A 143,759-nucleotide genomic window follows, 5' to 3' on the forward strand; every position below is an offset into this window, starting at 1 on the left:
TGATCTGCCCCTCTTCAGAAGGTCCCAGGTGCCACAAAATTGGCCTGTGGCAGCAGGTCCCACAGGTGGCTGTGCTTGGGCTGCAGTTTGGGCACAGAGGGACCTGGCAGGGGCTGTGTGGGAGGGTTTGGGAACTTAAACTGGGACTCCTCAAAGAGGAGGGTCCCTGGCACAAGCCCAACCTCCTCCCATGGGAAGGAGCAGCTGGAAGGCATGAGTGAGGATTTTGTGACAGGGAGAGTTAGGGGGGAAAGGAAGCAGTTCTGTTCTGCTGACAGGAGACAGGCAGAGCACTGAACAGCCCATTCACAGCCATGTTGCCTATCTGTGCTCCAAAGCCCACTCTGCAGGTGACTGCCCTGCTCACATCCCTTCCCTCACTGCAGCTAAATATAGGAAAGACCTGGCTGGTGAAATCAAAGTGTAAGAAGACCGTGGCTATGATTCATGGGGGGAAAAAAGGACAGAAGTTCCCGTTGTACACAGTTGTCACCCCAGAGATTTCCACTTCCACCAAATTCACAGAATTCCCTGAGCCTCTGAGACAGAACGGGTCAGTTCAGCTTTGTGCCATCAGACAACTGAGATGACAACATTATTGGTGTCCTCAGGTCAAGCCTGTCATGTTGAATTAACAGCTCATAGGGCACAAGAAGTGCTATCTCCCCCCTGTGAATCAGAACTGAGACATCACCTGCACCAGTAATTGTATTAGTTTTGAATCAACAATGAAAACAAAGGATAAACAATTATCTACTTAAGTTCTTCATCCTTTTTGGTAACATCATTGCACAGAGTAATTGAATTACCGTTGTCTTCCCATTTGTCATGGGGTTTATGAGACACCCTTTCTTCCTCTCCCCTGCCACTCTGTGCATGAACAGAGCAAACAGCCCAGAGGGCCTCTGGCTCTGCATCTGAGGGTGGGAGCCTTGGCCAAAGGTGTCCTGGTCTCCAGCTGCTCCCTGGGGATGTCAACTGCAAGCTCCTGGTGTGGCTTAAAGGAAAGTGATCCCCAGCCAAGGGATGGGAGCAGAGAGGAGAAAATGTGGGAGGAAGGAAACATTCATCCACCTGATGACCTCCTGAGGTGTTACAGGGCTGGTACCCAGAGCTAGAACTGGACTTTTCAAGTGATGCTTAAAAAGGAGATGGTCTCTTCTCACTGCAGAGCTTTCCTTCAGGTGAGATCCAGATGTGGCTGCACAATCCCCATGATGGGGCTACACTGTCTCATATCCCATATCTGGGTGTGCAATCCCAGTTTTGCCTGTCTTGGATTTGATTTCTCTGCACCTATGGGAATGTGGTGCATCAGAGCACAGCATTGCTCCCACCACAGCTTGTGATTTATTTGAAATGAAATCCACTTTTCTGCATCATGGTTTTTCTGGGTACATCTGGTTATGATGAGGTCTCAGTGTTTGACTTTTGAAACATCAGACTTTCCAGTAGCACAGAACAGTTTAAAGGAAAATAAGGACTCTTAGCTATAAATATTTATGGCTAGAGTTGAATTGTATTTTTGACTGCAAGTCGTTATTGCTGGGAGAACAGGAGACAGAAGGCAATATTCAATTTATTAAAATATTTTCTCTTTTGTGCCTTGATCAGTGAGCAAATTTATTTGATATTTGTGTGGTTTAAGTCTCAATATTAAAATCTTACTAAAGTTACAGTCTTACTAAATAAAACAGAGCAAGGAACAAAGCTTTCCACAACAGCAATAAGACAGAAATATTTCTACTCATAAACAGTAAAAAATGTAGAGTTGACCCTAGCTATTTTATAGAGCAGATACTTTGATATGAACAGAAACACAAATTATCCTCAATTTAAACATTCATGAGGTGGAACCACAACTGCTCAAGTGAAAATTCTACTTGTTAATCCTAAGTAAAAGGAAAGATATGAATATTTGCACTGGAGATGAAATCAATCAAACCAAACACACCCTCATTTTGAAGGTCTGTGACTGAACATTTTTTTCCAAATTTAATATGTGGAGAGCAGGGATGACTCTGAAAACCCCTGTGATTGAAAATATGAAGGTGAGAAGGTGGATACTGGTAAAGATGCAGATTAACATGCTCTGGAGCTGTATTTGGCAGCAGGAAATCCTGAAAACCTCCCCAGATTTGGGTGTTTATCTCTCTCCTGGCCATGCCACTTCTCTCTTTCTCCTGCAAGCCAGGTGAGTGTCCCGGTCCTCAGCCTCTGCAGCTCTGATCCTCTTTTTCCCATTCCATTCTCTTCTCCCAAGTGTTTTAGCAGCTTTCCCATTGTTGGGTAGCTACAGGGAAGACTCTAAAGGCAGGGGATTTTCTTAGGTGCTCTGAGGAGCTACTACCAAACTGAATTGAAGTAAATTTCATCTGAGCAGAAGGGAAAATGTCCTCAGTTGCACTTAGGAATAATTGCTCTACAAGAGAGTTGAGAACAGCTAAAAAAATACAGAACTCTGGCCAAAAAGAGACAGTGATTGTGGGAACAGGCATTTGCTGGGAGATGTGAGCAAAGTTAACTCTTTGCTTCTTTGCTTTACTCTGATGCTTGGTGAGGGGATGATTTACTGAGCAGGTTGACAGGGTTTTACCTGTGCTCTTTCTTCATCCCACTGCAGTGGGTGATCATCTGACCAGCCCTGTTTCCCCTCATTTTTATCACAATCCTATTCTGTATTTCTCTGTGCACAGCTAAAAACCTTCCTGGGAAACTTGATTTGTGCAGCACAAGAAATAGGTTCAATTTCAAACAAATATGCCTTACCCTCAGTTTTAAAAATTTTCACTCCAATGAAACACCTTTCCCATCACATCCTCTGATTTATTATTTCATTTTGGTCCTACAGTTCCTAGTTCTCCAGCACTCTGGTGCCAGCTCTAAGCAAGTCTATTGGTTTCATAAACTCATGCTGTGACTCATGGCCCCTTCTCACAGAAAACAGGCTTTTCCTCCTGATGAAGACGACCAATCTCCAAACCCTGTGGTGCCTTCTGGAGAGATGGATATGAGACACAGGCAGATCCCGAGCCCTGGAGCTGATCTCCCAGGAAAATGAATAGCACAGGGGGATGAACTGTTGTAAACAAGTAGAAGTGACATTTTGGTTGAAGAGAAGGGCTTTTGATTGATCTGTGAAGATGCAAAAATCAGACAGGAGCAGAATGTATTCTCTTTTTTTTTTTTTTTTTTTTTTTTTTCCTTTTCCATTTTCCAGTGGATTTTTTTTGTTGCATGCTGATGTTACTGACACAACTGTACTCTCCTCCCTGGGAAAATCTGTGAATCCTTTGGATGACGTGATATATAGAGAAACACAGACAGCAAACAGAATTGTCATTGTGCACTGATGGTGCCCACACTTTCTGATGACATTTGAAATCCTTTGTACTTTTTATCCTACACCCTGAGCTGATATGGCACAATCTCCCTCAAAGCTGAGCTTTGAAAAGTCAGAGTTTTAGGTTGGGGGGGAAAACAAAGTGAGGTCTGCTCTCTGCAGAAACTTTTTCTACCTCTATCTCCCTGTACAGAGATTCATTAATTTTGCATTTTCTGAGGAGTGGAGCAGAAATAGCCCTCCCCAATTTTTATTTTAATGTTCATCTAAGTGTAGCTTTGGCTTTCCTGTTCACCACAAGAATAAAGCTGCCACTCACACACTGACTCTTCGTTAAGGTTAATGATGAAATGTTCTCCCAGAGGAATCTTCCCCAGGGATCAAATGATAACAACTTGGCTGATCTCCCAGAGATCACATCACCCTAGGGCAAGAGGAGAGGAATTTTTACCAGTCAGCCATTCTAAGACAAAGACCTTGCTCTTCAAGGCCCTTCATGAAGATTTTCTTCACAGCCAGGTTGGACAGGGCTTGGAGCAACCTGATTTAGTGGAAGGTGTCCCTGTCCATGGCAGGGGATTGGAATTGGATGATTTTTAAGGTCTCTTCCAGCCCAAACCATTCTGTGATTTAGTCATGAGGAGCTGATTTTAGTGATGTATCCATGGAGTGAGACTGGCAGCATGGCAGAATGCCTTTTTCCCCGTCTCCAAAATTCCATGGAAACTTTTTAAGATACAAAGTGAAATCTGCAAGCAAATGCCAGTGAGCTCCAAATGATGAACCTATTAAAAGCATTGAGCCATGCTGTGATAAAAGCTCTCCCCCTTGTCATTGTAATATATACAAAAAGCAAGAGATGTTGTCCTGTATTCAATAAAAATCAGCACCAGAGTCTTTATTCCTTCCAGACACAATCTATGAACTCTGATTTCTGTTTTAATCTGATCAGCACCTCTGGCATTTAAGACTGGAGCTGTGAACAGAACGAACAGCATCATTTTCCCCTGCTAAATGATATATACATAAAAAAAAAAAAAAGCCTCAGAAAAGAGAAACAGAGCTAGATAGGGTCACTTAGAAACACAAACTGGGTTTCTTTGCAGATGCAAACAGGTTTATACCAGTTGTACAGGTGGGCATTCATCAAGGCTCAGAAATGCTCCACAAATTTGTATATTCTTTTATCTCAAAAGCCTGTAGATTTGTGTTTACATGTCCTCCTAGCTCAGCCCCCTGAAGGGTACTCACTTCTTTGGGCAAGAGGATTGACCAGTCTGGCTGCCTTGCTGTGGTATCACTGGTGAGCACCTTTAAAATCCCTGTGCCATTTGCTTGCTCTGATATGGCTCAAGCCCAGAGGAAGGAGAGGAATTAAGTCTCAATTTCTGGGTCAGAAAACACCAACCACGACATAAAGTGTTTTCCTGGACTGGGCACGAAAAATGGTAATTCATGCTTGTGTTGATGGTAAAGAGAAATTAATCTTATTCCAATTGCCAGTCTGAAGGAAGACAAAAAAAAATTATTTATTGCGGTAATGCAAAACTTTGTAAGAATTCATGCTTTGTGTGGGAGCTGCACTAATAATGCTGTTGGCAGTCATCGCTGCTTTTCAGTCGGACAGAATAACTAAAACATGGAAAATGTCAGGTGTCACAGATCTCCTTCCAGCTCCCCGTGGCACTGCTGAGGTCACTCCCACTTAATGGAGTTTGTTGCTGTTTGGGTATTTTTTAAATTCAGCACACAATGCTTCACCTTCTCCTGCAATCTGCACGGAGCAGACACCAAGGATAACAGCGCCGTAGGAGCACTCTGAGAGCTGCCAAGTGCTGTGACAAGGTTGTTGCTGCTGCTGACAACCAGCGAGGAGCTGCTTCTCAATGGTGGAATGTTGGCATGTTTTGCTAATGTGTGTCATGGAATGGAGGCTTAATATAGCTCACGAGCTACCTGCTGATGCTGAGTGAAGGGGAAGATGAAGCAGGGTTGACTGATGGAAACACTGCGGTTTGAGGACTACAACATTTCATTGTGGTCCTTGGGGGGATCCCAGAAGTTCCTGTGCCTGAAATCCACTCCTGAAACAAGAGCTCCATTGCAGTGACAAAAGGATGGGCTGTGCTGAGTTGTTGGAAGTGTGGTAATGCTGTTAAATCTTGGTAACAATGGCTACTACGTCTCCCTTGTGTTTGTGAAATTTTGGGGTGCTGGCGAGATCTAAATCTCCCTTCCTTCCACCAATTCCCCTTGTCCTGTCACTCCAGGTTCTTGGAAAAACTCCCTCTCCAGCTCTCTTGAAGCTTCTTTAGGTGCTGAAAAGGGTTCTAAGTTCTCCCTGGAACTTCCTTTTCTCCAGTCTGAACAACAGTGAGCAAAACATCATCCCAGGTGTGGCTGCAGCACCCACACATGCACTTATACATTCACTACAAATTTTTGGCCTTTCTCTTCCTCTTTTGAGAAAGTCCTGCCTGGCTTGGCTGGTTTGTAGCACCAGTGATAGTGGTGTTTAATTAACTTTCCTGCTTTTCTATTTAGATTAGATGTTAGCAAGAAACTCCTTGAGGGTGGTGAGGCCCTGGCACAGGTTTCCCAGAGCAGCTGTGGCTGCCCCTGGATCCCTGGAAGTGTCCAAGGCCAGGTTGGATGGGGCTTGGAGCAACATGAGATAGTGGGAGGTGTCCTTGTCCCTTCCAGGGAGTTGGAATAAGATGAGTTTTTAGGTTCCTTGCTGCCCAAAGCATCCTGTGATTCCATGATTCTGATCCTTTCCCACTGGCATTTGGCTGAGCCATCCCAGGAAGGGGCTGGCAGCCCATGGATGCTGGGCTGGCTGCTGTGAGCTCCCCTGGCATGTTTTTGTTCCCGGAAAAGAACCCCAGCAGACTGGTTTGGCCACCCTGCAGCACTCAGGCCGTGCCTGTGCTTCTGGAGGGGTTTTGCACTTGAGTGCCCAGAATCACTTCAGGTTCTGCTTTGTGCTTCCCAGCCCACAGGAGGCCTGGAATAATAACTGTGATATGCTGCCTTATTGCTTAAATGCCCTCATGAATATACTCCAGCCTGATCTACAGTTCAAGCAAATTCAATAAGGCAGAGCAGGATTTAAAGAAATTTTAAATAAATTAACTTCTGCATGGATGTTTATTAAGTTTTATGAAGCCATTTACTAAAACGTAACATTTTTTTCCGAAAGGTGCCTGAAATTTTCCCCTCGTGAGCTATGGAAATTGCTTTTATAATTGAAATGAGAAATAAGGGCCACGCTGAAAGCATCCCTCATGGCTCGAGGCACAGTCCTTGTGCCTTTCTAAAGGAAAAAAAAAAGAATTATTTGACTCTCCACGTCCTCTGTTTTCCTTCACATTGGTGGGGCATGATGTGGTGCATGGTTGCGTGACACTGGGAGAGAGGGTGGCTTGGGAGGAATGGGAAGCTCTGCTTCCCAGGATTTGGCTTTTTCAAGGAGTCAGCCCTGAGCTAGACAAGTCATGAGCAGACAGCAACATTTTTCACTCCAGCTTGAACATGGTCTGGATTCCTGCATGAGCCATGGAGGCTCCACTGGGAGCACCGTGCCCAGCACAGAAATCTCCTGCAGCCAGAAAACAAAGATGCTGCCACGTGCTGTGGATTTCCACTGCTGAAGACATGAGCTGCAGACTGAAAATCCACCTCAGAGCAGAGCAGGGCTGAATACCAAATAAAAGGATCCATAAAATAAATGTTTTTGATCCTTTAATGCTTCATGGTGTAGGGACAATAGAGGCTCCTGCTCTTCCCATCTGGAAGCAGCACCAAAATGCCTTTGGAGAGGCAGTGCATTGGAGCTAGGTTTTAGAAAATGGATTTTCCAGGCATGAATGATTTCAAATATTTAAATTTTATTCTCTTGTTGCTTTCCAAGCAACCTTTCCCTCTACCAGAAATCAAAACAAGAGGGTTGAATGGTTAAAAACTATGAAGATTTTATGGCTCAGCTCAGCTATTGCACAAGAGAACATTAACCAGGAGCTGCAGGGAGGATGGAGGTGACTGATTTTTGCTCATCTAGTGTAAAGACACTTTAATATCATGAGTAATACCCAAATGTTCTGTCCCCACAAAACTACATTTGTGTTAGAAAAATAGATGCCAGGGAGGAAGAGGATCACTCTAAAGATGGGAAGATAGGGGAAATCTCACTGCCAGAACACAATAAACCTGCTTCTTTTTCATCATTCTTTGGGGTTAGGGCTGACTCCTTCACTGTGTCCCTACAGCTCCCAGTGCAGTAAAGCCCCAGCCTGCTCAGTTTTCTGGGCAAAGCTGCTGCAGGATAATGGCCAAAATGCAACATCTGGAACATTTGCCCTGAAACAGGGAAAAGCAGTCAAAAAAAGACAACCAGTGCAGGAGCTCAGAGCCCTGCAGTGCCCCTGGGATCCCAGCACTGGGAGCAGCTCAGAGCTCCATTCCCACACCTCAGGCTCCTGTACCCCACATGCCCCAAGCCCTGGGTGGGCTGGATGCTCTCGACTGCTCTGCCCAACAGCAGGGCAGGACAGCACAGCTCTGATCCTTTTAACACGCCTCCAGAAGGATTTTCAGGGGAAATGTCGAAACCTCGCTGGTCTTTCCCTCCTGTTTGTTTGTTTGCTGACCTGAAGAGAGAAGCTGCAGCTGATGTTTGGATGCTGTTTGTGCTGCAGAGTGCAAGGGCAGGAGCACTCAGGCCCCTTCTGCAGAGGAGCTGCAAATCCCAGTTCCAGGGCAGTGGGATTTCACCAGTTCAGACCCCAGCCAGGGTGTCTGTGCTGATAAACCAGGCTGTGTGATACAGGTGTCTGTGCTGATAAACCAGGCTCTGTGATACAGGAACACCTGCCACTTCAAGCAAAAGTAGCCCAAGCCTTAAATTTGGATATTTATTTCTTAGGATCAATAAATGACAAAATAAAATACCATACAGTACAAAGGCTATATCAGGAATTAACTGTTTCATTACACTTTGATCCGTAAATACAGTATCAATAATAGAGTTTAACATTGAGTGTTTCCCATTGCCACACAGAAGGATTCCACACCCTCTTCTTTCCCTTTGTCACAGAAAATATTACAGAGTAGACACTGACACACTTTTAACATTCATTTTTTTTTCCCCATTGAGCAACAGGCCACAGAAAATAAAGCACATCAACATATTGTATCTCAGAATAAAATAATTAAAAAAAAAAAAAGGTGCACTTTAAAAATATTTGCCATAAATACAATATGTGCAGGACTATCAGGTGGCACAGCTGGGGAAGGACTCCGGATCACAAAGCCAGGACACAGCATCATGAAATTTTGGGTCGGCAATTTCTGCTTTTGCACTAAGCAAATCCAGACTGAGAACAGGGAGAGTGGAGCCAGACAGAGCTCTAGCAGACACAGCTTTGGTTAAAGAGCCACCAAAGAATACAGCCAGGAGGACACAGGACTGACACAGGGAAGTGCTCCATGCCCTGTGGGTGTTTGCTGTCCCTGCTCAAGGGCAGGAGCAATGCAGCTGCAGAAATGTGGGTTCAAATCTGCAGCACCAGCTGCCTGCACACTCAGGGCTTGTTTCACTGAACACTGGATGCTACAAATGCAAAGGTCCTGCTATTATGGTGCCCTGCTAACCCTCCTCGCTGATTATCCACTGAGTTTTCTCCTGAAAAGCTCACTGAAGTGGCATCTCAAGCACATTACAGAAAAAGACAAGCTCAGCAGAGCATTCCAACACTGATGGACTGTGGTGAGATCGTCCTGTCTGGGGGAAATTTCTGGATAGAAAAGTGGCTTTATAAACCTGATTTCACACTCTGCCAAACGGATGGCTCTGGCAAGGGCAGTGTGAAGAGGAACAAAACCTCATAATAACGTTTGAAGAGGTCATTTGATAGACTCTCTTCTCAGAATGGAATTTCTCAGAATCCATCTGGCAGCACTTCATGTCTGCGAGTTCTACAGGTTTTAGTCTTTTTTTAGTCAAAACAAACAGTTCCAAACACAGGGAATTTGCATAGATGAGCAGAGGCCCCGACACTCACCTCTGCTTCGGTGGAGAGTGCAGCCAAGACAGGCACACAAGGGATGGGGGTTTTTGTTCCGTCTAATGGCAAAAGCCATCCACACCAGATTAAATGTAAAAACCATGTTGTGTTAGCAGTTCAGTCACTGTTAAAAGGCATGTAAAGAGCCATTTCTCTGGTAAATATGGGGCAGTTTGTACCTTTTGGTTCTCTCCTGTATCAGCTCTCCTTTACAAGGCCTTTACAGGTTGGATGGACCTTGGAGCAACCTGCTCTAGGGAAAGGTGTTCCTTCCCATGGCAGGGCTTTGGAACTGCATGAGCTTTAAGGTCCCTTCCAACCCAAACTGTCCAGTGATCCTCTGGAAACCACGGGGGACTGCAGTCAGTTATCTTCACTTCTTTGAGCTCAAGGAAACCACATCTCTAAGCTGACTATAACAAAATTAGGTGAGGAGGGAAGAGAGGATGAAAGCAGTTGTCATTTACACTGCTCAGCTCAAGGTTGTCAGATTTGGCCAGTGGAAGAGGTAGCTTTGAGCTGCAATCTCAGATTAAGGCCATGGACCCAGGTCTGCTTTCCCGTTAAACTGCAAGGACAGAGCTGTAGAAGTCAGCAAACCACTCGGATAAATCCCCCAAATTCCCCCAGCTCTTCAGCACTCGAGTGGCCCAACAAACACTGTGGAAAGATTTTATGACAAATTCACTTTTACTCCAGCTTTTCCCCACTGTCATATCAAACCAAAAATAAACCTGCCAGTTTCTCTGAGCTGTGATCAAATATTCTGTGAGCTGCCTGTGTATCTCGGTAGTGAAAATCTAAACCAAGCATCTTATGTGAACAACAATTTTTGTACAGTGTTTTCTAAGATAATCAAGCACATTTCAGCAGGTTGTTGTTGAACAAGTGTAGTAATAATGTTTAATATTTCAAAGGCAAATGAGACATGCAGGGTGTTAAATCGTAATGAAAGTCAAAGCAATGCAGTTCCCTCCAGACAGCTTCCCTGGGAAGCTTCACAAAGCTCCTCCCGGTTGTTGGCTGTATTTAGAGGCGAAGTGAAAAAAATTGGGTCCTCCAGAAAGATTTGAAGTCTCTTGCCTGGAAGGCCAATGTTAAATGTGTGACATCAAGACTCCTCTTCCTCTCAGGGCAGGTCTCTCCCCTCTCCTGTTCATGGTACCTGGATTTTCCCACTGGGCAGGATGAGCAGGTCTTTTTCCAACCTGCCCAAGCCATTTCACACACACCACACACAGAAAATACTTGCTGGTTTCTCACAGATTTTCTTCTGAAGAGAAGAAAAGGGAGACTCTTTACTTCTGAAGAGTCTCGCTTTTACCTCTTTGTTTCTATTTATTTATTTATTTGTGTACCACTACCAGTTTTCTTTGCCAAAGAGGAGTCAACAGTCCGTGAGCAACAAAAGTGCTTGGTCAAATATAATCTCTGCCCTCTGCTTGGTACAACCAGGGCAAGAAATCACAAGAAGGCATGACAGAACAGAGCTTGCAGTTTGGCTGAATCAGAAGAAACTAAAGCCCCACTGACTCTTATTTTGAGCCCTTTCTTTTGCAGGGGTTCTGTACTAGGCATTAAAATCACCTCCCATCCCTGGCAGATGTGGCTGATGGGCTGCCATGGTGGCCACCTAGGTACAGGTTATAAATGCCCCAAAAGTAGTCACTCATCACCAACAACTCCCAGAAAATGCCCCCAAATGGGTGAGTTCATCTTGTGCTGAGCTCAACAGGACCTAAACCACAAGTTCAGGGAGGTGGACTCGATGATCATTTTGAGTCCCTTCCAGCTTGACCTGTTCTGTGATTCTACGATGCAACACCTGTATCAGGAGATGTCACCAGTGGTTCAGTAACTGTTCTCCATCACTGTGTGACCCTCACTTGGGCCAACCCACACCTCCTGAAGCACTGTGGCTTCAGTAAGGGGCCACTGATGCTCATTAGCTCAAGGGTGACATGGGATGGGCAAAGCCCAGAAAGCCAAACTGAGCTGACTCTTCTACTTTGTCACCTTCCAGAGGCAAGACCTGCCCTCCTGATGACGTGTGGTGTGAAAGGGGACACCAGGTCACCACCAGCAAAGGCTGCACAGGGTGACTGCTGAGTTCCAGGTTCACTATCTGGGGAAAAAGCCCTTTAGCTTGTCCCAGAGCCCTGCTATTTTGGTACTAAAGACTCTGGAGCCATTTGTTGTATCATGTAAGGGGCCATTAGAGGTGGAACCATATGGGAGAAAAGTTCATGCTACCTCTTCTTACCAGCTGGGAAATTCCAAAGAGAATTTTCAGGTCTTGTTTCTGCTCCTCTGGCTTGTTAAAAAAAGTGGCTTTAGAGCAAAGACTCCCCAGTTTAGATTTTCTTATGCTCTGCATTTTGAACTATCTGAATACTGGGGGTACAGATAAGTGTGCCAACAGTTCTGGTAGCAAAAAGTAATAAAAGGAAAGGTAGAACAAGAGAACCTGCTGCCTACAGCTGCTATCTACTGAGATGTCAGCCTTGTGGAAATGGCGAGGAAACAAGTAAAACTGGAATAAGAATGGGAAAAAACGGAAGGTCCCACAGAACTGGGGCAGATTGCTCTTATCTCAGCAGCCTGGAGCCCTCATGAGCTCCTAGTTTTCTCATCTCTTAATGCAGGCCAGCAAACTGTTCTCCCTGGTAAAAAATAGGATTTGGCTGTATGGCAAAAGGAAGAATTTCCATTTCTGTTCATTTTCAGTGCTCCATCTGGGCACAGCCTCTGCATCCTTGACTTTGCCAGAGACTCTGCTGCTATCAGTGCAGTGGTACCAAAGCCAGGCACTGTGGATGCCCTAAAGCCAAAGGTGACCCCATTCCCCAGGCCACAACCACCCCAGCCTAGGTAAGGCATCATCTGTTCTTATTTAATTTCAAGGAGCCAGAGCGGCTCTCTTGAGCACCTCAGACATTTTACTCACAATGGAGATATATTTCTAAAACAACCACCTGGCTCCCTGAGTTTTCACTCCTCATTCACTGAACATCCCACAGATGAGTATATCCACTCTCCAAGAACATCCCTTTTCTGTTCAAAGCTTCTTTCTCCTCATCAAGCTCTCTGCACGGTGCCACCAGGAGGTGTGATCTCAAACCCTTGGATGTGAACACGGCATCTCTGCACTGAGAAAAGGATGGAATGCAGAACAGTTTTGCCTACGTTGAACACATTTTGGCTTCCCAGTTAACACCACATCTGGATTTATGCCAGACTGAAGTTACAATACATGTAGACATTACTCACAAGAGGCAAGGCCAATGCTCGAAAATAACCTCAAAGTTACTGGCAGAACAAAGCCTATTTTTTCCAACAAAAATGACTTTGCTAAACACACTTGTGTTACGTGAATTTGGAGACCATGCATGAAAGTCACAGAGGCCTCTCTCAAGTTTTGACTCCACGATGAATTGCGTTCCTCCTCCTCCTCCTTTGGCTTCAGTACGTAGTTTCCCTTGTGACCTGGCTGGAAAATGTGTGGTTGCTGGAGATGCTGTTGGATTTCCTGGTGAAGGCCAGTCGTTTCTTCTTCTTCCTCCACGGCAGGCACAGGATGGTGAGCGTGGAGAGGAAGATCTGGCGGAAGTTTGCCGACACCAGGTTGTAGAGGATGGGGTTGATTGCTGAGCTGACGTAGAAGAGGACATTTGTCAGCATGTAGAAGTAGTGGTAGAAGTTGTAAAGGAAACTGTAAGAAGAGATGAAAGACAAAAGGTGTGAATGTGAAGAACTCAAAGTCTCCCTCAAAGGGTGAGAAAAAACATGAGCTGCTCTCCAGCTAACCTTTCTAGGCTGCAAACATGAACTTACCAGTGGTGCCTGAGCCACCACAACCCATCTACATCTTCAACTGGAAGTGGTCAAACACGGATCAGATGCCTCTATGAAGATACTGCCCCACTCACCAGCACTTAGAGACTTATTTAAGCCCTGGGGTCAGACACCAGATGTTTACCTCGTGCATTCATTTTATCTTTGGAAGTAGTCATTCTGGAAACTGTGAAGCCAGATGGAAATTTGACTCTGTGTCATACAGACACATTAGCTTGACTTTTTTTGGCTGCAGTTCTGATCTACAGAGGTTGCAGAAGAGCCAAACTCCAGTAACAGATGCAGCTCTCTCCTCCCTCTGGCAGTGAGAGCAGCATCAGCTCATTCAATGAGTCCCTGGGTTGGGATTTGTCCATAATGTGGGACAGCATTTCCTGCTCTGGGGGCAAGCTGATGACAGCATGCTTCTGAAACACATCCTGACCACTACAATTTAATGTTTTCAACTAGAACTGGTTGAAAATGCTTTATTATCTCTTATTCTTTTGGATATATCTTTCCTTGGTCCAACTGAGAACAACAGCCCTGAGCTGGTAAAACATTAATAAACACCATGGGTCCCATTTTCAGGAAGATGTTCCTCAGAATCATTTATTTTGGTGAAAATTGCAGGCTCTTTTTTGAGTTTGAGCAGTGTCTAATAAGAGAAAAATTAGAGGAGTGCTGGACTACATTGCCCATCCCTCCACACCCCCTCAGCACTACCAAGGACTGCATGGCCCATCCAGTTCTTACAAGCAGAGTTTCTCTGTTTAGTTGTGAAGAATTAATATTGGAAAAACTTCTCTTCTTCAGGGGCAAGGCACATGTGTTTAAAAATGAACATACCAAGCTGCTGCGAACTCCTGGTTAGCCACCAGACTGATAGTTCACTATCATTCTGTAAATTCAGTGTTTTCCTAAAATCACTCGTGGTTTTAAAAGGAATAAAAAAATATTATGCGAATGCAGCCATGATGCATAAATTCCCACTAACTGCAGACATTTCTCTACTCCTCTTGCTCACAGCAAATGCAGTCATTACATAATTGAACAGTGCCTTAAGTGCTTTTCATATAGGAAAGCAAAGGAGAAACAAGAATTTGTCCCAGAGTGTGCCTAGAGCTCTGTTTTCATGACTGAAGATAGATTTTGGGTTTTACTATGGCAGGATCCATAGTCCCATTCAGTAGACTGCTATATCCTAATTTATTATATTTTGTGTTTAGAGTTGATAGAATTTTAGGTTTTTATTGCTGTTTTGATTTTTGGTACTGTAGATTTTTTTTTTCCTTTCCCTTGAAAGAAACAGCTCTGGTTTCAGGGAGAACAGGGATGTAACACCATGGGAGGAGACACAAATGTGCATCCCTTGGCAGCTCAGGCTTCCTCAGTGTGTGTCCCCAGACAGCACTAGCTCTTAATGACAGATTTAAAAACAGTAATTAGTTTGGTGGCTGCTTTGCTGAAGAACCTGGCCTGGTGCCTCAGAAAGGAGCAGGGAGCTCCTGGGGTGCCTTTGCACAACTCTGAGCAGTGCACATGTGTTCATGCAATTATCCCGGAATTCTCTGACAATCTGGACACTTCCTAATCAGCAGCAAGTGCTGGCATTTCATTTTGATCCACTCCCTGCAAAACCCAGTCAATAACCTGGCCCAGGCTCAAACAGCACAGTTATTCCCCCACCTGTGTCACCTCCCCTGTCACAGAGGGAATGTGGCCTCGTGGAGCTAAACTGTGTGCTGACAGGAGCTGCTGCACCTTAGGGCTGGGGATCAATATCTCTGGCATGGAGACTGAAATCCACTCTGGATGTCCCAACTCCCCTGTCCAAATGTCATTTCATTAAGGGCTGCCAGAGTGAAGCCCCATCGCTGCTGCCAGGAGACAGCAGCTGTGAGGAGGAGGAAGGGCTGATGATGCATTTTGGTTCAAAATAATGTTTCCTGCACCCTGTCTGGGGGATTTGGGTTGAACCAAGAGTCTTAATTTGCCTGGCAAACACTGAGACATCCAGAAAAACCCCCCCAAACCAAACCAACCAACCAAACAAACATAAAAATCCCCAATCAAATAAAAACAAAGGAACAAACAAAAAACTCCAAACCAAGAAAACCAGAAACCCAAAAACACAACCCCAAAAACAAACGAACAAAAAAAAACCCCAAACCAAAAAAAACCACAACACACCTAAAACCACAACACCCAAACAAACAAAACCCAACAAAAGCCCAGCAATTAGGAGTTTGAGACTTTAACCCCTCGGTTGGAGAACACCTTTGTTCCCAGCTCAGATCTCCACACCTGTGGGTGCCCTGGTGTCCCCAGCCCCAGCCTGAGCCCCCAGGCTGTCCTGGCATGGGGACACCGTGTCCCCCTCCCTGTGACTCACTCTGTCCAGTGGCTGGAGGGGACATAGCAGAACATGAGGCGCCGTATGTGGTAAGGGAGCCAGCAGACCACGAAGGCGAGCACCACGGCACCTGCAAGGCAGGAAAAAAAGCTTTAACTTGGTGAGCAATTCTCCATCAGGGTGAAAAAGGGACTTGTCTGCTCGGGTTTCATTGCTGTCACTGTTTTCCTGCAGCCCCACTTGTTCTTGTATTGCTGTAGTGAGAAGAATTAATAACCCTGAGGGACAAGCAGCCTGCAAATGTCTGTAAAAACAAGTAAAAGAGAAGTAATAGAGAACAGCACTAAGCACTGGGGTAGGGACATTAGGAACAACAGAAGGTACAGATGAAGGACTGGTGATACTTAGTTCAGACACTGGCTTAAAGGAAACTCTGCATCTGTGTTTCACATCCTTGTGGCACTGGGTGTCTCATCCAAAATATTCACAGAGACAGCTGATGTATGTTTTCCATCCAGGTAGACAGGGAGCCAGGGCCACTCTAATCCCATTAGTTTGTTACATGGAGCCACTGGCCACAGTCCCCACAGTGCTGAGCGTCATTAAACTGCTCTTTCTAGTGGCAGGGCTCATCTTTTTGTTCTACATTTATGCCATACCTGAGATTACAATGTGTTTGGGTCTGGAGTTTGCCATAATAAAAATGATCAATTAAAGGGTAAGCAGAGAAAGAAACTATGGGTTTTTTTCCTTTCCAGATTCTAAGGGATGTCAAACAATGGAAAAGAAAATTAAACAACTCTGAGGCATAAAGGTACTCTTGATAGAGTGCATTTGTCAGTCTGGATTAAAAAGTAGATCTATCAGGCAATCAAGAGAAAGAATTGTTTCCTTTTGTTGTATACATTTCAACCTCTTTACAGAACAGCAGGATTAAAGCAGAATCCTAGCAGGAAATAAATAAATCTCAGTTAAAACATAACGCAGTAAAAGGCAAGAAGAAAATAAAAACTAAATAAAATAATTAAGTTAATTTTTGGTCCCAAATTTGCTCTACAGACAACAAGGGACGCATCACTCTTGCCCTTTACGTGACCTGTAAGGGGTTGGGAAGCAGCAAAGCTCTGCTCCAGAGTGAGGTACCACAAGTGCAATGTGGATTTGGCACGTGGGGCCAAAGGCTGGGATGTTTTCTGCCTCGGGATTGAAAATATTTATGTAAAAATGTCCCAAACCCAGATGCTGTCATCCCACAGGGACTGTGTCGTAGCTCAAGGAGATAATGTGCAGAAAATGTGTTTCCCTTGGATAATGCAGTCCAGGAGGAACAAGTCTGGCTGTGGCTGCATCTCCCCATCACTGATGCTTAGCCAGGAGGCACAGGAGAGCAGAAATTGAACAATCTCTGGTGTCCAGCTCCATACTCATGCCCCACTGCAACCACAACTCCCTCTCTCATTAAACACACAGATAACAATGGAGAAGGTTCTATTCCACGATGCATGACAGCATCTTCCAGGAATGCTGCAAAAGCCATTTATCCAATAAAGATTTAAGCAACTGAAGGGACATGTTTTGGAAAGAAAGCTGGAGGGTCTGTTTTTATTCTCTTATCCAAGTGAATTCATTTTTTCAAACTGTGTTTTGGCTGCTCTCTGGCCACAGTGATCACAGATGTAATTCATCACCAGACAGCCTGCAGCCCTTCAGATGCCATCTAGTGAATCAATTTGACCTGTGTCTGATCCTTCCCTGAGGAGCTTTGATGGGACTTCGATGGGAGAGCCCCTGCACCTCGTGTGGCACAGGAGAGGTGGGGACATCCCCTGGGAAGCTCGGTGAGAGCATGTTAGACACTGTTCTCAGATTTCAAGATTTCATTCCCTTTCCTGAAAGGAAAGTCCTCCTTTTTTTTGACCTTTCATTTCTTGCAATTCTTCTTCTCTCTCTTTATTTACATTTCCTCCCTGATTTCAGGATTTGTGTTGGAGTAATATTGTCAAGTTTTGGTCTTTTCCACTGCCCCTGATTTCTTCCGTCCATTTGGTTGTAATCACACCATTTCCAAATTTTCTGTGTTTCTTCAATTAAAATTTCTTTTGATCCTATCTCCTTTCCAGAGCATTTGTTAGACTTTGTTGTCTGATTTAAAGATTTCATTCCCTTTCAGGAAAGGAAGAGTTTTCTTTCAGGAGAGGGAATGAAACTTTGTGATTTCAATGAGGATTAAATGGGCAAGTTTTGGTCCCTTTCCCTGCACTTCTTGTCATCCCTTGCTCCTTCACATTTCTGAGCACCTGCTTTTGGCCACCTCCAGAAATTAATTTCTCTGTCAGATGGGCCTTTGGTTTGCCCTGGATGGGGCAGTCCCCCTGTGATTCTCCAGGAGACCCCTCCCAGGAGCTGCAGGAGAAAGAAAACTCTCCAGCCTCTCCTCCTCCATCCGTCAGCCTGGGGCCAGCAGGAACGAGCCAACATCCCAGCTCCAGCCCATCTGCTCTCCCAGCGCCTGCACAGGATTAGCTGGATTTTCAGGCTGCAAAAGCAGCTTCCCAAATGGCTCCAAACACAGGTTGGTTCAGGCACATCACAATTTTTGCGGGGACCTCCCCACACTGGCACTTCTCAGCTGCTCAGCCCTGTGTGCAGCTCTTCAGGAACGGCAGGATCCAGATCCTTTCAACAGCCAATTATAAGAATCTCACACATCTGCTTGTTAAATTTACCAACACGTTAAATGAAAGTGGTTTTCTCCTGGTAAATGATCTCTGCTTCTGCTGCTCGGGCAATGCTGTGCCAAATAATATGGATCTATAGTAACGAACACACATACTGAGAGAAGTATCTGCTTAACATCAGCAATTAAGTAATCTGTGATAATTCTGTAATATCACATGCAATCACTCTGCAATTAAAACTCCATTAAACATGTGAAGTGCACTGGAGACACTTATGGCCTGATTTGGAAGTCCCAGCTGGGTGACACACTGTGCAGTTCCGTGCTGTGCAGATTAGGAGATCCCGACCTGAATTTGCCCCCGTAATCCGTATGTTTTCATTTTATCATACATGGGATCAAGCAGATTTAGGGTGGCAATCCTGCCCTCTTGGGTCCTCTCCCCTGGGAGGAATATGAAACACAAGACTGTGTTAACTTTCATCTAATACAGAATGAAAATATCCTTTTCTCCCGGATACCTGGTTCCTTTTCCTGCTGTTTTGTTTCTTCCCTGAGCATCTGCCTGTCAAAACAGTTGAGCTGTAAAACAAATCCTGGGCTAACTGCCTGCCAAAATGATTTTTTATTGTTGTTATGAGCTCCTAGGATGTGTTCTTCATCATCAAAACCTTGACACATGGGCTCCTTTGGTGGAGTAAGAAGGAGCAGGTCAGCCGGCTGGAGCTGAGCACTGCAGGGAAAGGGTTTGACTCAGTGTTTGATGGGGTGACTGTCCAGGATGGTGTTTGTGAGGTTGGAGATTTCCTGCCTTTATTTTTTGAACTAAAAATAATCCAGACACATCCCTCATTTCTAATTAATTCAGTAAGGTCCTAATAGGAGCAGAGCTGCTCCGTGAGCTTCTGATATTTCCCATATTTGAGCAAATGAGGTGCCAAACCTCAAGGCTGGGAAGTGGATGTGGGACCCCAGCAAGATGACCCCAGTGTGCCAGGGAATGATCCTTCCACCAGTGTATGGCCTCATTTCCCTTCTAAATCAAACTCCTAAATCTAGATGTGTATTAAACCCTGAATTATTACATCCTGTGTCTTTCTATTTTGTCTTATAATGCCTCTTTTCTCTGCCTGTTTGAACTGCATCCCAGGGAAGAAGGGGAGAGGAAGGAGGAGAGGCAGAGCATGAGCCCTGGTTTGTTTTTTCCTTCAGGAAGTCCTGCAGAGAGAAACATCAGTTCTGACTGACATCTTTTTCATTGCACAGGAGATTTAAACTGTGCCAGTCTGGATTCTCAGACTGAGCTGGATGTGGGAGCAATCCTGGAAGTCAAATTCTATTAGATCACGCTGAGTATTTTATTTTTGCCTCGTGGGTATCCTGGGCTGAGGCTGGGAACTGCCCTGCTCCAGAAGCACCTCTGGGTTAGAATGTGCAAGGGGAAAGGCACCATGAGGAAGAAGCCCGTGGTTTGTCTGGTTTGGCTGAGCTCAGGAGTGATGCTCAGGGGGTTTCCAGCCCCCATGGCTCGGTGGGGCTGTGTGGGGTCAGAGTGACTCAGAGCCCCAGGACAGCCCGGGGTGACTCACACAGACACAAAGTGATCGGCTGGGCTGGAGTTCTCCTCCTCACTCCATCTCCTGCAGCCCCTCTGGGAGAGCTGAGTCACAGCCCTGCAGCCGGGGTGGCCCTGGTGAGGGTGTCCCTCTGTCCTGTCCCCCTTTCTCTCCAGGAGAGGCAGAAAAGGGATGCTGCCCCTTCTTACAACCACCTCTGCTGTTGCTGCTGCGGCCTCCAGGGAGGCTCAGATCCATCTTCCCTTTGATAGTTCTGTCCAATTTATTTATTTGTCCTATTTCAGCCAATTTATTTCTTTTTCTCTGCCTTTGAAGGGGAGCTGAGCCACATACCAATGTGGAACAGCACGGTGGAAATTGTGAGCAAAGGCAGGAGCTGTTTGGGGAGGCACTGACCTCCCTGAAGAACAGCTCTCAGCCTTTTCTGCATTTCAGACTCACCCCCAGTGCTACCCAAGGGGTGCACACCAACTGGTACTAATGAGGTGTACAAGAGGTTATCAGCCTCCTGTCGGGGTAAGGATGATTTTTGGAGAAACAGTCCTGGTATACCCCAAGCCCCTGCAGTTTATACACTTCTTTAGTTGTTGCCCTTACAGAAGAACCTCTCACAAAATGCTGTTTGATATGAGAGGTGGTGAAAGCTGGGCCAAGTGCAGGCACAGCCGGTACTGCCTCGTTAAACCTCGAGGTGCTGTTTATATTAACGTGATGTTCTACCTGACAGGCTGCTGGCAATATTTATATCAGCAGGCCCCAAAGTAGGGGATTGCAGGAGCTGCCAGGGTAGGTATGAGCCCAGTAAAATTAGAACTACTTATGCTGGTATTTGGGTCATAAGGCTGTGGAATAAAGGATTTCCATAAAAGTCAATAACAGTCAGCAGGGAGTGGGGACCACCAGCATAAACCAGGAGTACTTAGGAGAGCAAAGAAGAAACTGGGAGTAACAATGAGCTTGGGAAGTCCTCAGGTCCTTTAGATACCACTGAAAATGCACAGCATTTGGTGGATACAATCCCCTAATGCTCTTGAAAACATTATTGAAAAAATCCTAAGTTCTTCTTTATTAGTGAAAGGGAGACAGCACAGTGAATGGAAAAACCTTTTGGCATTCAAAATCAACATATTTCACTCAGACTATATTCTCCAGTCCTGATTGTTAATGGCTTCAGATGACAGATTTGAAAATAGATGTGAATTTCTGCCCCAGCTCACGCCAGTGGTTAAATCATCCCCTGGCACCAGTTTCATCCATAAGGAGCAAGGCAGAAAGTACAGATTAAAGCTGGCCCAAGAACAGACACTAGCAAGCAGCACATCACTGCTGTCCCAGTGCAAACTGGGGTCTCTTCCCGAGTTTCCTTCTAAGGTAATTATTCTTTTGGAAATTAGAGAAGAGGTTGTTCGATTCCATTTAAACTTCATCCATGCCATTTTCCCTGGGGATGTCTGGATGTTTGGAGGAGAAGGAAGAAGAAAGGAAGAGAATTTCCCCTTTGAAAGGGAGAGAAGGGATCCCATCTTATCCTCACCACGTTCAAGTCTCTTTCTATTTGGTGAGGTCAGGTGTAACCTGAACTGGCTTCCTCTGCAGCCCTTTCTTCTTTCACCTCCAGTTTTGAGTTTCACATATCCTTTGTTCCTCCCAGAAAGGTTTCTGCTCATCAAAGGGACCCTGGAGCTGTGTTCACCGCATGCTTCCACAGTGACTAAAGCCCTGGCCAGACTTCATGTTTACAATCACATGAGTTAACTTTTTAAACACTCACACGGTCACAGCTTAACACCTGGAAAATCTGCTTTCAGGACATGGCAAATCCTGAATTTTTCTGCAGAGATAAAGCCACAAGAGCTGGAAATTCCTGCAGGAATGCTGTGCCAGGCTGTGCTGTGGTGCCAGCAAAGAGACACATACTGGGAGAGGGGAAAAAGCAATTCCCTGTCCCAAGAAGTGCAGCCACCCTGGGGTTTGCCACTTGGAGGGTGTTTATAGAGTGCTCTGATGCTCGTTTTATCTCATTTGGCAGGCTGCTAAATAAACCTACAACTACAAACATCTCTGGGAAATATATACAACTGTTAAATAGGTAATTTATCCTCCCAAATTTCAGTGTGACACCTCAGCTGTTAAAATCAGCTTCCACTCAAGCTGAATGCCACAGGGGTTTAGCTGAACTCCACTTGGAGTTGCTCAGACTTTTTATTAGAGATACAAACTGCCATGCATTTTGTTCCTTTCTTGAAAAGAAATGATTCATGAACAAATAAATCTGCTTTCCTTAGAATATAGGAATTATGAAATACAACTGTTTAAGGAGTTTTAGACTGATGCTCTTCTGTGTATTGTGGTTGCAAGTATGAGCTATTTACTGTTTCTGTCTGTTTGCTGGTTATACTAAATCTCCTGGCAATATTCTCCTCCTGAAATGAATAACTCAGACTTGGAGCATTGGTGAGGAGAAATGAATGGAGGCCTCAAAGTATTTCTTCAGAAAGGGAATTATTAATGCACAAATTAATGAAATACATGGATACATCATTAATTCTTGGCCTTTGTCTTGTATTACTTGACAAAATGCAGAGGCCCCAGAATCATAATTTAAAAATTCACAGACATTCAGTAAAAAATGTGGCTTGACTTCATCAGCTAAAAAGCATTTACTGAGGCATCACCCAGCCAGCTGTGGGAGACTCAAGGGTATTCTTTTAATTGGTTAAACCTCTAAGTGCTTTATAATTGCTTTCACTAAGCAGCTTCAGTGACAGAGCAAACGCTACCTGGAGCTGATCACATTTTAATAGGCTTAGCCAACGTCCCCCTCAAAGCCTCCCCTTGATGCCCATCAATTTGTCTCAATGTCCTTATCAGAGCTCAGCTGGGCCACTCAGTAACTCCTGCCTTCCTCCCAGCCCCGTGGGCACTGATCTGACAGGCAGCCAGGAGCTGCTGAGGGCAGCCAGGAGGAGAAGATGCTGCAGACCCAGCACTGATGGAGGTGTCAGTCCATCCACAAACTGTTCCCTTTCCAGAAGACATTTTGGCTGAACAGAGCTTTCATCCTGAGCCAAGCTCAAATACACCCAGATTTTTGAGCAGCAGAGAGAAGTGGGGCTGTTCAGCCTGGAGAAGGCTCCAGGAAGAACTTTGGGCTTTCAGTGCCTAAAGGAGCTCCAAAAAGGCTGGAGAGGGACTTGGGACAAGGGCCTGAAGATGCAGAACAAGGAGAATTGCTTTAAAGTGTAAGAAGGAAGGGTTAGACTGGATATTGAGAAGAAATTTTTCCCTGTGAGGGTGGACACGCCCTGGCACAGGGTGCCCAGAGAAGTTGTGGCTGCCCCTGGATCCCTGGAAGTGTCCAAGGCCAGGCTGGACAGAGCTTGGAGCACCCTGAGATAGTAGAAGGTATCTCTGCCCAGGGCAGGGGTGGAATGAGATGAGTTTTAAGGTCCCTTCCAGCCCAAACCATTCCATGATTCTATGATTGTTCTGGGGTGTGTGTGTGTGAGTATTTAAAGATTATTCAGAATGTTATCAAGTGATTGGCCTGTCAGGCTGCGCAATCAGAGAATGTTCACAGTTCTGTGAAGCATCACACAGCTTTGGGAGACTCAGCATCCCGGGGCTCTGACAGAGCCAAGGAACAACAACAGAAATTGGAATTAATGGAAGGAATTGGAAGGGTGAAGGAGGATATGAAAACTCTCGGTGGAAGGTATTTTTAACACCAGAACTGTTGCCCTGTGTTATCCTGAGAAAAAATGCTGGGAAGCTGCAAGTGCCTGGAGCTCTCTGCATTTGAATCCTCACACCTGGTGAACTCTGACAGCAGACAAGGAATCACAATCAGGAATCTCTTGCTTACTGACTTAATGAGGTGGCTCCCAGGCAACAGACCTGACACATTCCTTGATTCTGATCACCCTCATTATTTTGTACATGACCAAAGTCAGACAGGGCCAAGAAAATACACAAATGCTACCAAAAGAATTAAAACACTGTTGTGGATGTTTTGAATGAGGCTGTTAGCCTGGCCACTTTTAGCTCTTATTTCAATGTAAACAAATACTTAATCTCAGCACATTTGGAGCAAGGAAGTTTTTTTTTTCTGCTCTGATCTTATCCAGCAGCTCTGCACACCATGAACCACAAAAAAATTGTTTTGTAAGCACTACTTTTACAAGTTCTGAAACATTTCACCCTTAAACCCAAATCAGCCTCCTCTGTACCTCAGGCCAAAGTTCCCTTTTGGAAATGGAAAATACTTCTACCCCTGTGAATGCCTGATACTCTGCCAACAGTTTTATAAGAGGGGACTTCTATAAGTGTCATTTCTCTTTTCCCACCCTCTTCCATAATGAGCCCAGACCCTGTCCATGATTTTGGCTGTCATGGATGCCAGGATAAATCATGTGTATCTTTTGCTACTTTTCAGACAGCTCAGAGACCTGGGTTGTTAAAATATAACTCATGAGGAACAGGTGACAAATGTGAGTGTGAATCAAGCACCTCTAGTAATCAACTGCATCTGAAAAACTGAAATGCAGCAGAATTTCACTCTTCTCTGCCAGATAAAGAGAGCATTTCCGCATGGTGGAGTGAATCACAGATAAAAGCGAGGGAGAATTTTTTAATTTGCTGGATCTTCCTCAGCACAGAAATGCAACAAGCAGCTGCCCTCTCATTGCCTTCCCAGCAGGGAGAGGAGCTCAGTCCTGCTGCTGGGGTGGCCCTGAGGAGATCCCTGGAATACCTGGGCATTGCTGCATGGGGGGACCCGTGGTGCCACATCTGACCCACTTTTGAACCATCTCAGGCTGCAGACTGAAACCCTCACTTTTGCCAAATATTCTCAGCTTTTGCAGCATGTAGCAAACCCAAAAATTTGCCTGGAGGAAAAAAAAAAAGGAAGCAGAGAAGATGAAAAAGAAAATTATGCTTATTGTTCAGAAAATGAAGGGCTGTTTTTGAGTGCCTCAGAGGTGATGTGGACCTGTGGGTGAGGGGTGCACTCCCTCCAGTGCTGAGGGATGCCAGGTGTAGATTTAAGTTTCTCTGCTATTATTCATGAAGAGCTCTCTCTTCCTGATGATCAAAGAGGACGGCAATACTAAAAGGGGAGAGAGAGGTGTGAGGTGGTGCAGCACGAGTGAGAAAAGGCAGCGTCTCACTTCATGGCAGAGGACAGAAGTGTTAAAAAACAGCAAAGGATAGCGAGGAGCAGAGTCCTTGTAGGCTCCATGGGGAAGCAAGGTTCCCTCCTCACCCACCCACTCCGTGGATAACAGTTCATTGGGGTGCAGAGACAATAAACAAGCACAGTCCAAGAAGATAATTGTGGGGAATTTAATGTCTCCTGTGTTTTTCTTTCCTATTTCTCAAAAGGTGTTTCCCAGTTGGAAGCTGGGATGCACATGGTGGCTCACCTATGGCATGGGCAGGGAGTGCTGCATGTGGAAAACAGCTGGAGAAATGTCATGGAGGCTCCTGGTGCCTTCTCTAGAGATTTCTTCATTGGAAACATGGTCTGGGCCAAAGCACTTTAAATACCAAGAAGCCTCATCCGTGGCATTGTCCAAGGCCAGGTTGGACAGGGCTTGGAGCAACCTGGGATAGTGGAAGGTGTCCCTGCCCAAGGCAGGAGTTTGGGACTAGGTGAACTTTAAGGTCCCTGCCAACCCAAACCCTTCTAAAAACACCAGAACATCAGAAAGCTTTTTGCTAACAAATTCTGCCCATCTGATGTTTAAAACCACTATGGGCACACTTCGTTGGCTATTTTGGGTACTATTTTTGAACAGCTTTTGCTTTATCCTCTGTAAAGTTAAGCTACCAGATTCTTTGGTCTTTTCCTCAGCTTATTTAATCAAGACATGCACTGTTCTGCAGTACAGCTCAATTCCTGAGTGCAGGATCTTTTATTTAAGCTCTGTCTGAATGGAAGCTCAGCAGAAAAAGGGAAGCAATGAAACAATACAAGCAAGGCTTAAATTGCTGTCAACTAAATCATTAAAATGCTGGGTTGGCTTTGCTTTTCCTCAGTGAGCAGGTCTGCTCATTAGCTTTGCAAACCAACGAGCAAAGACGAAAAAGAAGAGGGTGTTTTCCAACTCCCACCTGTTACTCTCCGAGTTATATTTATTTAGACCCCTCCAGCCAGTTCCACACCAAGGGAAGGCGATACTCACGCAGGACCCTGACGCCGTGCTTCAGGGCTTGCACTCTGCTGGGCTCCATGGACATGCTGAGCATGGTCTGCTGGCCACCAATGGTGCACACCTGGTTCTCCTGGGCCGCCTGCTTGAACATCACCAGCAGCTGGTTGGCGATGATGGTGTTGAGCACGGAGATGACGACCATGGGGAACACGAAGGAGATGAAGGTGTTGACCTGCAGGGGAGAGATGGGGCACAGTCAGGGATGGGATCAGCAGGAGGTTGGGTTGTGTTTCTCAAGGCAGCAGAGGAACAGCCTGCAGTGGAAATCTTTCCCTGCTCTTACTCAGCTGGTTTTGAAGGGTTATTGTACAGAGGGAGGACTCAAAACACTGCTGACGCAGGTTCATTCATGTCGGCCAGCACCCAAAAAAGGAAAATTCATTCATATCTAATTACATTCTTTTCCCCTTTTCAGTGCAGTTCATTGCCAGAAGTGTCTCGACTGAAACATGCCATTGATCTTTTCATCTCACAACCAGCAGGATGCTGCTTAGCTTTCATCATGCGTGGCGTGACTTCTAAATAACAGTGTGTTATTGTCTTTCCCTTGCATTATAAGCACTCCTTGGGATCTTTTTAACTACCTTTTTTAGTCTTGTGTCCTTTCCTTGTAGATTTAATGACAGCGTTTTGTTACCTCATAACTAAGTTAAATAAACCTTGTGCCTTCAAGGATTAAAACTGATCAGAATAAACAAGTGGAAATCATAATGCTTTTTTAATACAAATTATTTGATTACTGCGGTTTTGATAAAATTAAATGGAGGATCAAATTAGGCAGTGATTGAATCAAGTAGAAGTCACAGTTCACGTCAAATGCAGGAAAGCTTTTGGGCTGTTTAGAAACCTCAGTGGAACTGAGCTTTGCAAAGGGCAGCCCAGGGAAACAGAGGCATGTGTAGGGTTTGCCTGCACATCTTGCCACGGTGGGATGGGGAGCTGCTCTGCTAAGCCCAAGGGGTAGCAATGTATCTGAATAACTTAAGCCACTCCCTGTACCAGCCAAACTGTTTGTAGATAAGAAAACACCTGCAGTCTTGTTTTTCAGAATCCTCAAGGATTGGTCAAGGCCATGGGAACAACAAGAAGTCTAAAAATAATGAGCAAGAGCTTGAGAAAGTATCTACAAAAAATGCAAAACTCAGATAGAAGAGGCACAGTGTGGTGATGGACGCTTGACCAGTTAGGTGCCCTGAAGGATGTTTGCCTGTGTGATGGACAAATGACGTAGCAATCGAGAGACTCCTGCAGGTGTGAACAGTAGTGCCAGAAACTCTAACTGTGGCTTAATGTAAACAATAAATAGCTTCTGTTGGAATCATATTGATTCATTTATTTCAGCACCCAAGGGCTTATCCTCTCTGCAGGATGGCACAGGAGGAGACTCAGCATGTCACTCAGGTGGAGCAAACCAATAACCTTTCAAGTTTTTGGAATTTCAAAATATTGACAAGAATGAAACCGTGCTGCAAATTGCTGTGAAAGCAATTGTATTAGAAGTGATAAAATGACAAAAAGGTGAAACCACGAAACTCAAGAGGGAATTTGCTCAGTGGGAGGGTTCCAAGGCAGGCTGACTTCTTCCCCAGACAGTGACTTATCTTTCACCTCAGGGATGTACGACACAGAACAACCTTGCACTCCGAGGCAACACCAGGTTCCTCTGCAGATTGCAAAACCTCATCTAGAGACAGGTGCTCCATCTGCTGGGATGGAGATATCCCCTCTGCACCCACCCATCCCTGCTGGACCATCACCACGGTGGACAAGGTTCTCTGTACACGTGGTGTCTGGTGCAGATTTGTGGGGTCTGTGCTCTGGAGGGGTTCAGAAATGCTGGAGGTGGGTGGGAATCACCCAACCACACCCCCAAGATGCTGCAGGGCATCTGTGAATGAAATGAGCAGCACATAAGGACATGGGAGCAGAGGCACATCAGAAGCACTTCACTTTCTCTGTCCATAAATCTAAACCAGAAAGTCCTTTTTGGGTGAAGACGGGTGCTGTTGTTGTTGCCCAGGTTTTCTTTGGATGGATCAAGCCTCTGTACAACTTTGTGCTGGGGAGCTCAACGCGTTAAGCAAAAAATACCAGCTGGGTTTTGCCTCTCACCCACACGGTGAGAACATCCTCTCCCGTCTATGCTGGTAATAATAACAGCTCCTCTTCGTGCTGAGTGAATTCCTAGATACACTCCACCACTACAAGCTGCTAATGGCCTCTTTTGTTAAGTATAAAGCAGTTTTCTACCCTTCTGAAAGATCTCACAGCCTCCTGGATGTAAGGAAGAGTTATCTCGTGGAGTTGCCTCCACAGATCATTACACAGTGAAGACCAACTCTTTAACCTTTGCAATGCAGCCGGGCTGAGCTGGTGCACACAGGGGTGAAATGATTGCTCGGATTTACCAGGTCAGACTAAGAAATGAGCCCTGTAGCTCCTCACTCCAATTTCTGTGGCTTTAGCTGCAGAATGCCCTTCTTCTTCCCCACTGCTGAACAATGTCTGCACATCAGCAAAATGCAGCACTTAACTCTAGAAATGTTTCACTCTGCCACCTGAGAATCAGGATTTATTGGTTTTCATTCTAAAATTTAGCCCTAGCTGGAAATTAGACTTGCTTGATATAATTTTGCAGAACTCTAGAAGTCTTTTCCAAGCTTTCTTAAAAGTGTCGATTCATTCTGTAATTGCATTGTGAAATCTTTTAAAGAGCTTAAGAAATTGGCTAGAATAGCATTGACTTTCCCTTTTAGGAATTGTTATGGTAAAAGTGGGAATATTGCATACTTTCTCTCAAAGGCTATGTTTAAAGATTTTTTTCTCTGCTTTGATTTGTAGCAAAACTCTCATATAGTAAAAAAAATAAAATTAAAAGTCAATATTTTCCCCCGTAGCAGAATGTTTTAATTTGTTGAAAGAATTATGAATTTCTTGCAAACACAAAGTCCCAAAGTACATAAGGGCTAGAAAAGCCAATTTTCCTGAGCAAACCCTTTATATTCCCTGTTTTTCTGCTGAGCTGCTCACTGGGAGCCCAGCACACTGTGCACATCAGTGCAGCAACACTTCATTTTCAGGTGACTTTGCACACTGCTAGAGCTGGTGACTCCAACAACTCTTCAATGTCAGTGGAAAATTTCCCACTTGCTCAAGAGGAGCTGGTCTGGGATCCCAGGACTACATATTCCAAAGCTCAGGAGCAGGAAGATTTGTAGAGGTGTTTAATGGGTTTTTTTTACAGCGTCTCCTAACATCAGTGGGCTAAAGAGAACACCCATGGGGGCCTTTGGAGCTTTTTAGATCTTTACAGATGACTCTGGCCCCAGGAATGAGGGTTTAGAGAGTGTGCAGGCTCATGTTTGACCTGAGAGTCTCAGCTTTATGTTGGCTCACCACGGTAAGCACAATCTGTGTGATGCTGGATCTACACTAATCCTGTGCTCAGGTTTGTTTGGGTGCACAGGCACAAGGGGTCTGGCCTCATCTCTGCTCTCACCAAGCAGGGTTCAGTCTGATTCTCCTCTACTTCAAAACTGACGTGCTTACACCAAAGTGAACCCACCAGAGCTCAGAATGAGCTCAGTGCAGGAGCCCAAAGCTCTGCACAGAAAGGCTCAGCCCTGGCTGCTCTCTAGGCTACAAAACCCCACAAACACAACACCACAAACCCCGTGACTGTGTGCTAAATCCTCATTAGAAAAATAAAAAAGAAAAGAAATCCAATATTGCAATGTTAGCCGATGGCAGGACAGAATGAAACACTAACCCGGTTCCATGCTGCTGTCACTGCTGGAATCAGTGCAATCCTGAATGCTGCTCAAGCACCAGGCTGGCAGCATCTGTGGGATGGGATTAATCCTCAGGATCAGATTGTGCTTTGTACAGAACAACCACTTTCCCATTGCTGTGAGCAGTGACAGCCAGAGACCCAAATCACTTTTCTCTGGCTGTGCTGAGCAGGACAATGATAACACAGATATCACCTGAGGGTGGTGACAATGACCTTGGGGTCCTGCCCTGCCTCAGCAGTGAGCTTTCCTGGCTCTCTAATGATAATGTTCATCCCACCTTTCTCTTGGCTATCTACTGCCAAAGGTGGTTTCCCCATGAAATAGGAATCATTACAATTATGTGGGGTTTTGCGGGACACAGGAGATGGAGCAAAGCTGAACTCAGGGCCTCATAAGTTCATGAGGAGATAAACGGAAATTTGGGGGAAACAAACGTCTAGAAGGGAAAATTATGCAGCTGTCAGCCTCACAGTTAGCTCAACAAAAATCAGACTTTGTGTGAGACAGAGAATTCATCCTTGTGAGTTTGCTTCTTCCTTCCAAACAAGAGTGTGGGAGAGACACGGAGGAAGGGACAGCAAAACCGAGGGACACAAAAGCAGAACCCAGTTCTCAGGTTTGTGACTCTTCCTAAATCTTTTGCATGGAAAACTGCTCCCCTGGCTCTGCTGAGCTTCCTGCTGACGTGATTCGCTTTTGCCAAACTGTCCCTCAAATTATTTGACTGCTTGGTTTCCCTGGGTTACCACTAAAAGCAGCCATCAGCTCCCTCACAGCTGTGATGGAGAAGATGAGCACAGAACTCCACACAGGAACTCCCCAGAGGGCTTCAACAAAGTCCTGTAAATCAGAGGGCTTGCAATGATTTATTCTTTTGTGTTCCAAGGCAACTGTTGGAGGAAAACAGATTCAAAGGTCACTTTGTAAAAACGTGGGGTTTGGATTCCTGCTACAAGCCAACCCTTTTTTTATTAGATATATCTGAAGGCAGGGAGGGTAAAAATTATGAGTATTACACTTGTTTATGGGTCTCTTTTGCTCCCAGGAAAACTCCATCACCTGAGCCACCTGCAGTTCCCATAGTCCATCAGCACACGATTTTGGAGAGGCACAGAAAAAATGAGTGAGGTCTTGGAGGACTTAAGTGGCTAAAAGTAAAAACGTTAGGCTAAAGGCTCTTCTGGAGATACAGTGGCAAATTCAACACTGTAAGTATTTATGATCAAAAACAGCCAAGTATCAGAACTACTGAAAACATTTTAATTGGAAGAGTTTTGATGAGAAAATAGAAAACGTTCCAATACTGAGAACATAAAAGATTTTTGAACACGGGTTTTGTGTTTTCCCTCATGCCTTTTTTCCAGAAGAGTAAAAAAAATCCCCAAAATTCCCAAGAAGGAGCATGAAATACTGGTGAGAGCAGCAGCACAGTGAGGTGCATCCCACGGAGCAGCAGCTGGGATGCTCTGCCAGCAGGAGCAAGGCCCCTGGAGTGGACATAGGGGCCAGCTGAGATTAAAGGGTAATTTAAACCCTGGGTTATGACAGGGATTTTGTGTCAGAGGTCAGAGATGTTCCCTTGTAGCCTGATAAATGAGGTGACCGCAGAGCCAATCCTTGGTCTCTGTCAGCACAGCTCCCCAGGGACACAGCCCCTTCCAGCAGTGAGCTGGGATGCCCAGAGTGATTTTCCCCCCTTTCTTTTCAGGGCTGTGGGGAGGACAATTAAAATGGAGAGAAGTGTGGATGATGAGGAGCTGCTCAAACCTCACCTGTACCCACTAAGCTTCTGTGGTAGCTCATTTCCCTGTGCACACCTGGGGAACGCTGTGAGATGGTTGCAGCCTTCTTCTTTGCTGCTGGGGAGGATTCTCAGTGCAGAGAATCCTGGGGAAACAGGTAAGGAACACCAAAGGAGCTGAAAACTCACCCAGGAGGAGATTTGTCCTTCCTGGAAGTGATGAGGGAGAGGAGCGAGGATACAGCGCATCGTTTGATTTGTTGTTTTGAGCAAATCTATTAAACCACAGAGCTACATTTTAACAATATACCACATTCTGGTTCACCTCATTTCCAATGGAAATGGAAAGTAAATTATCCTCCCCCTGACTGTGGAGGCAGTATTGTTAGCATATGTCAATCAGGGAAGCACATTCTGCTACAACAACATTTGGCTGCCAAAAAATCTTATTTGACTAAATGTACTTCACAAAATTACTGGTTATCTCGCTCAGTAGCCAGAATTAGCATTTTTTTAACCAGCCAGTGGGTAATTTCAGCCGTTAATAAGCGCAGTACTGCATTCCAGGATACAGCAATCTGTGCAAGACAAAGCAGGGAAGGGAAAGGTACATCGTGTTGGGATGCCAAAGGGAGCATTTGGCAATGGCACTCGTGTTTGATGTTCACAGGATGTGTCTGATGAAAAAAAATCCACAGGTTTTTTTCCTCCACAGTAAATAAATTCCCATCTAATTAACCCCACCTTTACATAGCTCTCCAGATTTCCACGCCAAGTATCTCATGATTATCAGGTAGATTCCATTCCTTAGCTACAACAGGGCAGGAGAGGTTAGAGTCTGTGAGTGATAGAACAAAATAAATCCTGCTTTTGGAGCCAGTAACTGGCACAGTGAAAAATGTGGAAGCTGGACAACTGCAGGCTAGTAAGGGAATTTATCTCTTCTGGAATTTTTTTGAGGGGACCAGTACTGCAAGGTCTGGTCCTTACCTTGGATAAAGGGAGCACAAATCTTGGATAAATAGAAATATTTGGCCAAGTGCCAAAGTCTGTGTGTGTATCTGGAGCTCTACCAGAGCATTTGAGCAGGAGCTCGACCTTTACACGCTGCCAGTTTTAGCTGGGGCAGGTTTGCCTGTCATGCCTCATTTCGGGTGGATGCTGTCTCCAGCAGCCTTCACAGCATGGCAGGGGTGACACAGCTGTCACCTCGGCCAGAGCCCGGCTGCTGACGTGGCTGGGTGGCCCTCTGTGCCCTGTGCTGACACTTCTGGTGGGTGCACAAGGGTAGGATGGATTCCTGCATCCCTGCAGGGTCCATTCACAGCACCAGAGTGACCACAGAGGGTTCAGCTGCGTGAAATAACCCTCCTCGTTCCTCCTGAAGAGGGACAGGATGTAAATACCTGTGTAGATCCAGGATGTAATATCCCATCATTAGCTTAATGAACGATCAAAGACAAGAGAGCAAAACCGAGCTGGTATTTTTCTCTTTGAAACACCCTGAGAATTGGCCACAAAAGCCTCTGGTTGTTATCTCCCCATACACTCTGTACCTCTCCTACCCAGCCAGAGGTGAGTACACATTCCGCACACATTATCCGAGGTAACAGAGTGTGGCCGTGTGAATTGCTCTGATCTCATCCCAAAGAGCTCCCCTGGTCACCCCCAGCAGCTGCCGGAGCTCAGAGAGACTGAGGAGCATTTTCCCTCTGCCTCAGGGAGACCTTTTCAAAAGCGCTGAATATCAAGCCCAGACATTTCAAAGAAAGGTTACAGTGATGTAAAATGTTGCTCCCAGTCACAGGTATTGATGTCAAAGTGTATGATCAGCTCTGAATTAAAGAAGCAAAGCCTGAAGCCAGGACACAGCTGTGTGGGGACACGGGGCTGGATGGCAGTCACAGGCAGCTAAACCACAGGAGCTGGGGCAGTGCTGAGAGTGGGAGCCTGATCTACACACAGACATGAGCAGGACATCCACAGGGTTTCATCCAGGGGGAAAAAATCCCGAAGAAAAGCCTGGAACACAGGCTCATCCTGTCCAATCCATTGCTGATTAAATAACTCAGCAGGTTTTGTTGACCTGAGGTGGCATCATCCACAGGGGCTGGAATTGGCCAAAACTCTGTATTTCAGACCTCTGCAGGAGCCCCAGCTTTATCTCTGCTTTGGATGTGCTCTGGGAACAGGGGACTGCAGGTACTGTTGCTGAGGTGAAGAAAGAGAACAGATAAGTCTGAAGATAAATTATCAGATGGAACTGAGGGATGCTCTTGAGTCACTGGACTGGTTCCTGTCCCCGTGCTGCTGCTGCCCTGCAGCCATTAGTGCCAGTGAGGCTGGAGCTCAATTAATTGCACAGCAAGGACATGTGAGCATCTGTTCCTGACACATCCACTTACTTGCCTTACTCATTGAGGGAAAACCCCTCTGAAGACAACTCAGAGGATAATGCAAAAGACTTGTTCTTGAGCTCCGGCTGCTCGGTGCTGTGGAGGAGTTCCAGGTTTTGTATTGGTGGATATTTATATCAGAAGAAAATCCCTGTTACTACAAGACTTGGGGTGGCAGCCTGCACTGACTGCAGCCTGTGCTTTACCTGGAGATCTACAAGATGCCAGTCCCTACAACCTGGTGCACAGCAGGAGGACGTGACCATGCAGAGGACAGTGGTCCTCTCCTCTCTCTGTGCTGGCTGGATGCCTCCAGAGCTGTCTCCAGCTGGATAACACCAGCCATGAACTCTTCCAAAGGGCTTAATTTAGCTCTAGCATTGAGATCAGAAAGAGGATCTGCTTAAACTCTGTTTTCATTAGCATTTTGTGTCTGCTCCACAGTAGTGATGTTTTCCTGGCTTCTCTCTGTAGATCTGTGGCCATCACAGAGAATAACCAGGCAGGGTGGATTAAGGTTTTAAGAATAACCAACGTGTACCATTTTCAAGCCTGTGTGTGGTCCCACACTGATGAACTATAATGGGAATGCAGAGCAGCTAATGATGTTGAGAAGTTGAGTTAATCACATACTCTGCAGGAGTTAATCAGATACAGAACAGATGGAAATAAATTGCGTACTGACAAAAAGCATCCATCATATTTATGGCAAAAACATTCCCATTCATAAACTTCCCTCCTTGGAGAAAACATTTGTACATAAAAAATAACATCTGATGCAGAACAACTTAAATGGGTCCCTTGCTCATGATGGGTTGGGAAAGATGTCAGAACATTGAATAATTGTGGCATTTCTGAACATGACTGGGTACCTGAAGGATCATTTAGCCTCATTTCTATGCATGATTACAATGCTGTGTCCTGAGCTATTTTCAGATTTATTTATCTATTGTAAGTAACAGCAAAAGGTGTGATTCATCGATAAGCATTTCATATAAATCTTATTATTCCTAATTGTACACAAGGGTAATACCTAAATATTGAACTCCCTGGGGACCTCCTTAAATGCCAGAGAACCTACTCCATTATAAATGCTCCTAAGAGAAAATTTCCTCCTTTCTTGGTCTTTGCTCACCAAACTCAAACTTGAATGGCTCTGCTGATTCCACCTTCCAAAGAGAAAGACAAAATGTGAAATTCAGGAAATCCTGGAAATAATGGACTGGAGAATAGACAGGTTGGAAGGTTCTAAGGTTTATCACTGTGCACTGGAAATGCCTTGTATGTCATAGATACTCAGCTTTTTTTCTCCTAATTAAACTGAAGGGAAAACGTCTATTTAGAAAAATGGAAGAGTAATCAAAAAAGCTCAACGCCAAAGAAAAATATCAAAAAACAAATAACCCAAGTTCTCTCTAGGATTGAGATTGATGAAGATGATAATTTGGGACATTGTACATCTCACTTCAGTTAATTTAGGGCCTCCTGCCACTGATTTAAGAGGGATGTGTGGAATTTAAAAAGGAAGGGTTTTGGCATGGGACAGCTGCTGCCTTCCTGTACCTGGTAAGGGAGGACAAAAGAAGTGACAGAGCAGCAGTGATGATCCTCCATCACATCATCATTAACCCAAAAGCATCAAATCCTCCCCATTTCCTCCTTCAGGAAATCACAGAGTCACAGAATATTCTGAACTGGAAGGGACCCACAAGGATCATCGAGTCCAGCTCCTTCCTTCTTCATTTCCTGTGACTGGTACAGCAAGCTACAAGGTAAATTAATTCAATTTACTCAATTTTGCTTGCAAACAAGAATAAAGTCAACTCATATGCTGTCAGTTTGCTGGCCTCAGCCTTGCTCCTCAGATCCATTGCACTATTTAGGGCAATATTTTTGGTTGAACAAAACCTCAGTGAATAATGTTCATGCTTTTCCCTTTGAACACACAGGCCTTTGTAACTATTTCCCCCTCACCCTCCCCAGCAGCTATGTTCTACTGAAGGGGAAATAATACTTCAACATCAAATGACGGATTGGAAATACGCTTTAAATAATTTACCAGTGCAGTTGGATTTCAGTTCTTACTATCAGCTGGTATTTTGGCTCCTGCTTGTTTTTGCCAAAGGGATATTGCCCATTGCCTTTCACAAGACATTTGGGCTTCTCCTGCTCTGCTTCTTGTCAGCCCTCTAAATAATGTAATAAATGTTCATAGGGTGCCTAATGCTCCTGACAGTTGAGTAATCCTAATCCAGATTTTGCAGTCATTTTCTGTCTGTCTTCTTTTGGTTGTTCTTTCCTGCTGGGTTGCACAAGTTGTGGGGGGCTCATGTGGTGGACATTCCTCCAAAGAAAGTGTCTCCATGGTGCTTCCTATGGAGCAGACTGATGCTCTCTGTTGAGTGTGGCTGATGATATCCTTGTCAAAGCCCAGGAAATCAGCCTCTTTCCTTTCTTCTTGGCCACAAGTGCTCAGTGCACATCTGACACTCCTGTGTGGCTTTTGCAGCCCGGAATGCTGCAGGAGGGGCAGCCACCACAGCCTTAAGGTTGCACATGTGTCTGAGGGGACTATCACCACATAAACAACTCACAGCAGCTGATTTTGGGAGCCAACATTCAAATCCTTGCTTGTCTAACTTGTGGCTGTTATTCCATTCTTCTTTGGTTCATGCTTGGGATGACTGTTATCATGAATGAGGCTGTTATGCTTGGATATTTACATCAAGAAAAAGTATTCAAACCCTGGTGACAGTCAATTATCCCCCAACTTTTCTTGTTCTGGCAATACTGACTCATTTCATCCCTCATCATCAAAATGGATGGTTTTTGCCCACATGGGTATGAAGTCACTTGCAGTGACTGTTTCAGGATTCTAACTAAGCAGTCTGCTTTAGCAGGGAAACCAAGCCAAAGACACAAGCACAGGAGCATAACAAGCAAAGATTTCTGCCTGTGAAGAGCAGCAAACAGTTGAATCAAGTGGTGCTTTGTTTTCTTCCCACACTCTCTCGGTAGGTGGATGATGACAGAGAGAAGTGTGGGTCTGTTTGGCTCACGTGGTGCCTGCCAGACTCCAGTTTCACGCTGGGAATGTGCATGAGTGTGGAGCAGTCAGGTGCTGGGCTCCCCTTTGCCTCCTGTGTCCCTGCCAGGTCCCTCGCTGGGGACAGGGGCTGGGTGGGCAAAGCTGCAGTGGCACCTCTTTCCTGCCCTTGGTGGGAAAAAAATGAGGATGCTACCAGCAGCTGGCTGACAGAAGAGCAGAAACTCATTAGAGCACAGGGTAATTAAAAAATCAGCTCCATTCCCCAGGATGATGCTTAAGATTTAAGATAAAGACTTTGTTATAAACCAGCCAAGGACTAGAGCCTTCAGCCTGATGCATGAGGCACACACTGCAGGAGGGTGGAAAGGAAAGTTAATTTAAACAAAAACCCAAAGAAATGGAAAGAACAAATCATTCTCCTATTGAAAAACAAGTTAGACCCAGTTCAGAACAATTCAAAGGAAAGCTAGGGAGGTTAAGCAAAATCCCAAACAAATGGAAAGGAAAAAAAAAAATCATTCCCCTATTGAAAAATACATCAGACCCAATTCTGGTTTTGCATTTCTGCCAGGTGAAGTGGAGGTAGAGGAGGGTAAGAGATGCTATAGCGTCTGAGAGACAAGCAATGTCATGACAAAAAAAAAAATAATTATCTGTTGAATTACATTTCAGGATCAATTTTTCTGAAGCTTTTTGTAATATTTCACATATGCTGAAAAGTCTCATTAATACAGCTGGTAAAATAACAGCTTGTCTGCTTAAAGTAATTAGTAGTTGACAATTGGGTTGAATTTTAAACCCATGAGGAGCTTTGGTTAGCACTAATAAATGTTGATTAAGGTAGCAATTAAAACCTAACAATCTCTCTGGGGGTCTGAACTTTAAAGCTGAAGTTTGGAACATGCCTCAATTTACAGAGAAAATGCTACAGTTCCTCCCCAAGACGCTTTATTAAGCTGTGGCAGTGTGGACTTTGATTTCCTTTGGTTGTTTTTGTTTCCTTTGGGGGTTTGTTTTCTTTTGTTTTGTTTTCCCCCTTTTTTTATTTTTTTCCCAGTTTACACGAATTAATTGCAGCCTAAAGTAGTTCCTCACAGCTTGGGCAGCCACCAGCACTTCTGCTGGCTGAAATAAAGACTTTGGGCCAGTGGTGCCATTTAGCAGAGTAAGGTCTGAGCTTTCATTCAGGAAATGCTGAATGACCCTCTTGACATCCCTATTTCCACTCCAGTCCTTCCCAGGAGGCAGCACCTGTCTGTCCCTCACCTCATCAGGCTCTGAAGTGGGCTGGAGAGATCTCCAGCTCTCCTTCAACAAGTTCTGCCTCGCCGAGGGTCGAGGTCAAGCAGCGAGGGCTGCGCTCATCAGCCCTGATTCCCTCCCCTGCTGCCCCTCCAAGCATCCCATAATCAGGGTGATTGGATCAGCTACCAAGGAAAAGTATTGCCGAGGCAGTGTCTTGAGGAAGACTAAAATTATCTCCCTTTGTTGCCCTTGAGCGGTGTGACCAAGGCAAATCACGAAGCACATTTTGTTTATAGACTTTTACTGATTTATCATCAAGGCACTATTCATGGAGGTGTCAGGTTCTTTGTGATCTTACTTAACCTGATAAAATTTCAGCCACTTCTCTGCATTTTTTCTGTGTTGGAAGTCAGAAAGCACATTTGTATTTCATGGAGCACCTCCTTTAAAGTGGCCAAATCCATTTTTTTTTTTTTTCACTCTTGCTGTGGGCAAGACATAAACTGAACACAGAACCAGATTTGTCTTTATCACACATTAGCTCTGCTTCACCATTAATTACACTGCATCCCCCAGTTTTTAAGATGAATGCCAGTGGGGGAAAAAATAGGAATACAATGTGAAATGGGAGCAACTTGGTCCTCTGGTGCTCCCAGGAATGTGTCAGTACTTGCCACTTAAATCGACAGACTTGTCATTATATTGTTTTCCAGGTCTGTTCCTACTGACTTTGGGAGCTGCTGAAATGAGCTCCTTTTCCTGCAGGGTACATGCCATGGCTGTTACGGAAAAAACAGACCAGCAGAAAATTAGTGCACATCATGGTCAAATCCAGGGAACATTCCTGGGGCAAGGCAGGGAGGTCAGAAGGAAATTGCCCCTTTGACTTCTCAGGGCTCCTGCTGGATTTGGTGGCTGCTGCTTGGTCCTACTCCTGGCCCCAGCACCCCAGCAACCTCAGGAGATGAAACAACCTCCATCCTGAACAGCCTCTTGTTCTGGGAAGGAGCTTTAATAATCAGCGTAATTTTTAGGTACTTTCTTGGCCCAGCCTATATATTCTGAGTGTGGCTGTTGGTTTTTCCACAGAACTGTGTGTTCCTGAGCACATTTCCTGAGTCCATTCATTGTTAAGGATATTTACAGAAAAAGAGAGCTGGGGAGCTGAAGATGTGAAGAGCTGGAGGAGGAAAAGGAATAAATCCAGAGGGTGGAAAAAAGCCCATTCACTATCAGTCAATGTGTCTATCACTTTTTTTTCCCTTTTTTTCTTCTGTATTGTAAGGCTGAAATACAAATGGCTCAGATAAATGTGGAAAGGAATGCAAATAAAAGCTTCATAGCCAGAGACACTCAGAGCTCCTTTTTTTTTTTTCCTTCAAAGGAGGTTTAAGAACTGGATGAAATTGTGCATTTCCATTTGAGTGAGCCATTCCCATGTCTGAAGCTTTGGGACAGGTCGTTCTCTCTGCAAGATGGACACAGGGGTTGAACCAGCTGGGAGCTGGAGCCACAGAGGGGCACAAGGGTGAGCAATGGTTTTGGGTATCTCAACACTGCAGTTCTGGGGTTTTCAGGGAAAACAGCTGCTCTGAGAGGGTCCCCAGTGGACACAAGTTATCCTGGACATCTCCACCCACGGCCAATACCACCCTGCACGTGGATCCACCTGTGCTGCAGTGGGCACTCAGGGCTGCTGTGAAGACATCACCTGTGGTCTGGAAACGTTATTGCAGGGAAAGTCATGAGCTCCTGAGGAGACACCAGGGTGATTATTCATGCACAGGCTTTCAGACTACTTGAAAGGGCCTATTTAATATTTTTTACAGTAATACTATGCACTCTGCTGCTCTTACAGTAGAATTACAGGTGTCATCCTGAGGAGGTGTGTGTGGGGGGCAGGATTTTGGAGAAAAGCCATTTTGCCAGGGAGACAAGACAAACAAAGGGCTGTAGAGAGACATGGCATCTCCAAGGAGCTCAGAGGATCTCCTGGATTCAGGCTGCTGCCTTGCCCCCTCACAGAGCCATGAAGACAAATCAGTAGGGAAATACTCAAACAGTGGGGACAGTCTGGAAGGACACGTTGGATCAAGTGACATGCAGGAGTGAAATCCTAAATCTAGCACAGGTAGGGAGGGAAGGAGATAGGAGCCACCTGTCCCTGGTGACAATGTCTCTGTTGGGCAATTAAAAGCCACTGCACTGAACAGGTCAGGCCCTAATGAGCTGTGGGTCCAAAGGCTGACTGGGCAGCTGGAAGGACCCATAACCCCAAATCCACTTGGTCTTTCAGAGAATGAACCCAAGGCAAAACACATCGAGAAGGTCACGGCTCTCTGCTGCAAACCACAGCAAAGGCAAGCCCTGAATCCTTTCCCATTTCTCAAAATTGATTTTCTTTTTTCCAAATTAAAGCACAAAATGAACATGTGAGACCAAACGCTATCAGGCCAGACTGCAAATGAGGCTAATAGGCCAAATGTCAGATTTGTTTCTGCTGAGGAGTCATTACTGGGTGCAGACATTATGTAACCTGCTTTGCTCTAAAGCACAATCCAGCCAGCTAATGACTGGCGTGAGGAAGATGCTTTGCCTGTGGAATGGCTTCTTTGCTGTTAACAATTTCTCTGGACCTTACCCCCAAAGGTAGGGGTACCCACCTGGCTGTAGCCAGCACCTGAGGTTGACTAAAAGTCTGATGGATGAGGAAGCCTGAGGTGCTGGGTTAAATATTTCCTTGGATTCTGTATGGAGCAAAGGTATAAGTTGCTATTCCTCAAATCAAGATTGTGATCACAGGTTTAGAAGAATCTCCAACCATTTCCCCATGGTAGCTCAAATGTCTGCAGCACATTCACAGGCTCTTAACAGGAGGGTTGTTTTTCAGGTTTACCTTTCCCAAAACCACAGAGCTCCGTGGGGGAATGGCTGAGAATATTGACCTGGAGCAGGTATCACCTTCCAACCTCCTGACTTGTGCAATGCAGGAATCAGGAGCTGAATCTCTGCAGGCACCCAGTAACTCATGGTGCTGTTCAAGGCTCTGAGTGTGGCTGTTGGTCTCATCCCCCTCTGCTCACAGAGATGTTGCAGCTGCTGTTGCTGGCACTTACTTACACTTTGCTCTGCATTAACCAAAATAATTTCCTTTCGGAAGCACAGAAATTTCAGTGCAGAAATTGCTGCTTTTATCCCTAAGGCAGGCTGCCCAGACACAAGACTGTCTCAGGTAGGAACCACTCCTGTCCAAACAGTTATGAAGGCAGATTCCTCACAGAAGAGGAAGTGATTTAGCAAGATGAAGTAATCACAATGTCGGGAATGCAACCAGGATTTCCCAGTTAATTACCTCACTGTTAATTAAGGGACCATTTTTTTATTAAAATTAATTCTCATCTTTTAAAAATATATTACTTAAAAAGGGGATGTACAGAAGTGTTTATCACCGATACCCTAAGATGCTAATTTCCAAATGTTGTGGCTTGTAATCAAGTTTAATTTTCTGACTTATCCTCTAAAGGAGAGACTTTACACCAGTTTTGACATTTAAATTACCTTTGATTTGCAAGTCCAATACTGCCATAAATATTCATAGCCAAGAATCGAGTATGTAGTCTTTAATTTTTTTTATATTTTTAATTCACTGCTAAAAACCTGCTCTAGAGCAGGCTGAAGGAATGAAATGAAGCCCATTTTATCTGAAGCACTTGGAAGCATCTGGCTCTGCTACCTAACAGTGAACCAACACACCACCAGCTTCTGTTTGATGCTGCTGAACAAAATTCAGCAGCAAAATCATCCTTTGATCCTTTCCCTTCCATCTCCTCACAAAAAGCTGCTGTGAGGAGAGGGCTGCTGGCCAGCACTGGCCTTGTTTTGGCATGTGCCATGCCCAGCCCTGCATGGGGACAGAGCAAGGGCAGCCCAAGGCAGGGCAGCTGCTGGCAGGGTTGGTGCCACGTGCGGGGCTGGCACGGCGGTGCCCAGCCCCGGCTCCTGGGCAGCCAGAGAGGTTTGGCTTTCACAGCCACACAAACACAGCAGCTCCCCTCGCCCTGAGCGTGCCCAGGGGGAGGACAAAGCCCAGCTTGGCACAGGGGAGATGCCTGCTGAAAGGATGCCCGGGGATTGGGGAAAAGAGCCTTTTTGGTGCTGCCCGGCTGTGACGCTGTGAGCTCGCTGACCCTGCCCAGGGTGACAGTGTGCCAGCCCTGAACCCCTGGCCACAGCTGTCCCAGGTAAAGGCAGCAGGCTCCAGGCCATGGGAGGGTCCCTGTCCCCTCTGGCAGTGACAGCAAGGTGTCTTCTTGCTGCTTTTCTGCATCCATTCAGGCTTTGACACAATTTCAGTGACCAAGGAGAAAGCTGTGCTGGGGGCTGGCAGCTCTCAGGGGTGATGTGCCAAAATCCCTTCCCTTGCCCTGAGCAGAAGCCCAGGGGAGGAGCAGAAGAGCTGAGATGCTCCAGCCCTTGCCCTTGTTGGTGTAGGTCTCTCTGGTGGCCAATTTCTGTCTCAGAGTGTTCTACAAGTTTTCCATTATTTTCTCCAGGATATTGGAGAACGTGGGTCAGTGTGGGATGGGAAGAGGGACAGGATCAGCTCACATGTCGAGCAGAGGGCTCAGAGCCCAACTCTGAGGCATAGAGCAGGCAAACACCTGCACACATCAGTCACAATAAAGGGCAGATTGGCTTCATAATGAAACATTCTCCTCTTTTCAGTGACTGATGATTTCTTCAAATTTTTTTTTTGTATCAGGTACACTTCAAATGTAATTAGTTTCTCCAGTCATTTTTCTTCTTTCAACAATAAGGCAGGGACAGAGAAGCAGCACTATCGCTACCCATTTCTTTAAATAAATTTTATTTGCAAAAGGCTAATAAAAAATCAAGATACACTGTGACCCTTTCTACCCTTAAACCAAGGAATTTATTTCAAGCGTAAACATCTACTTCTGCGATGAGCCAGTGCCTGTGCTTTAACTAACCCAAGAGGGAATATGACACTGCTTTTATGGCATGTTAGATACCTCCAGCTCACCCCCACCTCAGGGACAGTAAATATGTACCTCAAATGTACCTCTGCTGCTGCCAGGAGTGTCTTTGGCTCCTTGTGTGGGCATCTTTGCACCACAGTTACACTGAGAGATTGATTTTCTGGTGCATAAGCAAGGTGCCTGCTCCTACCTGAGATCAAAGAAGGACCTGCTTTCCCAGGAACTCAGCAGATCTTTATTTTGTCTGCTTGCTTTTCATTTCAGTTCATTATTTTAATAAAAGGTATTTTCTCTGCCTACAAAATAATGGATCCCAATGGATGACAGGCTCCCTTCTGACATTATTTACCTCTTCCATTTAAAAAGGGATTGCTTGCAGCAAAGCCCCATTCAGTTGGGATCTGAGTGCAGCCTTAAAAATTCCAAGCTTTGAAGATGTGAGATGGACCATAGAAGATCAGGGATGCCAATTTCAGGTCTGTTTCTGCCAAAAAAAACCCTGAAAAATCTGATTATTTGGTAGGGAGAATGTTCCCTCTGGTCAGTGCCTAGGACTACATTTAATCCAGGACAACAAAGCCCTTCCAGATTCACCTTCCCTGAAGGACCAGACACAAGACGGATGAGCATCAAAACTGGTGAAATGAAGCAATTCAGCTCTGAATGGTTTGCAGAGACTCCACAATGGTTAGAGAAGGCTCATAAGAAAAACCCAGACTTTGTCCTCCCAAATAACTCATGGCGATGTAGAGGAGATGATCCTGTGCCACTCTGGTAGAGGAAAAAGACATGACAATGGCCTGAAACGTCTTGATTTTTGATTCAGTAGAATCTGAGAGTGTTTTAAGTGACAAGTTCTCATAAATAATTCCATCTAATGGAAGATACTTTGGTAATTGCAGTATTTTAATTTCAGCCCTTTAAGTGCAGAGAATTCTCATTAGCACTCAGCATTCAGGTACTGCAATGAATTTTCATGCAGAGAGAATAGCATACACAGCACTGAAATGCTGGAAGTATGATGAATTTATGCATCACTTTATGGACAAAGATATTAAGTGATTCATTAAGCAAAACCATCCATTCCCTTCTGGGTACAAGAAAGTTTTTATTACTCCTCTTTTTCAGGTAAATACACGGAGGCAGAAAATTACTAGGTCTGGCCTAAACCTCTTCTTCCCAAGCATTTCCACTGTGACTTTCTCTGTTTTCTAGCAAGGTTTATTTATAAATGAACCTCCAAGTGACCCTGGAGAGTCGGACTTTTCATGCCTCAATCTAACTCCTGTGCAATATTGCCTTGACTAAAGGCAATAAAAACATCCACTGGGGAGCTGAAATGCCAGGCTGGCAGACTGAGTGCATAAATATTATAAAAGAATGAAGCAAAAGTTGGATTTCAGGACAAAAACCTTGCCTTTACACCAATGCAGAGAGAGCTGGGCCTTGTCATGGTTGTTTAAAGGAATTTACAGTACCTTGGAGAAGTGACTCCTCTGCTGCTGTGTGCTGCCAACTCGGAAACCGAGTCATGGAAATTAAAACATCCATGTTCTCAATTGTTCCACTGGCATTGGAAGTGCTGAAGGAGGAGGAGGGATATTAAATGAGAGTGTGCAAGAAGAGTGCTGGTTTCACACTGAACTCTGAGCTCTCTTGTGTAGCAATGACTCACAAAGTCTCAGGCAAGCGGCGCTCAGCAAAGGCGGCACGTGGGCAAAGGAAGAAGAGTCATGGCACATTTTCCTTCTAATTGTCTCCTGTCTTTTAATTGGTTTCAAAACTGGATGTTAGCAAGGAGACAAACGCTGCCCCCTTCATGTATGCTGCAGTTAATGCTGGGAGAGGTAAAGCCCTGCAGGTGAATCTGGTGGGAATCACAGGCTCACAGAACGGTTTGGGTTGGAAGGGAACTTAAAGCCCATCTCATTCCACCCCTGTCATGGGCAGGGACACCTTCCACTATCCCAGGCTGCTGCAAGGTCTGCCCAACCTGGCCTTGGACACTTCCAGGAATGGGGCAGCCACAGCTTTTCTGGGCATCCTCTGCCAGGGCCTCACCATGTGAGTCATTCCCTCCATTTAGGCTGTATTGAGTTATCAGCTCAGAGAGGCATCGCTGGATTTTGTGTAAGATAGAAATTAAACAATCCTAAAACTCAGCTCCTTGCTGAGCTGCTGTTTACAATCAACAGGTGAGTGATGGAGACAAGCACAGTGACCAAAGCCAGGACTCAGCCAGCTCAGAGGAATTGCTGAGCATCACTCTATCACTGCTGCAGACAATTTCCTGTGGGGATGGTTAACACACACAGCAGCTTCTTGCTCCATTACTCACAGCTCTCATTCATTTTACCTTCTATTTCCTCTCTTAATTTGGAAAAAATGCTACAGTGACAGGTCTGTGGCAACTTTGACCACCTTTTCAGCTTACACAAGGGAGCTGAGAAGTGCAGGTCTCTCTCCACTCAGCCCAAACTTGTGGGCATCCAGCTTCATGCAGGTCTCTGCAGCTGCACTTGTGTTGACTCTGTAAAAATCATATCTCAGGGTGATTATAAAGCCTGAAAAAAACGGTTGCTTGTATGAATGCATGCATGGACCAGCTTTAATTCTAAAGGCAGAGTTCAAACCTAATTCGAGTGTGTCAAAACTTCACAGGTGAGGGCCTCTCTGCTGCTGCACAGGCATTCAGAAATTCTGCTTTGCTGCACAGCCTCTGGTAAAGCAGAGATTGTACAGATGAAAAAAGGGACTGGTCTGATCTTTAATGATACAGCCAGTCCCATAACCTGAGAGCCAAAATAAAAAACACAAAACCAAACACAAAGAGGGAGAGGCACCAGCCACTTGAGTGCTGTTTGGATTAGTGTATTTAGAACAAATTAGAGACCTTATTAAAAACTCTTCCCCCAGGACCTCTCTGGTCTATACCTGACACATGCAAGGAAAAACATTTGATCTTTAGCAGTGAAGGAGCAAAAGCAAAATAAATTAAAAAAAAAAAAAAAAGACGCACTGAAGACAGATACTTCAAACAAAATGAATCAAGACAGAATGCCAAGAAGATTGTGCCTAACTTCTAGGGGACAACTTAAGTATCAGTTTACTTATTTATTATGCATTAATTAAAATGCTTAAAAGAAGTGGAACCTGGCCCAGGGAGTGATGAAGCCAAATCAGATGTGCTTTGACTCATCACGGTGACAATTAGAAAAAGGCAATTAGAAAAAACTAATAAAATAAAAGGTGGAAGCAGATCTTGCGGCCCTAGAAATGTCCTGTACCTGTGTTCTGAGCTTTGAATATCTGCTATAACTTGGAGCTGCTCTCAGCAGCTTTTGCAGCATGTTTTTGGACACCTCCTGCAGAATGAAGCCTCTAAACTGAGGATAAAACCCTGTGCTTGTACTTCTGGAGGTCCCTGGCTCAAGCTTCAGCAGCTCAACCCGTCACCCCACAAAGGCTGAGGCAGAAGGATGGGGAATTACAAACCTGGAGACTCAGGACACAGCTCTTGCTTAGGAACACAGCAGTTACAGACAAATTTACACTCCTTAAGAGAGTGGTGGATTTGATGCAAAATGGATTTTTGGAAGGAAACCAAAAGCTACTTGCAATAATTCAATACACAGTACCGACAAAAAAAAAAGGGAAATGTTGAACTATTTCAGTGTTTTCAAATAAACACCTTTTTTTCTCCCTGGAAACACTAACACATTTCGTTTCAAAAGATTAAATAAGAAAATATGTTGAACTTCTGCTTTATTTCAGAATTGTCCTAAGCTAAAGAAGAGAAAGATGGGTTATAAGCCCAAAATGAAGCGAAGTGATCCACCTCAGCTCAAACTAGAAGCTTAATTTGCACACAGAGTTCTGTAGGTCTACCCCAAATTAACTGCTTTGTTTAACTCACCCCTGATAAATTTCTTAACTCATCCCTCTTGGTTTGACCCAAGCTGCTTTTTCTCCTTTGAAAACAGATTATTTCAGTGTGAAACCACAAAGCCCATCGTCCTCCCTGGTGCAGAAGGAACATCTCCAGTGGAGAGGGAGGAGGAAGGAGAAGCAGCGACTGCAGCCCACGAGCACTGGGAGCTCCTTGGGGATCTCCCACCTGCTCTGATCTCATCTGGAGCTGACCCAACTTTTCCCTGGGTTCCTGCCATGGAGAGAAGGTCAAGATTTCTCCCAAAGCATCAATGCTCTTGTGAGGTTCAGCATCTGAGTGCAGAGGTTGTGACAGCAAGGCAACTTCATTTTCCATGTGAACTATCAGTGCCTTCAGAGTATTTTGCTTCTCCTGCCCCTATTCAGAAAAAAAAAAAACAACAAGTGTAGAAATGAAGAAAGTTCATCTGGACTGAAACAAAGGAGGAGGAAACAGCCTGTTCTTTCATTTTGATTAATCTTTCTCTGCAGGGAGGATTGAATATCTTCATTTTCCAGGTATCATTTGGTCTCAGATTAGTCATTCTTGACATGGGCATTTTCCAGCTAACAGATTAGGCTTCTCCTACTGGGTACAAAGTATTTGGATGTTGTCTTGTAAAGTAAGTAATTTCCTCCCCCTCCTTTTGGCCAGAGCAGTGATTACTGCTCACTGGTTTAGACAGTGAAAGAGTGCGTTCTTTTAGAAAGAATAAAAAAAATAAAATAAAATAAAATCTGGGAACATTTCCATTTCCCTCAAAGCTCGCTTAACTTGTTTAAAGGTTTTATTAAAGGCACAGAATGGCTGACAATAAAATTATTTCTCTGAGCTGGGAGAGGTAAAGCAGATTGTTACACACAGGGAGAGAGGAGCTGACTGATCTCATAAATAAGTCAATGTGTTACTCCTGCAAGACTGGAAGTGGAATGACAGCTCCTCCAGATGCTGATGCTCTACTTCCCTGTGACCCTCAGCCAACTGAAGTTTGCTAAAAATACCCTCCAAAAGCACACATGCTCCAGGGCTGCAGAAACCTTGGAGCAGGGGAGGTTTTAAATGGCCAGAATTCCAGCTCAATCCCCCTCCAGCCCCAGCTGGGCTGGGTGTCACACCTCTGCTCCTAACTCAGGTGCCCAAATCTACACTGAGCATCATCCCTGGGGCTGAGGGGCTTTGTGGGCAGGGAGTGGGGAGGGCTGGTGGAGCCTGAGCTGCTGAAGCTCCTCAGGGTGCTGGGGATGGTACCTGCTCCATCCCGACTGGGTTTGGGTGCAAATCATGGCTCTGAGGTGCTGCTGAGCCATGTCACATTTTAATGGAGGTTATTTCAATGTTTCCAAGAGGGATGTTTCCACACATTCCCAGCTTTGCTCTTCTCCCTGCCCTCTCCTGACACAGTCAAGAGGCAAGTGATAAGACACAACGAAAATTAAAGGCAAGAGGAGATGGAGTCCCATGAAGTTTCAAAGCAGAGCTTTGTTTTGGGGTGAACATTCCTTCACTCCTCACGATGCAGCTCAGTGCAGACAGTGACTACCCAGGCAGTGGGCAAGGACATGTCACCTTCCCCTCCTGACACCTAACAGAGGGAATTAATCAGTGTCATCAAACCTCAGCTTCTTTCTCCCCTTCTTTTGCAATTTGATGTCTGAGATGCATCAGGAAGAGGAAAGCACAGGAATGACAGGGTGATCAGTGCTGATCTTTACTCACACAGAGAATAAGTTACCAATCAGCCACTCTGTCACTATCTCCTTATTTAAAATGCAAACTAACGTGAACGAAACAATAACATTTTAATTAGCTGGAAATAGAAAAGCTACAGGAGAATGCCATTGTTGCAGCAGTCTGAGGTTCCTTAGCTGCATGTAATTACTTTGATGGATCACACACTAAAGGCAGAGTTAAACAGCACGGTTTCCACAACACTTTTTGCACCATTCCATCTCTTTTCACTTTCAGTGATGGAAGCCAGGGACAGCTAAGGTGGGAGATAATTTTCCTTCCAGTGCAGCAAGGACAGCCTTCTGGGAACAGACCCAACCCACGCTCTAACCCTGCTGGTTTTGCTTAAAAAAAAAAAAAAAAAAAAAAAAAAAAAAAAAAAAAAAGCCCCAGAGCTCTAAACCAAAAGATGTCCAGAAAGCAACAAAAATGGAGGAGAACATGTAGACCATGATGGAAAGTAGAACAAAAGAAAGGAAAAACTGGAAGTAAAGCAGCACATGAAACTTCTCACAAGGGAATATAGGGATATACTCTGACAAGAAATGCTGTCACAGAGCACTTCTGATGCCAGCTTACACTCTGGTCCAGGGATCAGCCTGGTTCCCCCAGACTCAGTGCAGCTTCAAACCCAAATTTTGGAGAGGCACAGCCCAGACCACATGGTGCATCAAGGCTTTTGAGGTGGGGCCTGCTGCCAACACAAAATGTGTCACTGTGAATCATCCACACACCAGCTTCAGACTAAAAAACTGTTCCCTGAATCATGGTGAAAAGCACAAATGTTCTGCTCTGAAACAGAAAATTCACTGACTCCTTCTTGAGCCAAAAATAGGGGAAAGGGTTATGTAATCCATTTACTTTGAAAAATAAGCATTTCAAAGTTATCTAAACAGCACTAATAACAGGGAAATCTCAGTTTATTTAATCAGTCCATTTTTTTGCTGGGTTTGGTGCTGGTGCTCCAGGCAAGTTTGTCTCGTTCACGTTAAAACAACTTAAATACAAAACTTCACCCAGCAGCTGTGAGAGGCTGGCTGGGCAGCAGCTCCACTTCACATCTGTATTGGAGTCTTAAGCACGTGCTCCTAAAAACATCCCAGGTTTTGGTGCACACCACGTTGTGAGCAGAAAGAGAAGCTGGAAGCATTTTGTGAGTAAGTCTTGGAACAAGCTGTTTTTAAGGGTGATCAGTCCACATTTTATCACTGGTCTGCCCCATTTCCAGCCCGATCAGCTTGGATGGAGGCAGATTTCCAACAAGTTGCAGCTAGAATTATAAATGAAAAAGCCATGATTATTTTCAGCTGAAATTCTTGTCTCCCTGGATAAGTACTCCACTTCTCTCAGCAGTCTTTGCAAATCATTATTTGTGACCAGACACAAAAGCCCTGTTTTCTATGAGATCACTTATCTCCAGCAAAGCTTCAATGGAATATCGAATGAAGGCATCAAAATTTTGTCAAAACAAGCACTGCCACAGCCTGGATAGTAAATTTTTAAGGCTTCTTTCTTGATGTTTGCTGGTAATAATTTTCATCAAGTTCATTCCCAGAAAGGGTTGGGGGATTTTGTCCCCATCAGCCTCTTGGGATGCTGGGCACAGCAGTGTCCAAGGCCACGCTGGACAGGGTTTGGAGCAACTTGGTCTAGTGGAAGTTGTCCCTGTCCACAGCAGGGGGTTGAAATGAGATGGTCTTTAGGTCCCTTCCAACTAAAACCATCCTGTGACTCACACTGGTGAAGAGATCTTTGATTGCCAAACCCATTCCTGGGCCATTCCCAAGCACTGACATCCCCCAGCTCCGAGGGAGGAAACCAGCATCGCCCCACCTCAACACCAACCCCCGATTTGGGACTGGTGTCTGTTTGTCAGTGAAGGCAGCCAGGCAGAAAGGCTCTTTCTCCACCTGAGTGGTTTCCCTGCTGCTGAGATGCTGACCTGAGAGGCCCCTGGCAGCAGAGCAGCACTGCTCCTAGGGATGCTGGACTGGGAGAGGGGGATCTGGTCACTTGATGTGATGGCTCCATGGAGCACGAGGACTTCCAAGTGTGCTTGGAAATTTGTGAAAATTTTAGGGCAGAAATAGAGGGAAAGCTGGTAACTGTTAAGTTTTTCATAGAATCATCATTGCTTCACCACTTAGTATAGAATTTTTTCCCAACATCCAAGCTGGCCCTGCCCTGGTGTAATTCAAGGCTGTGTCACCTCATCCTATCACTCACTGCCTGGGAGCAGGACTGACCCTCAAAAGTGTCAAGGACTGAGGTGTGGAACAGCCTCCCAAAGAGGAAAGAAGCCCAATGCTGAAATGGAATTAATGCCCAGAAGATTTTCAGCCGTGTTTCAATCTTGTCTCAACAGTACTCACAGGTCACAAGCCAAGATCATCTCTGCAGCTCGATCGATGCTCGTGGCCTTTTAAGCAAGCTCCTCTCAGCTGCCATGAGGCTGGCTCAGGAAAGGTGTTACTGCAAATCCACATGGAAAATCAGGCACTGCACCCTGACAGACACAGCCCCAGCAAAAGGCACCTGGCACAGCCCCACTGCTGCAGCCCTGTGAAACTGGGGGGGGAAAAAAAAAAAATGGAAGTCTTGCAAATCACCTGAACCAACTCCTTCTCCTGAAAAACCACCCGGAATGTTTTAGGGTTTTTTTCTTGAATTTAAGAGCACGGCTCTGATTTAGAGCACCAAGGGAAAGCATTGCCTGTCTCTTCTGAATTCAGTGGGGAGGAAGTCAGTCTGTTTGCAGGCGTGTGGCTGCTGTGCACAGCTCCAGCTGCTGTTGTAGAGCTCCAGTCAATAGTTGCTTTCAAGAAAAAACAGTTTTGTTTTGCAAGCACAAAGGCCTCTTCTATCCCTACCCAGCAGGAGGTTTCTAAAACTGTCATTTCTTGCCCTGTTTCTGCCCTTGCCTCTTTGCTGATACTTCTTACAGGCTGCCAGTGGGTTTTTTATTGCTTTGGGTGTTTTCTTCTGATTGAAACTGAGTAAATTGCATTTTTCCCTGAATAGTTGATGAGTTTAACAAATTTTTCAATTATTTCATGGGGGGGGGAAACAGTCACCTTTGGAGCAGGAAACAGAAACGTTATTTGAACGTGGTTTATTCAAGAGCAGAGACATAACCTTGCAATGAGAGGGGCAGCTCCTGAGGGCCCTTAAAAACAACTTTTGCCTGGGCAATATTTAAGGGATGAAGTTTAGCACAGCACTACATGATATGAGAAAACCTCTGGGGTATGACCAGAGATTTTCCCTCTCCCAAGCAAACTCTTTTTTTAAAGTAATGAAGACACCAGCAAGCTTCATTTCTGGCAGTTCACTCTATTGGTAATAGCCTTCCTTGCAGTAGCTCCACTGATAACAGCGGGGGGAGAGGGAAGATAAAAGCAATCATGAAAGGGAAAGACCTGCCTCATCTCCCCCTGATAAAACCATTCCCTGCAGATGACATCTCTAGCCCCTCTTAGAGGAACTCGGGCTAGGCAGGGAGGGACAGGGCTGGGAGACTCATTTGCTGGGAAGAGACAGAACTGCTCAGCAATAATGCAGCTGGCATCTCATTCTCAAAAATAAATGGCTCCTGCCACACTTCATCTTCCTTCTCTTTTCCTGCAGGACCCCTAACATTAATATCACTGCAGAGCACGAGCCTTGTTCTTTCTCATAAAACAAGCAGAGCAGCTCCCTCAGGCACAGCTCTATCCTAAAGCCTCATCCCTGTTTTTAGCCTGAAACACTCCTCTTCCTTCCAAGCATCTCCTGGAGCTGCCAGCCTGCCCCTCGTGCAGTGGGGACCACCCTACAGAGGGGGAATTGGAAGAGCAGATTGGCAAGGGATTGCACCAAGCTGAAATCTTATTGAAAGATGACAATATAGGAAGCACCAGTGGGACCTGATGGGATCTGGGAGGAGCAGGGAGGGTTTGTGGCTGGGAGCTGAGCTTGGGCAGTGGGTGCTGGCAGCCACAGCCTCTCTGTTTTGCTGTTACTATCCCCTCTCTGCCCTGGCCCCCTGGCAAAGCCCATTTCTTTGGGTAATTGTGGCTTTGTTCTCAGTGCAAGCACTGCCCTGGGACACACTCTTGGTGTTGGTGACACCCCCATATTTTGGCTTGTGATGAACTGAGGGAAAATGCACCCATAATGGAGCTCAGTTGGAAATTCCCTGAGCTTTTTGCTGCTCCCAAGCAGAGTATTCAGCAGTGACACGAGGTCTAATAGGCGTCTGCTGTTTCCTTTGACTCAGAAAAATGGTTATTGCAGCTGCTAGTGCTCTGTCTTCAAACAGACTCCCTTTCTTGCTAGATACTAAAGAATAAATGGTATTTCCTTGGCTCCAGGATGCCCTTGGAAAACAACCATCACATCAGGCAGAGTTTCTGGCCCTGCTGCCATTGCACTGACCTCTCTCCAGTTCAAGCTGGGCTGGTTGTTCCCTTCTGATACTCCAACACTGCCCTCAAGCCACAGCTGCCCCTGGGAGGCTCATCACTGCTTGACTCCCCCTTGGAGAAAGAAGGGGAGAGGTTTCTCTTCTCTTTTGCCACGAGAGAGAAGCTCTCAGCAGGCAGCAAGTGCAGCAGTGACAGAGCCAGCACCTGTATGATGGTACAGGGAACAAGTGGCATCATTCTGCTGGGGCAACAAACAGCTTTGGCCACATCTTACAGTGTGATGTTGGTCACATTTCTCCTCCATGAAAGGTGAACAGTGGGAGGAACAGGCTCAAAACAGACACAAACCCTCCTGCTAGCAAATTCCATAATGGGGTGCTGGGTCCGTGGTATTACACCTGACAAATTCACCACATGAAGATCCAAAGGAATAAACCAGCTCCAGATAATTTCAGGACGTATGAGAATATGTTCAGTATCACCATAAACTTGGCAAGATTAATTTTCCTGACAGCCTGTTTAGAAGAAAAGTGGGTTATAGGATTAAAAGAAATAAACCCCTCTCCAATGCCCTATTGCGTGATCAGCAAAAATAGCCTTTCTAGGTTCTCACCTACCTGATGTCAGCATTTCCCACAGGTTTTCATGCCTCCAGCCCTTTTCTTTGGCTGTGGAATCACAAGCAGACTCTCAGGCACTGATTTTTGCAAAACAGCAGGTTCAGATATAGATTTTTGGACTCAAATATTGCCAGCCCTTTGCCTACAAAGCACAGGGCACAAATCCACAGTGTATAAACCAGCGTAATAGAAAAGCCAGGCTGTTAATCTTCATAATGTGCCTCTCAGTGGGGATTTCACTTGAAAGTTATTTGCATTAAATATGATACTGAGTGGTGGATATGCAGTCATAAATAAATTAAAGGCCATATTTAAGTCAAACACTGTCCCCCTGTTGACTGCAGCCCCAAGTGTGAGAGCTGCTAACAGTGGACTGTGCAGCTCTGCTCATCTGCATGACTTGCTGAAGGGAAAAATGGTGCAAGTTCCACCATTGGTGCCCTGAGAAACTCTTTTTTGGGGAAAATCGACCTGTTTTGTGAGGTTAATGGTGTCAGCCCAAGGTCTATGAGTCTTGGAAGTATTGTGGACACTTTTGCTTCCCTCTCCTCATCCCCACATTCTGCTTATGGATTTTCTTCATAAAGGCTCAGCAGGCAGGAGGCTGTGCTGGAGCCTCCCCTTGGGCTGCTGAGGATAGGAGCAGAGAAAATTCAATTAGGCTTTCAAGGGAGGAAAAAATGATTTATCCCAAAGGAGAAGTGAACTTTCTGGTTACTTTATTGCTGCTTTTCCTCAGTGTTTTTCTCTGCTTCAGCTCCTCTCAGCCTTGTGGAGCCTCAGGTATTACAGGGTTTGTTTCCTGGCACTGTTTGATCTCCAGGCTGTGTTCAGAGTGCCAGTCTGGCCAGGTGCCCAGCTCCTCTGGACTGCTGCACTCTGAGACATTTACTGACCAAATTTCTGCCTTTTCTTGTTTCCCTTTCAAGGGATTTTCCATCCTGCACTGGCCAGGAAACACCTAAAAGCTGTGAAGGAGACAAGCCTGAGGCAGAGTTTGCTCCTTGGGTTAGTGAGTGCAGTCTATTAAGTGTTTGGGGCATACACAGCTCCCCATCATTGTACCTTGAGGTCAAATAACCTCTTTATTAGTCTAAAGCCATCCTTCTTCTGCCTACAGTGCTTTATCAAACTTGACACACTTGGATTTAAGGAACAAATATGACAGTGTCACAAGCCTGTGACTGACAGCAATAAGAAATGAAACATGGGAAACTGAAAGGATTTAGTTTCTTTTTTGGAATTAAATGGGTATATTAAAATGTATAAATTATCCCCATGGGGATAAAATGTAAGGTCTTTGCAGGAGGAATCAATAGTGATGCGAGTAATGAGTTAAACTTCCCCAGCAGCTGTGTGGGCTGCATTTTTATAAGCTGGTTTTGAAAAAATCATTGAATAGGAGGGGAAAGTGGGTTAATTTCTTATTGAACATACTCAAATAGTTATGGACTTATTAAACAAATTCTCCAAGGGAACAAGGTGGTACGAAAGTCCTGCCACATATTAAGACCACATTTACTTGGTTCAGGAGTGCAGACATCCTTTGTTCTTGATTAAGTTAAAATTAATAGGATGTGGCATTGCAATGACTGTATTAATTAGCTCCTTGGAGTCCTGATCAAAAGTAGGGGTCTGCTGAGCCAGATGTCATCCTGCATCCAAGTGCTCGTGGCAGATCTGCAGCAGGTCCCTGCTGCCAGGACTGGGTGAAGCTGGTAAGGGGACGAACCCCTTTTTTCAAGGTCAAAGGAGGAAGAAAATGGGAGGATTAAGAGGTGATATTTCTCCTCCTCTGGCTGCCTGACATCCCACAAAGCCCTGAGAGCAGAGCCAAGGCAGCAGGGAGCACCTCAGGCTGAGCCTGGCAGGAGGGGAGCAGCAGCAGGGCTGAGCTGCCCAGGAGGAGAAGGCAGCAGGAACATCCATGGATGAATCCAGCCAGGGGCTGCTCTCCTGCAGGTGACAACACAGCCATGAGCAGTGCCACCCAACCCAGGGCACAGCCTCTGGCACAGCTGCCCCCCCACTGCCTCCCTGTTTAGTGATTCTGAATATGCTTTTTGCACTGTCCGTGGCCCTTCAGATCAGAGGTACTCCCAGCTTTTTTGTTTTGCATAAAATAGATGCTTTTTCTCTCCTTTTAAATACTAGGCTTTATGAAAGTTTACATTTTTTCCTTGTTGGTTTTTTTTTTTTTTCTTATTAGGAAAAAATCATCTCTTTGATTCCTGTGTTCAGCTGACAATTGCCCCTAGCCCATGAGAACACAAAAGCTTCAAAGAAACCTCACTGAACTTTTCCTCAAAGGAAAAAGTTCAGCTACAAAGACCTTGTCCTTTCTATCTTTCTTTCCCTGGGAGAGGAAAAGCCCCCGTGGAGCCGTGCCCAGCACTGCACTGTGCACTGAGAATTACTGAAGTGAAAAAGCTGCAGGAGATGAGGAGCAAATCTCACATGCTGAAACCACCTGCAGGTGAGCAGCTCCTCCAGCCCACCAGATGCATCCTCTCCAAAGGCTGAGGCTGAGAGGCACACGGCAGAGCCCTGTGCCACAGCATCCTCTGTCCTGGCAGGAGCAGGGGTGATGATGAGTTTCTGGTACCCCAGGAAGGGAGGAGGAGGATGGACCTCCACAGACAAGACACTTGAATAATGGGATACAGATTTGTCTCACTAATATTTTCCTCCCATACACAGAAAACGAGTGAATGCAGAAAAATACTGGGAATGAACTGGCAGCTCAGAAATTTGCTCTCCACCCAGGGTTAGTGCTCCACCATCACCACCTTTTCTAAACCCGAGCACTTTTTTCCCCGATTAACTCATCAGCTCAACTGATTTATCATCATTATATAGTTGGGTTTTTTTTTTTTAAATCCCACACCTAAGAGGCTTTGCAATTGGATAGAAGATGTGGTATCCATGGGAAGCAAGACATGAGGGAGATGTTAGTGGAGCACAAGGAGTGAGCTGGGCATTGGAGGCTTCTCCAGCTTCACACGATGAGAGTGGCCTGTCCTGGAGGGCAAAAACCAATCAGACGGACTGGGGATGGAAAAACACAGATCCATCTGCTTAACGTGGGGGAAAGGAGGAGAGTCAGCACCGGGGCTGATGGGTTTGGCATTTAATGTTCTCTGCTCTAAGGCTCAGACCTCCCACCTCATCAGCCCAGGCTCCCACCACGTTCCCAGCCCTTTGCTCACACTGTCCCGTGGCCCTGAGCAAGGGGCAATTTCACAGCAGGGAAAAAGCAATGGGGACACCATGGAAGCCCAAATCCCCCTGTGTCCCCCACCCAGGCACCCCTGTGTCCCACGGGGGGATGCTGCCCATCCTGCCTGCCTCGGGCAGGACACAGGAGCATTTCTAAACGTCGGGAAGCAAAAGTGCCATCTGTGAGTCTCGAGCAGATGCTGCACAGAGACGAGAGTGAAAGTCTTCAAGGGAAAGGAGGGGGGGAATGACAATTAAATAGCTGTTTTAAATGATCTGAAGGATTAAAGGCAGACGAAGATTTTTGGATTTTTTTTTTCTCTGAGAAAAGCAGCTACAAGATTACCTTCATCTCTTCTGTCTTCACAAACTGCTGGTCAGAGGAAAACATAAGAGCTAAATCGATTGGCCACATTTCCTCATTTTTTTATTATCTCTCCAGCTGACATCTTGGGAAGGGGGAGGGAAAAAGAAATCAAGTGAATTAAAATCAATTGGGGGGGGAGAAGAGAAGAAATTACGTAAGAACTGGCAAAACACAGCGGGCCAAGTGGTTATGTAAAGCAACGAACACAGGAGCTTATTTAAATTAGATCTAGCTGCGAGACAGAGCAGAGTGTAAACGGGCTGGGATTAGGCAGGCTGGGCTGTCGTGCATATGCTGAGTTAAAGCCCTGGGTTCCCTGAATAGTCCATGAAAAAAAGGCAGCTTTTTAGGGATGCTCCCACCACAACAGATGGGCGGAGAGGGTGGGGTCCCTCTCGGCCACCGTGGGGATGGATCCAGGCACATTTACACCCCAACACCTTCATTTTCTTGCCTACCTGGGGGTGTGGCAGCACCGTGACCTGATGGGACACAGTCCTGCCACACAGGTGCCCCTCGTGGTGCCATCAGAGGGGTGAGTGTCACTCAGGACTTCTCTGGTGTAGTGAGTGATTTAGAACATCACTGTTATTAAAAGCCACAGTAGGAGTTTGGCTGTGACTTAAGGAAGACAAATCAACTTCAGTTCCTCTAGTCAATACCAGTATAAACACAGGATTCCTGAGCCATTGACTAATCCTGGAAAGGATTTGGCATCAAACCTGGAGAGAATTCAGCCACTTGGTTTTATGGCTTGCTATTTTCACGTAATATAGAGAAATGTTTGTCATGTTTATCTACTTGACATCACAGATCTGATGGTGGGCAGGGCCCTGCCTTCCACAGCACCAGAGCAGGGAGAACATCCCACCACCCTGCCAAGGTGCTCCTCACCAGAGGAAAGTATAAGAGAGTGTTTGCAGCACCATACATGGAATTAATAACTCTGTGAGCCTCTCAGACTCAATGGAAATTGAATAGATCACCTCGGAAGAGTGTAGAGAGCGTGGTAATGGATGTCAAGACTCCTGGTCCTTCCTTTCTATCCCCTTCACACCTGAGGCTCTTTGGCAAGTCCCTTCAAAGGTATTGCATGAAGAAATGTAAGCAAAAATAAAGCTGAGGAGCCACTTGGGCCAACAGCTGTTTCATGTGCCGAGTTATTTACTCTACAAATCATCCAAACTCTGAGCAGGCTTCATAAAACATAATAAACGAGGGCTCTGAAGGGATGGGTGAGCTGCAGCCACGCAGGGTGGGCTGAGGCAGAGCAGATCCACAGCAGAACAGAGATCCTTCAAAGGAGTGAGGAGGTCCAGAGGAGTTCCCCAAGTGCTGCCCTAATAAATGAGCAATTTGGAGCTGCTGGAGCTGTGGCAGTTTCTGGAGGAGCAGGGCCTGCTGCCATGTGTTTTAATAAATGGGATCACACCAGCTGTCCATGCCAATAAAACATTAGCATGTGTCAGACACTCTACCCAGGCACTTGCTGTAACTTGGGGGACATTTTGCAGCAGAGCCATCCAAGCACAGGCTGTGCCATGCCAGTGGGAAAACATCTTCCCTTGTGAAATTTGGGGGGCCAGGAGCTGCCCACACCCAGCTCCCCTTGCATGTGTGCCCAGTCCAGGCTCAGATGAAATCCTGGAGGAGCTGCCCACTCTGTGTGTGGGGACTGACAGTGCACCAGGATTACAGGTGTTTCTCTCAGCTTCCCTTCCTTCCCCAGGTTCTGCTGTGACTCTCCAGAAAGCAGGTATGAAGGCAAGAAAGTGATAAGCGGGGAAATCAATTTGCACTGCATCTGGCCAGTAAAATTCAGAGCTTTTTGAAATTCAGGGCAGAGACTGTGCAATGTTAATGGCACACAGGGCTGCACACGGTAGATCAGGACACTCAGGGGGATCCTGTTATGAGGGAACTCGTTCGAGAGCAAATCCCACAGGTTTAATCTATGTGGAAAAAGAACCTAAAACTGGCAACAGTGCTTTTCAGAGGGTGTCTGCCAGCTAAAGAGTTTACTAGACCTATAATGTGGCTATAATGGACTTAATCCTGGTACCAGATCCCACGTGGATGCCAAAATTCAAAGCAGACATCCCTGACTGGCAGAAGCAACACAAAAACTTGGCAATGGAGAATATATAATAAACCAGATCCACAGGCTGATTTAAGCAGCTGCAAGGAGAGTGATGAGCAAAGCTGGGAAATAGTTCTAAGAATTCCATATTAGAGGCCACGCAGGGCTTTTGCCTCCATGGCAAGAGGTGAGATGTACCTGGTGTGCGGATCATGGGGACACACAGTGTTACCCTGCAGAACATCTCACTTTCTCCTCTTCCTGATCATGTGCTGCCCTGAACCATTTGTAATTGCTAGAAAAATATCAATAATTACCTCTTACAGTTATTGTGGAACCAAATATCCTGAGTACTGTTTGAATAATTACTTTTTTATTATGAACAACAAGGAATCCTGGTTGTTCACATTCAGTCTAATTTCACTCAGGAATGTACATTAAAATTTGAATACTCAAAGCAAATATAGAGGAACTTTTTCAAAATCAGAGATGTTGTATTACTACAATCAAATAGGCCCTTACAACTCAGAATATTCTGTGATTCTGTGAAATACTTTTTCCAGGAAGCTTGTTCCAGTTCAGTGAAGATCATTGTCCTGTCAAGATCCCAGCAAAACCATAGCTCACACTGGTCTCTGAGGATATAAATGGTTTCAATGCCCTGTTCTGGGACAGAACTTGAATTTCTTTCAGTCACTCAACAAATAAAAACACTTGGAGGACTAGTGGCCTCCAAAAAGAAATAAAAATAAAAATGCCACTTTGCTTTAGACAGTTTGCCAAACACGAATAGGAGTGAAATATGTTGTGTGATTTATTACAAGCGATTTGCCAGCTCGAGCAAGTGCATCACTGTTCTCCTTAATTTAAAGACAGAAAATGAATGCAAAGAGATGCAGAGATGCTCTGAAGCAGCTTGAACCCACCACAAAAGACCAGGGCTCCAGATTGCCACCCAGCAAGACCTCTGCACGTCACACTCCACATCAGCACTGCCCTTTCTCTCCCGGATCTTCCATCATTTGTCTTTTTTTAAACCTCTGCACGGTTTACGCCGTGCGAGCGCCGGCTCACGCTGTGCCATGGTTTCCATTAACACACTCCAAACCTGCCTTGCAGCTGCTTTGCTTTTTCACTCCAGAGCCCTCCCCGGGCCAGGGCCCTGCCTCACGTTGTGTGATGCTTCCCTGTGCTCAGAGCAATGGAGCGAAACCACGAAACAACCCTCCTGATTTGGCAAAGCCACTTTTGCAGCCAGATCCCCTGAGAAGGGGCAGATTGACACCGTTTGAGGTTTGGTTCTTCCTTCTCCCCCCAACAGCTGCCTCTTTCTTTTAACTTTTAAATTAATCCACTAGTTGATTAAATATATATATGAGGAAAAGCCCACAGGTGAACTTCACATATACATAATACATTCATGTCTTCCTGCTCCTGACTTGGCTAATGGGATAAGGTATAGGCTGAATAACTGCAAGAGTAAGGTACACTGAGAATTGTTTAAAGTGTAATCTCCAAAGATATGGATAGGAAATAATCCTCTGGTTTTAGCCCTACCATGGTAACAATGAGCATCAGTTTAATCCTAGAAAGAAGATGAGTGGAAATAATGCATTTCAGTCCCATTGTTCTCAAATCAGATGGCTCACATCTCCTCAGAGAGCAGAGAATTTGGGTTAAGTACACTGGGCTGCCGCTGACAAAACCTTCCAGGCACCTACAGGAGAAATGAAGCCCTCACCACCTCAGATGAAAGTTAGGGATCGTGACAAAATGCAGAGGGAATCCAGAGCTCCTATCAGGGCTTGATTTTGGTTTACAGGAACAGTACAGAGGGGAAACTGGGAGATTTATGTCTAAACATTTACCGACTCTGGTCTTAAATCTAAAAGCACACACCCTCACCTGCTTTTAGTGGGAAGGAATGGTTCTGATTCATTTCCATTTAAGTTCCCTCCCTTGAAGTGTGGGAACATCTCAACGACTTCAGGACACATGCAGCTTTAAATTCCAACTGCCCGCTGATCAACCCCACCTGAAATTCATGTTCCAAATAAAAAATTGAGCAGCTATCACATGCAAGGCTGGCAGCCAAGGGACCATGGAGATTGGTGTCTTGCTCTCTTCTGTCCCTCCTTCCGCGTCTCTTACATTTTTCAAGCTGAATGCTCCAGTAAACAAATGCCTCAACCCGCCAGAGCGCTGGAGCACGGCAAGTGTTGATGCTGAAATCCGCTCCACGCATGGGCGTGTTGGATTTAGCGCTGTGTGGAGAGCGGCAAGGCCATGCTGAAGTCAGGAGGGGCTGCTAAAACCAGCTACGGTTTTCCCCAAAACAGCAAAAATAGCAGCCTCTGGCCTCCACCATGCAGCTCCTTTTTAGAAGCCTATGCTACACCCTGTTGTCAAAAACTTTCTGAAATTAGGAGCTGCCACTACACTGAAGAAAAGGGCTCTGGATCGACACAAGGAACGGGGAGGGGAGAGGGGGGAGACGGTTTAATTTCCCCTGAACTTGCTGGCCGCTTTCCAGCAGAAGGGAAGGAGATGCAGCAAATGCAGAGAAAGGATGGAGATTTGGGGGTTTCTGGCTATGATCTGCCACCTTTGGGGGGGACCCGAGAGTCCCCGGCGCGACACGGCGGATCGGGTCCGGCTGTCCCGGGCTGTGCGGCACCGGGAGCTCCGGACCGGGACAAGGGATGCTCCGGACCGGGACAAGGGATGCTCCGGGCACGGGCAGGAGCTCCGGAGAGGGTTGCACAAGCCCGGATTAACCACGGAGCAGTATTTAGCCCTGCTCAGCGTGGTGGTGCAGGAGCGGCTGCGGGGAGGGGCGCAGCAAGCGGAGCCGAGACCCTCCACAAATGCCTCCTGAGCCCACCCTGAGCCGGGCTGTGCCGTCAGGGCTGCCCGGGACATCCCCATTCCCGAGCCGGTCTCCGCTCCAGCTTGCCCCGCCCGGCTCCGCAAAGTTTGGGCAGCCGGGGGAGGAGGCGGCTGCCCGGCGCCCCGACCCCTCACCTGGATGACGGTCTTCAGCGTGGAGGTGTCCACGATGGCCGTGCAGATGAGCGAGTCGGGATCCTGGTCCTTGCCGTAGATCTGCCCCATGGTGAAGATCATGGGGATGGCGAGCAGGAAGGAGGCGATCCAGATGCAGCTGATGAACTTCTTGGTGCGGCTGCGGGACATGATGCTCTTGGCTTTGAAGGGGTGGCAGATGGCCATGTAGCGCTCCACGCTGAGGCTGGCGATGTTGAGCGCCGTGGCATAGGTGCAGGCGTCCCGGAGGAAGTAGTAGCCCTTGCAAACGGCCCCCCCGAAAGCCCAGGGGTGATGGACCCAGATGAAGTTGTAGAGCTCGATGGGCATGCAGAGGAGGAAGATGAGGAGGTCGGAGAAGGCGAGGCTGGCCAGGTGGTAATGCACGGTGCTCTGCAGGTTCTGCAGCGACTTCTTCCGCACCAGCGTGTACGCCGTGATGGAGTTGCCCACGGTGCCCACCAAGAAAAGAGCCAAGTAAATGACGGTCACCATCACTTTGGAGTAGATGTCGGTGTTGACGTCCAGGTCCTCCTCGTCGGGCACTTTGGGGAGCAGGTCGGAGCGGTTGGACGCGTTGGCATAGCCGCTGGGCTGCGGGTGCAGCGGCCCGGCGGGCACGGCCGGGGCCGTGGCGTTCGGGTGCATCCCCGGCGCCGGGCAGCGCCGCCCGGACCCGCCGCTGCCCCCGGCGGGGAACTTGGCCGCTTTTAATGCGGCGGGAGGAGCCGGCGGTCCCGGGGCTGCCGCGCGTGTGCGACTGCGAGACGCGCCCCCCGCTCGGTGCCAGCGCCCGCGGCCCCGGCTCCCCCCGCCCCGAGCTCCGCCGGCACCGAGCTGTGTGTGCGGGGCCCTCACACCGCCGGACACACAGACACCGGGGGACAGACAGACACCGCGGGACACACGGACACCGCGGGACAGACAGACACCGCGGGACAGACAGACACACACGGACACCGCGGGACAGACACACACAGACACACCGGGACACACGGACACCGCGGCACACACGGACACACAGACACCGCCGGGACACACGGACACCGCCGGGACACACGGACACCGCCGGGACACACGGACACGGCGGGACAGACAGACACCGCCGGGACAGACAGACACACACAGACACCGCGGGACACACGGACACCGCGGGACAGACAGACACACACAGACACACTGGGACACACGGACACCGCGGGACACACGGACACGGCGGGACAGACAGACACACACAGACACACCGGGACACACGGACACCGCGGGACAGACAGACACACACAGACACACCGGGACACACGGACACGGCGGGACACACAGACACCGCTGGGACAGACAGACACCGCCGGGACACACGGACACCGCCGGACACACAGACACCGCCGGGACAGACAGACACCGCGGGACAGACACACACACAAATACACACACACAGGTACAGGCGCACACACACCGGGACAGGCACACACACACACCCCACAGCCGCACACACACCCTCCTGCCCCGCACACCCACACCCTCCCCCCCGGCCCCGCTGCCGAGAGGGGTTTTTAGCCCTAGCTCGGTCCCCGAAGTGTGGCCCGTGTAGGGGGAGAGGGAGGGAGAAGGTCCCGGGCTGGGCTGCCCTGCCACTCCCCACGGAGAGTCCCCCCACATCTTCTCCAGCCCTCACTGAGTCAGGCCCAGCTGGAAGCTGGTAAGGGGCAGCTCGTGGGTCTGAGCCCCCTCGTTCATCGCTCACAAGGGGAGGAGAGGTAGTGCTCTGACACTTTTGTACATCTGTAGGTACAGCTAGTTCCCAAATATCCACACGGCTCTTGCTGCTAGGATAAATGCATGTAAATGAAGTGGAAAATGGACCTAAAAATACCTAGCTGTGCCCTGACCCGCTTGAGGCACCCTCAGTGCCATGGCATAGCTGCTTTATTTTGGTCCCTATCAGTGGCTTTTCCCTTAATATCTTCATATTTGGGGATGTGGGTTCCTCTATGAGCTTCCCCGTTGCAGGGACAGGGGCTGTGGGGGTGTCGTGGTGACGCTGATGGTGACAAATGGATCCTCCACAGGGAAAGGTTCCCCAAGGGTGAGTGGTCTGTGATGGGGTTAACACTTTCAGCCACCCTGTAAAAACTCTGGTGGGCTGTTTGTCCACTCAGCCCCCTTTGAGATAAAAATCTTTAAAAATTAAGAGAGGAGATGGAGGAAAATCCCACTCAGGGTATATCACTGGTTTATCCAAAGACAGCCATAATTTTTCCTGTTCACTAGCAGATGCTGAGTACCTTGTTCCCAACAGCCAGTGGGGTCTGTGTCCACCCAGATTGCTTACTTAGCTGATGAAAGGCATCTAATTCTTCAGTCAATCAAATCATCTCTTGAATACAAACACCAAACTTTCCCCAGCCATTCACCAAGGACCAATATTCCCCCCAGTTTTACTCCTTATACATCCATCCAATAAGAACACCATGGAAGTCTAACCAAAATCAGATTTATTTAGTCATGTTATTCATACCAATTTGGAGAGAAATATTTCCTGGCATTCATCCCACTCTAGTTTAGAGAATGACTAATAATCTCTTAACACCAATGTTCCTTCCATTTAAGCTCTTCTGTTATGATATTTCTATTAGTTGAGAGGAGTGTGTCAGAGTTGCTGCTCCCACCTGGTCGCCCCTATTGCTGCTGACCCTTGGACAAGGTCTTGGGATGGATCAAGAGTATTTATCCTGGAAAAGGAAAGTGGAACACGAGGTAAGGTGGCGGGGTGTACTGATGTCTGAAGGAGAGCTGCAGCTGGGATGCAAACCTCTCCTGGCTGCCCACTGTCCCCAGCCCTCAGCCCCAAGCTGGGGGGAGCTCAGAGCCCCATGATTTAAGCACAAACCCACAGTTATGGACTAAAGCAGCTCTCCCACAGATGCAGCGAGTGAGTTCCTTTGGGATCTTTATCTGTAACGAAGAGTTATTGTCCCTTCTGGTGCTGTAACTTCGTTTTGGCCTTGTGAAAAGCAGTTGCTATTCCCACAAACAAGATACCCATCTGCTGGTCTAATTTTGCAGTGTGAATGTGCACGTTTATATCAATAAGTGTCTGCAGAAATGCTCTGGTTTGGGTTTTGCTGCCTCATGTTTCTGCGCACAGGCACAGCTGACAACAAGGGGAGAATTGCCCCAGCAGCTCTTCCTGAGTGCTCCATGTGCTGCCTCCTCCACTCTCCCTCCATGCCAAGTACTGGCAGGGAATACCAAGAGATACCTTTTAAAAATAATTCTAATTGCAAACTGAAATAGCAGCTACCTGGAAATAATGTGGCTGTGAATCTACAATCGACATTCCAACGGGCTGATGCAGTTTGTACTGGCCAAATCTCTCTTTCCTAAAAGTGAATGGGGAAGGTACCACCCCAAAACTTGGTAGGGACCACCCCAAAAATGGGCCGAGTGCTCCCATCAGGAAGGGCCTCAGCGGCGCTTTTCTATGAGCTAATTATTTAGTAAATTCTATTAATTCCTTGTCAGATCTGCCTCAGCCACACATGAAGGATTCTCACTCTCATGGGCAGACAGCTCTGTTTCTCACAGATAGAGCATTGAGCGCAGAGCTGTCTCCTGGGATGCAGCCTGGCATTCCCCAGGCACGGATCAGCCTCTCCCCCTTTCCAGAAGGTTTTTGCCCAGGCAGGTTGTCCTTTCTGTCCTCACCTCGCTTTTACAGAGCTGGCACCTGCGGCTGGTCCAGCCTGAGCCCATCCAAGATATTCCCATCCCACACCCACCCCTTTCCTGCCTCTCTGTGTAGCACCTCTTTTCTCTCCCCGCTGCCAGCGCATGCCCTGGGGGATCTGTGCATTCCCTTTCGACAAAATGAATGACAAAAGCATCTCTTCTCACCTTCACTTCTGCTCCACGCAAGGTTTTAATCCACATCCCCCTTCCAGCCAAAGCAGAGGCGGGGAAGAACCGCTTCCTTCTGGTGCTCCAAAGCCTCCACCATAAATCCCCACTGTTTGTTTCGGAACCAGCCGACCTTTTAGCTAATCTGGGCTCGTTTTAATATATTTTGTGTGTGTATGTCTGCGGCTTAAAAAAGGAAAAGAATCATGGAAACCAAGAAACGCCTGATCTCAAATGTTACAGCAAGGCATTTACTTAAAATCTTGCAGGAAAATGTCACCCAAAGACCTCATCTATTTAAACTGCCTGGACTTCCAGCCGAGGGTCCCACTGTGCCTCAGATGCGAAGCCTCGTTCCCCTTTATGTAGACTCAAGTATTTTTTTCATCTTTTCTTCTTCCAGGTGATTCCAGTCGCCAGGAATTTTGCACGTTCATCTTGTTCCTGCCTGATTTCACGAGGTGGGATTTTTCTGAGGGAAGCAGCAAAGGGAAAGCTCTGCAAGAGGTTGGTGCTAAGAGACAGCATCAACCTTTTTCCCATGGAGCACCCAGCCCCAAACCCAGTTAGAGCAGGTTCATGAGGCAGGTGATGCTGGACTGATGGAAACCTTTAAAATCAGTTCCCAGTGGGCTCACTATAGACAGGCTCTCCCCTAAAAGTCAGGAGTGTCTAAGATGGGTTGGGAAGGTAAGATCCTGGAGTGCAGAGAGATTTTTTGGGGAGCATGCTGTGCCTGAAAGGCGAGGAAGTGAGGGAGAAAGGGGTGAATAGAAAAAGGAACATCGATCAGCATTGTTGGTGGCAATATTGACTGGATCATTACTTACAAGCACTCCTACACTCAACTTATTGCAAAATAAAGTGTTGCTTTGGCTGAGCAATAAACAATATTTACTGCCTTTGGCTGAACTGATTTCAGAAGAGTATTTTAAATCAAACCCAGTTGATACACAGGAAATTTATTGACTCTGGTTTTCATGGCAGATTCACCCGCTGAGGCTGTGCAGTGTGAGCACGTCCGTGTGTGGGTTGGCAAAGTGGACAGACATGCCCAGAGCAGAGCAGTGATCACACACCCCAGCATGTGTGTTCTTGGGCAACTTTAAAAAAGAAAAAGGCAGCCCAAAACCCAGAACACGCTGTGATGTGTATGGTGTTATTGGTAGGAGAATCATTCTGAAAAATGATCAGTCTCTGGGAAGGATGGACTGGGAAATAAGACCTTTTACAGGTCCTGTACTCTGTGTGCTGCGTGGTCAAATCCAGTCCTTTAGTCAGGCAAAACTCCTCCTAAGATAATGAATGTACTGGCTGACAGAGCCTGTAGCGTTTGTTTCAAACACCAGAGACTGATGCATTAACTGCACAGACACAGGAGATACCAACTGCTTTAGCTTAGAGATAAAGGAGTTTGGGGTCCCTTGAGCTGGTACTGCAACAAGCCCAAACCTGATTCCTCATGACGATCAATGCACTTTGTCCTCATACATGCAGTACAAGTGCTCACCACACAGACAGTCACGCTGCACGCTGGGTTCCTCTTTGCAAATCCTGGGGTTTCTTCCAAGAACAAATACAAAAAAAAAAAAAAAAAAAAAAAAAAAAAAAAAAAAAAAAAAAAAAAAAAAAAAAAGAAAAGGAAAGGAAAGACAGAGGAGTCTAAATGGAAAGTTTGCACTTGCTGTTGCTGGGATCCTCGCTCGTAGCCCCAAGCAGGGCACACGCAGATGGGCTGTTCCTCTTCTCCCCAGGGGTTTAATCTGCTTTTGCAGCCCTGGCGGTGGCAGCTGTGCTCCCGACAGCTCCGCGCAGCGGTGCCGCCTCGGAGCGCAGCCCCGGCCGCCAGCGATGCTCCAGCTCCAGCCCAGCGCCGGCCCCTCTCCTCACACACCACACCAGCATCTTGCAGGAAGTCTCAGGACTCAATCCGCAGATTAACCTCATTTTCTCAGCCCTCCTCCAGATAATTGATGCTGTTTTCCCCGAATGTCAGTGGGCCTGGCAATTGTAAAATGCAAAGGAAAAAGCAGTGCAGCAAAAAAAAATCCCTGGCAGCCAAACACTCTTTACTTTTTCCCAGGCTTTTCCCAGTGACCTTCCCATGTGTTTAAAACACTCCCAGATCCTGATTAAACGCCTTGGATTTCAGGAAACACATAAATGGGAATGCTTTATGCTCTTTCCTGGTGTGAGCTTTTGTATTAAATGCTGTAAATGCCATGGGCTGGAAGAGCTTTTTCCTTGGCTCTACGTCACCAAACAACAGGATATGTTCAGACACCCTTCACCTGCTCCCCTGCACCCAGAAAATCCCTTTTCTTTTCCAGGAAACTTTCCAGTGGAAACTTTCCTGGGACTCCCTACGCTGACTTTGAGTCGCTCTGTGACATTTCAAACTCAAAAACTTGGCACTTCACGTCTTCCAAAGCACGCTGTGACCTGTGCAAATGCTTATTGTTGGTTCTCTGTAATCTGGCTCGTTCCTGCTATTCTTCCCTTTAAGAGCCAACATCCTCCTATTTTTCCAAGCACTGACACCCTGAGCCTGGGTTGCTCCCAAACCCGTGTTGGCATCCCCGTCCCTGTGTGAGGAGATGGTGCTGACACTGCTCTGCAGCCTCTGGGGGTATGACAGTGTCCCTCCTCATCATCACCTGGAGGAGGAAGGACAAGAGGCTGCTGAGCTCCATCCCTGCAGCTGCCTGGGCACAGCCTGACCTCAGCCTGGAGAATCCCAGTTTCCATCCTGCTGTTTTCTCACTGATGTCACTGCAGGACCTGTTGCTCTGATGGTGAATGTGAGACTTGGAGGAAGGGTTTATTCTCATTCCTGTGGCCAGGAAACTGTCAGGATCACTTCGTGGGTTTGCCCAGGGTCCTTTGTTTCCAAGGCAGTCACAGTCCTGCTGACCCCAGCAGATCTGCAGAGGCACCCAGCCCTGTGCCCACCCTGACACCTTCCAGCCACATCTCAGCCTCAGACTGGGCTGATTTCCTTCCTCCCCTCGGCCAGATTTACCCAGACAATTTTTCAGTTCAAGCATCTTGGACCAGAGATAACAAAAACAGTATTAACCCTGTTAGAGGGAGCAGAGAATCCCTGGAGAGGGATTTTCTTTTTCCTTCTATTATGGCTCTGAGGTTGTTACACCAAACCCAAGGGAAAAGGCTCCCATATTCAGGTAAAAGCCCCAACTCCAGAGGCTCTATAATGTAGAGCAGCCCAGGGACTGCTGTAAATTAAACTGTAAGAAAACAACCAAAGCAAGCAGGAGATAAAGATAAAAAAAAAAATTACCCAAAAATGGCCAGGGAAATTCATGCTTTTCATCCTGTGTTAGAGAGGGAGCTCATTCAGTGCCTTTCAGAGTTAACTGTGGCTGCATTCAGTGCCTGACATCTTTTTTTTTCCATAAGTCTCATCAGAGGTGTTTGGGGAACTGCAGGTACTGAAGAAATGAGGGGGGGGGAAAAAAGCGCTCAGCTTGTGGGAAATAAATCTTTGGTTGATTTAGTGGAAAAATGTTTACTGAGAAGGGGAAATCTCTGGACAATAGCTATCTTTCTAAAGATTCTCATAAATCACAGACAAACTCTTCTGACTCCAAGGAAAAATATTTCCAACTGTTTCACTGTTAAAAAATAAGTTGGGTTTTTTCATCTTACAGAAAACAATGTGCTCTCTTGCAGCATCTTTTCATTTCTGCTTCTAGAGATTTCTCTGCTCTGCTTCTTTTCTTGCCTCACCTGTGAATATCATTCCAAAGCCTTATGCCAAAGCAAAGGGGTGATCCTGTGGTGTCTTTGCTAGAATTGGTCACTGGCTCCTCAGGAAACTCTGATGAATCAGAATCATAGAGTGGTTTGGGCTGGAAGTGACCTTAAAGGCTGAGTTCCAACCCTTGCCATGGGCAGGGACACCTTCCACTATCCCAGGGTGCTTCCAGCCCCATCCAGCCTGGCCTTGGACACTTCCAGGGATGGAGCAGCCACAGCTTCTCTGGGTAATCTGTGCCAGGGCCTCACCACCCTCACAGGGAAGAATTTCTTCCTAATGTCTGATCTCTACGTGTTCTCTGTGAGACTGAAGCCATTCCCCCTTGTTCAGTCACTCCATGCTCATGGGTAAATCTCTCTCCATTTTTCTTGTAGCTCACTCAGGTACTGGAAGGCCACAATTAGGTCACTCCAGAGCCTTCTCTTTTCCCAAGCTCAGCCTGCAGTTTTTGTATTTTCTTTACAAAGCTCATGTGTACAGATGTTGGAGACAAAACAAGTTCACTTTTAGTGCAGTGCATGATTTTACAGCAAAACAGGAAAAGTTGCACACCCAGCCTTGAACCCAGGTCTGAATGCCCGAGGAAAAAAGTCTGGAGGATGATTTGGGGAGAAGGGTGCATTCATACAAGAAATTGCTAAACATCAGCAAAGCCACACTGGTGACAAGGATGTGAAATAGGTTAGAAAAATTAGTTGGAGTCCTTCTTCCTCAGTAATGATCATGTCATCAAAGGAAGTCATATTTCACCAGGTGGCAAAAAGAAGTAACAATGACAGAAACTTCCACAAAAGCAGCTGCGAGATGAATTGGCAGGCAGCTGGACAGAGTTCAATTAACAAAATTATTTCTTTAAATGACTTGATTCTGCAGAATTTTCTCCGATCCTTCAGCAAATTTTGCAGCCACGGGCTCTGATATTGTGTGAGGTGCAGAGAGACACTTAAAGCCCTTGTCTTACCTGGAGCTCTGCTGGCCAGAGAAGCAGTTTGACCTCAGTGCAAAGAGAAATATTCCTCTGCCAGGGAGGAGAAACAGAGCTATGAAATTCGAGAATTAAAAGGCAAAAGTCAAGCTGAAGTCAGGGTGGCGGGATCTGCCCAGATTTTGTTTGCATAAGTAATACTTTTACAGGGCAGAAGTCTCCAGGCAACACTTTCTGTCACCTCTACAGCTTAATTTGTACAGCAAGGCCAATGCTTGGAAATGCTTTTCCAATGGGGCCTATAACAAATGGGGCATATAAAAAAATGTGGAGTTTTCACACTAAACACCAGGAGTTATTTAAAAATATTTTTAGAGTTAGTTTTAAAGACTTTTGGGAATTCTTCACCTGTTGTCTCCAAACAAGATTGTCTCAGGGAAAGTCTCATTTAAGTGTCTCCCTGGAGAAAGAGAAGTACCTGAGCCATTCAGTGGATCAAAACTAGGAAAATAACAAATTAAGAACTGATGAGCCTCTGAAACCACTGGAAAACCAGCTGAGCCAGCAGTAAGTCCTAAATTCCTCTTTGTGAGGGCTAAGCTTTGGATGCATTAGGAAGATGTGCTGTTCCCACCTGCTTGTGTCTGTACCTTAACAGGGATCTTCACTTCCCAGAAGCCCCTCCAAGGAGCTCAGAAATACACCCCTGCCCTCTGTGAGACTCTCTGCTTTCCTTGATAAGCATGCAAACACATTTTATAGTGAGCCTAATATGCCAGCTAGGAGGAGAAATTGATAGTCTGCCATATAAAGAGATCTGAGATATGCTTGAGAAAGGGCAAGCTTGCAAGAAATAAAATCCATCTTGTGGTGCAATGTGAGGAGATCACTTTATCTGTTCGTCTTTTATTGGAATAAAAGGGCATGTGTAGGTATTGAATTAGCTGTGTGACATGTCACAGGCTGAGCTCCAAGCATAAAAAGAAAGATTTTGATCAAATGCTCACTTGCTTCAAGATATAAAAGGGATGATGCGAAGAAGCAATTTTGCAAATTTAAGCAAAATCGGTTTAGAGCAGATTTTGACAGCAAATAGAGACAGAAAATGTGACAATGTCACCCTCACCAACCAACCAACCCAGAGCAAACCCCAGTGCAGGGTCTTGTCACAGCTGTCCCCTCCCTCCTGCAGCCCACGGTGGGAACTGACCCAGGGCACTGAGCACATCACTGTGCTGACAGCTCCAGCCTCAAAGAGAGGGAGAAGAGGGCTGGAGACAGGCAGCTCAGGTGGGTTCTTTTGCTTGTGGGGTGACTCCTGATCCTGTTTGGCCTTTGAACCTAATCACAGAGGATCTGGGAGAAGGTGATCCTCCTAATCCAGGAGAGGTGCAATAGTCTCTTGTTCAGCTCTTGACAGGATGAATTCCTTCTTCAAGTGCTAAAAGTCAAGGAGATAAGTCGAATCCATTTCTCTATAGATTCTCAGTTTGCCTAATTGCAGACTTCCTCACAAGTGCCATGCTCATGGAGGACTCAGAAGACATGAAGCTATTTTTACTCTTCATTTAACTCTTCTCAGCCATTAGCAACTGAGAAGTTGTGATTAGTGCTGCAAGTTCTCCCCTAAAACAGTTATCCAGTGAATCACTCTTCACTGACAGGGCTCTGCCCACCTTCCCACCAGCCTCACCAGGTGATAGCCTACTATTATAACTCCTCCAGGAGACAATTATTTCACGGAGACAATCGTTTTCTTCCTCTCCTGCCTGGTAGGGAGCTGCCCTGCTCAGCTCCGTGGCAAACAGCAGCTGCTGCTGGAGGTGACCCTTCCAGCCAGGGGATCCTCACAGATGAGGCTTCAGCTCCTCACACACCAGAGATCCACAGGGAATGGTCCTGCTGCTCCTTTATCAGGGTGCTGATAAAGATGGAAATAAATAAACACCACCTCAAGTTCACTGTCCAGGATGTGCAGGGGGATGTGAAGTTATGGTTCTGGTTTAGGAAGTTTTCCCCACGAGCAGAAGTGCCCTTGTTTTTAGCCCCCTCCAGCTGCATCAGGAGGGCATTCTTCCCAAAATCAGGGATTCCCTCCAGGGTCTGGTGCACACAGCCCTCCTGTCCCCCATTCCCTGCTGAACTCAACTCACAGCAATGCAAAATCAAAACACAGCAATCTTCAGGGTCTCTCTTGTGCTGTGTTTCATCAGGAGGAGGAAGCAGGGGCAGGTCCAGACCTGCTGCAACACCTTGTCCTGCTGTCCCAGGGTTTGGGCTGGCCTGGGCTCAGCAGGAACAGGGTTCTGCAGAAACACTGGCATTGATCATGGGCAGGTTGTGCTGGAGAGCAGCTGCAGGTGACAACAATACCCATCATCATTCTCATTGCTTCATTTGATCATACAGACAGAGCCCAAAATGTGAAGATAACAGGAACCCCCCGTGAACATCTTCGATTTTCTCTTCATGAAGTCACACGTTTTGCTGTTGTTTCTGAAAAAACATCAGATGAGAATCATTACAAGGCAAATTAGGTTTGAATGTTGCCAGTTTGTGGAGAGAGGATGGAGACACAGCCTCAGTGAGCTCCTTTTCTGCCCAGAATCTGGAATCAATGGCAGAGCTCCACATCTGAGCCCAAGCCTGCCTTCCTGGCTGCCCAGACCTATGCCAGAATTCAGGAGTTTCTGATTTTTGCCCTGTCCCAGCTGACTGGGAGCTAAATAACAAGCTGGGTTCAGATATCACCACCGATGTGTTTTCATATGTCCATTAAGATTGGTCTTGACAACCCTGGAAGCCTTTACCAGCCTTAATGATTCCATGATTCTATGTCACCATCTAAATTAAAAGGAGTGGAGAAAAAAACAAGGCCAAAATCCACTCTCAGTACACTTGTGTCTTACTGTCTCAACCTAATTATTACAGCTTGTGTTTATGTGGATTTTTTTGCCAACCTCTAAAATAGCAACAAATCCTCATGCCTGCTTTTGGCACTGAGCACACATCTCAAACAAACCTCCCCTGAAGCCCCCTCGTTCCTGCAGCTCATGGATTTGTCCTCCAGGGTGTCCTGACAGTGAGGTTTGGTCCCAGATGGCTTGAATGACATTAAGTGGTTTTTCCATTACTCCAACAGCAAACCCCATTTATGGGTGTAATTTCTAACCTGGCAAAGATGAATGAAGCGAAATTTGTGTGATGATATCCAGAGAAATGCTTTAGTTTTGGAATAAATTAAGATAGAGGGTTAGAGGCACAGGTTGCAGTAAAGCTGCAGGAAACCTGCTGTTACTGCTCAGAGCTGCCACTGCTGGAGGCAGGCTGAGAACCTGCAGTGCAATGAGGCAGACCATGGATGGGATGCAGAATATATGTAAATATTATACACAATGGGGTTTGGCCAGCACATGTGGATTTGAGCCCAAAAGAGGAGCAGCAGCCTTCACTTTCCTTCCCCACTTCTGCCCACTGAGGATTTCCCTTCCCAGAAACAAGACAGAAATCCCAAGGTTTATAATCAATTCTGAGCGTGGGGTGAGAGGATGTTCGATGTTAAATGTATAAATTAAACACAGCAACTTCTGCTATTCAGACAGAAACCCACTCCCTTGGGAGGCTTCCTCGTAGGTGTGTTTAATGGGACCAGCTTTGTAGCAGCCAAAATCAATGTTGAGTCTGTTGCAACACAACCACAGGGCTGAAGCTGGAGAATGTTGGCTCATGGGTTTTGTTGTGGGCTTCCAGTTCAGCCTGTGATAAGGGGATGTGCATCTCAGAAACTCTAAGGCAGCTTCTCAGTTAAGGATTAAAATTTTCCCAAGTACTTTGCTGTAATTGCATGCTTTTCCTTAAATTAAATGCTTGAATAATTCTAGAAATTGGCTTGAACTAGAAAATGCTTCACCTCTAACTATAATTTGCTAGGAAACAGGTAAAAAAAGGGAGAGCTCAAGCAAGAATAAGTAGCACGAGTACAAAGAGGTTTGGGAGAGAGGAATTAAGCGTGAATATGTATCAGCAATAACTCACATTTATGTTATTGTCACAGAAACTTGAAAATAAAATCCGTGGACAAACAAGGATAAATATTAAACCAGCATTTATGTTCACTTTCATTTCAACAGTGCAAATGCTTAAACACATTAAAAAAGATTTATGTTTTCCAGATACTCAGAGATTTTGTAGGCACTGTCAAATTTGATTCAAGTCGATGAAGAACTCTGAATTCTCTGTATAAATATACAGCTTAGTGAGCCTTATGCCCAACCCAAAAAGTGAGATATTTTTAAGCAGCACACCAGAAATGGGATCCATACAGCCCCCTCATGATTGCTCTGGAGATTTGGACAAAAAAGAGAAGCTGCATGGGAGCGTGCAGGGGGTTATAACCTGTGCTGAAGCAGAGGTGGGAGAACACAGCCTTCCCCAGGAGATAAAACACATTTTCCTTGCAGAATCCTGGAGAAGAGGAGCCAGGGACCAGCCAGGTCCAACCAAAGCCCTCTCTCCAATCTGACACATTTCTGTGTTGATTCATTTGACAGTTCAAGTGTGATGTGGGGCTGGAGGCTCAGCAGCTGCTAAAAGACTTGTGATGTTGAGACTGCCCAGCTGGAGAGGGTTGGGTGCCCGTGGGGGTCTCCTGAGCTGTGCACTCCACTCTCAGGAGCTGTTCTGCTCTGTCCCTGCCCTTCCTATGGCTGAAAGAGATGAAACCTCATGGGGGAGACATCCAGGGCAGGAGCAGGCATCATCTCCTCCCTGAGGCAGCAAGGATTGCTTGGAGCCATGGACTGCTTATTAGATTAATTTAACCAATACAGGCCTCTGAAACATCAGAGGGGTCCTGAGGAGGCTGCAGGGTGCTGTATGCTTGGGCAGCCTCAGCACAGGGAAAAATCCACGTCCACTGAGGCTTTGGCCTCTGATTCTGGAGCTGGGAATGTGTGACAGCATCAGGATTGACCCAGGGTATTGATTGACCATGGATATTGATGCTTTTTAACTTTCAGACTTGCAAACATGGTTACAAACTCGGAACTTTGTTTGACTCACCACTAAAAGGAACATATGATTATTACAGCATTTGGACCCAAGAATCAGTAAAAAAACAAAAGCAGCATATGAGGCAACATATGGTAAATATGTATTTAGAAGCACAGAAAGTAGACAAACTCATCTGGGTCAAGATTTAATCAGATAATGTTTGGTTTAGACTCAGCACTAATGCTGCTTTGGAAGCATATTACATTTGGAATCAGTATTTAAAACTCTGTTACAAGCAAATGAAAATAAAAACTAAGAAAAAAAAAGAGTGGCAAATTCATGGCATGGCAAATTAATATTTCTTTGGCAACCAGAAGATCAAGTCTAATTAATCCATTCTCCCCCACTCTCCTTACACTTCAGGTACAAAGGGCTAGCCTGGGTGTGTAATGCAGTTAATAACTCATTTCCTTTTGGATTCTTAATCTTTATTTATTAATTCCCAAATTCCAGCTAGACCAACAAATACCATCTTAGACTATGAAGAAGCCCCTGAAAGAAGGAAAAAGAAAGCTCTGATAATGCTGGAACTCCATTGTGTCTTAATGAAAATCCTTCTGGTTCTAGAGGTCCTGCACATTTTTAGGCAAAATATTTTCCCTAAAGTCAATGAATAACAAAACACAGTTAGTGCTGTCCTGGCTTGGGATAATCTTTTAAGAGCTCTGTTGTCCTGTAGATGTGATATCATCTAGTGTTTTTCCAGCACTTTTATAATTTCCCAATTCCATCATCACCTGACCTTTGACAGGCTCCATAAGTTTATGTTGTTCCAGCATGCAAAAAGCACTGTTCATATTCAGATCCCTCCTTCTCAGCTGGAGACAATGGAGTAACATCATTATCTGCAGACTGGGAAAAAGATCAGGACTTATCCAGGGTCTTTTCCTCAGCCAAATAGCTTCAAGCCATGAGTAAGACAAGATATATGGAAACCAACATGAGCATGCATGAGACTCGCCGTACATAAAATTGCCTCTGAATCTTGATGGATGGAGTGGTCCAGCTCTGTTCTCCACCACTGATTTCCTCACCAGACCATCGTGGAATCCCTGTGCCAAGCCAAATGCAGCCACCAGCAGAGCCTCTCAGACCTGCTTTCCATCACCTCCTGCTTGAAACAGTGCGTGCCTTGGGACTGCTCATTGTTCTTCCATTTGATTAAATATTCACAAAATCTCTCCCCCATTTGGTACAGGGTTCCTTACCCAATTTGCACTAAGAAGTATGAATTTATTAATTTAGGGAGAACTCCAGAGGGGACAGAGTAAAGGTGACGGGAGAGAGCAGGCACTGCACAATAGTCCAAGTCCAGGACAAGCCATTTCTGAGCAGACATGTCTTTCTTTGAGAGCCAGGTTTAAGTCAGGACCAGACATTCGATGTGGTGGCTGAATTTCCTACATATTTATGACTCTACACATGAGAAAAGTTGTCAGCTTAGAAACGAGCTGAGAACAGTTTGCTGCTCCCTCCCCGTTTAACAAAGGCACCAGGTGGCTGGCAGAGACGCTGGATTACTTCATTAGCAGCAAGCAGAGCAGAAGGCTGGCTGTGAACAGGCAGTGCTGAAGGAAGCCAAGCAGATGAAGCTGCAGGATGGAGCCCCTCCAAGTGCTGATAGGAGAAGGGAAGATGGGCCAAGCCAGTGAGAAAACCCTGTCACCTCTTCCAGGCACCCACAGAGCCCTCAAACAGCCCTTTCTGACATCTGGGAAACCATCTCCTGACGAGACACGCTCTGTGTTCTCTTTCTCAATGAGGGCTGCTGTCCACAGGACAGAGATTGCAGCAGCCCCCCCGGGGCCATAAAGCACTCAAACATATGGCTCTGCTCCTCCACATCTGCTGGGATAATGCTGCCTCCCCTCTCACACGAGATGCCCGGCAAAGGCGGAGATGTGCTGTAGCTGTTCACGGGTACCTATGGCTTTGGAGGGAATCGTTCCACTCTCCTGGTTTTTAGGCCATCTCTCCTAATTCCATCAGATTATGGAGTTAGTGAGGGTAGGAGAGGCAATAAACTAATGCATCAGCCTTTCAGGCTCAGGGGGATTTGCTACCCTCCTTTTCCTTGTCTCACAGAGATGCAGCGTGGTTTCACATGGCTACTGGGAACCAGCCCTGAGACTGTGTAGCTGGGAAGCAAGGAGCTTCTCCTGGGTCCTGGAATTAATTAATTAATGTGTCCCTCCATTTTAGAAAGGCACACAAAAATATCAGCCCTCTGGGGCCCTTGGAAATTCTGTAACCAACAGGTATTACAAAACATATGGCTTGCTGCCTGCCAAGGACTTCAGGGAAATGAGAAGGGAGTATGTCCAATTTTAACTGAAGAGAGGACCCAGGTAAAGGATCACAAAGCTCTCTGACAGGGCATGCTGCCCTTCAAGGTGCTGTAAATAGCCACAAGCCAATGATAGCAATTACTGGAATGTTTTCCCTTTCCTTCTCGTTGAAGCCCTGGCAGTCCGAGTAACATCGTGTGTTGTTATTAACAGCACGGGAAAATCAAACATGGTTGTCAGGGCCTCACTTGTGCCGAACACAAGACAATCTTCCCCAAAGCAATTGCAACCCCTGTGAGCTCCAGGGGAAACACAGAAGCTGAGTTTATTCTATGATTTCTCCTAGTTTTTTCCCAAGGATTGCAGCAGGCAAGGTGTGGCTGCCAAGCCTTTCTTTGGGGGGTCGTTTGGGTGTCTCCCTCCATCTGTGGCCCAGCTTAGCAGTGATCTTGTGCTGATCCTCCTGTTTGTTCATCTGCTGTGCTCACCCTTCAGAGCTGGCCCTGCAGACAGGGTAATCCTCTTTGGTGCCTCTAACTTTCATTAAAATGTCACCTTTCAAACTCCAGTGAGAAGAGCCCAGTGGTTCTTTCTGCTCTTCCCACAAACCAAATAAGCCATCAAGTCACAACTGGGAAATTCAGCATCTCTTTGCAATGATGGTAATTAATCAGCATTCCAGTTTAAAGGACTCTCTGGTTCAGCCAGGACAGCAGCACTGAGGGGAAGGATAAACCTGAGAAGCTGTGAATGGGGATCTTAATACAACATTATTGTCAAGTGAATGAAGCCTTGAGAACAGGTTTACAGACTTGAAACACAAATAGAAAAAGATGGAAAAAGAGAAAACTACATCTCCATAGCAGTCAAGTTCTGCTGCTGGTTTGAACTGGCATGATCAAAAGGAGGGAAGATTGGTAATATTCTTGCATTATAATCCATATAATTGTGTTTCAGAGCACATCATTTTGAAAGTCATTCTCTGTTTAAATGTTCAAAGACCAGGTGAGCTGACCTTGAGTGTGAACACAGTGTAGTCTGTACATCCTTCACCAAAACCCCCTCTGTCACTCTTCTCCTGCCCGTGTGGCACCAACCACAAGGTCTCACCCACCAAGATGTGTCACAGCAGGTGAGCAAGGACCCTTCCCAACTGCCTTGGAGGGATGGAGAGGAGTGAAATCAACAGGCTCTGCTTGGCAGGAATAACACAGGAAGAGCAGGACTGCTAACAAACATGGCAAAATGAGTAGCTAAAGCCACAGGGACCATTTCATAATGCCTCTGGAAATGTGGAGCTGCTCGCCAGTTTTCCCTCACTGCTATTTCACAATACTGGCTGATTAAATTTTGCTGTCTGGTATTGAGTCTAAATAACAATGAATAACTTATGAGGAGCTCTTCTAATGAGGCACACTCTGTTCCTGCCTTCACTCAGCGGTGGGATTGTTGCTCACCAGACCCAGGGGAGGCAGCCGGGTCTCCTGCCCATTTTCCATAAATCTGGAGAACAGTTGGTGAGTCTCTATTGCTGACACCCTGGTGCCACCCACAGCTGGCTCCTAGCTACGTCAGGCCATGGATTGGGACTTCAACCTTTGCTGCTACATCTCTGGGAATCATGGCCAGCTCAGGAGATGAGCTGGCTGGTGAAGCGTCCAGGGAGAACACAAAACCAAAATCTCACCTGCCTCCCTGGAAGCATTCAGCATGTCCCACCAGCTCTCTTCTTATCCAGCTCTTGGTAGGTTTTTATTTTCTGCTGAAGGCAAGTCTCCATCAGAATGAAGTGATGGACAAGATACTTTAAAGTATTTTGAGTCCTGCAATGGGTTTTACCTCTCCCAGGCCCCATTCCTAGTGGAGGGAATTTACACCCAGAAGTGGTGCAAAATGTCCTTTTGCTTTGCTTAGTTGAGGCAGCAGGAGCTCCACCACCCCTCGCTCTGCTTTGCCCCGGGTAGGGACGATGTTTAAACCAATTTGATACAAACAGCGTAGAATGTTTCACAAAGAAAGCTCTGAATTCCCCAGGCTGAAATACTCTTAGGCAGCAGCTTTTGTGCAGCTTTAGCTCTGATGATCCACGATCAGACGGGTGGTACAAAGTGCCTGTCTCTCCTCCAGGCTGGGAGGCAGCGATTTCTCTGCCCAAGTGCTGTGAGTGCATCCGAAATGCATGAGGAGCTGTTTAAGCACCAGTTGCCAGAGCCTGCCAAACAAGAAATAGATTTGCCTTCTACATTCAAGTGAATTTTTATTTTTGTCAATCTTGCCACTCTCCTAACATGTCCCCCTGTGAAATGTGCTGAGCTGAGATAACCGGGCATAACGCATCCGCGGGGATTTGCAGCGGCAAGAAAACAATCTTGATATTCACGATGAAAAATGTCAAGTAGTTTTATAGTATCAAATGATGATGATTTTTACATTCTGCCTGTGGAGAGTAGGCTGTGGAAAAAGCTAGACTGTGCGAATTTATGTACGTGTGTGTGTGTGTGTGTGTGTGTATGTATTTACTGCAACCACTGATCAGATCGAGAAAGCAATGAGGAATCTCAAACAAACCTCATTGTTTTCCCTACACACCCCAGGACTTCTTTTCTTTCCGTGGCTTTTATTTTCCCCTTCTAATTACAGTGATGCTATTATCCAAATTAGCAGCTGAGAGCACAGCACACAGAAAACCTTTCCAGGACCAGGTATGGAGACAAATGCCATTGGGACCTGGCAAGATGCTGTCCCAGGCAGGAGGAGAAAACACACGGGATTTGGGGAGTCCGCTCTGTTCCCTGCAGCTACAGGATCCCTCAGATAGGTGATTCTTTGTTTATTTGGCCTTTATGGACCATAATCTAATTGCAGCTTAGAGTTTAGAGTACCTGTGAGGAGCCCATGTGTGGGGAAGGCGGTGGGAGGAAGGTTTACCCTGCAAAGTGGATTAATTAGGAGGAAAGCAGCTGGTGGACATTGGATAAATAAGAACTTAAAGGGTATGAATGAGTAAGTATGAGATAAGAACATTTCTCTCTCGGCTCCTGCTTCTACCATGTGTTTTTGCTGTCTGCCATCTTCTCTAGCAGGGATAGTGCTTAAAAAACCGGAGTTAGTGAAATGAAGCCTATTTTCCAAACATGTACTGCTGGCTGAGAGGTATGATTTATGTTAACTCTGTCTCCCTCGAGTGATTTTCTAAAATGCCAGGTAAAACTTAGTTCTGGGAAGGTTTGTGCAAAAATTTCAGTTTAGGAGCAGGTCAGAGGTGGGGCTGAGCACCAGCCTGCAGGGGTTGAAGTCACCTGGATTGCTCAGGTGCTGAGCAAGAAGATATAAGATTCACCCCTCCTTGGGTTTTAACTCAGACCTAAAGCTCCTAAAATTAAATGCTTGCACCAAAGTTTGCATAATCTTACCTGAATTCAAAACTGAACCTGTCAAGGTTTAGCAGCACTTGGGTCTGGTACAGAGTTTCAATCTAATCTACCACTGTAGTCATGTTATATTGAGTCAAAATTTGACTTTTTTTTGTCTTTTCCAAGATACTTTGCAGTCTGGGTCAGTTTAATGTCATTACCCAGGTATGGAAAACCTAATTAGGCAGCAGGAGAGCAGAAGGATGCAGCTCTGGACTCTGTGTATTGTCAGGAGGCTGCACAGGGTGAATTTCCCCACAGACAACCCACGGCTGCACAGTCTCACCTCTTGCCTGTGTCTGAGAGGAGGGAAAAAGCCCCATGCAGTGAGGTGGGGAATGCTGTGGAGCAGAGAGAGGGAAGGGAAGCTCCCAACATTACACTTGTCAGGCAAAAGGTTACCAGGAATGATCTCTCCCTGGTGCCTTCTCCACCACCTGCTCCCAGTGACACCCTTCAATGGGCTGCAGGTAGGAAGGGATGGATTCCCACTATTTCTGCAGCTGTTTAGGAGTTTTAATTACATCTGCCACATCAAGAGAAGCCTAAATCAAAAGCACTCGGCACGGGGGAGGTTAAATGTTGCTCTTTTCAAACTACATATTGTTTTTGGTTTTATCTCTATAAACAGAATATTACGGAAGCAAACGTGGCAACGCTCAGGGAGCGCTTCCTCCTTAATCCACCTCAGCATTTGCCTGCTCTCAGTTGGTTTCTGCAGTAATCACATTTCCTTTATCTTTTATTCATAACCTGATCTTTCATTTAAAGTGTTTCTTTCTTCCTCCAGCCCTGTGTGTATGCATATTCCTGCTCACGGCTCCTGCCATACACAGTGTAACCTAATGCCAGAGGGGAAGTGAGGTGAATTTTTGCAGTGGGAAGCTTCCAAAAGGAGGTTGACATTTGAGGAAGGATTCAGGTGTGCCTGAGCACACGTCATGAGCTGCTTTGGAACCCCCCACGGTAGCTGAGGCATCCCCAGAAGAGCTGGAAGACGTGACAGGGAACCTTTGGGAGGCCACATCCTCGTGGGGACCGTGGTCCCCAAGGTTGGCTTAATAGAGCAGACAGAAAATCACAGTGTCACAGCAATTATTCCTGATGCTGAGACAATCCAGGGGATGATGAAAACCTCCTCTCTGGCTTACTTTCTTCAGGGATTTTGAGGAGATGAGGGTGAGAGCTTTTAGCCTTTGCAGGGTGCCCGGGGAGGGTTGTCCCCTATTTTGGGCCACAAGGGGACCCAGGGGCTCTGGCCCTGCAGCCCTGCAGGGTATAAAATACTCAGATCTGCCTTTAATCTGCTGACTGGATTTGTATAAGAATTCTACAAAATCTGGTAACTAAAGCTCTCAAGAGGTAGAGGATTTGCTGTGATCCTGGGTGGAATAAGCTAAGATGTTATTTCTTTCAAAACCTAATCTGGCATAAACGTGGGTAAAACCCCCCAGATCCGCAGCAGCCCTACTTTAGGCTGAAAACATGCAAAAAAAAGTGTTTTAAAAGAACTGGACTCCAAGTAAAGGATGGGTGCTTTTTCCTGAGCTACAGAGACTTAAACGGAGTAAATATGGGATTATTTCCTTGCATTGTGGCTATGGAGAGGTGGCAGGAGGGGATGTGGATGGGAGACCCCCCCCAGGGCAGCTGTTTGGAGGAAGAGGGTTAATAAATCACCTCCCAAAGCTGCTGTTCCTCTGTCCCATCTCCCACTGCCCTAACGGGACTCCTTATCCAGGTAAGAAAAATGATTCCCTGGGTTCCCTCCTTTGCAAATGAGAAGCCAGAAAAATACAAGGATAAACCTTAATAACCTCCAGCTGCCTCCTGGCACGGGGCAGGATTTGTGATGGGACCTTCCCTTAACATCTTGAGCCTTTGGATGCTTTGTCCTGCTGAAATGAGAAGTGTGGGCGATGCCAGGCGGGCGTTAGAGAGGAAACGAGCAACATGAAAGGCAAACAACAAACAAATGCCAGCCTAAATTAGCAGCAGCAGTCTGGGAAGTGGGTCCATTGAGCAGTTTATCTGTGAGTCAGATCACAACTCATTCCCACTGCTTCCCCTCAGGAGCCCATGAACACAAAAATAATTCTGTAAATACAATTATTTGCTTCTTGGAAGTGCCTTTTGCTCCCCTGAAACAAACAGAAATAAAAATCCACAATGACTATAGGAAGTGAGCATGAAACTCAATTGGTTGCATTAATCTGCTTTTTTTTTTTAATGTGCATTCCTGAAGAATAACCCCATTTTTCCCAGCTGGAGAGGGGCTGTCCTTGAGCAGAAGCAACAGCACACACAGCCTGTGCTGCTCCTTTGTCACTGTCCTGGTGTGACCCAGATTCACAGGGGATTTGTCACCACTCTGGGGAATGAGACCAAACACGGCCAGGGAATGCAGAGGCCGGTCCACATTTAGGGAGGTTTTGTTGCACTGGCCTCATCCCGGGATTTTATTTGCCCTGGATGGGCTCAGATGGACCATTTGTAACTTGCAGACTGATTTCTGCTGCTGGGGAGAATTGGGCCAGGTAAATACAACTGAGAAAAAAAACCCTAGAAAACAGAGCAAAGCTGTCAGAACAGCCTCTTGGTAAGTTCCTTTAGAAAGTCTGGAGCTCTTCATATTTTTATAACTTCTTTTATCCCTCTGGTAGGATAAGAAAAAGGGAAAAATACATCCAGAATTTGCATTTAGTTGCTTGCAAAAGGAATAATTTGATGGTCTAAATGTAATTCTGTTCCTACACCCAGATCAGCTGCTGGAGCCTGGGAAATCCCTGTGGTCAGTGTGCGTCTGGCAAGACACATAAATCATCTCACATTTATCCTTTTAGGAACTGGAAATTCCTGATATAAGCAAAAACTAACATACAGATATTTATGAAACTGAAGGGGAAAAAAAGAAAAGAAAAAAAAAAAAAAAGAAAGAAGACCTGCAAAATCAAAATTTAGAGATCTGATTCGTTCTAATGGAAACAAGTTGTACAATTCCAGGTTTTCAGCTCGCTGAAGCCCCGTTAATGTTTCTTTTTCCTGTGCAGAATGGAAAACCTTGTTGTCATGTTTTGGGACAGGAAAAAAAAAAAGATGTTACTGTTACAAGATTGAAAAAAAAAATTAAGAATCTTTCAGCCTTTTACTGTTAATGAGGCACAAAAGATAACAAACCTTCCTTGTACAAAACCCTCTGCTGTTCAGTACTCGGGGGTTTTCCCCCATCTCCTCCCTTTCCCCTCGTCACTAATAGCCCTGTAAAAATGCAAAGTACTTCACAAAGGCAGAGAGGAGATGTTGCCTCCGAGATAACACAACGCATTTGCAACTTGGGGCGAAGAGGCATCCGCGGCTCCGCTAATGAGAGCAACCCCGCGCTCCGCGGGAATGTTAATCAATTAGACACACAGAGTATTAATGATGTTCTTTTGCCTAATTAGATTAGCAAAACACGAGCACAGCCACTTCGGGATTTTTTCCCCCTGCAGCTCTCCGGCTTGTGCTCCCGGGGAGCAGCACCCATCTGGCTGCGGGATGCTCCGGAGGGATGCGGTTCTCCGGGAGCAGCTGCCTGTGCCCACCCACAAGAGCAACAGGGGAAGATTTCTAGTTCTCCTCACAGCTTTTAAATGTCTGAGGCTGAAGGTAGAGGTTTAGCAGCTCTCAGTCTGCTCTGGGCAGCTCCTCAGTGCTCAGGGAGCTGGAGCGTGTTGTCCCGGTGGAGCTCAGGGAGGAGCAGATGTTCTCCAGCGTTCACAGCATCCACAGGGGATCTAAAACACCACTGGGCGTCCCCAGGAGTCACCCCACGTGGAGCTGCTGGGATCTGCAGGATAGCAAAAAAACAGAGCTATGGAAAAAATGAGAGGAGCCTTATCTCCGAGAGGAGCATCGTAAGATTTAGAGCAAGACACGAAGCAGATAAGGTGCCGGGAACACTCACTAGTCCACTGACCTACAAAGTGTGAGATCGCTGAAAAACACTGATAAATTGGGCCTTCATCAATTTTCCTCCCGGTTATCTGATTTATGCAGATGCAGGTAACACACTGCTGAGGGCCCAAGCTCCGAGCACAGAGAAAATGAAAGACACTGCAGTGTCTTAATGAGGGAATATTCTTAGAGCACATCCAAGGGAAGTGTTAAAAGGGTTGCACAAATGATCTTCCCAGATTGCTGCCGGGGAATTGGGAATTATCACATTTAAAACAGAAAATGGAGAAAAAAAAAAGAGATGAAAATAAGGTTTTAAGATATGGTAAAAGAAAGATGAACCACACCTCAGAAGGCCCCTGACTGGGTTTCTTTAGCAGCTTGGGCTGTCTCCCAGGAGAAGCACAGGGAGCAGCAAGTTTTTGAGAAGTCAGACGGACAGCCCTGGATGTTAAAAAAGCAAAAATCTATCCTTTTCTTTTTTTGGTGCATCAAGCTCAACTCTACTGATTTTTTTTCCCTCACAGAGTAAAACAAAAGTAAGCATCTACATCTCCCAAGACAAATCCTCTGCCAATCCCTCCTTAGGAATGAAGGCATGCAGAGACAACAATTACTTCACTTTTTCTATTAAAAATGCCTTCATTGCTACTGTTTAGGTGATTGGTGTACAGCTGGAATTGGCACTGGGTGCTCAGAGAATCTGTGGCTGCCCCAATACTGGCAGTGTCCAAGGCCAGGATGGATGGGACTTGGAGTAACCTGGGATAGTGGAAGATGTCCCTGCCCATGGCAGGGGGTGGAATGAGATGATTTTTGAGGTCACTTCCAACCCAAACTGTTCCATGATTCTATGAACTACAGGGCAGATTTTATCTGCAATGCCGCAGAGGCTCGGGTAGCTCAGGACTTTCAATTCTTCCCCCTGCTGAGGTGCAAGGTTTCATCTGTGATTTCCTGAACTTTCAGATCATTGCTCCACTTGGAACAGATTTTGTATTTTTAAATCAGAAAGGCAGAATAGTAAGAGATCACATTTTTCACATTAGTTTGAAGCAGGGCACATTAGTATGTTGAACACTCATGTCTGGAGCTACAGTTTCTATAGTTACTCGTGCATCAGTGTTCCACTGAACTACTGCAATATTCATTTTTCAGCAGCTCTGCTTCCCCCTTACTAGGAGGAGAGGTTTGTAAGAGAATTTGTGGTGGGTTCATCCCTCTGTATGCACTTTCAGGAGGTTTTTCAGGACTCTCTTAACTGACAGGCTGTTACTTGATAATGAAGCAGGCGACATGTAACACAGCTGAAAATTCTAATTTAATGTGAGATCCATTCTTCTGTGCGTCTCCAGGAAATCGGGCAGTGGGTTCCTAGCTGGAGAAGACATTCAGCACCCCATCAGAAGGAGCAGAATGGTCTCATTTTCTTCTTCTGAAATTGCTGCTTGCAGGTCAATATGAAAACTTGAGGGAAGACAAGAAAACCCTGGCGTTTATTCAGTTCCAGAGAAAATTATTTGGCAGCAGAAAATGCCAGCACATTCTGCTTTCTTTAAATTCCCTGCAACTGTGTGATGGAAACCCAGCTCTGCTCCCATGGCAGAGCCACAGCCACCCCTCACACCTCCTAAACACCTTCACATTTGCTGGGTTGAGGTTGCACTGGCTGGTAAAACATTTCCCTTAACCCACCACTCCTCTTTTTCCGTTTGATTTTAAAGCAAGTTATAAAGATAAATTATTAATTATGAGCCTGACCCAGAGACCACTGGGCTCAGTATAAGGTTTGCCATGGAGTTCTACCTGGGCCAGAGCACCTGGGACTATTCCTGTGCTCCAAACCAAACATCCTTTGAACTGCAGGAGAATAGAGGCGGCCTTGTCTCAGTGAGGTGAAAGGATCAGGCTAACAGCAACCCCAGTTATAACACCTGAAGAAAGAAAATCAAAACATAAAAACTGCCCTCTGAATGACAGTTCAGAGCCCTTCATCCCCTCTTGGGAAGGGAACTTTTCAGATAAGAATTTACCAGCTTTTGTAGCAATATTACAGCTGCTCTCTTTGAACCCTTACCTGTCACACAGCTTTCTGCTTATAAATCGTGTCTTTCCCCTAGAATTACGTATCACTAGATACTAAAATTTTACTTTTGGACCTTCTGTGGGTCTCATAACGTGTATTATTTGGATCTCATAACGTGTATTATTTGGATCTCATAACGTGTATTATTTGGATGTCGTAACACGGTTTTGCTCTTGCGAAGCTGAAATCCACACACGATTTGATTTCTGTCCCTTCCACAGAGCACCGGGAAGCCGCAGTGACAGCACACGGTGCTGGCCATGCCACCGTGCTCCGTTGCCATCTAGTGGCACCTTCCCCAGCGCCACCTGGCCCTCCACAAAACCCTCACCCACGGCCTCGGAAAAAGAGGGTTGGGGTGCTTCTTCCTCCTCACATCACATCATGCCCAGTCGCGATCTGTTCTGTTTGGTTGGTCGATGTTTCTTTTTCCCTTCCTGGGTTGTACGAAGCTAAGTCTAAAAAGTGAATTGTCAGGTTTTGCTGCCTGTCCTGCCCCTGGCACGAAGGCTGCAGGGATGGGGCAGGGGGAGCCAAGGGATGCAGCTGCTGGGACAGGGAGGGACCGAGGCTCTTCTGCACATCCAGCACAGGAGACACTGAGGCAGCAGCACAAGGGTGGGAGGCTCTGCAGAACCATCTGCGTGCCACTCAAAAGCTTTTATTTACTGGCATTTAAAAACCTCCAGGAAGCTTCCAAACAAACTCCTCGGCGGAGAGAAACGGCTCATCGACTGCCTGGGATGTTGCCCACAATAAATAACATCCAGTTCCTCCTGTCTGCCCTCCCTCTGGGCGTTCATTTGCTGCTCTTCCCCGCGGCTCTCCTCAGCACCAGCCCCGGTTTGTTTGCAGTCCCCAGCAGTGTATATCACCCCCAGCAAACCACAGGTGACACACAACTTCTGACATTATTTACCCAGCACAGGGCTGTCAGACACCCCGTGGCTTTAACGGGGTCGGGCTGTGGATGAAGGGAAATGATTCTTCTTCCCCAGCAACCACAAACCTCTTCTCGCCCTCAAAAGGAACAAACCCTCTGTCTCAGGGGGACAGGTAAGTCAGCACGAGGTCCCAACCCACAGGGCCTCGGTGGCACCTGATGCTTGAAGCTCCTGTAGCCATGAGGGGTTTTATTAATGCTACAAATCAAACACAAACCTGAGTTCCAACCTTCCTCCTCGGAGATGCCACCATGACCATGCAGCAAATGGCACCATGGATACACCCCTGCCAAGAACTGCAGCAGGGAAAGGGTGACAACTGATGAAAAACACGCACACAAGTACCTGTGAAACAGTGGTTATATTTCTATGCTTTTATAGCAATATAATACTTCATATCAGATTGGGAAACATACTTCCAAATATTTTAAATTACCTGTACACCTAAGCAGCCTGTTTATGGAACAGGAATGCTATTTTGCTGCTTACTAAAATCCTTGAAGTACCAGCTCCACAGCAACATTATAAATCCCAGGAGCTTTTGTTTAGATTTGGAAACAACACATTCTGATAAAGCTCATTTTATAAATGCCAAAATTGCATTGCAATATCCACACACACATATATATATATATACATATACACTCAGATATATATATATACATATACACATATAAAGAAAACTTCAGCCTTTCATAAATACATCATACATAAAATATGCTCCCAAAATACATTCATGCATTTCCCCATCTAAGATCTTTCCTTGTACCCAAAGTGTCTAAGCTGGAAAGGGCAAGGTCTGGAGACAGGCTCATGTTTGCAGGTGGCTCCAAAGCCAGGTGAAGGTGTTGGGACAGTGTTGGGGTTAAATTCTGCATCAGTGGGTCTAATCCTGCTTCCCTAGAAAAACAGGGCTCTCTTTCACACTCAAAGTTTCACCAGGTGTCATCCACAAGCAGCCAAAAGCCACCACCACCTCGCCCTTATCACTTCTAGTTTTTCCAGGAGTTACTAGAGAGTGAAACAGAATCATGGAATGGGCTGGGTTGGGAGGGACCTTAAAGATGATTTTGTTTCAATCCTCTGCTGTGGGCAGAGATATCTTCAGCTAGACAAGTGTGCTCAAAACCCCACCCAGCCTGGCAGTGAGCACTTCAGGGATGGGGCAGGGGATGCACATTCTGCCCCAGGACTGGACAGGGGCTGGAAACAAGGGCTTTGGAAGCAGGGAGGACACCATGTGGCTTTGGTGGAAGGGGATCTGTGAGTGGAAGAAGATCTGTGTGTTTCTTCCATCGACCTGAATATCGACCACATCCCTGTCAGCAAGAGGAACACTCCAAGAGTCAGTTCTTTGCTAATGAAGGAAGCAAATGCCCCTCCTGTGTCCAGCTGTGAGAGCATAAATACACAAAATATACAAAAGCATCTACAAAGTAATTCTGAGTCAGAGCTGGCACAAAGGGAGCACCAGTTCTGCAGCTCAGGGATGCAGCTGCCGTCCCCTGTGAGCAAGGTTACACAATGCAGGATTCCAGAGGCTGCCCACAGCCTCCCCTGGAGATGCACCTGCATCATGTGGCTGTGCAAACACTGGCACACCAAGCACTAACCTGGCCTGACCTGCACTGAGAGGGAAGCCAGACTCACACGTGCCCCAGTTCCACTTCTGCCCCTCAGAAAGGTCCTGATCAATATTGCAAGAGCACAGTCAAAGGTCATTTTGGGAACGCTGCCCTCTCTCCTTGCAGGCAGGCCAGTTACCAGCCAGCATCCCCCTTCCACAAGGCAGACCCATCTCTCATGCTACTGGTCTAGAGACAAATTAAATTCACTCCAACCTTCCCATTTACCCAAACCCACTGTATTTACAGAACAACCCAAGAGAAACATTGCATAGATCTGGATCTCGCATCTTCCCACGCCCAGCCAACAGCAAGAAGTTCAAGTTTTGCACAGTACATTACAAAAGGCATCACTTTTAAACAACACAAATTAAAAAAAAAATAAATGAAGTGTCACCACAGTGTAAACCCTGCAATGAGTGAGGCAGTGAGTGTACAGTGCTCAGCAGCTCTGGGAATGGCTGCCCATAGTGTACTGATGGATTTGCTAATCAAATCTCCTCTCCCAGTAATAGGAACTTGCATAATGAGAGAAACTGCTCCTGAGCAGAGTGATTCTGTGTGTCACGGGAAGGAGGAGGACACTGCCAGGGCTGTCTGCTTTGCATGCAGCAGTTCAAGGGCCAGCTGACCCCTTTGCAGAGCAGACTGCAGGACAGCAGTGCTCCTCCCAGGCTTGGGAAGTCCCAACAGGAGTTTTGCTACAGTTGGCTTTACAATTGAGATATTCAATACAGTTGACCCAGATCCTCTGGTGGTTTAAACCCCACATGCTCCATTGGAGTTACCAGTGATTACTTTCACGAGTGGAGAACATGGTCCTGGCTTGTCACAGACACAGAATAAAGCTACAGTAGCCCTTTCTTTAAATAAAATTAAATAACTGCACATGGCACCAGCGCACAACTTTAATGTGCTTCTGCTGTTAAGAAAATAGCAAAGCACACCAGTGGTTAATTAAATTATTTATCTCCAACTAAAAAAAAGGAATAAAAATTTTAAATATTACTGTTGATTTAAAAACCCCTTTGTGAGACTGCATCATGTCTTCTTGTGGTACTTCTGAGGCTGAGAAAGTCCCTTACACGTGGACAGTGCTATAAATCCTCTTCAGGTGGCAGTGAAGGCTTGTGCTCCTGGAGGTCACTGGGGCCATTTTCAGATGCACCCAAGCTGCCTGGGGCTGACTCCGGGGCTGGGGGTTTGTAGAGTAAACAGGCCACTATAAAGAAGGTTGTCCCAAGAACCTGCAGCCGTGGAGACACCCCATTACTGTCTGCTCCCCGCAAAACCAGGTGCCCACCCCACATCTCTGCTGACCAAACTTTGGAGAGGAGATGTCGGCCAGACTGGGAAGCAGAACAGCACATGGAGCCAGAGGGGGTAAAAACCTGAATTTAGCCATCCCTATAGCAATTTGGGAAAGTTAGGAATAAATATAGGAATTTGGAAAAGTTCAGCCCCACACAGACACCTGGAGTACAGTGCTGCATGAGCCTACACTGCTTCAGCCTTTTGCTGGAAGGCTTTTGAAAACCTCTTTATCACAGCAGCTGCTAAACACTACTGTCCAGGCAAGTGCTTGTTTGGGAGCAGTTAAAATGATGGTTTTCTGCTAATAAATAAAACCCACAGCTCTAAGATCTCTTATTTTCTAGCAGTGACTGGGGAATGGTTATTTACAGCCTGCCCACAATGCTATCCCCTACTCTCACTAATACACTGCACTTAGATATTTTACTCCATTTCTAGCAAAAATCACTTTAGTTGCTGTTGGAAGGAGGTATTTCACACGGTGCAAAGGAAGCTGTAAGCCTGGAAAATAATGGGAATTTAACAGAATGATGGTGTCTGGAGCACCATTACCTGATGAGAAGTAAACGGGGCTTCTGCCTTCCCTGAGAAATTTCCTGTGTGAAAATTTAATTTTGCCTGGGGGTGGGCCAGATCAGGGCAGCCCAACTTTGTAAAATTCCTTCCCAGAGCAAAACGTTGTGTCCTAAAGACTCAGGCTGTTTTATCAGGCAGTGGAGTTTAGCAGCAGCCTCACCTTGTAGACCAGTCCAGCGACGAGGGTGTAGCGGCTCATGGCTGAGTTCTGGTAAACGTAGCAGGAGCCCTGCTCACCACACTGGTCCTGCCAGAGCAGGCAGGATTTATCAATCATGGATCCAAAGGCAATGGGGCCAGGGATGCCTCCTGTGGGCAGAGAGACGGCACCTTCAGTCTGGGCAGCACTTACACACCAGTCCTTGCAGAGAAGCACCAGCCTCTGCTGATATCATGATTAAGAGAACTCATCCTGCAGCATCCAGAGCCACCAGGTACTAAAAATGTGCTGAATTTCAAGATTTGAGAGTCCATCAGGTCTTCTGGCCATCCTCATCTACATGTTGCACAAGAGCCAAAAGACACTCACAGGAACTTCACCACCTCTGCTCCTTTTCCTTAAAATAAGGACACATGGGCAGGACACTGAACCTCTGTCACCTGTGACGTGTTACAGAACCCTCCATTCAGTTTACAAATCACATGCAAAGGGAATTAGGTTGTTTTGGATGACATCCAATGAAAGAAACATCCTCCTTTTCAGCAGTGTGTGTCCTGCTCCCTTCTTTTCCAACCCAGTGTGTTTTATTCACACTGTGACAGTTGACACACGCCTCCCAGAACCACCAGACCATCCTGGTGTGCAAATTCCCTCTGCTCCATACCTAGTGTTCGTACCACAATCCACTGGATGCCGAGTGCAAAGGACCTTTGTCTGTCAGAGACACACCTGGGGAAAAATGTTTAAAATTGTTCAAAAATGCTGCCAGGCTGCACCTCCCTGCTTCACAACTCCAGGTCCTCGAGTCCAGCACACCTGGGACCTCCATCCCCTCAGGAGATTTAGGATCACCCCAGTGCAATGTCCCTCCACCCCTGCTGTAAATGTGTGCATTCCATATCAGAGGGCAAAGCCTCCAATGCTGAAATTTCCCTTCCCACCTTGACTGGGACAGGAATTAGTCCTGCTGTCTCCAGGCTGCCACTAACTCAGTGGTTCCCACCCCGTTTGTGCCATGCCTGATCCAGCAGGATAAAGCAAAGAGGAGGATAGTGAGGCTTCTTGCAGTGCTGGCAGAGGACAAGGCCATCCTGTGCTTACCTCAGAGTGGCAGTCAGGGCAGGAATGCTGCTCAGGAAGGTGAAGAGGATGACCACGAACATGAAGCACAGGAGCAAGGGCTTTTTGGCACAGGAGGAGGTGCATTTCCCTGCCTCTGCTGTGCCAGGGCCAGGCAGGAGGGCTTTGTCAACACAGCTACACTCGTGGTAGACCTGGGAAAGAAAGGCTGGTGGGGGCTCTGCTGATGAGAGCGTGGTGACAGTCAAAGTTTTAACAAGAGCTTCAGGGAGGGCAGAAAGCAGCTGGTTAAACTCCCAGAATGAAGTGGAAATCAAGCTGCATTTTTGATACACCTCTGTTTCCAAACAGGTCAGTTAAGCAAGGGAAATCAACTCTGCCAGGCAGCTGAGTGTCACCTCTACCCTTCCTAAGCCTTCGCCTGACTCCAGGAGCACCTGCTGGAAGGATGAGGAGGTGCATCATGTTCATTCAAGACCCAAAATGAGCACTAGGACAGAAATCAGGTGCTTTACCAAGCTCCCTGCCTGCCTGAGTGATTCTCCATGGATTTCAGCACAGTTTGACCCAGAATGAGGCAAAGATGATTGGATCCAAGGAGAGAAGCAAAGCAGGGTGGCCTCAGAGTACCTTGTGCCTTCATCTCATGTGGTACCTGAGAGCATCCACCCTGCCCCGGCTGATTTTACACTGATTTGCAGCAAAGCTCAAACCTTTTGCAGAGCTAGCCAAATCCCTCCAGAGATGTGCCACCACCCTGTTCATCCACAGTGCTTTCTGACCTACCTTCTTGCCGTTCCTGAGGTTTTCAGACACCCTTCTGCAGCCAGCGTGGCAGGGGGAGTAGTACATGATGTCATCAGTGCCACAGACAGGGCTGTAGTTCTCCTGCAAGCAGCCACACTGGGCATTGCAGGCTGCTGTCAGGTTGAGCTGCCCACCTGGCAAAGCACTGAGGGAAACACAGGAGCAGTCAGTGAGCAGCATTTGACAGGAGGAAATGGGGAGAGGAAGGGACAGTGGGAGTTGTGATGGATCTCCAAGGACCATAAAGCCAGGCTTGGGAATGCTTTCATCCCACCAAATTTTAACCATGCCCTGCAGCTGTCTGTCCCACAGCCACCAAGGGACTTTAAGTGACCAGCTCTTAGGGTGACACTTCCATTCACAGAGGAGACTCCCACTTTTGCTCCAGTTTATCCAGTTTTTGGGCAGAGATGGGGGCTGCTGCAAAGGCAGCTGAAGAGTGGAGCACCTCCAGTGCTGGTGCTGCTGATCTTCCCTCCCTGAGTAACTAGGGAGTCTCTTCCATAACCTCCACCTCACTGCAAAACTGAGGACATCTATTTTCTGTGTCTCACCCTCAGTAACTGCCTGTAAGATTGACCAGACACCAACTTGCACCCCCAACACATCCACACATGACTGCCACCAGCACTGTGGGTTTGAGTTATCCTTCTGTTCTGACCAGAGCCCCTCAGGACAGACAGACAGACAGACAGACAGGGTGGCTGTTGTTACCTTCCATCATACATCTGGGTTACTCCTGCCATGGGCATGTTGGGGCAGTGGATAAAAAAAACGAATATGGCCAGCAGACTGGACACAGTGCAAAGCAAACACAACTTGATGATTCCTGAGCAGCGCAGTTTGAATTTATTCACGAGGAATCCTCCCAGGAATGTGCCTCCCCCTCCGGCTGGCACGACCAGATAACCTGAGAAAGAAGAGGGAAAAAATCCCACAAGTGAGTTTAGAAATGTCAGCAACAAGTTTTCAGGTTTGAATACATTAATTGCAGTGTATTTTGCATATAAATGTTTGTTTTGTGGCTTGTTTTCTGTGTGGCTTTTTGGTGGGAGTTCAGTGGATGTTCCTCTGGTTGGTGATCCTCTCTAACAGTTCAGATAATGGGGCATGAGCCTATAATGCAGCTTTTCCTACCCAGAGATCTTAAAACTGACTCTTTGAGGAGCACATCATGAGTGCAGATGCTTGTTGGACATCATTCCTTGGTCTTTGTTATGGGACTTAAGTGAGGATCCTCCCAGTTTCTGGATGCTGACAAATTATTCTCCCCCAGCTCTGCCATCCCTCCTCAGAGGAAACATTTAGCCAATGTTTCCTGGTGATGCACTAGCAGGAATTACAATTATTTTGCCTTCCTCTAGAGGGTAACAGATGGCTACAGAAGTGACACATTTCCTCCTGATGTCACTAGATGCAGCTCTGGAAATGCACTAGGTGTAGGTGTGCTGATAGGAAACGATCCTATCCAACAGCTGAAGAGGATAACCAGTCCATAATTAAACTGCAAAGCATCTGTCTCCATTCTAAGCGAGCTAAAAGTGCTCTTCTGTTTGTTGGGAAAACATGGCAAAAACGTGGGTTCCTTACCAAAAAAGGTGGCAGCTTCAGAGGCACTTAAACTAAACTGAGACTCCAGGAATTTGGGTCCAAATGTGGACATCCCAGCAATGAGGGTCGCTTCAGTTGCTCCTGCTAAGCAGAGGAAGATGAAGGTGGGGTTCTTCAGAAGTAGCAGCACTGACCTGGGAAGGATGAATATATTGGAATTGAATCACTGATTTTAGGCACATCTTGATTTCAGGTCTTCCAAGTCAGAAGGATCACAGGTAAGATGAGGCAGCATCCCCATCATCCTGCAACCCTCTGAAAGGAAAAACACCAAAAGGAAGCTTATTGGGGTTTGAAAGAGCTTTTCCAGTCAGTGACACAGAGAGTGTATGAGTGGTGTAACTCACACTAAGGGCACTCACGACTTCTACATGGATGAATTCAGCAGTAATTTTCCAAAATTTAGGGTCAGGCTGAGCGCTTTCTCTTTTTAAATGGGATAATACTGAGAAGATGTTACTCCTCACCAAATCTCCATCACTTCAAGGTTTTATTAGTGCCTGTTGGCAGATATCTTGGGACTCCTGACTCAACCAAGAGCAAACTTGTGCTATATCTTCACACACACACGTTACTTGTGCAGCCACACTCTCAGAACAATAACAACCTCTGATAACCATGGATGTTTTGTAACTCAAGGGAAATACCAAGCAAGCCTTTCTGTATGGGGGAAACACCTCCAAGACACCTGAAAAACAGAAAGCAATCTTTCTGCCACAATCTAAGCCCAGTTCTACTTGAAGCTTAACGTATAGATTGAGTAACTCCATTTTATTTCGACCCACTGGGATTTAGGAGAGAGCTGCAGATATGCCTGAAAAATTGCCATGTGTCATTTATATGCAGATCCAGCAACAATTCCATCCCTGAGATGCAGAAAGGCCCTTGGGCACAGAGAATGGTCTCAATTATCTCTCACTACCTCGGATATTGGACTAAGAGGACTGACTTTGCTTTGCAGGGGATGTTGTGTAACGAGCTCCAAATTCTGCCCCATGACTCCCCCCGAGCCAAGTTCAGACCAGTGCCATGAGTTACCCTATTTCTGGGATGGGCACAAATCCTGTAAGAGCGAGGCCATGGGATGCTCAGTGAGCAGAAAGGCACAGCCACCACCTCCTGCTCTGGTGGACATGTGAGATCAGAGAAAACCTGCCTTGGTTCAAGCCAGGGAGAGACGTGCTGAGGCTCAGAGTCAGCTTTACTCACACCAAGTGGAGAATTTCATTACATCAAAAGAACAAAGAAGCTGAAAGACAGAAATACCACACATTCCTACACTTTGATTACAGGGGGCTTTACACTGCCTAGCTCTTGGGATTAGTTCAATGTACTGTTTTATTCTCCAGATCTTTTCAACTGTGCTTAATTTGGAAGCATAAAGCCTACAATTTTAGTCAGAAAACTCTTGTAGATCTTGTGGCTGAGGCAAAAAATGGACAGTGCCTTCATCTTTTTACAGAGGAGTTGCTCCTTGGCACTAGTGTGACTGTGCCTTCTGCCCAAAGTTACAGGCTGGATTAGCAAGTAAAAAAATGCAAATTAACTCCTTTCAGCACTAAGAATAAGGATTTACTCACTTAATTTAATCTATGTGGAGACAGAAGATGTAGTTGTGAGGAGCTATGGCACATAAAACCTTACCAAAGACAACACAAACCTTTTTATTACATCAGTAGGACTTCAAACACACCCAGAAATCACCTAACTCTTGGCAGTGCTCAGCAGCCAAAGGGATTTCAGGAGGCCCAACACTGCACAGAAAAGAATCCCACCACCTAAAAAAGGCTTTACTGATATGGGCACATACAGGAACTCTTTCCCACATAATGGTTCTCTGAGTAGGTTGGGACCAACTTCATGATCAGAGCCTGCTCCTCTGAGGAACACTGGCATGCCCAGGACCCCCCAGACTGCACCAGAGTACAGACACAAGCTAATGAGTCATTAATCAATGGATATTTATACAATTTTACAGTGTGTGAATGAGGGCTTTTCCAGTACAAAACAACACCCACTGTCACCAGCACCAGGGGAACAGAGGGCACCACGTGCACCCCACAGGAACAGAAACCAACCTCCCTTTGCAATGGGGGGAAGCTGCAGAAAAGCCATGAAATGAAACCAAGTCCCACCCTGCACCTAATCCAGGAGTGGTCAGTGAAACATTGACCACAGCTCCTCGTGCTGGAGAGCAAAGCTTGCCAGGCCAGGGAGGGATCCTCACAAACTCCACCCTGCAGCTTGTAGGGACAAAACCTCCTCTTGGTACAGCTCTATGTGCCCTCCCTTTGAGCCTCTCTTCTCTGACAGGAGGGGTTACTCCATGAGAGCAATCATATGGAAAAAGAGAAAGGCAAATGCTGTTTTATCAGGCCTTTTCAACCCAAGAGTTAAGACAGAAGTGTCTCCAGGGCAGAGGATTAGGCTGTATGGGCTGCATTCCTGTAAGCTCCTGCTCTCAGGCAGCACTGTGAATGCAGCAATTCATTAACCTCACTTAGAAAGGACCTGATGGCATGGAACAGGATTTTCTTTCATCACTATTTCTGCTTATCTTTCTGAGGCTGTTACTGCCCACACTGTGAGAAAATGTGTGGCACAGTATCCCTTACTAACACAAAAGGAACAGTGAGTGTCCTTTGGCCTCACCCTCCAGCCTGGTCCACGTGTCCTCAAGAGCTGCCTGCACAGATGGGATCTCCTCTTTAATGCAAGTTTCCAGAGCAGAAAGCCTTGAAGGCACTTCCCTTTTATTAATCAAAACCAGGGACCACAGAAGTCTGTTGGGTTCCTGCTGTCAAACCACACTGCACTGGTCTGAATTGTCTGATACAAGTAACATCCTTTGGGTATTTGTTATTCAGAAATGAGATGTGAAAAGATGCTCCTGGAGGAGGATTGTTTCTATTCCTGCTGTCAGACAGCAGAAACAGTGGGAGCTTTGTTCCAGACAAGCAAGAAAAGCATCAACCCCTGAATTTCATCCCTCTCTGCTGCCCCATTTGTGTTGGTTTTAGCCACAGCCTTATCGTTATTTAAATGCAGGTTATGAATTCAATTTCCGCGAGGAGAACAAGCCACGACCTCGGAAAATGGCACCCAGTCAAGAATGCCATTTAATAACAGCACTGAAATCTGTTCAATGTAATATTCTTCATAAAACTGCCTTAACCCCTGGTAAACTTCCTACAAAGTCTCCAAGAATTTCAGATGGGTGTGAGTCGTGTTGACACAACACAGCTCGACTGGTGCTGAAAATTCCTGTTCTGAGCACCTGCTCCCATCCTCCTCTGCCAGCACAACAAAGACCACAACTAAAGCTCAGAAGGGATTGTTGGCAGCAGCCTGGGATTTGCCTTTGCAGGGAGCAGCCATCACAAATGGACAAAATCTCCTCCCTAAAAAAAAAGGAAGATCCCCTTATTGACTGCATGCTGCAAAGGGAATCAATATCCAGGTATCTCTGCAACATCCAGAGCCTCCATGCCAGCTAACCTCAAGCAATAAAAAAAGTAGCACCTCTCCCCCTGCCTCCCATTTAAATGCAGCTCAACACAACAACAACAACAACAAATAATAAAATATTTCAAAAATCCATAAAAAAATTCTGTGGTTAAAAGACCACATTTTATTTTGGCCCCTGCTTTGTTCCCATCAGAGAGCTGAGCAGCAGCTCAGGATTAAGCAAGTTGCTGTGTCACTCCCTTGCTGGAGAGATAAGAAGTATAAAACATAAAAAGGTGGCTGAAAGATGTGAAGGCAAAAGAAAAAAAAAAGAAACCAAGAAAAAAAGAGGAAGGGAACTGAAAGTTACAGTGTGGTATATCTTGTTCCCTGGGTTTGGAATGGAGCTGTGAGAATCACAGGGCCTGTTTCATCTCGTTTCTCATTAAAAATGACAAAACAGGGATCTAACACAAGTAAAAATAGAGGAAAGGAATAAAGCCCCGAGGGGCTGGGGAGGAGGAGCTGCTGGAAACACGCAATTGGGCCAGGTGAGGCCAGGCAGAAGCAGACAGGCAGAAATAATGCTGCTGGGGAGAGGGAGAGAGCTGGAAATGCCTGGGCATCTCCCATCTCCTAAAGCTTGGCATCAAGCCACTCTCAGCAAAACTCAGATGTGTGTGGCACAGGACTGCAGGTGGACACAAGCTTCTGAAAACCCAGATGGGACTGGCCACTTGTCCCCTGCTGCCCCATGGGATCCCCAGCACCAGTTCTAGTTCAGCCTCTAGCCAAGAGCTCCCAGACCCCGACAGGACCAGGTACTTTGACATCTTCTCTGCAAGGAAGTGTCACTGCTTGAATATTTGAGCTGGCAGGGCTGAAAAGAAGCTCAATTTGAGCTCATTACTCTCTCTCCCCTCTGTGGAGGGCTCCCTAACCTCTGCATGGGGTGGTTTTCTCACCGAGGCAGATCCTTCACTGTTTTCCCAAAATCTGGATCCGATGCTTTCTTGTGGCTCCCGTCCTTCAGCTGATGAGCCTCTGACACCCTCATAACGATGTAGCGCTGGGACCCTGAAAAGGAGAGGCAAAGGGAACGAGGAATGAGGATGTGGATGCCCCTGAAGCCATGGATTTGCAGGGGAGAAAAAACCCAATATGACATCCTCCTCCCTCCACCAACAGCTGCGAGGGAGAAGCAGCAACAGAGGCAGATGGGAAGCCAGAGGGGTGAAATCCATTTAGGAATCACAACCCAAACACGGGCAGCTCTTCCTTTGCTTCCACTACACACGTGCATGAGGATGGAAGCCCCAAGGCAAGCAGGAGCCCAGCACAGCCCCAGCCCCGTACCTGGGAGGCGCTGGGGGTAGCCCAGGATGGGGATGGAGATGAGGAGGGAGGCGGCTCCAGCCCCCAGGAAGCCGATCCACCAGGCCCCCACCCACAGCGTGTTCTCGGGGGCGATGTCGATCCTGCAGGGAGAGAAGCCCAAGGGACACAGGGGACACAGGAGGTGGTTGGTTGGTGACGGAGCGGGGCAGCTCCGTGTGCCTCTCCCTGAGGATGGCAGGGGACAGGGGTGACAGCCAAGGTGACCTGATGGGGATGCCATGGCCACAATCCCTCCTCCCTCACCAGAGCACGACACTTCACAAGCCCAGGAAATCGCACCATTTCCTTCTCATTTCATCTCAGGTTTGCACATTCACCTCACCCCTTTTCAGCTGTGCTTTGAGGGTGGCTAGATCCTTGTTCCACCCCAACAACACTCTTTGCAAGAAAACCGGTGGAAATAACCCATTTCTTCCCCTGGAAACCCATTTCCCTTTCTTAATCCATTCATCAGGTCTAGTAAATGGTGTCCTTGCCTGTGGCAGGGGTGGGAACTAGATGATCATTAAGGTCCCTTCCAACCCAAAGCATTCTGTGATTCTATGATCTAGCAAAGAGCTTGTAAGGAAACAAGAATAAATTATGAATATTACAAATCTTACAAAGCAAGGAGGGACTAAGCATCCTGGTGGGATGACTGGGAGGGTGAGCAGCACTGCTGGGAGCACTACCTCATCAGGGAACTCATTCAAAAAATTCACCTGCTGCTCACAGCTTCATTAGCACAGGCAGTGCAGCGTGAGGAAGGATTTAAGCTGACAGGTTTGTCAGCAATTTCCCTCCAGCAGCAGCACTAATGCAAACCACCCTTCCAGCCTCCCCACCTGCAGACACACCACCCAACACCCCAGGCACACTTCCACCCAGCCACCAGCTCGTTGCTCCAGATCATTGTTCTTATTTTTTTCTACCCCAAAGGAAACACAGAGCAGAAAGGGAAAGGAACAAGATTTTTTTTTAACGACTTACTCTCTGCCAATTTCAGTATAAATATTTAGAAACATTCCTCCTACCAGATAACCCGCTGCAGGCCCAAGGATTGCAGCAGTGTAGAAAACAGCTGAAAGGGAAAACAAGTTGCCTTAGACAACCAGCAGCACGTCAGCCAGGGATCCCCAACCCGATTCCCTCCTGGATGCAGGATGCTCAGCCCCTGGCTGCCTCACAACCCTCTCCCTAAACCACCAAGACACAAACCTGGATCTTTCCAACAAGTTTTCCTCTCAGGGAAGCTTTTGCATCCAACCTGGGGAGTTTTATAGTATTGGGCAGACAAAATTGCTTCAGAAATAAACCATCTTTAGCAGGGATGCAGCTGATCTCACTGCCACAGCAATGAGAAGTAGGATTCCTTCCCTACTGACAACACAAAATGTCTACACTAAACACAGCACCACTGGCACTTATTTCAGTTTGCTGTTTAAAGCAGGACACATGGAAAAACTTGCTGATGATGGCCTTGTGATCTCCTTCCCACGCTACACAGCCTTCTGATACAGCGTGGGCAGACTGATACATTCTGAAATTGCTAAAAGATCACCCTTTTGGCACTTTGACCAACAGGACTGTAAGTGTTTGGCAGCTGCTGAGTGGCCAGTGATACAGTAGGGTGAGCTGAGCCTCTTCTCTTGGCTGTGCTTTGCACCAGCAGTTCTGAGCCAGCCCAGTGACCATCCCTGCTGTGCTGAGGCCTGAAGTGACGGCAACCTAAAGACTTAGATATAACTGATGATGATAAAACACTGGGGCAGGCTGCCCAGACAGGTGGTGGATGCTCCATCCCTTGAAACATTCAAGGTCAGATTGGATGGGTCTCTGAGCTACCTGATCAAGTTGAAGATGGACTAGATGATTTTTTTAGGTGGACTAGATGACTTCTCAGTGGACTAGATGACTTTTAAAGGTCCTTTTGCACCCAAACCATGCTGTGATTCTAAATCCCCTTGCACGGATGGGGGTATGGCCCCACGGCTGTCTGCCAGAGATGCTAATGCCACATGGGCTGGCCCCATGCCAGGAGCAGGAGGCACTGCCCATCTACAAGGGGAGTCTCAGTTGGGTGTTTTTCCTCCCTCATCTACCAGCTGAGAGAGGAAAAACACCCAACTGGGCTCACAATTTTCCTCTTGGCCAACACCTGCCACATCCCTCTGATCTCCACCTCGCCCCTCAGCAGGAACAAAGGGCCGAGCAGTGTTGGGAGAGGTGTTCCCAGTGTGTGCTGGCCAAGGCAGAGGGACCACCATCTCTTCCCTCACCACCTCGCTTTTGAAGGGCTGGAGGTGCCCCTTCAGCCCCACTCACCAATGTACACAGGCGAGTAGTTGGTCTTGACGTTTTCATCTAAGTAGGTGACGCCGAGCGTGTAGAGCGGCGTGGCTCCCATGCCGTGCAGGAACTGCCCCAGCATGAAGACAAACCTGTAGCCCGAGAGGCTGGAGGCAGCCTGGGAGCAGGGCAGGCTCTGGTTGCCCCCGCAGACGCCCACCTGCGCCGCCGAGCGCGCCTCGTAGCGCCCCGTGGTGAAGTGGGGCAGGGCGAAGAGCAGCGAGCCCAAGCCCATGACCAGCACGCCCCAGCCCAGCCAGCGGGGCTTGTGGCCGTTCCCCCCGAAGTAGCTGACGAAGGTCAGGCAGACGCAGGCGGCGATGTCGTAGGAGCTGGCGATCAGCCCGCTCTGGTAACTGCGCAGGTCGAAGCGGCGCTCGATGGAGGTGATGACGGTGTTGATGAAGCCGTTCACCGTCATGCCCTGTAGGAAGGAGGCCACGCAGAGGAAGAACAAGACCCCCTTGGATGTGTTGCAGAGCTGCAAGCAGCCGGGGGTGAATCCTCCCCAGCCGCAGGCCAGCTCCTCGGCCTCGGCAGACACGTATTTAATCCCTTCTTGGAGCCGCATCTCCTCCTCGGCCGGGGTGGGCGTGCAGAGGGGCTGGGCACAGGAGTCAGAGGGGCTGGGAGCCCCCGAGGATGTGATGCCGTTGCTCAGGGGGGTGTGATGATGCTCATTGCTGCAGCCATCCCTCCCGCACACCGCAGCCGGCGGCCGGGCGGCCTCGCCGGGACGAGGCGATGGGCAGGAGAAGTCGAGGGGCTGAGTGAAACAAAAGCCATTTTCTCTGGTGGAGTTCTGGGGCATTGCCATGAACGGGAATGAGGAGTCCAGCGGCAGATTGAGGCGGGCTGGTGGCCAGGGTGGCTCTGTGGGGCAGCGAGGACCAGACTGTGCAGGAGGTGCAATTTCCAGCACTCACTTCAGCAGGGAGACGGTGAAGGTCTGAGCCAAGACCATTCTGATCTGTGCAAAGAGAATTTTTACATGCCTTTATATAAAACCATGCTCAAAACCCCTCAAATATTCTTCTTTTTTTCTTTTTTTCTTTTTTTTTTTAAAGTATAATCATTTCACTGTGCAGTTCCCGTGGTCATGTGCCTTCCACCATGGGATGTGTTGGTACCTCAGGTGTCAGGGCACTACTGGCATTACAGAAAAGAACAAAACATTCAAGAGCCGTAAAAAAAAAAAGCATCTCTAAGGCACCACTGACTGAAGCCCCTTACCTGGTGAGATCCCCACAACCTCCATCCCCCTTCTTCCCCCTGCAGAAAACAGCCCACACATCTACAAGTTTCCCACTGCTAGAAGTCCTTTGGTCTCTCTTTCACACTCTGCCAATAACAGTTTATAATTATCCTGAAAAGTTTCCACAGTCAGATTGATTTTATTCCAAGCCCTCAGATCTGTTTACAACTATTCAGTAAAATCCTTTCTATAACTAATTAGACTACATGCCATTTCAGAGCAGGCTGGAGGGCAGAGGCAGCTGACTCTAACCTGATTACCGATGCAGACTGCCTTTTTTCACCCTGCTCCTGTGCATTGCAGCACCTGACCGTGCCAGCAGCCGACAGTATTTTTCCTTAAATGCCTTGGCTGAACTATAAATGATGAAAATAATAAGGTTCTCCCTTGAATACTGGCCTTAAATATGCAACAAATGCTAGGCAAGAACTGTTTTATTAGAGAGCATCCTCAAAGCATCCCGTAATTCCCAATAATTTTGCCAACGTCTGTTCGAGGGGTTCCCACAAAAATGTTTCCCCTGAGACGGCAGCCTCATCATCAGCATGGCAGAGGGGAAAAGGGCGGTTTTTTCCCTGATAAAATGACCTATGTTCAGATGGCAGCCTTTGGTGAAGACTTCAGTACTTATCTGTGTGTTGATGTAAAAAAAAGACTGACAATTGCTAAGTAAATGTGTTTCTCTGCACCAGCAGGTCTTGCAGGCACTGGGGCAGGAGGACTGGGCAGAAAGTGATGCTCAGAGCAGCACCAAGGTGCTGCTCCCAGAATGGCAGAGGACATCCCAAACGTGATACCAAATCTTAAACATTCTTGTCCGTTAGTGTTACAACACATCTGGTCCTTAAAGCAGGTTAAACAAATAAGGTTCAACTTTCATTTGCAAATAATTTTATCTTAATTACCCTGTCTGGGGAGCAGACTATGGACTATTTCCTATCTCAAGGTCCAGGTTCCAGCAGGGATTTGATAACAGGGCAGGGCAGGTGAGCCTAGTGGGCAAGAGGGCACTGCCTTGCACTCCATGCTGGACTCCTCTAGGTAACTCCTACCTTAACTGGCTGAGTACAGCCAGGTAACTGTGATGTGTAAAGTGCAAATGCAAAAACTGACTGCAGGGATTGAGATTTTGCTGCAGAGACAGACTGCTGTAATGTGCTGGCACAAAAAAATGGTGCCTTGGTGCAAGGCTCTGTTTTTTCCACTTTTTCTGCCTCTCCAGTGTTCTTATGACTCTTACAGCTCTAAATTTGTTTCTCATCTTTGGATGCAATATTGGAAGCAATAAATAAGCCTGCCTTAGCACTCTGTTAAAGTCAGGAGTGATTATTAGGCGCTGAATCAGGCTCTAAGGGGCGGAATGGTTCATACTCATGTAAATCAAACGCCTCCTTGCACAGCAGCCAGGACTGCAGCTGCACCCTCCTCCTCCTCCTATCAAACTTGTATCAGACTCATGTCTGATGTTACACTTGACTGCACATGTAAAGAAGGTTTCTTGGCTAGGGATTGATTTTGCTCTCGCTGATTTCAGCAGACAGAAAAAGCACATCTCTTTTACTACCTGATCTGCAAGCACCAGCCCTGAGCTCCCAAACTGGCCCAGCTTCACCCTGGAGGAAACACTCCTTTAAACACCAGCATCTCTCCTTTGATACCTCATGAATTTATATTGATATTTTGGTATTTCATGAGTCAGGAAAGAGATTACAGCTCTTCATCAAAGGCTTTATTTCCTTGGTGGCAGCAGTCTGGGCCACGAGACCCAGGTGACAACATCATCCCCCTCTTCAACTCCTGCCACTCTTAGTGAGAGCTAACAGCAAACAGGGTGAAACACTCCCAAGAAAGCAGCCAGCCTTTCCTCCAGGCAGCAGATGTTTCCCCCCACCCAGAAGCCTTCCCAGCCCCAACATCCCCCTCCTGTTCACGTCCCACTGGACCTGGGCTGATGACTCGTGCCCAGGTGCCATGGGCAAGGTGCCCACTCCTGCTCTGTGCTGTCTCCCGAGCTGCTTGGCAGCTCTTGAAGCATTTATAAATTGGCTGTGACACGTTCACTGTGGGTATCAGCTTTCACAGGAGCCATATGCCACTTTAGAGGACAAAATATAATCTTCAGGGGGAAAAAAAACACAAGCAACTTCATGCACTTCCTAATCATTCACATTCTTCCAAGCCATCCATTTATTGCCTCCCATTCATCTCTGTTTTTAATGACTCAGCGAGTGATTTCTTGCTTACACTGAATCAGTCCCAATGCTATTATCTCTCTGCCATAGATTTCCTCATTTTGCCATTTTGCTGCAAGATTTCTATTTTTTTTTCCCCCACTGTACAGCTGGTTCCAGAGTGCCAACATTATCCAGTCAACACAGCAGAAGTAGCAAGGCAATGAAAGCATATGATTTGTATTTCCTGATGAAATCTGTAAAGACTCACCCCCCTCAATATATTTAGCATTAAATCAATAGTAAAACTTACAAGCATTTCATCAGGTGATCATTTAAAAAGTCATAGGACCAATTAAAAACATTCTGTATTTCTGCCAAGGACTGTGATGAGATTAATGTTGCAAATTAACTCATAACTGACATGCAAAATAATCCCATTTGCTGAAACATGCCCAATAATAGTTAATCTTCCCTTCCACGTTACAGTTTTTGACTTTTATATGGTATTATTGTGGCAAATAACATCTACCCATAACTTCTGCTTTCCACAGCTGAGAACAGCTGAGTTTATGAGCAGATTTAGCATTTTTTCAATTCTGTTGCATACATGGAGATATTTCCTAATGAACAGGGGTAAGGGATTAAAAATTATCAGGAAGTGTACTGCAAACAGGAGAGGAGCAGTCCTAGGAGTTGGTCAGTGGCTGTGATGGGTCTCCTTTATTTTCCTCTGGGTGTCCTCTATTTTTATTTCCCTCGATGTGTGAGTGAGCCTGGACTTGCTGATCAAGTACTTAGAATCTGGGAAAGTCCACGTCCAAGTATCAAGCTCATATTACTGCAGCAAGGGATAAATTCATCCGTGTTTGTCCATTTAACTTCTCTTGGTAACACACACTGAATTTTCCTCGGAGAGTTTGGCTTCAGAGGATTAGCAGCACTCCTTCTGTCATGGCTGATAAACACCATATGGATCAAGTGTAATCCACTGGCTGCTTTAGGAGTGGGGAAGCCTCCCAGAAGTGAGATAAATCCACCTCCCAGTCCTGTGAACAGGCCTTGTCCTTAGGGCACTGGTTCAGTGCAAGGAGATAAAAGCCAGAATGGGATGAGTGAGTTGTTCTGAGTAACACTGAACTGTTTTCCTGGCAGCTGAGGAACTTCACCCAGCTCACACCAAGCGTAACCCTTACATTCTTAGCCCACTTTTAAAAAGCATCCCTTTGGATCAGCAACACAGAGGATGCTGCTGTTGTGGGGTTGGCACCAGGACCAGACTGGAGCCTTTGGAAAGCAATTCCTGTGGGAACACCATGGTCCTGCACACATGGAAAAGTTCCAGGAATGAGAAACACACCCAGAGAGCAGCCAGCTGACCATGTACCAAATGCTGTGCTCACCTCAGTGCTGCACGGGCAGACAGAGGATGAGGGAGGAAGTTCCTAGGAATGGGTGGCAATAGGAATATCCTAACCCACACCTCATGTCAGAGACCTGTTTTTACATGATTAGCCCTACTGGAGTCTGAAGCATGGAAGAGAGCAGCAGCCACTGGCTTTGAATTATCACATGAGCAAGGACATATTTATAATTACATAAATTCCAAATAGTAGAGCTTAGCACTCACAAACCCTTTGTATGTTTTCCAAGTGCTTTCCATTCACCGGGAAATTATTGCGATAATATGCAAGAAATCAGGAAGGTGGCTTGGATAATTTTCAATTAGCTGCTTGAAAATGCTTTGAAGATAAATCTAACCAGATTTTCTGAGTCTATTTACTTGTTCCAGCTTATCTGTGCAAATACAATTGGCTGCAGCTGCCTCAGCTCCCATCTTTAAAAACTTGCAGTGCCAAGGCAGGGAGCAGATTTAACCCGGACACTGCTTTTTTGCCATAGCACAGATTAACCAGACAAAGGGTCTTTTATGCTATAATTCCTAACTCCCCTTCCCTAATGTCATTCTTGCTTTAATGTCTTTTTCCTACCCATACATTTGGCCAGTGCTGGGAAGGTTTCCACGCTGGAGCAGCATTGTCCTCTCCATCCCTGTCACTGCCCATGGAGCTGGGTGTCCCCAGATACACCACCAGCATTCTCCCAACCCCTAGCCCTGCATGGTGTTATTTTCCATCGTTTGGATTCTTACAACCCATTAAAGAATGTTCTATATTCAGCACACTCTTTCTGCATGAGCTGCTGGTGAGCTCTTCCCATGGATTGCCAGTTAGCTCCTGCAGCTGTCCCTTCTTTGTTTCCAAGCAGAAGATGCAGACTCAGACAAATCCTTTATGATGTAAGAAATTAAACAAAATGAGCAAAACCCAAATAAAGAATGTGAGATGTGATTCTCTGGCGCTTCTAAAGATAGAAGCACTCAAAGGCAAAAAAATGCAACATCCTGTGTTACACAACTCAAGGATGTATTCAGAACAGATGTATTTCAATAACGTTGACATCTACCATGGTTTACAGGCACTTACACTTTTTTATCCTCATGGTTTGATCAATATGAAGGTAGAACAAAAAGGGAAAACCAGTTGGAATGTTACCATGAAACTACCTAGAACTTCACTTTTCCCTGAGACACAGCTGCCTTCCAACCCCTCTTCTCTGCACGAAGGAGACTTTCTGGGGAAAATCATGTACCACAAGGTCACTTGGCTCTACCAGCCAAGGACAGACTTTAACTTGAGCTTTCTATGACAAGTCCTCCAGCTCAGCCCTGTGTTGGTGAGCTGGATGCCCACTCATTCGTGTCCAACCAGACAACACACAGCACAGTGGAGCATTTTAAAAGAGCTAAAATCATCACAGAAAAAGAAACTTGCTGTTCATCAGCATCTCCTGCAACACTCACCACTCCAGTGAGCACAGGGCAACACAAGATGGGCAGGTGCAAACATGGAGCACGAGAGACACACAGCAAGGATTCAGCTGAGGGAAGGGTATTTCCCCACAAATACACTTGTTTTTTCTAGATCAGCAAGTAGCAGCTCCCCCAAACAGCCCGGGGAGCATGAGCTCACTGGTGCACACCGCTTAGCCTGGATCTTGCTTAACATCCAGAGATGCTCCCTAATCCTCTTAGGTATTAGTCCTGAGATTCCTGCCAAGCAGGGGAGCAGCAGAGCCTCCCAGACAGCACTCAAATGAACTCACTGCTCGAAATGTGCAATACTTCAAAATGCAGTAGAATTCCAGCTGTTCTGCTTTGGTTAGCCTCAGATTGGAGCACCTTGGAGGTCACTGTGGTGTGCAAAATGCAAAGTAAAATCACCTCCATTTCTGTGCCTCAGGTGACTCCCTAGGAAGCCATTCTGCACTAGGACTGCAATTTTTTGTCTCATAATGACCTGTTTAAAGCTAAGTACCTAATCTGTTGCAAGGAGGTCATCACAGTTAGCTTACCCACAGTTCTCAAGACACAGAATCACAGAATGGTTTGGGTTGGAAGGGACCTCAGAGAGCATCCAGTTCCTGTTGCCATGGGCAGGGACACCTTCCACTATCCCAGGCTGCTCCAAACCCCGTTGAACCTGGCCTTGGACAGTTCCAGGGATGGGACAGTCACAGCTTCTCCGGACAACCTGTGCTAGGGCTTCACCACCCTCACAGGGAAGAATTCCTTCCTAATATCTAACCTAGAACTACTTTCTTTCAGTGTGAAGCTATTCCCACTTGTCCTATCACTCCATGCCCCTGTAAAAATCCCTTCTCCACTTCCTTTAGACACTGGAAAGGGCTCTAAAGTCTCCCCAGAGCTATATTTTCTCCAGGCTGAACAACCCCAGCTGCCAGAGCCTGTATTCCCAGCAGAAGTGCTCCACCCTAAGTCTTCTCCCCTGTCTCCACAAGGACTATTTTGTGTTGCTAAGTCACCCACTATTGCAGATATGATCTGGAAAAGGAACAGGTACATAATCATATTTCTGTTGGATTAGCTGAGGATATTACTCCAAGCTTATTCTGGCCTCATGTTGGCTACCACAACAGAAACAATATTTGATCTAGCACAAAGCCAGATGGTGCAAAATTAACCCATTCAGCACAAAGCTAATGTGGCACAGGGAATTTGGTCCAGCACTGGCAGAGGCTCACATGGCTGTAAGACTTCTGACATGGCATCTGCAGCCTCTAAGTTTCCTGATAACAAGTGCTCCCCATCTATAACCTAAAGATGAGCTAAACAGGCATCACACTTCATTTTATTTCATACTTTTAGATAAACAGAATGTCATCTAACAGATAATCTGCATTTGCTCATGCAATACCCTAGATCTCGGCAGGCTGTGGTTTATTGGGGGATTTCTTTAAAGAAGGCAGATCTCTATTTGTGTCATTGAGAGGAGATGATGAACACTTTCAAAGGGATGACTTCTCTTCATTCTCTGACTCAAAATCCTAGAGCAGTACCATAAACAAAACTTAGAGCAGCTCTGAGGTGAAGGGCAGGAACTCAGGGCCAAAGGAGAATTGAGGCAGAGCAGGAGATCAGCACAGGGCAGCATGCAGGGCTGCTGACCACTGCCACCAAGGACGGGTGGGAAGAAGCCAACCTGGCATGCTGCTTCCCTCAGAAACCTCAGATTCATTCCAACAGCAACTCCTTGTACTGCAAGTTCCAACAGAGGGTGCAGCAATTTCCATGCAGAAAGCACTGAAAATCTCAAGCATTGCCACAAATCATGAGTGACCAAAAATGGGCAGGTTCATCCTGGCTCTGCTTCTCCCATGGCTGGATGCCTCTAAATAAATAAATAAAAATCCCCCCTGATCAGAAGAGGTGAGACTCCACTGACTCCTGTGAGAGGTGGAAAAATGCTGAGCCACATCCTGTAGCATTAAGAGGCTTCTCAGAGAAGCCCAGCTCGGTGTGAAACAGCAGCTCCACACACACACATCAATATCCACACTAAGGGACAGAGAAAGGGGTGCTCAGAGGTGAGTGCACACTCCCTGCAAGCACCACAGGCTCTGCAGCCTGCCCCTCTTGCAGGCTGGCACATCCTTCATGTGAAAGTGCTCAACCAGGTCAGCAAGTCATTCCAACTGCCAGGGACCAAACTGGTGCCAAAGGGTGTTTCTTCCTGAGATAAAGGAATAATCAGGCATAGAATGTTCCCACTGTCAAGCCCAAACATCTGCTGGATTTGGAGGGGTTTGCTGGCCATGAGCAGCGGGGAGACACTTGCTCTGCCTTGCACCCTCCCCTTTCTCATGCACCAGGAGCCACATCCTGGGACAGCAGCTGCTGGAGGATGGATTTACTTGGGAATCTGGAAACTGCCTTCAAGGGATTCCCACTTCCATGCAGCAGTGTAGTGCAATTTCCATTTCTGGCTCAGAAACTTTTCTACTTTCCTTGGTAGTACCTGCTCCCATCCCACAGCCCCCACACCACCAGAAATGGACACAGCAGAATAACCTTGTCCTTGGCCATCAGCTCAAGGAGGTCACTGAGGGCTGAGTTTGACCCGTGTTCCCTAAGAAATGATGGTCCTGATCATTGCTGCTGAACCAGGGTGGTGTTTGCTCACATAAGGCATCCAAGCAGGGTCTCAAGAGCACTCCAAGAAAGCAACAGAGAATTCAAGGGAACAAAAATTGGCTGGTTTGTGGCAGCAGGCAAACTCTTTTTATTGCCTCTTGAAAAAAGGCAGTATTTCAAAATTTAAATTATTTAAAACCAAGAATATCGGAGAGAGATAATCAGTGTTTCACAGCCTGGTTACCTACTTTTCCCTCCTTTTAATTCAGTTTCTCTGAATTAAACTCCTTTCAAGGTTTACTGCCAAATAAGAGGAGAATATGCAACACTAAATGGATCACAGTTTATTCAAGGTTATATGGGCACTCCAGAAAAGGCTGAATCTGCAATAAGCAAGACCCACATTTGGCTCAAAGATCTAAATCCTCAGCTAGTGAATTCACTCCAGCAATCCAAGGAGACCATAAAGTAGCTCTCAAAGCACTATGAGGAATCCCTTTTTTTTTTTTCTGGGAATTCTTATGCTAACATAAAGCTCCACAGCATCTGCCCTGGGCAAACCTTTCCAGCCCAGGCAAGGTAGAGCAGCCTCACCACTGCTCTGACTGCCTGAGATTCTGTTTCCTACAGGGCTTTTAAAGTAAAAGAATATTGAATTAAAATTTCAAATCTGATTTATTTGGAATATGGCAAGCTAAAAAGACTGATATCGTTTTTCAAGGAGAGGCTAGGAGAGAAAAGAAGTCTAAAAGAGCTCAAGTCCTTTAGATATTTTAGGGACTTTTTATTTTTGTGTCATGAGTTGCTGCCATTTCTCAAAACTCTAAAATCTAAATATATTTTTTTATCTCTTAATCCCATCTAGAGAAATAAACTCCTATCGCAGAGGATATCCAAAGCACTCGAACTGACAAATATAAAGCTAAAAAAACGACAAAAGGTACTTTTTTCTGGATTTTTTTTTCAGCCAGAATATTACAAAATTGAAGTATTTTTTAGGGAAAATAGTGTTCAATCTTGCTTTCTCAACATGAAAATTACTCCCTAACTCCTTCAAACCATCAGCCACAGTTAAAAAAAGCTTATCAGCATTTCATTTTTTTTTTCTTCAAGTAACCAAGCCAAGCTCTGGAAGTTCCAGTGACTGAAGATTATTGATGCCATACAGCAACATGCCATTAACAATAGCAATTAAATTCAGTTTTAATGAAACTCTACAGATGTCAGTGAAATAGCACAAGAGAAGAAAGGGAACTTCACTGCCCCAAGAATTTCAAGAGCTGCTGGAAAGGCTCAACACTTTGCCGAACAAAGTGAACCAGAATAAACAGAGTATTTCCCAGTGCTAACATATGCCCACTGCTCGAGCTCATTTACCATCCAGAGGTGGAATGACACTGTTTTTGGCAGCAGCAACATTGCAGAACCCCAGGTTCAGGGGGTACTTCTGCCTGAAGAGAGATTTAAGGTTAGAAATTAGCTCTGCTAATATTAAACACTTCACTGCCTCCTCACATGCTCTCCTCTGTACCAGAGAGAGCTCTGACATAAACCCCACTGCAGTTAGTGGCCCTCTCTGAGTACTTGTCTACAACCACTTATCCCATCCACTGAAGCAGGATGGATGCTTTTGCTGGGATTCACAGACCAGATGAAGTCTGTGACCTCTCTGGGAGCATTTTCCCTGGAATGTGTGTGCAGGAATTCTTTGTTCTCTGGCCCCGCCGTTCAGTGGCTGCGCTCGCACGCCACGAGGTCACTCAAGGCCAAGATGGAACAAAACTGATTCTGTGGCGGGGAGCTCTAGCAATAAATCAGTTTTGAAAAGGGAAAGGAGAGTGGCTGCAGGAGAGGGGATCCCACAGGCAGAGATGGTTGGGATATCTGGGGACAGGTGCAGAGCCTCGCTGCCACCATCCCTGCACACAAAGCCCCTGATCCTGCCCGTGGTGGGCTCTGGGCTGCTACAGCTCCCAAATTCTGACTCTCTGCACAAGGATAAGCTCCTCACCAGCCCAAGACAATGCAGTTTTTAACTGTGCTGGGGAAGCACAGCATCCTTTAGGGTGGCCAGAGAAAGCCAGGCCGATGCATTTCAGGTCTGCTCAGAGCCGTAACAGCCTATGCGTGGTTGATAACTCTTACACATTGCCCTAACACAGTGACCTCAATTCATTAAGCACAAAACCCAAAGGGGGAACCTTTCTCCTGAAACCATACCCAGCATCTCACTAACCCACCCGCAAAAAGCTGTCAGCTCTGTTTCATGGGTGCAGAGTCTTGCAAAACTTTTCCACCGTTCACTGTGATTATGCAAGATACAAATGTCCCAGGCTCTGAATAATCAACTTACAGGCAGCACCTCAAGGAACCACGTGAGGAAGACAAAAAACCCAAATGGCAAAGCAGAATGTATGGCATCCTGCATATGGGCACCTTCATCTGTGCAAAGGCAGGGTTCTGGGCTTGGTACACTCAATTAAATAAAGAAAAGCGAAACAAGTGCTCAGTGATGCTTTTGGGGGTGGACTGAGCAAAATAAGCAGCATAAAACAGAGTCATAATTTTCCCTGCTACTGCAGGGTGTAAAAAGCCCCAAATGGGAGGGCAGGATCCTCCCCAGCATTCGTGCTGCAAAGACATGCACAAAAAAAAAACAAGATTAAAACTGCCTGGAGGAGTTCGCAGTCATGAGGCACCGAGCAGCTGGATGCTGATCTCCCTAAGCTGGTGAGAATTTCTTTTGTTAGTGGCTGATCCCATCTTCCTCCCTGCCTGCAAATCTCCAATCTCTGTAAAGACTTGGAGCGAATACTTGCTCAGGTAGTTCCGCTGGCCCAGAATCTCCAACCCTCGCAGGAATCGCTGCTTCCCTGTCTCATCTCTCATCGCAGGGCTCACACTTCTGTTTCTGCCACTGTCACCGAGCAGGTCTGCCTCATGGGCAGGAGAATTTAAGGGAATATCATTGGAGTGGCCACTTCCCAGGGCTCCAGGTGGCACTTGTGACACCTGACCACGCTCTTCACCCACCGCAGGGCTCTGACGGAGTCCTGGCGGGACAGGTGCCTCTGATCTGTCTCCCCAGCCCATCCAGTGCACAGAGCTACGGCTTTGGTTTCCGACCACTTTTGGCAGTTTGCAAGCCAGACCTCTTTGCATATAAATAGCTACTTTTTTTTTTTTTTTCCTTTTCATTATTTGAGTAACCCGCTCCGCACCCCCGCAGTTTCATCCTTTCTCACGTTTACAAGCGCTCTGACACACTTTTCTAAAGATCTCCTTAGTGTTCATTTCTGCCTCAAATGCTATTTTATGTGTGTTTTTGCAACCAAGTGGCGCTACAAAAAGTAAGAGCCCGGAAATATACATGTGCGTGTATATACATATAAATATATATACATATATAAGGAGCCAGGCAGGGATAACTTCAGGTTTGTACTGTGTTCCCCGGTAAAATCAAACAGCCTGTAAAATGGTAATAAAACGTTAATGCAACAAACTCATGTGATTAAGGTCCACTTGTGCTTTTCAGGCTCTCAGAGCTGAAAAACATGGTTTCATTATAGCAGCATTTGATTTGTGCTATCTGAACAAATGGGTTATAAAAGTAATATAGAGCAAGTAACTAAACTGCTCCGATTCCACCCAGCATCCTGCCCGCTACTAACTTCAGTTCTGTTCCGGTGAAACAAGGATTAATTTATCATTAACTTAACATTTTTGTTGTTGTGGTAAGGATCCTGCCACGCCACTTTACTACCTTGCCTTACTTCCTGTCTTCTCTCAGCATCTTTTGAATTTTCCATTAAAGACACGGTCACGCTACAGGGAAAACCCCAAAGCGCAGTGATTCAGTCCGAACACGCTTCCAGGCAGCAGCAACCCAGCCTTGCAGCATCCTCGAAGATCACGGCAAAGCGGAAAACCCTCAGTCACTCGGGCCCCTTTCGGTGACTTTCCTCCCCTCGTGACATCCCCCGGGCTGTTCCCGGCACGGTCCCCGCGCTGTGACCGGCAGCAGCAGCCCGCAGATCGGGGCTGAGCCGCAGCCGAGCCCCCGGTGCGCTCCGCATCCCCCGCGCCCATCCCCGCGCCCTCGGGGGGCACCGCCCGGCAGGTCCTGCCCGGGTGGGGAGGCTGTCCCGGGCATCCCCCGCTCTCGCATCCCTCTCCGCACCCCCTGCCCGGTGTGATGCCCGGTGTGATGCCCGGTGCCATGCCCGGTGCCCGGTACCTGCCGCCGCCGCCCGCGCTCCTCCAGCGCCGCTCGGCGCTCCGGCGCGGGGCCGGGGCCGGGCCGGCAGCGCTCTGACGGACGGACACCTCCTCCAATCGCCGGGGCTGCCGCCGGCCAATGGCGGGGAAACGAGGCCCCAGGGAAAGCGGGGAACGGCAGAGGATGCGGGCGGGAGGGAGGGACGGGAGGGATGCGGGCACAGGGACGGGGATGGGAGCGGGAGAGCAAGGACAGGGTGCTGTGTCAAGGGGCAAGAAAAGGGCGGGGAGGGATGGTGGAGCGAGAAGAAGGGGGGTAAGGCGAGGCGAGGGGTGGGTGCTTCGGCGTCACATCAAACCCTGCCTATTTCCCGGGTTCCCCGCGCACCTGCAGCCTCGCAGCCCCGGGGCTCGGGCTGCCCGCCCTGGTCCGCGGCTGTCTCAGCCTCCCGGCACCCCCGGCAGGCTCATGGAGAAATTCTGGCATCCATCCCTGCGCCACACCGGCGGGGAAACAGTGCTGGAGGAGCTGCAACCGCGTCTGTGGTGGCAGAGAGCAACGACAGGACTTTGATCTTTCCTCCAGCTATTGCTGGAGCTGAGCTGGCGTAAAAGGGAAAGTGGCAGAGCAGGTGCAGGGGCATTAATGAGCCCGGGATTCAAACACAGCTATCGTGGCACTATCTGCATGGTACGATAACGTGCCAGGCACTATTGGGCTGGGCACGGCTGAGTTAATGATTGCAGAGGATGCAGAATCTCTCCAGAGTGGAGGGAGCTGAGCAGGAAAGCTGTGGGACACCCCAAACCCTGTGCGTTTGCATTAACACATTTATTTGGGCGGTTTTCTTTGCTTTTTGGGTACTTTGCCATCACAGTGGTTGGTTTGAGGCACAGAGGTGGCTCTTGAGCAGTTTCACAGCAGAGTCTCTGGATCAGAGCCCACACCTGAGCACTCCACACTCTGCAGTACATACTGCTGCCCACCTGGGCAGGAGGAGTCCCAGCAGATGTGATGTGCACGTGTGAGACTCTGACCATGCATCTCTTCAGGCCCCCCCCTGCAGCCTTTGCATCCCCTTTTGCATTTCTTCCAAGAGCTGTTCCACATCACTGGGGGATTCAGCTCGTTTCTGTATGCTCGCAGATAAATAATTCAGGCCCTGCGTGTTCAGCTCCTGAAGTGCAATCAGTGCTCCATTTCCCGGAGTGCACAGGATAACCTGGGTAATGGAAAAGCCCAGCTAACCCTGCAGGAGGCAGAGAGGAGGCCAAAGACGTGGGCAGACATCTGACATCCAGCTGCCGTGCCGAGCCCTGCCACCCCCTCACTGTGCAGTGCAGGGACAGCAGTGTGTCACCTTTCCCACAGATGCTGGCAGAGCTCAGAGACACACAAGGAACCAAGAGCTGGGGCAGAGGCTGAGGCAGAAGCAGACCCAGCAGCTCATCAAAGCTCATCTTGGGCTGTGGTGGTGTGCTGCTCACATCACTGCCTCCTCCTCTTCCTCTGTGGCTCCCAGATGGAGCTGCTTTTTTGTGCCCTCCTTGCTCCCATTGGAGCTGGAGGTAGATGGGATTCTTGTGGAGTTTGGTTAAATTGGGAGCTGTTGAATCTGCTTTTCAAGTAAAATGAAGTGTAGGAGAGCCTGTAGTTTACAGCAGGCTGCGGCCAGGAAAACCAGGAAACATTTGCTGCGTGTATACAAACCGATAGTCTTTATTATATACAAATCATTTCCTGCAAACAAAGCTGGGTATTGTTTTGTCTTGTGCTGTGCAGTTACTGATGAATAAGGCCCCGTTTCAAACGTTTTTTATTCTAAATAAAGAGGGTGGAAAGGACAACAGATGTGCAAAGGTGAAGCAATGCGTCAAGGGCACCCGAGCTGGGGAATCCCCCCACATTTCCTGTTCCTGCAGAGCTGAGTGAATCATTGGCTCTGCGTGCAGAGGGATGCATCCTGCTCCTCAGCTCAGCTCAGTTCAGCTCACTCCTCCATGTGTATTTTGGTCCATTCTGCCTTGGCGGAAGTTGTCCTCAGAGGTGCAGAGTAATTTTTTGACATAGTTTTTAGTGATTTTTCTTTTGTTCAGCATCTTGAAGTACCTCTTGGGTGAGGAAGATGTAAAGATAAGGAGCTTGTGCTGCGGATTTGCATGAGCTAATAGCAACTGTGATAAGGTAACCAAGGGGGTAGGTGTGGCAAGGCAGGACAGAAGTCTCCTGGAAGAAGTCTCCCACTAAAATCTTTAAGGGATGCTGGGCAGGCATTGCAAATCAGCCTTGCCATCTCTGCTGATTCACTTGTAAATAAAAAGGAGTCTGTCCCAGGGGCACGTTTGTTTAAACCCCAGTTTTTCAGACTCTGGGGCTCAGCATGAGTCAGTGCACACCTTGCTGTGTGAGTGGCAGAAGGCTCCTCCAAAGCCTTCCCAAAGGCTTATCCCAACGATCTTGGAACTTGTTCTAAGAGATAAGAGAAGCTGGAATTTGTTTCCCCAAACACAGAGGTTGTTTCTCAAAACATGGGGCTGTGTGTGCCTCTGTCCTTCCTTGGAGCTGAGAATTATCAGGGCAGTGACAACAATAAACAATGACAAGGTGACTGGTAACTCTGTTGGTAGTGTTATTACTAACATTATAACTATTATACTATTGTTATTATATATGTTATCTCCTCGGGTTTGGGGCACACTGATAATTTTAGTTAGTCTGAATCCCTGATTTTATGGGTCATATGAACACTTGCTGGTATGCCTGCCCCAGTGTTCATTCAATATTTCACACCAGGATGGATTTATGATGTGTTGTACTCCTGTCAGAAGCTTTGGGAGTGTCAGCAGCTCTGGGCTGCCATTTTTTATAAATCTCCATAAATCATTAAAACACTGGGTTTAATGAATGCTAATTCAGTGCCACGGAAGGGAAGTCACTGGCTGGAGGCACTCCTGGAGCTGGAATCGCTCTGTCATGAGCAGATGGTGAAAGAGGTTTCTTCAAGTTCAGCCCTCTGAGCCACGTGGGCCCTGAGATGATCGTGACAATCTTTTGGCTAAATCTCTGCAGATATCAACCTTTTCAATGCCCATAAACTCTTGTTTTTCCATGACCCACAGAGCTGACAATGCCAAAAAGAGGAGTAATTTATTCATCATGTGAAGTCCAGGCCTGGGAGCATTTACATTTTTAATACAGTTAAGTGTGCATGTATTTACAAGATTAGATTAACGTAGCAATAAACAATTTATTTAAAGCCATAATGTCTCATATGGATTTCTGGTGCCTGAAATGATAATTTCCTAAAACTACTGTTATAAATATTTCCATGATTCACATCTCCTGTTGCAGAACAAGCAGTGAATCTCCAGGAAGGAAGAACAGATCTGGATTTTTTTTTTCCAAAACCAGAATCTTTTAGAGTTTTATTAGAAGTCTAATTTGAGCCAGAAATTCATTCACAGTAAATGTGTAATAAATAACAAATAAAGACAGGATTTTTCAACACTGCTGCTGCTGGCTTGCAGTGAGAAAAGCACTTCTGAAAATCCCCCTCTGGGATTTTTTACCAGACTTTGTGTTATCCTGTTGTGAGACCTTGTTGTCTTTGCAAACTGGACCATCAGAATTTGTCCTGCCCAGTTCTGTGAGCTGCCTTCATTATTACAAGAGCAAAGGTTCCTGTAAGTGAAAGGGTGAGGTAGGAAGTTTAAAGTAGCTGCTGATTAAACAACGGCAACTGTTGGCAGAGGCATGACAGAGCCAAAAGTGTAACTGTGTTTAAGGAAGAATTATACAAATTCATGAGTGACACATGCTTTGGTGGCTGTTAAACCCCATAATCTCTGTGCAAATCTTAGTTCAGTGTGTTCCTGAGGTGCTGGTTGTCACTGGCCAGGGGAAGGAGCGTCCTGTTCTCACATTCTTTGTAAAATAACGGCACTGCCCCGCTGGGCCTGGGGGTTATTGGGAATTTTGTTGCTGAACATGTGCAAAGTATGATGTGTTAATTTTAAAAGAGATAAGGGAGAGCTGGAGCTTCTCTGTGAAAGATTTCTGAAGGGTTTGAGCTCATTTTTCTCAGATCTTTCCCCTTAGGTGATGTGCAGACACCGCAGCCTTCCTTTCCTAAGAGAGAAACAGAAGTGAGTTCTCGCACTCCAGCTGACTTTTATTCGGAGGAAATATGACATAAAAATTTCAAGAATGATAGCAGAGTGCAAAGACACCATCATCTGAAGGGAAACCACACCAAAGCTGAGTGCAGCAGCTGTGGGTCTGTCCCTGCAGAGCAGTGTGTGGCACCCGGCAGCTCCATGTCCCCACCAAGGACCTTTCAGCCTTAGCAGTTAAAAGGGAAATTTTCACTGTGGTGATGATAAACACAGTGCTTTTGTGACTGTTGCTTTTTTGGCAGAAAGCAGCCCAGATTAGCAATGCCACACCACTGTTCTGGGTGTCATTGCCATCAACACCCCATGCCCCTGTCAGGTCTGGGCCCGCTGTTCTGGGCAGGCTGTCAGCAGCTCAGGGGCTCCTTCCTCTGTCCCAGTGTGCACAAGAGTTCCTCAGCTGCACGTGGGAGTGCTACAGAAGTGCAAACAGAAATTATTAAGAACAATATTTACAATCCGGATCATTGCATCCATTGTGTTCAATTTAAATTCCTTGAGCATAACCAACCTGGCAACTTTTTATTTAGGAGGGTCTATAAACCACAGCCTGCATCCTGAGATGAGGGCTGGGACAAGGCACATGCTGCACCTTGCCTCCATGGGCTGCTACTCCAGGGTGAGTATCACCACCATGGGGAGCTGTGGGAATCCCTCAGCTTGGGGAGGCAGTGAGAGCAAAGATGTGCCCCAGTCCTGCTTCTCCTCTGCTCAGTTCACTGCAGGGAAAAAACTATGAAGAATAATCAGAGAAAAACCAAATCAGAGCGAATACTTTGCGGCATTGCGACAGCTCAGGGTCCATCACATCCTTGTACCAAGCAGGAGTGCAAATGGGAGTGTGGGGAAAATCCCCTGCACCTTGGTTTGTGCTTCTTATCCACTTGCTGTGCTGCTGGCACCGTGTCCAGTGGGAACATTTAGTCCTCATTTAGCAGCAGCACAAACCCCAGCACAGCAAGAAGAGCACACTGAGCTCTCACAGGGCACGAGGGATGCAGCAGCATCTTGGAGAGAATCCTGGCAATGCCTGCAGTGTGTGGGAAGTGTGGAGAGCACCAGCACAAGGGTTTGAGCTCTGTTCCAGCTGATTTGCCACGGTCAACACAGTGTGTTTGTACAGCAAGAGGAGATCTGTTCATCAGAGCAACTCCCTTCCTCTTTATGTGTGTTTCTGAAGTGTAATCACCATCAAACTGCCCATTTAACTCTGCTTCTCTCTTGCCAAGAAACCAGACAATGAGGTTATTTTCAGTCACCAAAGGTTCTATTTTTTATTTTAATAAAGCCTGATGAAAAAACAACATTATAACTAAGGCATGAAATTATAATTGCTTTATTTCATACTAATTTTTAGGTTCCTCTTGAACAAACTCTGAACTTTTTTTTCTTTGTCATTGGCTTAAAATGCTGGCACAAGCATTACTCAAGCTCTCAGCAATTTTCTTAGCCCCATGCCCCCTGCAGATTTTGGTAAATGCTGCCACTGCAGTGCAAGGAGGTGCAGAGGTTTATTGACAGTGATATCATCTGCCAGTGGGACGTGGGAGATGGTCAGGAGCAGCATGTGTTTGGGAAGAATATATTCCAGCATGATCTGCAGCACGCTTGGTTGGCTGTATTGGAAAGATTTCCAGATAGCCATCGATTTTCCAGTCCTGTAATTAGTTCAGAGATTATAAACATAGAAAATATCGCTCCAGAAATTGATTTTTTTAATTGTTCATAGCAACAAAAATATGGTGTGACTGCAAAGCACATCATACGCTTCCTGCAGAGGAAGACTTTGAACTTTGGAAAAATATTATGCCTGTAAACATGGAGAAGAAATCACGAGGTTAATTCTATCACTATCTCATATAAGGCCTTGATCACTCTCGTTCAGGCTGATTTTAAAAATCCAAGTCTTTTTTTTTCTTTTTTTTTCCCCTTTTTTTTCCCCACTTCTAATTAACTACTGAAGGAAGATGTCTCTTCTTTTCTCTGGAGAGGATTTTTGGTCTTCCCCTGGGAGGTGAATGAGCTGGTCACTCCTTCATGGTGACTCAGTGGCCTCATTGCACATCCAGGGTGGGGTGGCTGTTGCTTATGGAAAATAAGAGTAGATAGATGCAGTAAAAACCCAGACTTCGTCTTCTAAAGCAGCTGTTATTTCTGTCTAGCAGGATAATGTCAGACATTTCCTGTGATGACAAAGGCAGGAGACCCCAACAGAGGCAACACAGGTACTGCAGTTAGGGAAGTTCTTAGAATTATTTCATCTCATTGCCCAACTATGCCAGGCGTTAAACAAATAAGACGAGGCACTTCTCAAAAGAACTTGCAAATTAAGAAGGTTGGGCAGAGGGCAAAACCCTCCAAAAAGATAATTTCCCCTTCACAGGGATTACATCTTCTGATTTAGTCACACAGGCAGTTGGAAAATTTGTCTGCTGTGAGGTTTCTTGCAAAATCTGTGAAATCCCAGGAAGCAAGATGTTCCTTTTTAAAGCCTCAAACCTAACAATAATAAAAATAGTCCAACTGGACAATCTGATTGGGTTGAGAAACTGCTTCTGCAGCTATATAATTCCCGAATAAACTCAGTTTCAGCAAAATCTTGGGTAGTCTGAGGAGCTGGGGAGTGCTGCAAAGAGCATCACATGCTTCCTGCAGTTAAAGTAAATTCACTAAGACATTAATGAACCAGGGGCTGTCCCCTCCCTCACCCACAGCAGCTCCCGAGGTGAGTGTTGTCAGAGCAAGGCATGAATTCTCCTCCTGCACATGCAATCACTGCAACAGCCCCGTTTTATTTTCTGCAGGAAAACGATATCACTGGGAGGATCCTTAAACAAGAATCCCATAGGAGAAATAAAATCCTGTAGAAGGGAAGGAGTGGAAAATGCTGCTTTATTTGTATTTACCTGTTGGGTGTTGGACTTGATCATCTCCAAAAGTCACTTCCAGCCCGAACCATTCTGTGATTCTGTGACTTTTTAACCTCTCCAAACAATTTTTGGGCTTACCTAGATTCCTGGGAAGCAGGATTTGGGGTATGGATGAGAAGAGTGAATTGCAAGTGCTTCCCTTATCTCTCTCTGCTCTAGGACAGGTGGATTTGAGGAAAAATCTGAAATGTTTCACCCCAAGAATATATCCAGTCTTTGTGTAAGTGTATCCCCCTTCCATGAGGGCAGAGTGGGATCCATGGAGTTCCTGGTATTTTGGGAAAGCAGCAGGCAAGCCTCTGTGCCCCTTAACTGTGCACTTTTGGGGTTAAGCAACAACTGGACATTTTGGGAGTTACCCGATCCCTTCCTGAAGTGGGAGGATTTGTGGGATGACCTTCGGGCATCTCTCAGTTCTCTTCTTCCCCTCGGAATTCCTACCGGGATAAGGAGGGGAGCAGCTGAGTTAGCCCAGTCTCACTCTCCCATCTAGTGGTAAAACAAGGAAAAGTGGTCCAGGCAGAAAAAAAAATAAACTTTTGCTTTCTGGAGCTTTTGGAAGGATATCCTTGTGGGCTCAGTTAAAGGCATAATCAATCCCCAGCACACTGAGGGTTGGCAATGTCACCAGACTGATGCAGAGGGACACACAGCAAAGTGCAAAGGTGGCTCTGAGTCCTGCCCCGGGTCCTGTGGGGTTTGGGGTGCCCCTACTCTGGGAAAGAGCCATGAAGCAAAAAGGTTTGGACACTGAGGGATACAGCCCACGGGGAGCAAAAGTAAAAGCACGAATTTCTTGAGCAAAAGAACCTCTAAACCACTCGTGGGGGGTGAGACGTGGAAAAAATTGTGGCTGCATTTTCTCCACAAATAACTTCTTATCATCAAATGACCACGTGTGAGCCCCACGGCTGTTCCTGCCTTCTCAGAAAGGCCTCTGTGGCCCCCCAAAAAGCAGGGTGGGGGCACAACCCGCAAAGGCTTGTGCACAGGCAAGGTCAGGGAGCCGCAGGCATCCTCTCAGGAAATGTGTTCTTGGAGGTGTGAGCTGGGGCTGCCCTGCTGAGCCCAAAACCTCTGCACTGCATCTCCTGGGAGGTGGTTAGGGGAGACTGAAGCATGGAAAGGTGGGTTGCTGTGTGCTGTAAAGCTCTTTTATTTCAGCCAGAATAAAAACACCCGAGCTGGAGGGGAAGGGTTTCATGTCTGCCACAAAGATTTAAGAGGCTCAAGGGGATTCAGGCAAATCCTCCCCACCTTTTTCCATGAAGAACTGGTGCAGAACCAGTTCAGTAAGGGCCAAGCTCATGGGGATGTTTTTCCCCAGGTTCAGCAGCCCTGGATTCAGGAGGCTGAGATTCCCACTCCAGCGTCCACAACTCGGTTCCAGTGACCTGAGATGCAGGTCTCTTACAGAAGATTTATGTTCTCATGTCAGATAGAAGATTTGTGGTATTTCCTGAGAGGCTGAATGATGTTTCACTTTCAGCAAATAAGGTCAAAATAACAAGGGGGAAAAAAAAAAGTCATCTCTCATGGATCAGCTGTTTGCCAACCCCAGAGGTGCAAGAGTTTGTCTCACATCTCTGTTCATATAAAAAGCACTTTCCTGGAGCAACACGCTGCTAAACGTGGCTTTCCCGAGGGTGACACCCACACAGTCTGCAGCACAAACAGACTCAGCTGGGAAAAGATAACTCAGAGGAGTACGGGATTCACACCTACACTACCAGATTATAAAAACCAAACAAAAAGGGGAAGAGGTACCAGGCAGGTTTGGAAGGGCTGGGATCGGTCAGGTGAAAAGGGAATCAGCGGGAGGTTCCTCAAGCAGCATCCCCATCATGCCAGACGGGGCTGCAGGTTGGATGCAGCATCAGAAGAAGGCGGTGATGGGGCCGGGGCACCTCGGGGGATGCTGGGCTGTGCTCAGGGGCCGGGACAGAGCACGGGGCAGCGGGGAGCAGGGTGAACACTGCCGGGGGATGCTGTGCTCAGGGGCAGCGGGGAGCAGGGTGAACACTGCCTGGGGATGCTGTGCTCAGGGGCAGCAGAGCGAACACTGCCGGGGGATGCTGTGCTCAGGGGCAGCAGGGTGAACACTGCCAGGGGATGCTGTGCTCAGGGGCAGCGGGGTGAACACTGCCGGGGGATGCTGTGCTCAGGGGCAGCAGGGTGAACACTGCCGGGGGATGCTGTGCTCAGGGGCAGCAGGGTGAACACTGCCGGGGGATGCTGTGCTCAGGGGCAGCGGGGTGAACACTGCCGGGGGATGCTGTGCTCAGGGGCAGCGGGGTGAACACTGCCAGGGGATGCTGTGCTCAGGGGCAGCGGGGAGCAGGGTGAACACTGCCAGGGGATGCTGTGCTCAGGGGCAGCGGGGAGCAGGGTGAACACTGCCAGGGGATGCTGGCCCGGCTCAGCCGCAGCATCCCTCGGATCGCGGCGTCGGGAGAGGGCAGCCTTCGCCACAGGCAGGTGAGGGCGGGAGGATCCGCACCCCAGAGGCCCAGCCCCGCCAGAGGAAAAGCTTAAAGGAGAGCGTTGAAGTGGGCAGTGTGGAAAAGAGGCGTGTTCTTATGAAACACGAAGCCGCTGGTGCTGCCGGAGGTCAAGCGCTGCCCCGTCTGTGTCCTCCAGGATGTCCCAGGACGTGATCCACACGGCCGAGCGAGGGGATGAAGGCACCTGGAGCAAGGCTTACCGTGACCTGCTGCTCCCAAATCCCCTCTCCAGCAGACTGGCAGACATGAATCAGGTTTCCCTTCTTCACTGCAGACAATCAGGCTCATCCATTTGGCCGCAGCAGCGCTGCATGTTCCACAGCCTGGGCACCCACCTGGGACACGCCGGGCTTGCAGCTCCAGTGACTCACCCACAAACCCTCCCTGGAAAGCGTGTTCCCTGCTACAGCACAGAAAAAGAAAAAAAGTTAATGAAAAGACAAGCTGGAAACGTGGAAGCACAGTTAATGCTACTGCTGTGATGCTTCATTTGAGCTGCAAAGAGAAGATAAAGTTCTGCCTCCCACCAGAGATGTCACTGGGGAAAATGATTCCTTCCTTCTCTAAATGGCATCACATTGTTTCTTCTTTGCAGCTCGCTGCCAGCTGGGTGTCACAGCCTGTTTTTCCAGGACAATAATCCGGTTAACCGGCAGTAGTGGTGCTCTCCATCCAACCTCCCCGCCACCCTCCCCAGACAAGATCACTACAAAAGATATTCAAAAATAGATTCACCTAGGAAAGAAGAATAAATAAGGGTTGCTCCTCGCATGTGAATAGCTAATGAAGACCCACTTAGCAGTCTCGGCAGACTCATCAGCCTTGGCGGCTGAGCCTTGATTGTGTGTCTGCAGCTTCTCTTCTCTGCTCGTTAGACCCAGGTCAAACGGAACACACACAAACCGTGGCAGAAATGCTAAGAACCAATGGAAATGGTCGTAGTGGTGACCCATTCCAGCTGGAAAATTACAGGTTAGGAATTTTTCTTGCCTGTTACATGGAGCTGTTTCATCCAACAGGCAGGGGTAGGTCACTTCTAACCCCCAAAGGTGAGATCCAGCCCATCACATTGTCCCACATCTCTCGTTTACCTGGACCCTTGTATGGGGAGCCCTGGGGCACATTTTGGGGTTGTTCAGGGTCCAGAGTGCTGGTACTGCCCAAAGAGCTGTACCAGCCTGGGTGTAAAGGCAGCGGGTGAGGGTTGAAGGGGTGACACATCTGCTTGGCACCATCGCCTGGGAGCAGCTCTGGAAATGACTGCCGCCCTCATCAATCACTGCACCATTGTCCTCTGCCCAGAAAGACTCTTCCCTCTTAGCAGGAGATGTTTCAACCAGCTGTAGAGTCCTGTGAAACTATAGTGAATAACATACATAAATACACCAGGAGCTCTTATAAAAATAGGGGATCCTCTAACAGGGTTTTCTTCTTAAACAACTTAAGTCACTGATTTCTCCTTTTCCTGAAACCAAACCTGGTCGACTCAGGCACCACAAGGTGAAGTTAGTTTTAATATTATATTTGCTAATAACCTGGGAAAGAAGAAAAGGAGCAAAGTAAGAAGGAGCAAGGCAGCCAGCTCCTTCCTCACCCTGTCTTGATTGTCTGTCACTGAATTGTGGCAGTGCATAAGATGGGAGAGGGATGCAGAGGTGTGAAGCACCATTGACAGAGGATTCTGCTGCAGTCTGGATTATGTTGGTGTAAAATCTGCTCTGTTCTACTTATCTGTGCTCTGAGAGCTCCTCGGGAGTGATTACTCACAGAACATTCTATCTTCACTCCTCTCTGTTCCTAACCTAACAAACCATCCTTTTCCCACCAGTTCTGGGTCAGAGGAAAATGTTGTTATTAGGTTACCTCCATTTTACGGTCTCTTAATTATTTCCACCTCTGTGATTACACTAATTAGCTAACTGGTTTCTAATGGCTGTACAGTAGCTTGCATTACACTTTCATTAATCATGGCCTTAGCCAGCCTAGTTAAGAGTCCCTGATTTTTTTCCTTATGATTTGAAATTATAAATGCAAAATAATCTGAAGGGGAGAAAGGAGTCAATAGGAATAGACACCACCTTCTTCAGCAGCTTGGCAAAGAGCCTCTTTAATATATTTAGAAATGTTATGATTCACAAGAACCTGCCAACCATTTACTTAGTGTCTATAAAAATAAGAAAAAAAAGGTAAGTCTGAAGTTTTCAGTCACAACTGTTAAAGGCTCCTTCTCACTTTCTTTGATTCGAGGCAGTTGACTGACACATTCAAATGGGATCAAAAATAAAACAACTGACAACACATCTCCTCCATCCTGATGGCTGTGACCGAGCACTCACTGTAGCTGCACCCAGGACGAAACAGAAATGAAAATCAAAGAGGAGGTTGAGTTTTCACTGCTGGAAAAACATCACCCTGAGAGCTCTCAAGACCTTCCTATAAATCCTTGCCTAGAGAGATTATTTGAAGTGCTAAAGGATTTCTTAAAATAATCAAAATTAAGAACAAAGCATCTCCCACTGGATAGCTTAAATACCTACGCAGGGGATTGTTCATCATTGGTTATGATGGAAAGTCAGAACAACAATTAAAAGAATTTTTGTTTTAGATTTTTATTATCATTATTGACACCTATGAAAAAGAAGTTCAAAAGGCTGTACAAACACCAATAAATTAATTCTGCCAACCTGCTGCATGTCAGTGAGGTGCTTTGCTGCAGCACAGTTTCAGTGAGCACTAAGTAAAACGCTTTTAGGAGCTGGGACAAGGGTGACGAAGCTCTCGCCTGCCAGGGTGTCTTTGACAAGGAGTGAGAGGCAGAGAACCTTCATTTCCTGAAAATAAGAGGCTGAAGAGGCCCCATGACAAGCAAACCATTAAATAGGAAAAAAAATAACAATAATACACAGCAAAATTTTGCTTCAGGGGAAAATTTCTGCTTGGTTTTAGCACAGATGTTGATATTGCACACTCAGAAATGGCTGTGTGGAAGCACATTATTAGATGGTGCACAAAAGCAGAGAGCTGGATTTGCAAGGGAGGAACTAAAGCATTTAAAAATTAAAATACATTTTTAAAATGCCTCCTGAAAGTCATCTTCTCTCTGAAGGAGAAGTCAAGAATAGAGAGACTGAGCTTCCCTAAACCACAGTCTTGAAGTCAGAGGCTGTCAAGCGCTTTTCCAACACTTGGCTTCAAGGACAGGGAGCTCTGGTGGGAGCTGTCACCTCAGCAGATCCCCGAGGGCTCCTCTGCAGGTGGAAAGGCTGTGCCTGTCCCCTCAAAGCCAGTCTGGGTGGGAACTCCTGCATCACCTCCCCTGCAAAAGTGTGTCCATGTGCTTGGGAGCACCCCTGGAGCAGGGATCTGCACTGTGACAGATTTCCCCAGGACAATTCCGCCCCAGACACCCATCATGCCTGGTGCCTGCCTCTCTGCGTGGGAATTCCACACTGCTTATCCACACAGCACCCTCAGCAGCTGCCAGGAAGATCCCACAAGGCACGAGCTTTTCAAATGAATGGATATCATTTCAGAGCCCAAATCCCTTGGGAGGAGGGAACCCTGGGTCCTGTGGACCAAAGCAGAGTGGAGTGTTTTGGGCCTCACACACGTGAAGGTGGCGCAAAGCAAGGCTCACACACAAAGGTGATCGCTCTGCACTTTGCATATTCCCTCTGTGCACCGGGCTGGGATTTTTCATTTCATCCATAATTCATGGTTTGCTGCAGCAGCTCCACGGAGGCAGCACAGGACCTCGGCCCCGCTGATAACAAGGGAAAGGCAGGGTTGGTTTTGTTTGTTGCCAGACTGCAAACTGTGGAGCTGGGGTCCAGCCAGAGCTTCCACTTCATCCCAATTAACCTGTGGGCAGAGGTGTGAATAAACAGTAAAATAAGGGCTATTTGCCCCTGTAGGTAAGTGGCTGCAGGTGGCCACTGCCAGCCCCACAGGAGCCCACAGTGACCCCTCCATGTGGGCTGTTTGCAGCCAGCACAGCACAGGGCTGCTGCTGCTCCTTTTTAATACTTGTACATGTGATTGCTCAGTGTTTGATGTCCCTGCACTGCTAGATTTTGGGGCCAGGCTGCTTTTCTTTTTCTTCTTGCCCCAGCAGTGCTGAAGGGTGACAGTTCTTGCAGTGTATGGGGAGGTCATCGTGCCACTCCAGTGGTGTCACACGCTCAAAGCAGCCCAAGCTTCCTCCCAGGGCTATAAATCTCCCTCCTCCAGCCCCACTGCCTTTCCTCTCCATAACACACAGACCAAAAAACCCAGTTTGTCAGAAAGGAAAGTGTTTGGGGAGATTAAAATGTAAATGTTGCACTTGGCTTTTCAAAGGGAGTTTGATACTTTACTTGTGACTCCGCAAGGAAATAGATTTTTGATAACTCTGCGGAACTGCTGCTGCCCAGCCACTGCTGCAAACAGCCAAGACCTTAATAAATAAATTCTCTGTCAGGCAGCTCTGAAAACCAACTTGCTGGTGGTTTGGAGAAATATTGGGAATTTCAAAGCAGTCTTGCACAAGGAGACCTGTAATTACAGCAGCCTACACTGCCTGGGTTTGGGAGGAGAGGGGGAATGCACAGTGTCCTCCTTGACAGTGCTGGCAATAAACACTGTATATTACTTTTTACTACGTTTATTAACTTGAAAATATGGGGAAAAGGCCGTGTCAGGTGTCATGCTTTGCACTAGTTATCATCCATGGATGGGACATTAAAAGAGAATGTGAAAATAATTCAGACAGAGTTCCTGACTGGCTTAGCTCTGGCTTGCAATCTCATCTCCTTGGAAAATGTGCAAAAAGATCTGAACCCCAAACTGGGTCCCTCCCGAGGCAATTTTTTTCCCTTCACTTTATGTGATGGATCCAGCTCTCTCTTCTCTTACTCTCTGAGGCTGCAGAGCCTTGCACTGCCCTCAGCCCCCAGCACCATGCACAGCTCTGGCTCTGTGCTAACAGGAACATGACATCGTGCATTATCCAGGCACCTTGTTGATCCCAACTGCTGTAAACGCTGGGGAAATTTAGGAGAAAAGTTATTGAAAGGAGATTTCTGACTTTCTCCTGACCACCAAAGCTCTGGTTCCCATACCAGTGATGGCCAAAAGTGAGCTGCTGGGATTTTTGTACCCCTGGTTGGGACATACTGAAATAGTTGAACCTCAGTATAAGAAGTTCTTGGCACAAGGCTCTCAGTAGAAAACTGGGACCATATAAATATTCACAGCTTTATTACTGAAAGGCTTGATGAGTTTAAATTAACCTTTCTCCCATAATACATGTAGTAACCTGAATATGACCACTGCACAAGTAGACCAGCAGTGCTCAGAAATAATCAGCAAGGCAGGAATCACTCATGGGATTAATCTGGAAAATAATTTCAAACAATTGAGATCTATATGAAAATGAACAGACCACACATTAATAGAGCCTGGGCCTGCTCTGTAAACTTAGCTACTCACTTTTTATCCCTTAAGTAAACTAGGAAGAGTAATGTATTTATAGCCTCTTGACGTAAGTAGCCTCAGTGAAATATTGTATGTAATAAATATTCTGCCATCTCCGAGAGCCTACAGGACAAAGCAGTACCAAGGTACTGCAAAGGCAAACTGTATGTGGCTAACGAGTCTTGGTGAGCTGCCAGCCAGCTGAAAACACTGAAATGAGAGAAAGCAATGAAAATATGGACTTTATTAATATAGGAGTGAGTTTTATTAACACAACTGCAATGCAAGGTCAGTGGGTAAAGGATTTTTCCCTTTCAGCTCTGCAGGGCACCTTTAATCATTGCTTTCAACCATCACCTTGGAGTTTGGTCAGCTTTATGCCAATGTTGTGTTGTTTGTCAATCATTTTGCCCACTGTTGTTTTCCCCCCTTTCCTTGCTGATGCAAAGATCATAAGATGTTGGCCCTTTTCCCCTGCCCCATGCTGCCAACATTGCTTTTTATCCAATTACAAATTACACAGTGCATCTGCATTAAACCAAAAATGTGTTCATCACTAATTTTAAATAAGGATGTCATTTGTAAATGCTTTATTCATAATTAATGGAATTATTACTGGGTGCAGCCACATTCTTCATCCATGTACTGTAAGATATGTTGTAAAGTGCATTAGTAAAAAGCTTTATAGATGAGGATATGACAACCCGACTGTGAAGCACATTACGTGATGTTCTGTGGCTATTGTTGTAACAATCTTTATGCAAGATTTTAAGCTATCAGTCAGCCAGGGGCTGATTGATAGTGTAAATGTTAATAATTAATAATAGGATAATGTTGATAGCTGTGATTCTATGATGAGTATGGATTTTTTAAGTTAGTATTATGCTAATATGCATTATTCACTGAATCATAAAATCACATTAGGGATGAGAAGGTCCCTCTGGCTTTCCCCATTCATATCACTGATGAGTCAGTGCTGCTCCTTCCTAACATTTCCAAAGCAGCTTTTTCCCTCTGCCTTTCTGCATGAAATCTCTAGGTTAAGAAGTGTATTTTAAAATAAATTTAGAGCCCTGAATAAGTGCTTACCAGAGTGATGTGTAAAGGCATGGCCTTCAAGAGAGGAGTACAACAAGATGCCTGTTATAAGCATGGGAGACAGAAGACATGAGGGACCTTCTCTACATTTAGAAGATTCTAGTTTAAAATGAAGGAATTGCCACTGTAAATTCCTTTCACTTTGACACTTGAATCCTCCAGCAAGTTAAAACCATCAGGCACACTTACCTTGTGCAGTGGCTACAGGCAGGTCCTTGGGCTGATGAACAACAGGTAACACAGGTGGGATGTGAAGATGGAGAGAGAGAAACAGAGAGCTGTAAAGTGGCTCAATAATGATGTCATTTTTTTTTTTTCAGCTGACATTATCTTTTTTTATATCCACTAGAAAGGATGAAAACAGGCATTATGTCATGCGGGGGGAAGCGAATGTCGGTTTGCCGCCGGGCACAGACTCCTCAGAGGATGTGAAATGCCAATAGCAGCCTTCAAATCAGGATTTAGAAATGGATATGGTGTAATGGTCCCAGGCCTGTGCTGGATTCCAAGGTTCCCAGCAGGGAAATCTCCCCTTCTCCACCCAGCAGGATTGTCTCCATCGCCTGTCTCACGGCCGCCCTCGCAGGACCAGAGATATAATATTGTCTTCTCCAATTTCAAAGCCTGAGATTCAGGAGAGCTCCTTCCTGGTACTCAGCTGGTTGTAGATAACCTAAGCCAAAGGCATCAGATATGCTGAGCTCACTGGCATTTTCCTGCTGGCATGGTGTCCAACAAGGAAGGGTGTGCTCCACGCACCCCCTTAATGACATTTTAATTCCCTAAATTGTGCTAACACCCACCCAGCTCTCTGGCAGTGCAGGAACACAACTTATGGACTAGTGTGAGAGCCATGTTCAGGGGGAGAGGAAGTGCTAGTTGGTGCAGGAATTCTCTTATTAAGGAAATTATTCGTGGTAGCTTTTTCTTCGAGAAATGAGAATGCTCACTGATTATCTTTCCCATCCCTGCTCCCTCCCCACCTCTTGGACATCATGTTTGGCTTTTCAACGTTTTTATTTCAGACAAATCGGCAAGCACATTTCCAGGTGGATGTCACCAGGATCCACTTCCTCCCAGCCCACAGACAGTCTGTCTCTTATCTCACTTACATTAGTATCAATTATTTACAGCAGGAATGCTAAATCATGAAAACCAAGTTGCAGTAAAGCTCTGCCTTGGCTGAGTACCCCACACTGGTTGCAGCTTCCCCAGCCCCTGTGCTACTGGTACTTGGCCTTGAAGGGCAACAGCCATGAATTTCTTCCCTTTCAGAGCTGCAGAGAAGAGCAGTGTCTGGACGCCCACAGCCCATGTTCTTCACAGAGGTAAAAATCATAATGGTGTGCATTGGACAGCATGTCTGTAGGGAAAGCTTTTCCATGGTCACTGGGTCTTGGAGGAGCACAGTGTTCACCAGAAGATTTCTTTTGCTTTTTCTTTTCCCTCTTTCCACAGAGGCTTTGTGACACTTGGGGGAAGGACCATCTCCAATCCATGGGTGATGGAGCTGACTCCCCAAAGCAGGGTGCAGCCATCCTGCCTGGGGGCTCATCACCCCTTTGTGGCACCACATGAGTGTTACTGCCAATTCCTTCCTTCTTCTTCTCCTTCCCCTGGATATAATCTCCCTTCTGGGACCCCATAATCTGGGGAGAAGAAGCTCTTTCCCCATGAGGTTTGAATGAAGCACTCACATGCACTCACTGATAAGTTCCTTAAATGACTGAGTGCATAAAGGCTTTTTCAAAATTTTTGATGAATAGTATTTAAAGATGACTAACTAAAATCTCCATTAAATGGGGGTGTTATATGCCTTAGGACAGTATAAATACCAGTGTCTGGGCTCTGTTCATGTCTTTACTCTTGAGATAAAGAACAGCAGAAGTGTTTTACCTCTGTCAGTAAGTTCACCACTGAATGAGGTGATGCTTCCACCCTTGACCTTGGTTGAGTGCCTACATTTAAATTTCTAGTAATTCTCAATAATTTTTCAGGTGTATCCATGCTTGCCCCAGAGAAGCTGTATTTTCCAAGGCTTAGTTCCTTACCCAGCACATTCCCATTTCATTCATTACAACTCAAGTGAAAAGAAATCCCTGAGGGAAAAAAAAAAAAAAAAAAGAACAAATAAACCCTTTGAGACCTGGTTGTAGAGAATATTCAGAAAGTGAAGAGATCTCCTGAGCACAGAGCCAGCAGATGCTGGGCAAGCTGGTGTTGACCCAGTGTGGCATACCAAGGTGGCTGTCCCACAAGACCCAAGCTAGTCCTGAGGTTGCAGTGCTCCAAGCCTACAACACAGACCATTCAAGGGGTCCTCCAACCACCAGTGGCCAGTTCAGCACTGGAGGGTTGATTTTGGGCACCTTTGAGCCTCCCTGGCAATGTGCAGTGGCTGTGGTCCATGATGTGGAGCTCAAGGGCAGGACTTGCCTTGGTTGGAGTTTTCCATAGCTCAGCAAGTGCTGCTGGACATGGGAACCTTCAGCCAAAGCAAGTCCAGTGCACAGCCCCAAACCACCATTAGCTGGTGCTTTGCTGTCAGCCCTGGATGTGATTTTGGGCATTCACAGGGATCACTCCTGGCGGATGGAGGAAAGGAAGGGTGTTTTAACTCCAGCCTGCCATAAGTCACTTCATTAGCCCTGCCCCTGTTTGACCCTTTTACCGTTATATCAGCCTAACTGTTTATTTTCCTCATAATACTAAAACCAAATCGATTACCTTTGTCTCAAAGCTCTCTATGTGTCTCGGCGCCCAGGAACAGCCCTGCTTTTAGCAAGGGGCCTGATGCAAATGAAATCTTTGGGAAATAGGAACAGTTTGGAGCTGACGCCAAGTCGGCCTCCCCATCTTCCTTCTTTTTTTTTTCCTGATTTAGCTTCATCTATTTTGTTTAAAAAAGAAACTTAATTTCTTTTTAAAATAGCTGTACAATGCTACCTCTATAAATGTGCAAGGTGTGTCTTTGTTGTATGCATCTATACAATCAATAACTGTGTCTTGCTGGGGATTTAAATATTAGTCTTCAAAATCCAGGTCTAGAGCACCAGATTTATTTGTAGGAAAACATACCCTTTCCTGCTTAAGGAAGGATATTAATTACAGATGCAAACCCATAAATCTTGTGGCTTAAGGTGAGATATTTGCTGGATTATAAATATGAATTGGAGATGAAGGTCCTGCTCTTCCTATTATTACTATTATTATTATTACTTACTGGTTATTATTTTCTGTACGATCCGTATCTTCAGGTGGGTCAAACACCACTGGGGAATGGGGAGCTGAGCCTTCAAAGGGTGCGCACATGTTGAATTTATTAAAAGGTTTTCTCTCCCAGCTTTGCCCTCCGCTGCATTTCACAGCCGGGCGAGTCATTAAACACCCAGTTCAGGTGCCTTCCCCTCCTCTCCAGCCTGCTTTTGGTACCTCATTTCGTTGTGCTGCTTTTGCCTGATCGTATCAAGCCCCCTAATGTTTATTAATGTTGCCCTGTGCATCCTATTGAAAATGTGCTATTGTTTCCCAGGTCCTGCTTCAGCACCAATCTCGGAAAGCAGCCAAACCAGGAGCCACTGGGGACCCCAATATCACCCAGAGCTTTGTCATAAGTGACAATTTTCTTCTCTGCCATTTGTTATGGGAGATCTGGGGACATCAGTAATAAGCCACAAGGGCTGGATTGCCCAAGGAGTTGAGCACCCAGAATACCAAGTGGAGGATTTGCTTCAGGCAGGATGTGAGAGCTTTGATGTGACAACTGTGGACAGTCCTGAGGCTGCTCAGCACCTTCAGGTCAGGGCTGGAGGGGCCTCACCCCAGAGCTGAGTGTCTCTGGTTAATTCAATATCAGCTGAGTCAGGGGTACATCTCAGTGCATCCCCCAGACTTTACCAAGTGCTCTGAATGCTGTTTAATGAGAGTTAAACTGAAGACACCATTGATGACCCAAGTGCTGGCTGATTTGCCTCTGTTTCCCTGCTGACCTCTGCTGCTCCAGCCCTGCTGGTCACTCTGTGGCACAGCAAGGACCAAATCCAGCCAGGTGACAAATGCAAAGGGCTGGATGCTCACCAGCATTAGCAGAAGCAAAAGGCATGGAGCAGGATTGGAGGAGGAATTCCTGAAGGCAGCTCTGGCAGGTGCAGCCCCACAGCAGGCTGCTGACCAGAGGAGAACACGTACTGGGATCTCAAAATAAATTCATGTAATGCACTACCCTGAAATTAATAGGCCCTTGTGTGCCAGGGCTGTAAAGACAGGGCTCTGTATAAGGTCTGGTTTTTTTGAATTAGACTCCTGTGCTTAAATAAATTAAGCGAGTTGTCAGTATATTAAATGATTTAATGCCTTCTTCGGTTTTGCAGAGGAATCCTAATGAAAATACTCTTCAATATAAAATGCTGAATAAATTAAATGGTGAAGTATTTAAATAAATGGTGTGTTGTTACTGTGAACCACATTAAATTAGTGTTTGCTTCTATGGTAATGATGCTGCCCTGGCTTTAAAAGAGTTTCTGCTGGTTCAGGCTTTTTTCCTGACAAAATGTAAGTGTTGTGCTTAAGATGTTCAGTTCAAAAGGACCTGCGCTGTTCTTGGGCCAGAACCTGATATCAGTGAAAATATTATTGGCTGGCTAACAAGGAACTGGATTAAATGGCATTAGGAGCGAAGGACTCTGGCAGACTGAATTGAAACTGCTGAAGAAGTTTCTGGGTGACAGCCTCTGCCCTGAGCAGGAGGCACAAAGGTGTGTGTGGGGAGGGGGGTAGGCAAAATCCTGCAGTGCTGCCTTCTCCCCACTCACTGATAATCTGGATTATCAACTGTGATGGCAGCAGGAGAGAGGTGGCAGGCAGTGGGGACAGCAGCAATGGCTTGGATCACACCAGAGGTAAATCCAGCACAACTCAGGACCCACAGACATGGTCCCAGAGGCTGCTTGATGTGGGCAGAAGGGAAGAGACAAAGTCCCAGCATCCCAATTTACACCTGGATTGATTCTGCAATTGAAGAACCACACTGATGTCATGAATAAACTGTGGAGGGCCTTAAAAGTATTCCTTTGCTGATCTCATTACGAGATAAGATAACAAATGACCTCTCTTTTCTACCCTTTCTGTAAGGTACAGACCTGCTTTTAAAGGCAAAGACCTCACCAGAAGATAAAGTCCTGTATATAGAAATCAATTATGAAACAACTTTAGTTGTCCAGCTTTTGGGTATCAGTTCTTATCTAATCACTTCTACCAATCCCACTATTTCTTTGGAAGGAAAACTTTTTTTGTGATACTGTTTTCTGAGCTTAAAACACAGAAATAATGGCCTAGTACCCAAAGAAAGAAAACATATATCTATAAATATTTATACCTGTTTGGTCCCCAAGTAGATCTGCATGCACAGTAAGACATCAGCTGCATCTTGCAGACCAGCCCCAGGAGAAGTCCAAGTGTGGCTCCTGGAGTTTCCTGACTGAGGGGTCTGCAGCTGGGGCTTCTGCTGGATAATTTCCATGGAAGGAGAAATTTCAGCCATGTCCAAACCAGAGAGCAGAGATGTGGGGGAGCTCCTGCAGAAAGTCCCCAAGATTGCAGCACTCTCTCATTCTGTGTTTTCCTTGGTGTAGATGAGTCTGTTATGAAACTACACCTTTTCCACTCACAATTTTGGCAGCTCTTAAGGAATATGGATGTGTCATTTCCCTGAAAAGTCCATCAAGCTGTGGCAGCAGATGGGATTTTATTGAACCACTGGAATGCACGTTCTTCAAGTACTTTGAGCTTTGAGATGGTCTCTTTGGCACTGCAGTTTGGGTTTTTCTTATAGCAGGGGGGTGTAGGTTGGGCTTGTTTTATGGGGTTTTAGAGGACTTTTCCAGCCTCTCTACTGGCAAAGATTAAGTACCAATAGCACTGAGGTGTCTGCATGAGTGCCCATCAAGGCCAAACCAATAACTCTGGGAAAAGGGAATTGTTCCACTCAGTTCTTGAGGATGATGACTTAAATATTATTAGGAAGATTAAAACCCCCAAAAAGGCCCATCCCATTCATGCAGTGTGGGTGCCTGTGTGTCAATTCACCGTGCACTTTGGGGGATCCAGATTATGGCTTAAAAAAAAAAAAGAAAAAAAGAAACAAACCCAGCATGAGTTTGAAATGGCCAATGATGATGAAACCATCTGTTAGGAAGTTGTTCTGCAGTTATTTCTCCCAAACATAAAGCACACCCTTCCCAGATGGAATTTAACAGCATCAGCTTCCAGTCACCAGCTCATTTTATCACTCTGTCTGTTAGATTGAAGGGCTCTCCCTTTCTGCATCCCTGTACCCTGTCTGAATACATCTGGATTGTCATTAAGCCATCTCTTAACCTTCCCTTTGTTAAGCTAAGCACATTGGGGTCCTTGAGTCTGTCACTATAAGGCATGTTTTGTGACGCTTCAGTCATTCCCGTGTGCCCTCTCCCGTTCATCACCATCCTCCTGGAGTCGCAGGCTCCAGAAATAGCTGCAGTGTCCCATTAGGTGTTACACCAGAGATATTTCACTCCACTGTTTTATCAGGTTTCCAGTGCTGTGTAAGAGGATCCCTCCACCCTGCAGTGAAATCCTGGTTCCTGGAAGCGTGGCTTTGTGTTAAACCAACTGGAGTTCACTTCCTTCTGGTTCAGGAGCAGTGCAGGTCTGAGGCAGAGACCCATCCACATTCCAGCCAACTCCAGATCTCCTCAGCAAACTTTGACTGAAATGAGTTTTGATTTTCTACCGTTTGCTAAAAGTGGTGAACAGAAAGGCGGCTGCTTGGGATGCTCCTCGGATATGTCTGAACCTATCACCAGGGTTCTCATCCATTTAGCACAGGCTGTGTTGATTTTACATTGTTTTAGCTCCCTAATAAATGAGACAACATTAAGTTAAATGCCTCGCTGAAGTCAAACGTAACAGTGTTGATGAAATGCACTAAATCAATCAAATCTATAATCACATTCTTGAAAAATTATATCAATTTCATTTAATAAGATCTATTTTCCATTAACTCGTGTTGATTGTAATTAGTTATTCTCCTTAAATTGTTATTAATCAAGTCCCTTATCAGCTCTTCCATTATTTTTTTCCCCACAAAATCAACATCAAACAATCAGATTTATAATTACGCAAGTCATCCTCCTCATCGACATTTATTCCTTGGCTCAAAGTCAACACAGCTTCAGTCTTCTGGAAAACTCTGTGCCAGCCTGGGGCGCTCCTGGGACAGATTTTAAAACTCTCAGTCACTGAATATTGGGAGCTGCTGATAAAAAAATAAAAAAAAATCCTCTCACTGTAGTAGCAGCTGTTTAACATCCTGAGTCGGAGCAGAAGATATTCCACATCATCATATTACATGGCTGTTTCACTCAGCTTTTTTTTTTTTTCCCCGAAATAGAGAAATTAAATATTTAGTGTCTGCCTTTTATGTATTCTTTTTTTCATGTCTGCTATTCTGTCTAGACAACTACTTTGAGTCTCTTATATCTAAAGAGCACATCCCTGTTGCCCTCAGCTCAGCTAGCCACAGGTTTCACCTGACAGCCTTCTGCTTGAGGCTAGTTTATATTCATTATTATTCACTTTCCTTTCCCTCTTTCTGAGACTTTACCTACTTTCACTCTTCTTTGAGGTTCATTTTTCAGCTGGAACAACTTTCTATTTCCCAACTCTGAGATTTTGCTAGATTTCCTAGAAGCCAGAGCTTCTTTAAACAGGGAGTTGCCAAATATCGCTCACATTTTCTGTTTAAAATCCTGCAGGTGACTGTCTCACAGCACAGAAAAGCACAGGGACCCACTGTCAGCTCAGGCTTTTCTGTCTCTGCCCAGCACATACGATGGAAACAGGGTCACCTCTGGCCCAGCTGTAGCCAGTTTTTGGGTCTGTAAACAGTCCTGCTGCTGTCAGGATGATCCTGTGGAGGATCCTCCTGGTTTTGATTAGAAAACACTCTTCTAGGATGTTTAGAAAATCCCCAAAGCAGCACTGTGAGCTCTCCAGCTCACAATCGAATTGAAGTTCCCCAGGACAGTGTAGGGAAATTTTCTTAAACATTACAGATGTGTGACTAAAAAGTGAGCAATCCCTGTTTTCTAGTGAAATTTGATGGCCTTCTTTGGGGTTTATTTGTATTTGAGGCCACTTTCTCTTCAGTTTCTAGTGGTGCTCAAAATGTAGCAATGTCACTTCTGATATTTATTATCCCTCCTGTGCCTTCTTTGCCCACTCAATTCTTACTAAATAGGTTGAAACTATTGATTTTAATATTCCAGGCACATGGATTTTCTCCCCAAGTTTAAGTCATACTCTCCAGAATGGATCTGGACGATAAATTAGTCGTTCCCAGTTTTTCACATTGCTCAGACTCTACTGAACAGCCAATTAATGTTCTTCTCACTTCTGAAGGTGAGTTCATTAGCTCTTTTCTCCACAGCTTCTTTTCTTAGTTGGGCAAGGGATAGGAAAGGATTCTGAAACATTTCTGTGCTTCTTCACACTCCCCAGTGCCTGCTCCTGCTCATCCACTACAAATTCCCTCCTTCCAGAAAGGTCCCCAGCCCAAACAGCTGGCACAGTAGAAGACAAAACCTCAGCCCAGCCACTGCCAGTCACAGCACAGATTCCAGGGTCACCGTGGCAGTGGATGCAGGATGACTCAAGGAACAATCTGTCACGAGTCTGCTGCTGACAGGCTCCAACCTCACCATCCCTCCTGGCAGCCACTTCCCATGTTCAGCTCAAGCTGCTGCGACCTTTCCCCAGGCCCAGAGAAGAGCTTTTACTTGGCTTCCATGGAAACATCTCGTTTGGGGTAGAATCTCACTTGCCTTTTGGTCCCCAGAGGATTTCCAGAGGTTTTGTGAATGCCAAGCCAAAAGAGAGGAATTATTTTGCTTAGGGCACTGCACATGTGGCTGGAATCTGAAGGTTTCATCTCACCTCCTCATCTTCTGCCTTTGGCCTGTGCTCCAAGGTTGTGTTGGCTTGAATCCAGCCCAGGACAAGCTGTGTTGACCCCATAACACAAAATCCCAGAATCACAGAGCCACAGACTCATAGGATCAGAATTGTTCATGTTGGAAAAAACCAAACCACAGCAGTTGTCTAGATTTGGCCATAGCCAGTCTCTGTGCCTATCCTCACTCTTGAAAATAACCCCCTCCACCTTCTTTAATCCTTCAGAGTATTTAGGGCCAAATCTGTGAGCAGAGAGGTGGTGAAGCACAGAAGAAGAGAGCAGAAAGTCTGTAAAATAAAAAAAGCTACAAAAATCCTCCTAGTTGCTCTGAACTGCACACCCTTCCTTTTGGGAGACGTCTTTTTATCTCCTCCTGGATACTCACCTTCATTTCCTGGGATGCCTCTGCTGTGGGTTTATGAATACATTTTGGTAATCATAAACCCACACCCTTTCACTACATTTCCATGCCTTTCACTGCCTTTTAAAGAATTTTGTTGTTACCTCTTAAAATTCCAAACATGAAGATCAAGGTCCAGCCCAGCTGAGTGGTGTGGGAATGAAAGGGATGGATGATCTGTAGCAGAGGTCAGTGCCTGCTCCAGGACAAGCATCATCCCAGACCCCTCATGGTGGCTCCCCCTGTTTGAGCCCAGGACAGATGGACAATATGGAGCCAGGAGCTTCACTGGGACAAACTGGGACTCCCTGCCTCTTGCCAAAAAAACCCTGGAGGCTCTTCTGGGTAAAAGCCTGAGCTGCTCGTTTCCTTAATGCAATTGGCACTCTGCTCCATTATGAATTCCATTTATAAATTGTAGCTTCAATTTTTTCTTTCCTTTTTTTTTTTTTTTTTTTTTTTTTTTTTTTTTTTTTTTTTTTTTTAATAAAACTCTAAATTTCATTAGTTTGCACTTACAAAAATAAGCCTGGCATCAACTAGTGAGCTCTCCTGAGATTGTGTCATCAATTTACCCTGCCACTGAAGCAGCCCCGTGTCACGCCTGGCACGGTGACAGGACCCAGCTCTAATCCTGCAGCTGCCTGCAGTCACCTGCCCTGCCTGGGAGCAGAGAGGCACTTACATGGACTTTTCTGATTAGGAACTTTGGTTTCAAGGGGATTAAAAAAAAAAAAAAAAAAAAGAAAAGAAAAGAAAAAAGGAAGTTGATTGTAAATTTAATTCCTGCATCGTAGTCATTTCTGCACCACGGGTCATTAAGCACACATTAGTACTGCCACCCATTTTTCATAGGAGCTGCACCAGAGAGACAGAGCGTGGCTGCTGCAGCCTGGAGCATCTTGCCTGCAGCCCATGGGCTCCTCAGGGTGGTGGGGGGACACCCATAGCCTGGATTTTTACCTGGCAAATCCCAGAGGAGAGCCAGAATGGTGACAACCCTGAGTGCAAATGTGACTGATAAATGTTCTGGGAGTGGTGAATTCTCCATGCCTTACATTAAATCACCTCCTTGTCTTATAGAATATCAGCTCCAATTCTTCTCCTTTCCCAATCTCCTGTTCATTTTTAACCCTTCCAGCTAGCTAAGGTCAAACAATTCTGTGCTTCAGGCATGTGGTCAAGGATTTGCCCAACCCTAACAGAACCAGCACTGTTTGTTGCCTGCCTAGAGTGAGGCTTTCTTTTGATAAAAAAGTTCCATGCGCCCAGCAATGTGAAAGATAAACCTGTGAGCATGTGAAAGACCTGAACCCAGACATGCTCAGCACTGGCCAGAGCTGCCTGAACACTGCCCATGTCAGTCTGTCCAGGCTTGACAAACAGCCTGAGGAAGCTGGCTCCTTTAATAGGCTTCAGGGGTTTATTTATAGCCCCTTGGAATAAGTGCAGCTGATACTTAAGATCAGCGGAATTAATGACAGCGAGCTGGCAAAAGGCCAGGTCTGCAAATAGTGCCACTAAAAGTCTTCTCCACCATAAAATTTGTTTAATGTAAGAAATCATATCGTGCAGGGTTTTGTCTGCCATTTTTATAATTAGCAGGAGAGATCTCCAGTTCGCCTCTAAGAGCAGCCAGTGCTTTATGAGCTGTTTTTTGGTGGTGGCTTGGAATTTTATGTCCAAGTTTGGGAGGAGCCCTTGCGCTCTG

At 46.5% G+C, this 143,759-nt stretch overlaps 2 protein-coding genes across 2 annotated transcripts; both read right to left on the reverse strand.

Annotated features, from left to right (window-relative positions):
- Nucleotides 1-11,195: 11,195 nt before the first annotated feature.
- On the reverse strand, nt 11,196-63,357 carry NTSR1 (neurotensin receptor 1). The gene is made up of 4 exons (XM_066330876.1): nt 62,671-63,357; nt 26,041-26,242; nt 15,638-15,728; nt 11,196-13,120 (listed from the first exon to the last, which is right to left on the reverse strand). The coding sequence occupies exons 1-4, from the start codon at nt 63,337-63,339 to the stop codon at nt 12,871-12,873; spliced, it is 1,212 nt and encodes a 403-aa protein (XP_066186973.1). The 5' UTR covers nt 63,340-63,357; the 3' UTR covers nt 11,196-12,870.
- A 28,233-nt stretch (nt 63,358-91,590) lies between these two features.
- On the reverse strand, nt 91,591-104,585 carry SLCO4A1 (solute carrier organic anion transporter family member 4A1). Its single transcript, XM_066330877.1, has 11 exons — nt 103,336-104,585; nt 102,001-102,091; nt 100,990-101,111; nt 100,599-100,710; nt 96,166-96,320; nt 95,290-95,485; nt 94,555-94,720; nt 93,790-93,962; nt 93,353-93,417; nt 92,689-92,837; nt 91,591-91,885 (listed from the first exon to the last, which is right to left on the reverse strand). The coding sequence occupies exons 1-11, from the start codon at nt 104,174-104,176 to the stop codon at nt 91,736-91,738; spliced, it is 2,220 nt and encodes a 739-aa protein (XP_066186974.1). The 5' UTR covers nt 104,177-104,585; the 3' UTR covers nt 91,591-91,735.
- Nucleotides 104,586-143,759: the final 39,174 nt, after the last annotated feature.

This window comes from Sylvia atricapilla, chromosome 16, assembly GCF_009819655.1.
Source record: "Sylvia atricapilla isolate bSylAtr1 chromosome 16, bSylAtr1.pri, whole genome shotgun sequence".
NCBI lineage: Eukaryota > Metazoa > Chordata > Aves > Passeriformes > Sylviidae > Sylvia > Sylvia atricapilla.

Coding starts and splice junctions, on each gene's coding strand:
- NTSR1 (XM_066330876.1), bottom strand. CDS start 63,339: ATGCACCCGAACGCCACGGCCCCGGCCGTGCCCGCCGGGCCGCTGCAC. Junction 26,243..62,670: donor CGCTGAAGACCGTCATCCAG/GTGAGGGGTCGG, acceptor TCTCCCCTGCAG/GTCAACACCTTCATCTCCTT. Junction 15,729..26,040: donor GCACGGCGTCAGGGTCCTGC/GTGAGTATCGCC, acceptor CCTGCCTTGCAG/GTGCCGTGGTGCTCGCCTTC.
- SLCO4A1 (XM_066330877.1), bottom strand. CDS start 104,176: ATGGCAATGCCCCAGAACTCCACCAGAGAAAATGGCTTTTGTTTCACT. Junction 94,721..95,289: donor ACCCAGATGTATGATGGAAG/GTAACAACAGCC, acceptor TGTTTCCCTCAG/TGCTTTGCCAGGTGGGCAGC. Junction 93,418..93,789: donor GCCCTGACTGCCACTCTGAG/GTAAGCACAGGA, acceptor ATTTTTCCCCAG/GTGTGTCTCTGACAGACAAA.